This window comes from Homo sapiens, chromosome 7 (assembly GCF_000001405.40).
Source record: "Homo sapiens chromosome 7, GRCh38.p14 Primary Assembly".
Classification (NCBI taxonomy): domain Eukaryota; kingdom Metazoa; phylum Chordata; class Mammalia; order Primates; family Hominidae; genus Homo; species Homo sapiens.
Genome location: NC_000007.14, coordinates 63684185 through 63822943, shown reverse-complemented (window position 1 = coordinate 63822943; position 138759 = coordinate 63684185). Strand labels below are relative to the sequence as shown.

The 138759-nt window shown below is 48.6% G+C and overlaps 12 protein-coding genes, 3 long non-coding RNA genes and 6 pseudogenes across 16 annotated transcripts, besides 4 other annotated features; 1 reads left to right on the top strand and 20 right to left on the bottom strand.

Annotated features, from left to right (window-relative positions):
• Positions 32176–32675: an enhancer, noted in NCBI's record as "H3K27ac hESC enhancer chr7:63250647-63251146 (GRCh37/hg19 assembly coordinates)". NCBI's record gives its function as "activates a minimal SCP1, AML or CMV promoter by ChIP-STARR-seq in naive H9 embryonic stem cells {active_cell/tissue: H9 hESC(naive)}" and the evidence as "EXISTENCE:reporter gene assay evidence [ECO:0000049][PMID:30033119]".
• Positions 38011–39210: an enhancer, noted in NCBI's record as "MED14-independent group 3 enhancer chr7:63244112-63245311 (GRCh37/hg19 assembly coordinates)". NCBI's record gives its function as "activates an origin of replication core promoter dependent on BRD2, BRD4, P300/CBP and CDK7 cofactors, and independent of MED14, by STARR-seq in HCT116 cells {active_cell/tissue: HCT116}" and the evidence as "EXISTENCE:reporter gene assay evidence [ECO:0000049][PMID:35650434]".
• Positions 38014–38513: an enhancer, noted in NCBI's record as "H3K27ac hESC enhancer chr7:63244809-63245308 (GRCh37/hg19 assembly coordinates)". NCBI's record gives its function as "activates a minimal SCP1, AML or CMV promoter by ChIP-STARR-seq in primed H9 embryonic stem cells {active_cell/tissue: H9 hESC(primed)}" and the evidence as "EXISTENCE:reporter gene assay evidence [ECO:0000049][PMID:30033119]".
• Positions 48793–51368, bottom strand: LOC112267980 (putative uncharacterized protein FLJ46235; annotated as a pseudogene).
• Positions 51828–53742, top strand: CICP24 (capicua transcriptional repressor pseudogene 24; annotated as a pseudogene).
• Positions 55132–57901, bottom strand: LOC124901643 (putative uncharacterized protein FLJ44672). Its single transcript, XM_047421140.1, has one exon. The coding sequence runs from the start codon at positions 57899–57901 to the stop codon at positions 57290–57292; it is 612 nt and encodes a 203-aa protein (XP_047277096.1). The 3' UTR covers positions 55132–57289.
• Positions 57902–57911: 10 nt separating this feature from the next.
• Positions 57912–58973, bottom strand: LOC102724777 (putative uncharacterized protein FLJ46235; annotated as a pseudogene).
• A 37-nt stretch (positions 58974–59010) lies between these two features.
• Positions 59011–59725, bottom strand: LOC124901646 (putative uncharacterized protein FLJ44672). The gene has a single exon (XM_047421143.1). It carries the CDS (start codon positions 59723–59725, stop codon positions 59192–59194), a length of 534 nt encoding a protein of 177 aa, XP_047277099.1. The 3' UTR covers positions 59011–59191.
• Positions 59726–60298: 573 nt separating this feature from the next.
• On the bottom strand, positions 60299–60799 carry LOC124901651 (putative uncharacterized protein FLJ44672). The gene has a single exon (XM_047421148.1). It carries the CDS (start codon positions 60794–60796, stop codon positions 60299–60301), a length of 498 nt encoding a protein of 165 aa, XP_047277104.1. The 5' UTR covers positions 60797–60799.
• Positions 60901–61486: an enhancer, noted in NCBI's record as "H3K4me1 hESC enhancer chr7:63221836-63222421 (GRCh37/hg19 assembly coordinates)". NCBI's record gives its function as "activates a minimal SCP1, AML or CMV promoter by ChIP-STARR-seq in primed H9 embryonic stem cells {active_cell/tissue: H9 hESC(primed)}" and the evidence as "EXISTENCE:reporter gene assay evidence [ECO:0000049][PMID:30033119]".
• LOC124901648 (putative uncharacterized protein FLJ44672) lies at positions 61008–61578 on the bottom strand. The gene has a single exon (XM_047421145.1). It carries the CDS (start codon positions 61546–61548, stop codon positions 61015–61017), a length of 534 nt encoding a protein of 177 aa, XP_047277101.1. The 5' UTR covers positions 61549–61578; the 3' UTR covers positions 61008–61014.
• On the bottom strand, positions 61967–62475 carry LOC124901652 (putative uncharacterized protein FLJ92257). The gene has a single exon (XM_047421149.1). It carries the CDS (start codon positions 62473–62475, stop codon positions 61978–61980), a length of 498 nt encoding a protein of 165 aa, XP_047277105.1. The 3' UTR covers positions 61967–61977.
• Positions 62476–62686: 211 nt separating this feature from the next.
• On the bottom strand, positions 62687–64150 carry LOC124901647 (putative uncharacterized protein FLJ44672). Its single transcript, XM_047421144.1, has one exon. The coding sequence runs from the start codon at positions 63225–63227 to the stop codon at positions 62694–62696; it is 534 nt and encodes a 177-aa protein (XP_047277100.1). The 5' UTR covers positions 63228–64150; the 3' UTR covers positions 62687–62693.
• Positions 64151–66183: 2033 nt separating this feature from the next.
• LOC124901644 (putative uncharacterized protein FLJ44672) lies at positions 66184–67137 on the bottom strand. The gene has a single exon (XM_047421141.1). The coding sequence runs from the start codon at positions 66871–66873 to the stop codon at positions 66340–66342; it is 534 nt and encodes a 177-aa protein (XP_047277097.1). The 5' UTR covers positions 66874–67137; the 3' UTR covers positions 66184–66339.
• Positions 67138–67446: 309 nt separating this feature from the next.
• On the bottom strand, positions 67447–68146 carry LOC124901798 (putative uncharacterized protein FLJ92257). The gene has a single exon (XM_047421167.1). It carries the CDS (start codon positions 67942–67944, stop codon positions 67447–67449), a length of 498 nt encoding a protein of 165 aa, XP_047277123.1. The 5' UTR covers positions 67945–68146.
• LOC124901650 (putative uncharacterized protein FLJ44672) lies at positions 68145–68805 on the bottom strand. The gene has a single exon (XM_047421147.1). The coding sequence runs from the start codon at positions 68695–68697 to the stop codon at positions 68164–68166; it is 534 nt and encodes a 177-aa protein (XP_047277103.1). The 5' UTR covers positions 68698–68805; the 3' UTR covers positions 68145–68163.
• Positions 68806–69338: 533 nt separating this feature from the next.
• Positions 69339–70596, bottom strand: LOC124901645 (putative uncharacterized protein FLJ44672). The gene has a single exon (XM_047421142.1). It carries the CDS (start codon positions 70470–70472, stop codon positions 69939–69941), a length of 534 nt encoding a protein of 177 aa, XP_047277098.1. The 5' UTR covers positions 70473–70596; the 3' UTR covers positions 69339–69938.
• Positions 70597–71045: 449 nt separating this feature from the next.
• LOC124901797 (putative uncharacterized protein FLJ44672) lies at positions 71046–71534 on the bottom strand (the record flags this gene model as incomplete). Its single annotated transcript, XM_047421166.1, has 1 exon — positions 71046–71534. A coding segment is annotated over one exon (489 nt), but the record flags the coding sequence as incomplete, so codon positions are not given.
• Positions 71535–71595: 61 nt separating this feature from the next.
• On the bottom strand, positions 71596–72413 carry LOC124901649 (putative uncharacterized protein FLJ44672). The gene has a single exon (XM_047421146.1). It carries the CDS (start codon positions 72293–72295, stop codon positions 71762–71764), a length of 534 nt encoding a protein of 177 aa, XP_047277102.1. The 5' UTR covers positions 72296–72413; the 3' UTR covers positions 71596–71761.
• Positions 72306–73764, bottom strand: LOC112267913 (vegetative cell wall protein gp1-like; annotated as a pseudogene).
• Positions 73764–74966, bottom strand: LOC112267999 (putative uncharacterized protein FLJ44672; annotated as a pseudogene).
• Positions 74967–75037: 71 nt separating this feature from the next.
• Positions 75038–78957, bottom strand: LOC124901642 (uncharacterized; annotated as a pseudogene).
• Positions 78958–83317: 4360 nt separating this feature from the next.
• On the bottom strand, positions 83318–95638 carry LOC105375315 (uncharacterized). The gene is made up of 4 exons (XR_927571.2): positions 95599–95638; positions 93785–93849; positions 93369–93511; positions 83318–83398 (listed from the first exon to the last, which is right to left on the bottom strand). It is a non-coding gene; the product is annotated as an uncharacterized LOC105375315 (long non-coding RNA).
• Positions 95639–103980: 8342 nt separating this feature from the next.
• On the bottom strand, positions 103981–108357 carry LOC105375314 (uncharacterized). 2 transcript variants are annotated; one of them, XR_927569.1, is made up of 3 exons: positions 108318–108357; positions 106843–106909; positions 103981–104019 (listed from the first exon to the last, which is right to left on the bottom strand). It is a non-coding gene; the product is annotated as an uncharacterized LOC105375314 (long non-coding RNA). The 2 variants fall into 2 exon arrangements; XR_927568.2 differs by lacking the exon at positions 108318–108357 and adding an exon at positions 107314–107441.
• A 7485-nt stretch (positions 108358–115842) lies between these two features.
• LOC105375313 (uncharacterized) lies at positions 115843–123738 on the bottom strand. The gene is made up of 3 exons (XR_927567.2): positions 123374–123738; positions 121567–121683; positions 115843–115874 (listed from the first exon to the last, which is right to left on the bottom strand). It is a non-coding gene; the product is annotated as an uncharacterized LOC105375313 (long non-coding RNA).
• Positions 123739–138759: the final 15021 nt, after the last annotated feature.

Below are 138759 nucleotides of genomic sequence, written 5' to 3'. Positions count from 1 at the left end.
TTATTTCAGACCTTGAAATGTGAGAAAGGGCTAATTGGTGTTGCATTTTCTTACCAAACTGTCTCACAATGACTCTGCATCAAATTAAGCCAGAAGTGCGAGCATGTTCCTAAACAGCAGGGCAGAAAGCTTCACCAAAGCCTCCTGCTCATGATGAAGAAATATGATGTTCTTAACATTAGAATTGCATATATTTTTCGCATAAGTGCATTCCAACCATATAACTTTACATTTAGGGAAACATCCTTCAGATGAACTGCATATTTTACAAATTCAACCACAGAATTAGTCATGTTCTCTCATTGCTTTATTTTAAAGAGGAAAAAATGTCAGAAAGTAAAGACAGTTTTTGTTTATTTGCTTGTTTTTTGAGATGGAGTTTCACTCCTGTCGCCCAGGCTGGAGTGCAGTGGCACAATCTCAATCTCGGCTCACTGCAACCTCCACCTCCTGGGCTCAAGTGATTCTCCTGCCTCACCCTCCCAAGTAGCTGGGAATACAGGTGCCCACGACCATGCCTGGCATATTTTTGTGTTTTTAGTAGAGATGGGGTTTCACCATGTTGGCCAGCTGACCTCGAACTCCCAACCTCAGGTGATCCACTCGCCTTGGCATCCCAAAATGCTGGAATTACAGGCATGAGCCACTGAGCCCAGCCAAGGCATTTGTTTTCAAAACAAATATAAAATCAAATTTCCCCAGGAAGGAGATGATGGAGAGGAGTTTTGAGGTATCATTAGAAGAGAATAAGATGAAGTGGGAAAAGGCATTCTGAAAGGGAAGCCTGGGATGTAGTGTCCCGCTATGGCTGGAGTGGGAACTGAGGCTGGGAAGAAGGCAGCTGCTAGACCACAGGAAGATCTTGGTGCTAATTTAGGAGATTTGAACACTTTCCTATAAGAGGAGGCTTTGACAACTGTTATTAGGAGAGAAATGTGACCTGATTTCCATTTTAGAGCCTTCAACCTGGCTGCCTGGTAAGTTGAAAGTTGAGTTGGAAGAAATGCAGATTGGAATCAGGCAGACAGATTAGGAAGCTACTGCAATAGTCCATGCAAGAAATGGCAATAACCTGAACTGAGGCAGTGGCATAATGAAACTGGAGAGGAAGGGATGGATGGTAGGTGATATGGCTTCCCTGTGTCTCCACCCAAATCTCATCTTGAATTGTAATAATCCCCAGGTGTCAAGGGTGGGGCCATGTGGAGATAATTGAATCATGGGGGTGGTTTCCCCCATACTGTTCTCATGGTACTGAATAAGTGTCATGAGATCTGATAGTTTTACAAATGGGAGTTCCCCCACACACGCTCTCTCTTGTCTGCCACCATGTAAGACGTACCCTTGCTCGTCCTTTGTCTTCTGCCATGATTGTGAAGCCTCCCCAGCCACGTAGAACTGAGTTCATTAAACCTCTTTCCTTTGTAAATTACCCAGTCTTGGGTATGTCTTTATTAGCAGCATGAAAACAGACTAATACAGCAGGAGGTATCTGCTTGTCAGAAGGGTTGAAGGAGATATGGGCTAAATTCAGTGAGTGGATGGCTGCTATTGGCTCACTTTCCTCTGTGTGCGTCAGTATAAGAGCTCTGCACTGGGATCAGGAAGCCCAGTGTCTCCTCCGGTGCTGCCACTGTTCGCCTTTTAGAACCATTCACCTGCCAGGGTCAGGCTCTGCTTGGTAAAATAAGACAGAGCAGCTAACTCCCACCCCTGACATCCTGGTAACTCATTCTATGTCTTAATTAAGGTCCCTATAAAATTAGAAATTATTGTATACTTGCCATTTTCTGCCTTCTTTATACATTGCTCTGATTCTCTATCACAGTCTAAAAACCTAAAAACATCACCCCCAAAATACGTGGTTTAAAACAACAATTTGGCCAGGCACAGTGGCTCATGCCAGTTATCCCAGCACTTTGGGAGGCCGAGGCGGGTGGATCACGAGGTTAAGAGATCAAGACCATTCTGGACAGTATGGTAAAACCCCGTCTCTACTAAAAATACAAAAATTAGCTGGGTTGGTGGCACATGCCTGTAGTCCCAGCTACTTGGGAGGCTGAGGCAGGAGAATCACTTGAACCTGGGGGGTGTAGGCTACAGTTAGCCGAGATTGTGCCACTGCACTCCAGCCTGGTGACAGAGCAAGACTCTGTCTTAAAAAAAAAAAAAAATTATTGGCCGAGCGCAGTGGCTTACACCTGTAATCCCAGCACTTTGGGAGGCTGAGGTAGGCAGATCACAAGGTCAGGAGATCGAGACCAGCCTGAACAACGTGGTGAAACCCTATTTCTACTGAAAATACAAAAATTAGCTGGGAGTGGTGGCGGGCATGTGTAATCCCAGCTACTCGGGAGGCTGAGACAGGAGAATCACTTGAACCCGGGAGGCGGAGGTTGCAGTAAGCTGAGATCGCACCATTGCACTCCAGCCTGGGTGACACAGGGAGACTCCGTCTCAAAAAACAAAACAAAACAATTTATTGATTGTTCATGGTTCTCTGGGTTGACAGGGCTCAAATGGGGACTCTCACTTAGTTTTCTCATGTGCTGGGGCTGTAGTCATCTGAGCTGAGGTGGACATCCAAGATGGCACACTCACATGGCTGGCAATTGACACTGGCCATTGGTTGAGAATTCAACAAGAGCCACTGCCCAGTGTGCTTACATATTGCCTTTCCACATGGCTTGGGCTTCTCACAGCATTGCAGCTGGGTTCCCAAAGTGAACAACCTACAAGCAAGCTTTCAAAGAGACCCCAGCAGAATCTGCAAGGTTTATTTTGACCTATTTTTGGAAGGCCCAGAGTGTCACATTCACTGAATTGCATTGGTTAAGCAAGTAACTAAGGTCAACCAGATTTATAGGAAGGAAAATTAAACTCCACTTCTTGTTGAGAAAATGATAAAGTCACATTACAGGAGAACATATGGGAAAGGAAATACTGTTGCTGCTATTTTTGAAAAATACAATCTGCCATATAGATATTTGAAAACATAACCATTTTTCCCACTAACTCTTTGAGAATGGAAACATTGGCTTATTTTATTTTTATCCCCCTCTTTGTTCTATATCCCAATCTGCACGCCTACTCCATGTCAAGACTAATATCATAAAAGTTTTATTTAAAAAAATGGGTTTTGTTAAGTTTGAATAGAGAGGGTGGGAGGGTAACCTGTACTTTATTAAGTGAGGAGAACAAAGAGCATATAAATCTTTACAAGATTATGTTAGAGGTGTGAACAAACCTTTCTTTGTAATTTTATTTTTTAGAGATTGGGTCTTTCTCTGTCACCTAGGCTGGAGAGCTGTAGTGCAATCACAGCTCACTGCAACCTCAAACTCCTGGACACCAGCAATCTTCCCACCTCAGCCTTCTGAGTAGCTGGGACTACAGGCATGCACTACCGGGCTTGGCTAATTTTTATTTTTATTTTCTTGGAGATATTTTATTTCTTGCTATGTTGTCCAGACTGGTCTCAAACTCCTGGCCTCAAGTGATCCTCTCACCTCAGCCTCCCAAAAATGCTGGAATTACAGGCTCAAGCTATGGCATCCAGCCCGAGCTTTCTTTGTCTCAGTTTATGGATTGGCTGTGTATTATCAGGGTTGTCCAGTGAAACAAAATCAATAGGAGAGATACAGAGATGATAGACAGATGGAGAGATAGCGAGATGGTCAGGAGATAGACAGACACATATCTATATAGATAGCAAAACTAAAATAAAATGTTGAGTGCTGTAGAGGAGATATGGGGGTGCTCAGAGCAGAGAGTGAACAACTGCTCTGAGGACTGACAACACCCACAATGAGAAATGGCACATGGCCTCTCAGCCCATCACTTGACAGAGCCGTCTATGTGCCCTACTCCCATCAGTCCATCTGAAATACCCAAGACTCATTGTTCCATTGCTCCCTAAAGATCTCTAGGCAAGATCATCACCTCTTACTTGTTGAATCCAGTATCTATCAACCCCGGCTATATAATAGAATTACCTAGGGGAGCCTTAAGACATACTCATACTAAGCCGGGCATGATGGCTTACACCTGTAATGCCAGCACTTAGCCAAAGTGGGCAGATCACCTGAGGTTGGGAGTTCAAGACCAGCCTGACCAACATGGAGAAACCCCATGTCTACTAAAAATACAAAATTAGCCGGATGTGGTGGCGCATGCCTGTAATTCCAGCTACTCGGGAGCCTGAGGCAGGAGAATTGCTTGAACCCGGGAGGCAGAGGTTGCAGTGAGGTGAGATTGTGCCATTGCACTCCAGCCTGGGAAACAAGAGCAAAACTCCACCTCAAAAAAAAAAAAAAAAAAGACATACTAGACATTCTGAGTATCCCAGGAAGTCTGCCTGGTAGAGGAAGTGGAGCCACATCAGAGAGAGGCTGTGTGAGTGCCTCATGAGAGCAGGAGCCTAAGAGATGAACAGAATGCCCTAGAGAGCATGGCCCACATCAGATGAGGGTTCAATGCTGGAATTTCTCTAATAAACTCCCATCTCAACCCTAATCTCACTGAGGAAGAACTGGAGTCTAGGCATCTGCTCTCTGAAGAGCACAATAGCAGAAACATCAGAACTATTCTTTCTTCTTCCTCTCCATGGTAGTCTGAAAAATATCTCTCACCTCTCAAAAAGATCTGGGTCCTGTTCCCTGGAACTTGCAAATGTTATTTATTTATTTATTTATTTATTTATTTATTTATTTATTTATTTATTTTTCGAGATGGAATCTCACTCTGTCACCCAGGCTGGAGTGCAGTGGCACGATCTTGGCTCACTGCAACCTCCGCCTCTGGGTTAAAGTGATTCTCATGTCTCAGCCCCTCAAGTAGTTGGGACTACAGGCGTGCACCACCGCACTCAGCTAATTTTTGTATTTTTAGTAAAGACAGGGTTTCACCATGTTGGCCAGGACAGTCTCGATCTCCTGACCTCAAGTGATCTGCCCACCTCAGCCTCCCAAAGTGTTGGGATTACAGGAGTGAGCCACCGTGTCCAGCCTGCAAATGTTATCTTATTTGAAAAAAGTGTGGCTGGTCATGGTGGCACACAGCTGTAATCCCAGCACTTTGAGAGGCTGAAGTGGGAGGACTGCTTGAGCCCAGGGTTTCAAGACCAGCCTGGGCAACATAGTGAGACCTCGTCTACAAAAAAAAAATACATATATATACACACACATATATATACATATATAATACATATATTATATATAAATACATATATGATATAATACATATAATAGATAAATACATATATGATATAATACATATATTATATATAAATACATATATGATATAATACATATATTATATATAAATACATATATGATACATATATAAGTACATATAATACATATATTATATATAAGTACATATATAATACATACATTATATATAAGTACATATATAATACATACATTATATATAAGTACATATATAATACATATATTATATATAAATACATATATGATACATATATTATATATAAATACACATATGATACATATATTATATATAAATACACATATGATATAATACATATATTATATATAAATACATATATGATATAATACATATATAATACATGTATTATATATAAATACATGTATTATATATAAATACATATGTATTATGTATATGTATTATATTTTATATATATATATATATGTATGTATGTATGTATGTATGTATTAGCTGGACGTGATAGTGCATGCCTGTAGTCCCAGCTACTTGGGAGGCTGAGGTGGAAGGGTGACTTGAGCCTGGAAGTTTGAGGCTGCCATGAGCTCTGATCATGCCATTGGACTCCAGCCTGGGTGACAAAGAGAGACACTGTCTCAGACAAAAAGAAAAAAAAAAGTCTTTGCAGATATGATTAATTTAAGGTTGTTTGAGATAAGGAGATTGTCCTGGGTTAGCCAGGTATGGCCTAAATGCAATCACGAGTATCCTTATCAGAAGAAAACAGAGGGACAATTACACACAGAAGAGACAGAGTCAGTGTGACCAACAGGAGCAGAGATTGAGTGATGCAGCCACAAGCCAAGGAAAGCCTGCACCCACAGAAGCTGGAAGAGGCCAGGAATGGATAATCTCCAGAGCACCGGAAGGAGCTCAGCCCTGCTGACCCATTGATTTCTGCCGAGTGCTACCGAATTCAGACTTCTAGACTCTAGAACTGTTAGAAAATTCATTTCTGTTGTTTTAAGCTACTAAGTTTGTGGTCACTTGTTACAGCAGCCACAGGGAACTAATACACTCCCCTCTGCAACCCTGGAAGAGCTATGCTTCTTAAAAAGTAGAGACAGGGCTGGGCACAGTAGCTCATGTCTGTAATCTCAGCACTTTGGGAGGCTGAGTGGGGCAGATCGTTCAAGGTCAGCAGTTTGAGACCAGCCTGGCAAACATGGCGAAATTGTCTCTACTGAAAATATAAAAAGTAGCCAGGTGTGGTCGTGGGCACCTGTAATCCCAGCTAGTTGGGCAGCTGAGGCAGGAGGATCACTTGATCCTGGGAGGCGGAGGCTGCAGTGAGCCAAGATCGCACCACTGCACTTCGACCTGGGTGACAGAGTGAGACTCTGTCTCCAAAAAAAAAAAAAAAAAAAAAAAGTAGAGAAAAAGGACAGAAAGTAGCAGGGAAGAAGCAATGTATGAGTGGCACCCCTGGATCCATCCATCCTGAGCTGGTAGCAAGGAAGGTAGCTATTTGAATTACATTCAATTCATCAATATCTGGAATAAAAAATAAGGAAGTTTTTATTTAGGGCAGACTGGGCTCTTTAGATATCTAAAAGTAAGGCTGAGGGTTCTTTCTCTGGCCTCAGGTGCTCTCCTCTCATGCATGTGTACATCAGGACTCAACCAGACTTTGGGAGACTCCACCACCTATCTCTGGAGTTCTGTGTACAACTCCTGCCTCTCTGGTACTCTGCGCCACAAATGATGGTGACCTTCCCTCCCCGCCAACCCCCACCTTGTCCTCTCAATTCTAAGATACCAGGCTCTATTTGGCTTCCCCATCCCCGCTCTGTAGCCTGAAAAGCAGCTCCAGATAATAAATTGGGGAAACCGCAGAGCTCAGTAAGTTTGTTTCCCACCTTTCAGTGACCACAGTCTTGCATTGCCTGTTACCTAATTCCTACAAATTGGTATTTCGTATATTGTCCAGTTTTCTAGTTGCTTAAAATAGCAAGGTAAATCCAGTCCTTGTTATTCCATCACTGCTGGACAGAATATATACTGTAAATCAAGTAACAGTTTCTCAATTTTGTATCTTATTGTTATCGCTGTTTTGAGACAGGGTCTCACTCTCGCCCAGGCTGGAGTGCAGTGGCTCATACCTCACTGCAGCCTCAAACTCCTGGGCTCAAGGCATCCTCCCACATAGGCCTCCCAAAGCGCTGAGATTACAGGCATTTGCCAGCCACTACGCCCTCAATTTAGTATCTAAAGGCTTAGTCTTCATTCAGCTCTACCTCTTTATAATAGCAGACAATATTTTTCTTCCTTTTTTCTTAGAATTTGCTCTTCTTAGTTTGACACTAAACTCTTAATTTTCCTACCTCTTTGATTATGATTTCTGATTCTTGAATCCTGAAAGCTCTAGGCAAGTTTAGGCAAGTTTCCAAAATCTTATTCTTGCCACATTTTCTTCTCCATCTGTGTAGGATCTCACCCTGTATAATCTCAACAAGTCCCACAAATTCATTCATGACCTCTTTTGCTGCTAACTCTTAACAGAAGTACTATGTAACTGGCACTGGACTTCTTCATTCACAGAAGGAAAAAAGGTGAATACCAAATATAATTTCTACCACATTTTAAAGTTTATAAATGTACTTTTTTTTTTTTTTTTTAGCAGAGTCTTGCTCTGTCACCCAGGCCGGAGTTCAGTGGCACAATCTTGGCTCACTGCAACCTCTGCCTCCGGAGTTCAAGCGATTCTTGTGCCTCAGCCTCCTGAGTAGCTGGGACTACAGGCATGTACCACCACGCCCAGCTCTAATTTTTGTATTTTTAGTGGAGAAGGGGTTTCACCTGTTGGCCAGGCTGGTCTCAAGCTCCTCACCTTAAGTGATCTGCCAGCCTCAGCCTCCCAAAGTGCTGGGATAACAGGCGTGAGCCAACACACCCAGCTATATATGTACTTTTATACACATACAACCAGAGGAAAAAACAAAAGTTAATTCACTTAAAATGTTAAGAATGATGATCTATTTTATGGGTAACACTTTCCTGTATTTTCAATACACACACACAGACACACACACACACACACACACACACACACACGAAGCTATTTTTTAAGTCCCCATTTCTAGCTCATAACTCCAGCTGTTTTCACAGGCCAGAATCTCAATTATTTTCAAAGCAAGTCACATATCTTCCACCTAGAGCCTGCCTTTCTCCCTCTGTGCCAGTTAATGATACCCAGTCCTCCCATAAGCTTCAGAGTCATTTCACCTTTTTCTTCTGTTCCCACATCTTGTCAAAAAGCCTACTGGAAACAATGAATTTCAATCCATGAGAAACAACATTACTGCAGAAGGCTCTAGAATAATAATCTCAAAGCAGCACTAAAAAGCTAGGAGAATGAAAAACCCCCATTTTTCCAGGTCAGAGATGTGAGGACACTCTGCAAAGAGGAAGCCATGCCCTTGGCATAGAAGCAGCTTATTCCTGGGATAAAGAGGTGGATTTGGAAGAGTAGGCCAAAGTTGGACAATAAGCCAAGGGGGAAAACTGTGGAGCAGAGTCAAGAGGCTGGGGACTTGAGCCTGCATTTTGGGTGGCACCCAAAGATGACAAAAGGAGAAACATGTCATAAACCAGGCTTCAAATGGCGCTTTGGCAGAAAGTTGTTTTGCTGCCCAAACTGGCATTTAATATTGGTTGAAATGAATAAGACACGCCAGCCTTCAACTTTTTACCATGTAATTAACCAACTTGGAATAAGGTCTTTTTTTTACTTTAATGCTCTTTAGTATACATATGTAACAAATCGGCATGTTGTGCACATGTACCCTAAAAAAGTATAATAATAATAAAATTTTAAAAAAGTAATAAAAAATATTTATAAGCCTGTTAAATTATAAAATCATGAAACAAGAAAAAAAAAAAGAAAAAGGGTAAAAAACAAAGAAAGAACAGAATTCAAAAGTCACAAAATAGTATGGATCTTGAGAACATTGTGCTAAATGAAACACACCAGTTACAAAAGGACAAACACTATATGATTCCACTTGCATTAGCTATCCAGAGTAGTCAAATTCATAGAAACAGAAAGTAGAATGGTGACCACCAAGGGTAGGGGAGGTATTAAGTACTTGTCTAATGTCTATGAAAAAGTTTTGGAGGCTGTTTGTACAACAATATGAATATACTTAACACTACTGAACTGTACCCTTAAATATGTTTAAGACGGTAAGTATTTTATCACAATTTAAACTTTTAAAAAATTTTAAGTCACAAATTAGTATAGAAAGTGTCACCCAATTCTGCCTTCTGGCCACTCAGTTCCACTCCTCAGAGACAGCCAGTGTTAGTATATCTTCCCACCTTTCCAAATATATTCTAACTGTATCTAATATATTCTAACTTTATCTCAAAAGGCATATATATGCTTGTAAATATATGCCTTTTGAGATAAAACACACCCATACACAAATAGTGACATACTACACGTACTGTTCATGCACTTTGGTCTTTTCATTTAATATATCTTAGAGCCTTTTCTAAATTACTTCATATACAACTGCCTTACTCGTTTTAAGAGCTGCTACTAACTCACTGTATGACTATATCGATTATTTTACCAGTTCCCTACTTATGGGTAATTAGGTTTTGTATGAACTTTTGTGCTTATAAACACAGTGATGAATACCTTTGTGCTATTTTTAACCCCCACATAGACAAGAGTGTGTGTGTATATATATATGTATATATATACGTGTTAAGTGCATTCTTTATGTGTGACTGCATGTATGTACACTATTTTTATTTACATAAAAATGTGTATTGACGTATAGCATACATTCAGAACAGTACATAATTCTAAAGTTCATAGCTTGATGAATTTTCCCAATATAATCCTACCTAACACACAGATTTAAAAAAAAAAAAACACACAAGATTATAAGCCTCCAAAAGCCCCTTGTCTCAATCCAGTGTGAGCTCCCCAAGAGTAATACTACCCTGACTTCTAACATCACAATTTTGTCTGTTTTTATACTTATATTTTTGTGCATGGCTCTTTCACCCAACATTATGTTTGTGAGTCATTCATATTAGGTGAATTGGAATTCATTCATTCCTATTGCTCTATAATATCCCATTGTGTAAATACATCACATCTTATCTAAACTTATCTATACTACACAAAATATGTGCATTATTAAATTTTAATGGATATTATCCAATTGCTCTCCATAGAGTTTAGAATCTTACCATTAATATAGGGAAGTAGCTATTTTCCTACACCTTAGCCAACAGCTAATCAAACTTCTTCATCTTGGTTAATTGGATATTTTTTAAATGCTTTCAGTATAGTTTCAATTTGCTTTTCTCTTATACCGACTGAAAGAGAACCATTTCATACATTTAGGAGCCACCTGTCATTCCTTTAAACTGTCTCTGAATGTGCCCACTTGTCTACTGAGTTGTTGGTCTTTTCTATCAGCAAGTGATCCTGCTTTTTAAAGGAAATTAGCCCTTTGAACATGCTGCATGGCAACTGTTTTTTCCCAGTTTGTCACTGGAGTCCCAATTTTGTTTATACTAGTTTTTGCCAAGTCTAGGTTGTCTGGTTTATGTTTTTGTTTTTGTTTTTGTTTTTTTGAGACGAGAAGTCTCACTCTGTCACCCAGGCTTTAGTGCAGTGCAGTGCAGTGGCATGATCTCGGCTCACTGCAACCTCTGCCTCCCAGGTTCAAGCGATTCTCCTGCCTCAGCCTCCTAAGTAGCTGGGATTACAGGCATGTACCACCACACCCAGCTAATTCTGGTATTTTTAGTAGACATGGAGTTTCACCATGTTGGCCAGGCTGGTCTCGAACTCCTGGCCTCAAGTGATCCACCTGCCTCAGCCTCTCAAAGTGCTGGGATTACAGGCGTGAGCCACCAAGCCCAGCAGCTTGTCGGTTTTTATGCAAATTCATCAACATTTTTTCTGTATGCAAGGGCTCAAGTTGAATGATGAAGAATCATGAGAGAGAGGGAGAGAGGGAGGGAGGGAGGAAGGAAGGAAGATAGGAGAGGAACCTATTATACTGCTGATAGGAGTGTAAGCTGTTACAATCATTCCGGAAAATGCAATATATACCAAAACAAAACAAATATACATCCTATGACCCAGCAGTTCCACTCAATTCCAACAGAAAATGAGTAGGTCCACCAAACATGTACAAAATGTTTTTAGCAGTTTTATTCATTTTAGCCAAAATACAGAAACAACCAAAATTTCCATCAACAGTAAAACAGATAAAATGTGATAAATTAACACAACATAATCCTACACAATAAAAAAGAATTGCAATATACAACATAAATAAATCTCATAGACATGTTAAGCAAAAGAAGTGAGATAGTGACTGGGTGCGGTGGCTCACGTCTGTAATCCTAGCACTTTAGCAGGCCGAGGTGGGCGGATCACTTGAGGTCAGTAGTTCAAAACCCGCCTGGCCAACATGGTGAAACCCTCGTATCTACTAAAAAGAAAAACAAACAAAACAAAATTAGCCGAGCTTGGTGGCAGGCACCTGTAATCCCAGCTACTTGAGAGGCTGACAGGAGAATCATGGAACCCGGGAGGGAGAGGTTGCAGTGAGCCAAGGTCATGCCATTGTACTCCAGCCTGGGTGACAGAGGGAGACTCCATCTCAAAAAATAAAAAAAAAAGAAGAAGTGAGATAGCAAGCTGGTTCTCTTTTTTCCCATTTTCCTGAATAGCCACAGAGTTCATCCAATACTGTTTACTGAAGAATTCCCTATTTTCATCACATATAACACTGTTTACCACACAAAACATTTCTATAGATGAGGCTACTTCAGTGCTCTCAATTCTGTGTCAGTGATCCGAGGCTCAAATTGGTTTGCCTTCAACATACACTTTAATATTTGACAGCACTAATACCCCCTTCATGAACAGATTTTCATCATTTTGGTGAAAAATTTCATTTTTGCTCTTTCATATAAACTTAAGAATCAAGTTTTGAAAAGCCTATTGAGATATTAATTGGGATTACTTTAAATTCACAAATTGTGTGTGTGTGTGTGTGTGTGTGTGTGTGTATATATTTTTTTTTTTTCAGAGATGGCTTCTCACTATATTGCCCAGGCTGGTCTCCAACTCCTGGCCTCAAGTGATCCTCCCACCTTGGCCTCCCAAAGTGCTGAATTATAGGCATGAGCCACTCTCCCTGGCCTGTTTCACTAAATTTAAGACATTTTCAATGTAAGATGCACAGATATTTTAGGCCAATTGAAAGAGCTTAAAACTTAAATGCTTCTGTTTTCATATCACATCTGACTTGCGCTCATAATGAAAGTTATGTAAAATAAATTGGTTAAGATGCTCCTAATCTAACTTCATAATTACCACATGGCCAGAAGTACCAAGAAGATGTCATCAGTTTTAAGGCATACTTACCTTTAGAAATCGTAAAAGATTAAAAAAAAGTGTCTTTCTAACAATATAAAATACAGCAACTTTGAGGGAATACTGACATCTTATAAATGTGAGTTTTATCCTACTGAAGAACAAAATATGTTTTAGCATTTTTTAAATTCTTTTATGAGCTTCAGTGAAGTTTTGCAATATTTTTCAGGAATATCTTTCATTTTCTTGCTAATTCTTAAGTTTCTCTTACTTTTTCTTTGTAGAGATAGGGTCTCACCATGTTGCCCAAGCTGGTCTCAAACTCCAGGGCTCAAGTGATCCTCCTGCCTTGGCCTCCCAATGTGCTGGGATTACAGGCATGAGCCACTGTGCCTGACCAGTTTACTTCTAAGTAGAATTTTTTCCTTCAAAAATTCTGTTTGGAAAATATGCAAATATAATTTATACAGAAAATTATATAACAATATTGAGAAAAAAATTAAAGACCAAAACACATGGAGAAATAATGTTTATAATCAGAGGATTCAATGGTATAAAGATTTCAAATTCCCATTATAGTAGGTGTAGCAAAAAAAAAAAAAAAAAAAAATCAATTCTTCCCAGACCGATTCAACACAATTCTAATCAAAATCCTAACAGGTATTCTTGTGGAACATCACAGCTGATTCTAAAATATATGTGGAAATGGACAGGGCCCAGGATATCAAGACATAAAACTAGATGAGTGATTCTCAAACTTTTTGGTTTGACATTCCTGGAAAATACTGAGACTCTAAAATGCTTTTGTTAACATGGGTAATAGCTATTATATTTATTACATGAGAAATTAAAACAGGAATTATTTATTTATTTTTTGAGATAGAGTCTCCCTCTGTCACCCAGGCTGGAGTGCAGTGGCATGATCTCAGCTGACTGCAACCTCTGCCTCCCAGTTTCAAGTGATTATCCTGCCTCAGCCTCCCAAGTAGCTGGGATTACAGGCATGCGCCACCACATTTGGCTAATTTTGTATTTTTAGTAGAGACGGGGTTTCACTACGTTGCCCAGGCTGGTCTCGAACTCCTGACCTCAGGTGATCCACCTGCCTCAGCCTCCCAAAGTGCTGGGATTACAGGTGTGAGCCACTGTGCCCGGCCAAAACAGGAAAGTTTTAAATATTCATTCATTCATTTAAAAATAACAAGAAATCTATTATATGCTAACATAACACTTTAATGAAAAATAACTGTTTTGCAAAACAAATTTAAAAAATGAGTGAGAAGAGTAGCACTGTTTGACATTTTTGGAAATCTCCTTAATGTCTGGCTTGATGGGAGACAGCTGGGTTCTCTTATCTACTTCTATATTCAATCTGTTGCAACACTGCATTTCATGTGGCCTCTGGAAAAATCGTACACCTGTGAGAGAATGAGTGTGAGGCAAAAAACAACCAAGTGTTACTATAAAAATAGTTTTGACCTGGCCAAGACCCCACTCTGAGAGGGTCTCAGGAAATCCCCATAGTCCTGTGACCACACTTTGAGAACTGCTAAAATACAGTACTTAAGACAATGGGTCACTGGCAAAGGACAGACAAATAGAAGACAGGAATAGAAGATACAGGCAAATACAGGCAAATCCTTGTATACACAATCACCTGATTTATGACCAAGGTAGCTCTATTGAGCAGGAGGAGACGGCCTTTTCAATAAATGGAACTAAACATCATCACCATCGTGTCATCTAGGAAAACAAATGGACCCCATCTCACAACACACACAAAAATTCCAGAGATTGTTGATCTAAATGTGAAAGGCAAAACAGTAACAGAAAATAATATAGATTATCTTCACACCAGGATACAAAAACATCTAATTACAAAGTAAAAGACAGAAACATTCAACTACATTAAAATTAAGAATTTCTGTTAATCAGAGAAATGCAAACCAAAACTACAATGAGATATCATCTCACTCCAGTTTAAATGGCTTTTATCAAAAAGACAGGTAATGCACTTTGGGAGGCTGAGACGGGTGGATCACGAGGTCAAGAGAGCGAGACCATCCTGGCCAAAATAGTGAAACCCCATCTCTATTAAAGTATAAAAATTAGCTGAGTGTGGTGGTGGGCGCCTGTAGTCCCAGTTCCTTGGGAGGCTGAGGCGGGTGGATCACGAGGTCAAGAGATCGAGACCATCCTGGCCAAAATGGTGAAACCCCGTCTCTACTAAAAGTACAAAAATTAGCTGAGCATGGTGGTGGGTGCCTGTAGTCCCAGCTCCTTGGGAGGCTGAGGCAGGAGAATCGCTTGAACCCAGGAGAGGAAGGTTGCAGTAAGCCGAGATCGCGCCACTGCACTCCAGCCTGGTGACAGAGCAAGACCCCATCTCAAAAACAAACAAGCAAACAAACAAAAAGACAGGTAATGACAGATGACGGCAAGGATGTGGAAAAAGGGGAACCCTCGTACACTGTTGTTGGGAATGTAAATTAGTACAATCACTATGTGGAGGGTCCTCAAGAAAACTAAAAATAGAACTACCATGTGATCCAGCAATCCCACTGCTGGGTACACACCAAAAAGAAAGGAAATCAGTGTATCACAGAGATTTCTGCACTCCTATGTTTATTGCAGCACTATTCACAATAGCCAAAATATGGAATTAACCTAAGTGTCCATCAACAGATGAATGGATAAAGAAAATGTGGCACTTACACACAATGCAGTACTATTCAACCATCAAAATGAATGCAGTCCTGTCATTTGCAACAACATGGATAAAACTGGAGGACATTATGTTAAGTGAAATAAGCCAGACACAGAAAGACAAACATTGCATGTTCTCACCCATATGTGGAAGCTAAAGAAAAAAAATTGAACCCATGTAGATAGAGGACAGGAAAGGAAGTGGGAAGAGAAGTGGGAAACAAAGAGTGATTGGTGAATGGGTACAAAAATATAGTTTAAAAAAATGAGTAAGTCTAGTGTTCAGCAGCACAATAGGGCAACTATAGTTAACAATAATTTTATATTTCAAAATGACTAAAAGACTAGAATTAGAATATCCCTAATATGAAGAAATGATAAATGCTGGCTGGGCACGGTGGCTCATGTCTGTAATCCCGGCACTTTAAGAGGCTGAGGCAAGCAGATCACCTGAGGTCGGATGTTCGAGACCAGTCTGACCAACATGGAGAAACCCCATCTCTACTAAAAATACAATATTAGCCAGGCGTGGTGGTGCACGCTTGTAATCCCAGCTACTTGGGAGGCTGAGGCAGGAAAATAGCTTGAACCTGGGAGGCGGAGGTTGTGGTGAGCCAAGATTGCACCATTGCACTCCAGCCTGGGCAACAAGAGCGAAACTCCATCTCAAAAAAAAAAAAAAAAAAAAAAGATAAATGCTTCAGGTGGTGGGGTGATCTACCCTAATCTGATAATTATGCATTGTATGCTTGCATCAAAATCACATCTACCCCATAAATATGTATGTCTATTGTGTAACCATAATAATTACAAATAAAAATTTTAAAAATTTTTCTGTTAGTGAAGAGATACCTCTAAGAGAATAAAAAGGAAAGGCTAGCCACTAGCTAGTAATAGGTATCTGCAACACAGATATGTGGCAGGGAAGGGAGGGGATCAATATATTTATCCCTTATACAAACCAATAAAACAAAGAACACCTACCAGAAAATTAGCCAAAAGACTTAAATGAGCTCTTCATACAGAAGACATCCAAATGGCCAAAAAACATATAAAAGGCTGCTCAACCTCATTAGTAACCAGGGAAATGCTTAAAACCAAAGTGGAGTGTACAACTAGTACAACCACTTTGGGAAACTGTTGTCATTTCTAATAAACACTCACCTACCCCAAGACCCAAAAATCCACTCCTAGATATATACCCAAGAGAAATGAGTATATATGAGAATGTTCATAGCAGCTTAATTCACAATAGCCAAAACCTAGAAACAATCAGAAACAAAATGAATAAACAAAGAGTAATATAATCATACAACAGAACTCAGCAAGAAAAAAAGAGTAACTGATACAGCCAACAATTTGGATAAAGTGCAAAAAAAAAAAAAAATTATGCTGGGCAAAAGAAGCCAGACACAGGAGAGTCCATACTGTCTGAGCCCAATTATATGAAGTTCAAAAACAGGCAAAATGCATGTATAGTGGCCGAAGTCAAAACAGTGTGGTTAGAATAGCAGCTTCTTTCTGGAAAGGAACATGAGAGAACTTTCTGGAGTGATGGAAATATTCTATATCTTCATCTGGGTAGTGATTAGATATTTATATGTAAAATATTTTTCAGGCTATACATTTTTACATTTTATTGTGTATGACACCTACCTCAATTACACCCAAAAACCCATTATGTACCTACCACAATGGTTAATAAAATTTAACTGATTGACAATTCTAAGCCTTGGCAAAGAGGTGGATAAACAGGAATGCTCACATATTGTTGGTAGGAATTTAAACTAGTGCAACCACTTTGGAAAATAATCTGGCATTACTGAATAAAACTGAAGATACACAAAAATGTTTATAGCAGCAGTATTCATAATTGCTGCAAACTGGAGACAAATATCCATCAAAAAGAAAATGAAGGCTGGGCGTGATGGCTCACTTCTGTAATCCCAGCACTTTGGGAGGCTGAGGCAGGTGGATCACCTGAAGTGAGGAGTTTGAGACCAGCCTGGCCAACATGGTGAAACCCCGTCTCCACTAAAAATACAGTAATTAGCTGGACATGGTGGTGCGCACCTGTAGTCCCAGCTACTTGGGAGGCTGAGGCAGGAGAATCACTTGAACCTGGGAGGCGGAGGTTGCAGTGAACTGAGATCACGCCATTGCACTCCAGCCTGGGTGACAATAGTGAAACTCAGTCTCCAAAAAAAAGAGAGTGAATACATCAATTGTGTTATATTCATAATAGAGTATCATTCAGCAATGACTAATGTACAAACTATAGCTCCATAAAACACAGGTGAGACCAGGCACAGTGGCTCACACCTGTAATCCCAGCACTTTGGGAGGCCGAGGCGGGTGGATCACAAGGTCAGGAGATCGAGACCATCCTGGCTAACACGGTGAAACCTATCTCTACTAAAAATACAAAAACTTAGCCGGGCATGGTGGCAGGTACCTATGGTCCCAGCTACTTGGGAGGCTGAGGCAGGAGAATGGCGTGAACCCGGGAGGTAGAGCTTGCAGTGAGCCGAGATTGTGCCACTGCACTCCAGCCTGTCTCAAAAAAACAAAAAACAAAAAACAAAAAACAAAAAACAAAACACAGGTGAATCTCACAAAATGACACTGAGTGAAAGCAGCTGAGTAAAGAAAACAAACTAAATGGTTCCATTTATACAAAGTTCAAATAGCAAAACTAAACTACCAAGTTTGGGTGCGATGTTAGAAAAGTAAGAAAATGATTCTCATAAAAGTCAGGACAGATGTCACTTTTGAGAAGGAGGATGCATATAGTTGATTGGGGGAAGTTAAGGGCGGGCTTTCTGGAGTGCTGGCATTGGTCTATTTAATGACCTGAATGTTCGTGAAAGGGTTATGCTTTGTGGATTACAACAACAAAAAGATGCACCGCTAAATGATTTTTCTGTGTGTATGTTATAGCTCACAATAAAAGAAGGTTAAAAACAAACAATGGTACCTGGTAGTTGATTGAATTTGGTGGGGGAGGGGAGAAGAGAGAAAGAATCATGGACAAGTCCCAGGTTTCTGACTTGCACAACTGCTTGGGTGGTGATGCCTTTCACTGAGATAGCAAACAGCATTTTTGGAGGAAGAGTATGAAATAAATCTTGGAAATGCTGAATTTAGAATACTTTTGAGACATCCAAGTAGAGACGTCCAGTAGGCAATTAGATATTAGCAGATGGAGTACTCAACAGCAGAAGTTGGGGTAGAGATACATGTTGGATTCACCCATGAGTGAGGCCATGGACATGGCTGTGACTGTTTAGGGAAAGAATAATGACAGAAGGCCCTAGGGCTGATTGGTGGAACATCAATATTTAATGGCCAGATACAGGAGAATAAGCCAGTAAAAAAAAATAATAATAATAAATAAATAAATAAATAAAAACTGAGAGTAATAGGAGGAAAATAAAGAATTGTCATGAACCATTAAGCAAGAGGAAAGAGCATCTCAAGAGTAAGAAGTCACTCTCTGCAGGTTGATGCGTAGTTAAGGGGGAAGGACATGAATTATGTGTACTACTCAGCCGGCCAGGTTTTACTCCACCTCTTTCTGGCTGACTTGACACAAGCAACAACCCAACAGAAAACCAATACTTCTGAGAATGGCTGCAAGTTTTTATGTGCTGTCTTCTGTGGTGAGAAGTCTCCTTAGACCAAAATTAAAGATGAAAAGAGAAATGAAAACAGGGATAGATGATGTAAGGCTTTTCCCTCAACTAATTTACTCTAATACTATCTTTGTAATACATGTGTTTAGAACAAAACAATGCCACAATGAGCATCTAGGTTAAAACTGTTATCAGAGAGGCAACTCCAGAATAAGCAGATACAATATGCTCCTTGATGGAAAGACCTGCTAGTGAGAACTGACTTTCTCATATTCATCTATAAATTTAGCACAATTGTTATCAAAATCTCAATGGGATGTGTCTTAGAACTCATTAGAATAATTCTAAAATTCACCAGAAACAGTAAATTCATGAGAATAGCTAAGAAAAATTTGAAAATGAGCATATTTGCCCTACCAGATATCAAACTTCTATAAAAAGCCATGGGGAGAGGAGGTAATAGAATAAACACAGACAGACCTGTCACTGGAACAGAACGGAGAATACAGGAAAAGGCCTCATGTATGCAGGAAAGCCTTGTGGCATTTGAAATATGAACAAGTGAGTGAACTGAGAGAGGCAAAAGTCTATGCATTTAGGAAAAATTTAGATCCCTACCCTTACACTAGACACAAAAGGAAATTCCAAACAAACCTACAGAGCTCAGTGTGAAAAAAAAATTTTCACATAAAATATATGAAAATTTTTAAAAGATAATCTTGAGATGAAGAATTTTTTTATGTGAAAGATCTGACCATGTAAATTAAAACCTCTATGTAAAGACACTATAAACAAAATTAAAAGACAAGTAACAAATGAGGAGAAAAATATGTGTAACACATATAACAAAAGATTAACCATTGTGATATCTAAAAAACTCCTATAAAGCAAGAAGAAGAAAAGGTAAACAACCCAGAAGGGGAAAAAATGGGCAAAGGTACGAACAGGCAATATCCAGAAGAAATGCAAAATTTTTGTCTGTACAAAAATTATATTGTAGACTCATGTAACACCTAGTATACTACATTCTAGGGGATTAAAGAAGTCATGTTTTTCAAAACGAACAAACTGCACATATTTACACGATATCAGAATGGGAAATGCCCATCTGAACTTGAATCTACAGAAAAAATTACCAAGAAAAATCATTAAAATTGTCACAGACTTAAAAAAAAAACCTTGGTACTAGCATTTGTCTAAACCAATGTGAAATATTCTAAGATTCATCTAGGCAGGAAAAGAAATGCAGTTAATAAAAACATGAAAACCTCATTATCAAACAAGGTGATTATAAATTAAAAAATGAATTTTTTAAATGTGAAAACCATTAAATCTTGCTGATGCTTGGGGAAAATGCAAATCAAAACAATAACATGACAGTTTTCATATATCATATTGGCAAATATCTAAAAAATGAGAATGCCCAATATTGGCATGGGCACAGGGAACCCAATATTCTCTTCCATTACTGGTGGAATTTTTAATAACATGGGAAAACAGTTGTGATATGTTTTTGGTTTTTGGTTTTTTTTTTTTTTTTGAGACAGTCTCACTCTGTCACCCAGGCAGGAGTACAATGGTATGATCTTGGCTCACTGCAACCTCCACCTCCCCAGCTCAAGCAATTCTCCTGCCTCAGCCTCCCAAGTAGCTGGGACTATGGGTGTGCATCATCACGCCTGGCTAACTTTTGTATTTTGAGTAGAGACAGGGTTTCATCATGTTGGCCAAGGTGGTCTCAAACTCCTGACCTCAGATGATCCACCTGCCTCAGCCTCCCAAAGTGCGGGGATTATGGCCACCGCACTCAGCCGTGATATGTTAAGTGAGGAAAAGACATATTAAACATACATTAAGATCTCATCCATGTTCTAAAATAATAATAACTATGTTTTATGAGTACCTTTATACCAGGCACCAGGTCCGTTTACATGTACTGGCCCACTTCATAGTCACAATAATCCTATGAGTTAACACTATTATTACCCTCATTTTATGGAGGAAGAAACTGAGACAACAAAAGATCAAGTGATGGAGCCAAGATTTCAACTCAGGTTGACTCTACAGTCCCAGACCTTAACCACTAACACAATGTACAGGAATTAATCAAACTCTTTAAACACAGTGGAGTTGAGTATACTGCCTACTTTAATTCCCTATTTTGTCATAGATTTTCTACTACTTTACTTCTCAAATACAATGAATTTTTAAAAGGATCAATAATCACAAGACAGCAACAGTGTCCCTGAAATTTTCCTAGAGATGTTAACTACAAAATAAAACTTATAAATCATAATCCAATTGCTTTAAATATTTTAGCACAGGAACATTTTTCTCAATGAAATTTTATGTGGATCTATAACATAAGAAACAGATAAGGGCGTGGTGGCTCACGCCTGTAATCCCAGCACTTTGGGAGGCCGAGGCGGGCAGAGCACGAGGTCAGGAGTTCGAGACCAGCTTGGCCAACATGGTGAAACCCCATCTCTACTAAAAATCAAAAATTAGCCGGTCATGGTGGTGTGCGCCTGTAATCCCAGCTACCTGGGAGACTGAGGCAGGAGAATCGCTTGAAACCGGAAGGCAGAGGTTGCAGTGAGCCGAGATCCGGCCACCGCACTCCAGCCTGGGTGAAAGAGTGAAACTCAGTCTCAAAAAGAAACAGATTAAAGCAGTATTATATCAATGTATTTTGAAGCTCAAATGGGACCAGGTGCAGTGGGTCACCCCTGTAATCTCAGCACTTTGGGAGGCCAAGGTGGGTGGATCATTTGAGGTCAGGAGTTCAAGACCAGCCTGACCAACATGGTGAAACCCCATCTCTACTAAAAATACACACAAACACAAAAATTAGCCGGGAATGGTGGCACACGCCTGTAGTTCCAGCTACTTGGGAGGCTGAGACAGGAGAATCGCTTGAAGCTGGGAGATGGAGGTTGCAGTGAGCTGAGATTGCACCACTGCATTCTAGCCTGGGCGACAGAGGGAGACTCTATCTTAAAAAAAAAACAAACAAACTCAAATGTACAACATGTATAAGGAGAACAATAAAATTATTCTGATGAACACAAACTTTAAATTATGGATGATTGGGCAGTCTTATGTTAAATTTGTTTTGATTGCATGATATCAAGAAAAACCTGATTCACAAACATGAATAGATGATAAAGCATATTTTACAAATGATAATGTTTTGTGTGTTTTTTAAGTAGTACATTAACACTATCTAAGGATTTAAGTACATCTGTCCAGAAGTTTTAAAAGTAGAACATTTCTAAATTAATTCTGTAATAGTGTTAAGGAATGAATACTTGGTAGTCATAAACTTTTTGGTAAAAAATAACAACTTTACAATATGTACTAATCTTGATATATGCATAAGGCAGTCACATTATTGCCTAATGCAATTAGTTCTAATAGTACTAACTGTGCTTACATAATGTTACATGAAAAAACAAGCACTAGCCTAAAATTTCAAAATATCAACATAAAGCTACAGTCTCACTGATCAATAACATTTTATCCTTTCTAACTCTGAGAAGGGAAAAAAAAGAAAAGAGAAATTTTTAATTAAAAAATAAAATACCATTTTAAAAGTTTCAAGTCTATACACAAAGTGAGACACTGTTCCAAGGATTGTTGTCCTGGGTGTGGGCATTATAGATAATTTACATTTTCTTCCTTTCGCTTATTTTCTCTTTTCTCTCAAATATTCTAAATGCATTGCTATTTTTTTTTTTTTTTTGGATGGAATTTTGCTCTGTTGCCCAGGCTGGAGTGCAGTGGCGTGATCTCAGCTTACTGCAACCTCTGCCTCCCAGGTTCAAGTGACTCTCATGCCTCAGCTTCCCAGGTAATTGAGACTACAGGCACCCACCACCACGCCTGGCTAATTTTTGTATTTTTAGTAGAGATGGTGGTTCACCATGTTGCCAGGCTGGTCTTGAACTCCTAACCTCAGGTCATCCATCTGCCTTGGCCTCCCAAAGTGCTGGGATTACAGGTGTGAGCCACTGCACCTGGCCAACTTTTTATTTTAAAATTACTGTAATTATAAATCACAGGAATTTGCAAAAAAGTACACAGGGAGGTCCCAAGTACCCTCGCCCAAATTCCTCCAATGTTATTGATGTAACTCTAGTACATGGTCACCATCAGGAAATTGACCTTGGTACAATCCCAAGTTTATTCAGGTTTCACCAGTTTTGTAAGCAAAGGGGGACTTGAGTATGCTAGGATTTATATGCAGTATGTGTGTGTGTGGTTGTATGAAATTTTTATCACATTGGCAGCTTTGTATAATCACACCTGAGATACAGAACTGTTCCATCCCTACACAGCTCCCTCATGCTACCACTTTATAACCACACCACCCCTCACCTCCCATCCCTAACTCCTAGCAACCACTAAGTCTGTTCTCCATCTCTGCAGGTTTGTTATTTCAATAATGTTACATGAATGCAATCAAATAGTATGTAACCTTTTAGGGTTCTCACTGGTTTTCACTCAGTATAACTCTCTTGAGATAACTGGGTAGTACAAACCAGTTGTGTCTAATACATTAAAAAGTAGCATGAGATGCATTTGAGTGTGTATAAATATTTATAATATTTTAAAGTTTAAAACATTAAAATGTGAATCAAAGGTGTATGATATCCCTGTTTCATTGACACAGAACAAGGATTCTGAGGTACAAATTTTGAAAACTGGTAATCTAATGCAAGTCTAGTACAATGTAGTACAGGTTGAGTATTCTTTATCTGAAACACTTTGGAGCTGAAATACTTTGGATTTGGGATTTTTCAGATTTGGGAATATGTGCTTTATATACCAGTTGAGCATCCCAAATCTGAAAGTCCAAAATCCAAAATGTTCCAAAATCCAAAACTTTGAGTGCCAACATGACACTCAACAGAAATGCTCACTGGGGCATTTCAGATTTTGCATTTTCAGATCCTCAGCCTGTACAAGTACTTTACAGAAGAAAAGCCCAGGACTCAGTGCTGTGTCTTATCAGTGTTTACAAGACTACATGGTTTACAGGAACACCTGGTTTTGCACTTTTTATGGCCAACCTCTAGATTCTGGTTCTTTCCCAACCCAGTTGAGTATGTTACATTCAAATAGACCACTTGCTATTCTTCTCAAATGACCACAGTTTGCTACCCTTTCAAGTTCTTTCTAATGATTGAGGAAATAAACTCCGCTTAAATTCCCAGATCTGTGTGGCGCTTTAGCTAGCACCACACCTCAGGCCCGATTCTCCCGTCTCTATATGCAGCAGGTCCATATGAAAAGGCCTCCCTCAGAAAGAGCTACCCTAACCTGGGACAGATTCAAACAAACTCTTTTCCCTCCCCCTCCCTTCAGGTGCCCAGATCCCCTTTCTTCTTTCTCCCTAGGCTAATCTGCTAAGTCTCTGGATAGCTCACTCCACTGCCTATCTGTTTGTTAACTGGGTGTGACAAACCATGTCCTCACACCTTCAGGCTTAGAAGGCAAACACTCCAGGAACTTACTTCTCGAATACCAATACCTTCACAGTAATTTCCCTGCCTTTCCCAAGAGTGCTCTAAACAGATAAAAGCTATAATACAAACTCTATATATTTTTGTCGTACAGATACAAAAAATGGCACCATTGTTTGCATATTTTAAAAATCTGGTTGATATGGTTATCATTCTATCAATATTAGATCTAAATGGAATTTAAAGCAGTGGTAAAAGGCTGGGTGTGGTGGCTCACACCTATAATCTCAGTGCTTTGGTGGGTGAAGGTGGGAGGATTGCTTGAGGTCAGGAGTTTGAGACCAGCCCAGACAACAAAGTGAGACCTTGTCACTATGAAAAATAGAAAAAATTAGCCAGGCATGGTGGTGTGCACCTGTAGACCCAGCTACTCAGGAAGCTGAGGTGGGAGGATCACTTGACCCAGGGAGGTTGAGGCTGCAGTGAGCCGTGACTGCACCACTGCAATCAGCCTGGGGAGACAGAGTGAGCCAATGTCTCAAAAAAATGAAAAGAAAGAAAAGGAAAAGAAGGAGAAAGAAAAGAAAAAAAGAAAGGAGGGAGGGAGGGAGGGAAGGAAAAGAAAGGAAGGGAAGAAAGGAGGGAGGGAGGGAAAGAAAGAAAAAAGAAGACAAGAAAGGAAGACAGAAAGAGTGGTGGTAAAGAGCTTGGACTCTTGAGCCAGACTGCCTGGGTTAGAATCAGGCCTCTGCCACTGTACTACCTGGATCAAGTGTTAGTCTGCGTTGCTCAGTTTTCTCATGTGTAAAATGGTGATAAAAGCTACCTGCCTCATGGGACTGTTGTGAGACTTCAATAATATATGTAAAACATTTAGAACACTGCCTAGCACATAGTAAGCATTATCTGTAAGTATTAATATTTATCTCTACTACAGTCCAGATTCACTTCCTTGTGATATTTCTCTATTCCTCTTGGACTTTTTTCAGTTCAACCTGCTTCTGAAATTTCCATACCAAGAAACAATGATAATGTTAAGAATTTTATTTCTGAAATTCATCTTGGTTAGTGAAAATTACTAGAAGAAACTCTCTTTTACGTACTAGCAGTTATTAACATTTCACTAAATATGAATACAAGCATTTAAATTATGGGAGTAATGGAACAAATGCCAAGCAAAAAGCAGGCTATCAATCAGGATGCATATGTGATACTCTCATGTTAAAAAAAAGGGAGGAATCATATGGTCACATGGATGTTTGTCTATGCGTCAAATGGCTCTGAAAAGTTTCAAACCGGTCTACTGAGAGGGAGAACTGTCTGGTGGAAGGGATATGAAGGAAACTTCACTGTACATGCTTTGTTATCTTTCAAATCTGAAGCAGCAAATGTGTTATCTAGACAAGAATTTAAATTTTTTTTTTTTTTTTTTTTTTTGAGATGGAGTCTCAGTCTGTCACCCAGGCTAGAGTGCAGTTGCGCGATCTCGGCTCACAGCAACCTCTGCCTCCCGGGATCAAGCGATTCTCCTGCCTCAACCTCCTGAGTAGCTGGGACTACAGGCATGTGCCACCACACCCAGCTAACTTTTTTTGTATTTTTAGTAGAGGTGTTTCACCATGTTAGCCAGGATGGTCTTGATCTCCCGACCTCATGATCCGCCAGCCTTGGCCTCCCAAAGTGCTGAGATTACAGGCGTGAGCCACTGCGTCCAGCCAAGAATTCAATTTTTAAAATGGGGCTGCAAAAAGGGACTCTAAATAAGTACTCTGGAAGCCAGGTGTCAAGTTTCAGTTTACTACTAGCTGTGTTACCTTGGGCAAGTCACTTAACCTCTGAATCTCAGACAAAGCAAGGAGCAATAAATACTTCTAGGTTCTTTTTTTTTTTTTTTTTTTTTGGAGACAAGTTTTCTCTTGTTGTCCAGGCTGGAGCCCAATGGCGCAATCTCGGCTAACTGCTGCCTCTGCCTCCCGTGTTCAAGTGATCTTCCTGCCTCAGCTTCCCGAGTAGCTGGGATTACAGGTGCCTGCCACCATACCCGGCAATTTTATTTTTATTTTTTTTTGAAGACAGAGTTTTGCTCTTGTTGCCCAGGCTAGAGTGTAGTGGGTGATCTCAGCTCACTGCAACCTCTGTGTCCTGGGTTCAAGTGATTCTCCTGCTTCAGCCTCCCGAGTAGCTGGGATTACAGGCACTCACCAACACACCCAGCTAATTTTTTGCATTTTTAGTAGCGAGGGGGTTTCACCATGTTGGCCAGGCTGGTCTGGAACTCCTGAACTGAAGTGATCCACCCACCTCAGCCTCCCAAAGTGCTGGGATTACAGGCGTGAACCACCATGTCCGGTCCTAGGTTCTATTCTAATTCTAAAAGTTTCATTATCTCATAGGGGTAGTAAATAGATTGTACTTTTTTTTAAGATATGGGGGAGGTAGTAATCCAACATTTTGATATGGGGGAGGTAGTAATCCAACATTTTGTAAAACACGGCAACTTTTTTGTGGACTTGATTTTCTTCTTTTTTTTTTTTTGAGACGGAGTCTCACTCTGTCGCCCAGGCTGGAGTGCAGTGGTGCGATCCCAGCTCACTGCAAGCTTCGCCTCCTGGTTTCACGCCATTCTCCTGCCTCAGCCTCCCTAGTAGCTGGGACTACAGGCACCCGCCACCACGCCTGGCTAATTTTTTTGTATTTCTTTTTTTTTAGTAGAGATGGGGTTTTGTCATGTTAGCCAGGATGGTCTCGATCTCCTGACCTCAGGTAATCCGCCCGCCTCGGACTCCCAAAGTGCTGGGATTGCAGGTGTGAGCCACCGTGCCCGACCGTGGACTTGATTTTCAAATGCAGTGGACCCTTGAACAACACGGGTTTAAGCTGCGTGGGCTCACTTATATGTGGATCTTTTTCAACCAAATGCAGACCGAAACCTGCATATATGGAGGCCCAACTTTTCATATATCCAGGTTCTGCAGGGCCCACGGTGGGGACTTGACTATGCCAGGATTTTGGTAGAAATAGGGGTCCTGGAACAAATCCCCTATGGTATATGTCCTATACATATGTCCTATACATATACCATAAGACAACCAGACTATTTTTACAGTTTTAAGAAACATAGATTTGTCAAGCCTATTAGCCTTTCCAGACCATTTGTACTATTCTTACATAGAAACCCTTCTTAGAGGGGGTCTAATATATAGAAAATACTTACATAGAATATTCTGCATGTTAGGGCTGGGCACAGTGGCTGATGCCTATAATCTCAGCACTTTGGGAGGCTGAGGCGGGCAAAATCACCTGAGGTCGGGAGTTCAAGACCAGCCTGGCCAACATGGCGAGACCCTGTCTCTACTAAAAATACAGAAGTTAACCAGGCATGGTGGCGTGCACCTGTAAACCCAGCTATTCAGGAGGATGAGGTAGGAGAATCGTTTGAACCCAGGAGGCGGAGGTTGCAGTGAGCTGTGATCGTGCCACTGCACTCTACCCTGGGTGACAGAGCAAGACTCCATCTCAAAAAAAAAAAAAAAAAAAAAAAAAAAAAAAATTCTGCATATTAGTTTATCTTGCACAACTTCAAAGTTGTTTTAAATGAACACGTCTTTAGGTCAGCAATAAACTACATTAAAACAATATTCAAATATATACACAAGTATATACAAGAAACTTATACTTAAAGGCACTTGTTATCAAACACTGAAAAAAATAAGAACATCTCCAATCAATGGTAACAGCTATAACTGAGGACAGACTTTATTTCTGGAACATACATGTATCACTTTTCATCTTAACACTCATCTAGCAAAGTAGGGTTTTTTGGTTTATTTGTTTGTTTTTTGAGACAGGGTCTCTCTCTACCACCCAGGCTGGAGGGCAGTGGCACCATCATGGCTCACTGTGGACCTCAGCCTCCGAGGCTTAAGTGATCCTCACACCTCAGCCTCCCAAGAACCTGGAAATACAGGCAGGCACCACCATGCCCAGTTAACTTTTGTATTTTTTGTAGAGACAGGGTTTTGCCCTGTTGCCCAGGCTAGTCTGAAACCTAAGCTCAAGAGATCTGCCAGGTGTCAGCCTCCCAAAGTGCTGAGATTACAGGTGTGAGCCACTGCACCAGGCTCCAAGTAGGTGTTAAAATCCCTATTTAACATAAGAAACTGAGGCATCACGAAGATAAGGCCACAAGCTAAGAACTCAGAGGGCTGGAAGCCCACACAGATTCCTTAGATTTGAGTTCAGTGTACCAAACCAAGGGGACAGGGAGTGCTAACTTAATGTTAGCTGGCAGGCTGGTGCAGGTTTGCAGCAGAGTTTTCACTGATTTATGGGAAAATGGGGAATAGTAAGAACATGAAAGTAAACTTTTTGTTTTTTTTTTTTTTGAGACGGAGTCTCGCTCTGTTACCCAGGCTGGCGTGCAATGGTGCGAGCTTAATGCAACCTCCACCTCCGGGGTTCAAGCGATTCTCCTGCCTCAGCCTCCAGAGTAGCTGGGATTACAGGTGTATGCCACCACACCCAGCTAATTTTGTATTTTTACTAGAGACGGGGTTTCAGCATGTTGGCCAGGCTGGTCTGAAAGTAAACTTTTCCATATAGCTAATTGATTCCATTTAAAGATCTTTTATTCTGAGAGATTCTGTTCTTTCAAATTGTTTGAATGGAAATATCCTTTTGTTAAATGAAATGATGGTGATAGGAGATAGTGGTGTGTTACTGTTTTTATTGGCTGTACCTGGTAGAAGTAAAAAATCAGCATTTCTATTGTAGCCTCCTAACTGGGGGGAAATATTTCTTTAGAAACCTAAAAGTCTGGAACTTTCCATCATTATGCCTCCCCAGAATAATAGAGGACTTTACACACAGATTACACATGCCCCTCAAGATTCTCTCATTAATCTCTACCTTATTCTGTTTGGATTAAGACATTTAGGGATTGTGAAATGAGAATAAAGTGAATTTAAGCAATCCAAAACCACATGCTGACTCTGGGTCCTCAAAGATTGCTTTCTTCAGAATCTTTTTCATGTGTTAACTTTCCTCTGGGCTCAAACTTTCTTTTCCTAAAACAGTCACATCTTTGAGTATTACTGCTACATGGCAATCACTATCAGAATAAACTAACTTGAGGCATCCAATAATCAGCTTTCATTTAAAGTCTCTTTCAGCTTGACAAAATAAAAACTTTCAATGATGTTGTGTCTACCACTTCCAAAAGAAAATTAGTCTATATCCGTACATATATATGTGATTATATATGTATACGTACATATGTGATTTTGATCAGCCTGTTTATAAACTACTTGCAAAACAAGCTGATTTGTAAATTCATTTATTAAATGAGTAGTTTATAAAGTACTTGATTTTTGCAAGCAGTTTATAAACAGGCTGATCAAACTGAACAAATTTCTTAATTTCACTGTATAGATAGCAAATAAATTATTTACTCTTATTGGCATATCTTATTTTTACCCACCCTCCTTTTGCAAGCTTCTAAGTTAAACTATTTTATGTCCACAGCTACACAATGAAACATCACTTTCAGTCACAACATATTAAATTCACATTTAAAACTATAAAGAGATCCAGTTACCTTTAGTCTTACATGTACTTATATATATTTTTAATATACTACTTGATGTTTTATGGTGCAAAAACACACAGCTCTTGCAGGATGCATTAACTATGAAAATATTTAGAGTGTATGCTTATTAAATGGTTCAAAACTCTCTTTTTAAAAGAAAAGTCCATTTTTTTTTTATTTTTTGAGATGGAGTCTCACTCTTGTCACCTAGGCTGGAGTGCAATGGTGCAATCTCGGCTCACTGCAACCTCTGCCTCCTGGGTTCAAGCAATTCTCCTGCCTCAGCCTCCCGAGTAGCTGGGGCTACAGGCATGCGCCACCACGCCCGGCTAATTTTTGTATTTTTAGTAGAGATGGGTTTCACCATGTTGGCAAGGCTGGTCTCGAACTCCTGACCTCGGTTGATCTGCCCGCCTCAGCCTCCCAAAGTGCTGGGATTGCGGTGTGAGCCACCGCGCCCAGCCAAGAAAAGTCCATTTTAAGAACTTAAGCAGGCCGGGCTCAGTGGTTCACGGCTGTAATCCCAGCACTTTGGGAGGCCGAGGCAGGCAGATCAACCGAGGTCAGGAGTTTGAGACCAGCCTGGCCAACATGCAGAAACCCCGTCTCTACTAAAAATACAAAAATTAGTCGGGCTTGATGGTGGGAGTCTGTAATCCCAGCTACTCCGGAGGCTGAGGCAGGAGAATCACTTGAATCCTGAAGGCAGAGGTTGCAGCGAGCCAAGATCGCGCCATTGCTCTCCAGCCTGGGTGACAAAAGCAAGACTCCATCTCAAAAAATAAAACAACTTAAGCATATAGTAAAGTACTCTTTCCATGCCCCAATGTTAAAAGGTCCATCTATTATAGACTACTTGTTTCAAATAAAAATCTAAAACTGGTAATAATTCTGCTTAAATTCCATATTAAACTAGGATCAAAAGTTATTTTTAGTTCTTCTTGTTTCTTAAATACTTGAAAAGTGCTGCTACATGTTTTCCTTATATATTCATTATATATATGAATTATATATATTATATATATATTATATATATTATATATATAATATATATTATATATATATTATATATATTATATATATATTATATATATAATATATATTATATATATTATATATATATTATATATATTATATATATTATATATATTATATATATTATATATATATTATATATATTATATTATATATATTCCTTATATATTCATTCAACTAACTTTGGGTGAAAGGTACTTGCAAGTTTAAAAGTCCTTTCCAAAAGTGGAAATAACATAAAAATGTTTGCATAAAAGACACTCAATGGTTCTCAAAGTGTATCTGAGAGTCTAATCAGCCTATTAACTTTGTTCTGAATAACCAACAACAAATGTGAGCTTTTTGTCACATCTATGTATTTTCCCCTGTAAACTGATACCTACATTTTAAATGCATTTTTAAAATGTTCCATTTGGCCCTGTGATAATTATTTCTCCTGTAAAAAGCTACAGGATTTTTGTTTAAGAGCAAATGAGATAGAGTATCTGGTCCATGAAAAAGGCTAAGTGGAAAGATCAGCTCCCTAAAGTTTGTAACCAATAACAAGACAAACTCCAATGCTACTTGTTCATATAATCAACAATATGTGAGTCGAAATAAACTAGTGAGCTATATATTTCTGATACATACAAATTTACCAATCAACAGGAGAGGAAGAAATCGCTCAAATGTGACTACTGTTAACAAACATCTAAATATCAGACATAGTCTCTATCAAAATCGTAACCTATCAATTTTGAAATCATTCCTTCGACTTTTGTTATGCTTTTAATCCCCCCATTAAAGAAAGAAAGAAAACACGCATCCACTTTTAAAATGTAAATTCTCCCTTTCTCAAAGTAACTTTTAGCCTAGGGAAATTCAATGCATTAAAATAAAACGTAACAGACAAATCAATTATAACATTAAAAAAAAACTAAAATGATCAGTAACACAAACCAATCACTCCAGTTTAGCAAAGCGTGTGTTTTTAATCTGTTGTGGGTATCGTATTATGCTAATAAGCAACAATGTCTAAAAGTCATCCCAATGCCTATAACACCGCCATCTACATAACATACTTGTCCTTTACTCCAATGAAGCTTAAACTAGACTCGAACTCAGACCATTTCCCCCTCCTGGCACACCGAAATATACGAGGGGGAATCCAAGAAATCAGATATGTTAAGTGCCGGTTATCTTCTTCCAAAGTAGGGTCAAATTCGTGTTTGCCCGCAAATGTCACCGTCCTAGTAAGTCTGCAAATTCTCACTAGCGCTGGAGTACAAAGAGGCCTGATCACGGAAACACCTGTCCTAGCACCAGGAAGACAGTGGGAAATATAACCCTCCCTGGGTCCGAGCCCGCCCCAAAGACTCAGCAGCAGCGATGGTGGGGACAAGAGGCGGCCGCTGGTCTCGCGGGTGCTGCGGACAGGGTCCCACACCCCCGGCCCGCCTCCCGAGAACGAGGAAACCTGTCAAGCCGCCGGGACCCACACTCCGCAGCCCCCTCGCGCTCCTGCCCAGCCCAGCCCCAGCGCGCCCGACCGCTCCCCATCTGCCCCAGCCTCTGGGCTGCACTCGGCCACCTCATTCTTCCCCGGCGACCTCGCGGCCCCGCCACCTCCTCCCCGCGACCTGGGCTCGGGTCGCCCCCGGGCAGGAGCGCCCGACCGCCGCCTCCCGCCCAGCCCCGACCCAGTCAGTTCCCCCGCGGCCCGGTCCCCTCCGCCTCCAGGCCCGAGCTCCCACCGCGCGCTCCCCAGCCCCAGCCTCTGCCCTCGCCCCGCTTGGCAGCCCCTGGCCCACACCCCCACGCCGGCTATCTGGAGCCAAGCGCAGCGGAGCGCTTCACCCACGGTCCCAGGTCGCAGAGGGCCCGGTGCTCGGCGTCCCGCCCTTCTCCAGCTCCACGTGGTAGGCGTAGATGGAGAGCAGGATCCCGGCGGCAGCGCACACTGCGTATCAGGTCACCTTCTCCCACCGCGGCACCGACACTCAGCAGGACGTGCGCCGCCGTCTGCCTCCCTCCGCCTCCGCCTCAGCCGCCGCCGCTGCCGCCCCATTGGCTCCGTCGCCTGCTCCGGGCCCCGCCCCGACAGGCGCGCGGCCCCACCGCCCCGACAGGAGTGAGGCGGGCGGGGCGGGGAAGGCGCGCGCAGGCGCCGAAGGAGTGGACAGAGAGCGCAACTACCCTGGAGGCCCGATCGGCCGGCGGAAACTGAGGCAGCGCGCCACGGCGCCCGCGAGGCTTGGGGCCCGGGGAGAGAGGGGCGGGGCCGGGAGGGACGGGGCCAGGCGGGCCAGCGCGGGGAGGGACTCCGGGGAGCGGAGCAAGGATGCCACTGTGGGTGACTGGGCGAGGCCTCGGCCCCTCCCTCTGGACGTGGCACTCAATTGCTATCCTTTTTCCCTTTTTCGTCGTTATCACTTGATATTTCTGACCCAATCCAAATCAACCCTGGCCAATGCTTGGAGCTTTAGAGCCACACTCCTATGACTTGATCTTACCACTACCACCTAAGGGCACTCTGTGTTCAACCTGTGCAAAACTTTTTTTTTTAATGTTCAAAACTATGTTTTAAATTTCAAAACTGTTTTTAAAAAATGATTTATGGGCCGGGCGCAGTGGGTCACGCCTGTAATCCCAACGCTTTGGGAGGCCGAGGCAGGTGGATCACTTGAGGTCAGGAGTTTGAGACCAGCCTAGTCTACATAGTGAAACCTCATCTCTAATAAAAATACGAAAAAAAAATATTAGCCGGGTGTAGTGGTGGGCGCCTGTAATCCCAGCTACTCGGGAGACTGAGGCATGAGAACTGCTGGAACCCGGGAGGCGGAGGTTGCAGTGAGCTGAGATCGTGCCACTGCACTCCAGCCTGGGCAATAGAGTGACAGTCTCAAAAAAAAAAAAAAAAAATTTTATGAATGCCTTGCTTCTCTGTAAGCTGAATTTGAGGTGGCTTGTCGTAAATCGTAGAATACAGAAAAATATAAAGATGAGCTAATATAATCAGGACGAAGAAAATGAAAAGTCAGAATAAAATGAAAGGCCAGGAATAAGAACACAGGGCCGGGTGCGGTGGCTCACGCCTGTAATCCCAGCACTTTGGGAGGCCGAGGCGGGCGGATCACGAGGTCAGGAGATCGAGACCATCCCGGCTAAAACGGTGAAACTCCGTCTCTACTAAAAATACAAAAAATTAGCCGGGGGTAGTGGCGGGCGCCTGTAGTCCCAGCTACTTGGGAGGCTGAGGCAGGAGAATGGCGTGAACCCGGGAGGCGGAGCTTGCAGTGAGCCGAGATCCCGCCACTGCACTCCAGCCTGGGCGACAGAGCGAGACTCCGTCTCAAAAAAAAAAAAAAAAAAAAAAAGAACACAGATAAGCAGGCCATAGGGACTTACACAATTATGAAAATTGCATCATAAATTTGGCTCTGAGCTTCCTGGTGGCCAAAACTAAAAGGAAAACAGATGCATGTGCTTTTCTCCCTGTCTTTAAGAAGAAACACAGTGTTCTTGGAGATTTTCAGTGTTTCCCTGGTTGCAGCTTCCATTTTTTCAGGGGCTTTATATAGTGATGTTGAGTAATAAGCAATATCCTTGTATTCGTTATCTATTGTTGGGTAAAAATCGCCCCAAATTCAGCAGCTTTATAAACAATAAACTTTTTTTCCTCACAGTTTCCATGGGCTAGGAATCTGGGTGAGGTTAGCTGTGTCCTCTGGCTCAGGCTCTCACGAGGATACAATCAGGGTGTCAGCCAGGGCTGCAGCTCTCTCAAGGCTTCAGAATCCTCTTTGAAACTCACTTCGACGGCTGCTGGCAGGCCTCAGGTCCTCTCTGGCTGTGGGCTGGAGACATCAGTTCTTGTCCACTTGCACCTCTTCATAAGAAGCAGCTGGCTTACTCCAGGGCTAGGGAGGGGAAAGAGGAAGAGACAGAAAAAGAAAATGAGAGACAGTTTCACAGTCCTTTTTGAAACCTAATCCCAGAAGTGACATCCCAAGATAAATAAGTATAATACATATTAAGTTATATGGTGGTAAATGCTAAGAAAATAATCAAAATTCTCCATGTGGTATTAGTTCATAGCACAGAAGTTAAGAGCTTGGGTCCAGGAGGTAGACTTGGAGTTTGAATTCTAGTTCTCTGACTTATTACCCATGTGATTTCGGGCGGGGCTATATTGCCTCTCCAAGCCTCAGTTTCCTTATTTCATTATTGTCAGTACAGAGAAAATGCTCATTTTTATAAACCTGGAGGAGTGGACCAGTAAACATCATTTGTACAGACAGGACCTGCTGACCCACCAGGCAAAAAAGAGGCCTCCACTGAGCAAGTCTACCTGCCAGATGCTACGTCATATTTAAACTTCATGAGATCTGGCCAGGCACAGTAACTCATGCCTGTAAATCCCTGTAGATCAAGGCGGGAGGATTGCTTGAGGCCGGGAGTTCAAGGCTGCAGTGAGCCATGATTGTACCACTGCACTCCAGCCTGGGCAACAGAGTGAGACCCTGTCTCCACAAATAAATAAACATCTTATGATCTGTACCAGGGTACAGGCAGGTGTTATTATCCTCACTTTTCATCCTCAACTCTGAGATGAGTCATACATCAACTCTGATGACCTTTGCTTCCACTCCCCTTAAGCCATCCACAGGAATAGCTACTTTACATAGAAAAGTCAATCTGAGAGGGTTGAGTGACTTGCCCAATTACTGTAAAAGGTAGAGCTTCAATTAGCACCAAAGCCCATCTGATGCTAGTATTCCCTCTCCACCCATCCACGTGGCTTCCTGGTACTTATTTTAATTTTTTTTTTTTTTTTGAGGTGGAGTTTCACTCTTGTTGTCCAGACTCAAGTGCAATGGTGCTGTGGCTCACTGCAACCTCCATGTCCTGGGTTCAAGCGATTCTCCTGCCTTAGGCACCCGAGTAGCTGGGATTACAGGTGCCTGCCACCATGTCCAGCTAATTTTTTTTTTTTTTTGAGATGGAGTCTTGCTCTGTTGCCCAGAATAGAGTGCAGTGGTCCAATATTGGCTCACTGCAACATCCATCTCCTGCTTTCAAGCAATTCTTCTACCTCAGCCTGCTGAGTAGCTGGGATTACAGGCACCCGCCACCACACCCAGCTAATTTTTGCATTTTCAGTAAAGACAGGGTTTCACCATGTTAGCCAGGCTGGTCTCGAACTCCTGACCTCAGGCAATCCACCCACCTCAGCCTCCCAAAAGTGCTGGGATTACAGGCGCTAGCCACCGCGCTGGGCCCATTTTTTGTATTTTTAGTAGAGATGGGGTTTCACCATGTTGACCAGACTGGTCTTGAACTCCTGACCTCAGATGATCCACCCACCTCGGCCTCCCAAAGTCCTGGGATTACAGGCATGAGCCACCGTGCCTGGCCTTGGCTTCCCTTTAATAAATCACCACTCAATTTGATGTGGAGGATCTGTTCTTTCCCAGAATATAATGAATGGAATATTTCCCAACCCACTTCCTCTGTTTTATCAGTGTAATCAAGGGCTAGGGTGTTCCCTTCTTCTTGCCTCAAGGTGAAACAGAGGGGGCTCCCCTGTGCTCTGTAGCAGGCTAGATCTAGGCTTAAATCCTAAAGTGTGCAGAGACTCCGCTGCACACTGCCATCCCAAGGCCCCTGTGATGTGTCTCGACTGGGGTCCTCTCCCTCCAAGCTCTGTGAACCTCAGGGCTGGGACCCTGAAAATAATTTAAGACAGGCATAAACAAGACCCCGGCTGCCAACCTAAACTTAGTCTCAGAGCTCAGGTACATGCAGGAACCCTGAAGCCCATGACTTCTCACACCCCTGCCATCCTATTCTTAGTTCTTTGTCTAAAATAATTTAAACATTTTATTTATTTTAATTTTTTATTTGTTTTTTTGAGACAGAGTCCTGCTCTGTCACCCAGGCTGGAGTGCAGTGGCATGATTTCGGCTCACTGCAACCTCTGTCTCCTGGGTTCAAGTGATTCTCCTGCCTCAGCCTCCTGAGTAGCTGGGATTACAGATGCCTGCCACCATGCCTGGCTAATTTTTGTATTTTTAGTAGAGACAGGGTTTTACCATGTTGCCCAGGCTGGTCTCGAACTCCTGACCTCAGGTGATCCGGCCTCCCAAAGTGCTGGGATTAAAAGTGTGAGCCACCACACCTGGCTGAGACTATATTTTTTTTAATTAAAAAATGTTTTTTGAGGCCAGGCACAGTGGCTCATGCCTGTAATCCCAGTACTTGGGGATGCTGAGGCAGGCAGATTATTTGAGGTCAGGAGTTTGAAACCAGCCTAACCAACATAGTTAAATCCAGTCTCTACTAAAAATACAAAAATTAGCGGGGTATGGCGGTGGGTGCTTGTAATCCCAGCTACTCGTGAGGCTGAGGCAGGAGTATCACTTGAGCCTGAGAGGCGGAGGTTGCAGTGAGCAGAGATCACACCACAGCACGATCATAGCTCACTGCTGCCTCAGATTCCTGGGCTCCAGCCATCTGCCTGCCTCAACCTCCTGAGTAGCTGAGATTACACGCACGCACCACCACACCCAGTGTGAGAAACAAATGCACCCGTCCAAACCCAAAGAATGGACTCAGAGACCCAGAGCACAGAGAAAGTGAGACTTTTAATGATGGTCTTGCAGGATCGGGTGTCTGGCACCAGGCACACATAGCACAGTTTCAACAAGCAATGTATCCCTTCGTCTGCAGGTACCTCCCCTGGTTCCTCATAGGCTGAGTACTATGGGGTCACAATCTTCCTGGATGTTGCCTATTGGTTGTTGGGTAGGGGCTGTAGGTGTTTTCTTTAGGGTTGTTAGAAATACCAGAATTGTTAGAAATAGATAATTGGTGCCATGAAGAAAAGTCAGCATGAAGACAAAAGATCTCTCAGCAAGGCAATCTTTACTTTCTGCGGAAAGGGTGCTCAATCACAGATGGAACAATGGCAAGAGCACACCTGAGCAAAGGAAAAGCAGATCTATTTACCCTTATACATTTGGGTCGTCCTTACTGCTGTGTCCTGCATCCACTGGCTGGAGTTGAACCTCACAATCTTAAACTGATGCCCGATTTGCTAATAGCCTAAAACTTCCCTAAATAGGTAAGTGCAGGGAAGAACAAAGAAAGAGAGGAAGTTGCTTATGAAAGGCTTAAGGAAGTAATAACATTTCCAAATAAGGAAGGGACATAAACTATGAGCTAAGACTTGCCTGGGCCTGTCCAGACATGCCTGAGTAAGCCAAGCAACTCAATGGGCTAAAGTGTAAGAACTAATAGTTGATAGGAGGCTTTAGAGTAAGGAGCTATTATTCCTAGTGTCTATTATTTTATGTTTAAACCAAGATGAGCTTTGAAGAGGAACTTTTCTACTTCCTACAGTTGTCCTGCTGCATTTTGTTGCAGCCCACAATGCATTGCAATCCTAGTTAGCTTAGAGCCTCTTCAAGTATTTGACTTATGACCCAAGTAGCTAGGCAGGCTGATAAGAACAGACAAAACCAGCTATTTTGTGGGCTAGTAAAGTTTCATCTTAGACTAAACTTCTTTGGTTCAGGTGGGGGCAACTAAAAAGGTGGGGGTGGTGACAAGCAGGCATAGAGTGTCCAAGCAGAAACCTAGTATGTACTGTTTCTTTTGTAGTTTGCTGGCCTAACCTGATTTAAGCCACTTTGTCTTGGAAATGGACCACTGTATACATTATTTCCTTCACCCAGCTAATTTTAAATTTTTTTGTAGAGATGAGGTCTCATTCTGTTGCCCGCTGGTCTTGAACTCTTGGCCTCAAGTGATCCTCCTGCCTCAGCCTCCCAAAGTGCTTGGATTACAGACATGAGCTACCTGTTCAGTCATCTTTGTTTAAAAAAGAGAGTTTGGAGGACTCCAACTAGGAACTATTGGAGGAATCTTGGCCAGATATGATTATAGCTGGGTTGAAACAATGAAAACAAAACAATGAAACAAGATAAAAAGGAGGAAGACGGGGAAAGGCTGGGAAGGTTACAACCAACAGGACTTGCAAGTAAGCAGATCTGGTGGCAAAGGTCAGGGAAAACCAAAGACTTCCAGGTCACCAGGTGACAAGGCAAGTTACGGCACATGGTAGTGCCGGCAGATGGAGGGGGAGTGCATACCACCACACAGTTGGCCCACACACTCTGGCTGCAAAGGGCCAGGGACCACATGGTCTTTAGCTTGCTGCCTGAATTTGGACAACTCACTCCCTCTCACTCCGTGTCTTCACATTTCCAAAATGAAGCTAAAACAAACCCTTCTCCAGCTTATTTTGTTTCTGTTTTGTTATTTTCTGAGATGGAGTCTTGCTCTATTGCCCAGGCTGGAGTGCGGTGGTGCGATCTTGGCTCACTGCAACCTCCGACTCCAGGGTTCCTGCCATTCTCCTGCCTCAGCCTCCCAAGTAGCTGGGATTACAGGTGCCGACCACCATGTCTGGCTAATTTTTTTGTATTTTTTTTAGTAAAGACAGGGGTTTCACCATGTTGGCCAGGTTGGTCTCGAACTCCTGACCTCAGGTGATCCACCTGCCTCAGCCTCCCAAAGTGTTAGGATTACAGGTGTGAGCCACTGTGCCCGGTCTCCAGCTTGTTTTAAGAATCGAGTAACATCGCCATGTTTAATTGGCTTAGATATTCAGAAGCTGTTGATGTGAATGTTTAATGAACTTTATGAGTAAACAAATTAGATCAAAGTAAGTGGACTCCATGAAGCCAAGTATTATGCCTTCTGGATATGCCACCTGGTAACCCCTCCTTCAGCACACTGTGCCCCTTGACAGGCATCATGGGAGCAGGGACAGAGAAGGTGGGTGGGGAGCACAGGGACAGAGACACAGTGACATCCGCCCCTGTCTTGCCCCCATCCCATCCACCCTTTTTTTTTTTTTTTGAGATGGAGTTTCACTCCTGTTACCCACGCTGGAGTGCAATGGCGCAATCTCAGCTCACTGCAACCTCTGCCTCCCAGGTGCAAGCAATTCTCCTGTCTCAGCTTCCCAAGTAGCTGGGATTACAGGCATGCACCACCACACCCAGCTAATTTTGTATTTTTAGTAGAGATGGGGTTTCACCATGTTGGCCAGGCTGGTTTCGAACCCCTGACCTCAGGTGATCCACCCGCCTCAGCCTCCCAAAGTGCTAGGATTACAGGCGTGAGCCACCATGCCCAGCCCCCATCCACCCCTTTCTATAACAAAATCATTTAATAATGGTTTCCCATGTGTAAAAGATTTGCTTCATTCAATCACAGAATAGACACTTGAGATTCAAATTTACTGAGGAAGAAACTATTCACATGCCAAGTAGGAACTTAAAAAAAAAAACAACCCTTAATCACTGTATCATTGAAGGAAAACCAATTTAAGGGATGTAGTGTTTATCCAGGCAAGCCTGGTTGGCTTCTTGGTTTTCTGTCTTACTCATTTCTTTCTCCTTCTCAAAGAGTAGATTTTATTTTCAAACCTGGGAAAAGAGGTGTTCAAGGTGGGAGGGAGATGGAGGTAGGAGGATGGCTTTAGATCAGGAGTTCAATACCAGCCTGGTCAATATAGCGAGACCTTGTCTGTAGAAAAAAAATTTTTTTTTTACTTAGCTAGATGTGGTTGGTGGTGCATGCCTGTGGTCCCAGCTTCTCAGGAGGCTGAGGGAGGAGGATCACTTGAGCCCAGGAATTTGAAGCTGCAGTGAGCTGTAATCATGCCACTGCACTCCAGCCTGCATGACAAAGAAAGACCCTGTCTAAAAACAACAACAAAGGGCCAGGCTCAGTGGCTCACACCTGTAATCCCAGCACTTGGGGAGGCTGAGGCAGGAGGATCTCTTGAGGCCAGGAGTTCGAGACCAGCCTGGGCAACATAGTGAGACCCTGTCTCTCTCTGTCTCTCTCTTTTTTTTTTTTAAAGAGATGTTTGGGATATTCCACTACGTAGACGTCCACTGCTGAACGGTCATAACCAAGACACATGGCCTGACAGCATGTGATGGTTATTTGTGTTTGTGCAAACTCCAGAGCAGCCCAAGCTCCTGGACAAAGAGACATTCCACTGTGTTTTTAACTGTCTTGATCAGACATATGAGGAGAGACAAGTCATTGTCTCCAGCATCAAAGGAATGAACCAAGATGTTGATTTTGAAGAGCCAACACTTTCCCAAGAAGCCTCCACAGTGTGACATCACAGGGCCTCTACCAGCACTGAGTGTCAGAATTGAGGCATGTGAAGCTGGGCCACATTCTAGCAGAGGCCCTGCTCAAAATGTGGCCTGGAGTAATCAAAAGATGTTGACATGGCAGCTCCTCACCAGGTGTCCTGCTCCCTTTATTGTCCATCTATGTCCAGTCTCTTAACAAGCAGCTGGAATGTTCTTTTTAGTGTTTTTGTTTTGTTTTGCTTTGTTTTCTTTGAGTCTTGCTCTGTCACCCAGGATGGAGTGCAGTGGCATGATCTCTGCTCACTGTAACCTCCACCTCCCGGGTTCAAGCAATTCTTGTGCCTCAGCCTCCTGATTAGCTGGGATTACAGGCACCTGCCACCATGCCCGGCTAATTTTTGTATTTTTTAGTAGAGACGGTGTTTCATCATGTTGGCCAACCTGGACTTGAACTCCTGACCTCAGGTGATCCACCCGCCTAGGCCTCCCAAAGTCCTGGAATTACAGGCATGAGCCACTGCGCCCGGTTTTTTTGTTTTGTTTTTAGCTATCAGGTCTAGCTCTGACTCTCAAGCTGGAGTGCAGTGGTTCAATCATGGCTCACTGCAGCCTCTATCTCCTAGGCTCAAGAGATTCTCTCCCCTCAGCCTCCCGAGGAGCTAGGACTACAGGCATGTGCCACCACATCTGATGAAGTTTACTCTTGCTACCCAGGCTGGAGTGTAATGGCCTGATCTCAGCTCACTACAAATCTGCCTCCCAGGTTCAAGCAATTCTCCTGTCTCAGCCTCCCAAGTAGCTGGGACTACAGGCATTCGCCACCACACTGGCTAATTTTTGTATTTTTAGTAGGGATGGGGTTTCACCATGTTGGCCACACTGGTCTTGAACTCCTGACTTCAGGTGATCCACCTGCCTTAACCTCCCAAAGTGCTGAGATTACAGGCATGAGCCCTGCACCTGGCACACCTGGTTCATTTTTTTAAATGTTATTTTTGCAGAGACAGGGATCTCTGTATGTTGCCCAGGCTGGTCTCAAAATGTTACTCTCAAATGATCCTCCCCCTTCAGCCTCCCAAAGTGCTGGGATTAGAGGCATGAATCACTGTGCCCAGCCTCATTCTCTTTTAATTAGCTCAGTTTCAGTTTCTTATTATACAAATACCATCAAATAGAAAATGTCAATGTTAAGCAGGATTTCCATGTAAAGGTGGCAAATCACAAAATCTCCCTTCCTTGATACTTATTCATTCTTTTTTTGTTCTTTTTATTTATTTTTTGAGATGCAGTCTCACTCCGTCACCCAGGCTGGAGTGTGATGGCACAATCTTGGCTCACTACAACCTCCACCTCCCAGATTCAAGTGGTTCTCCTGCCTCAGGCTCCCGTGTAGCTGGGATTACAGGTGTGTACAAGCATGCCCAGGTAATTTGTGTATTTTTAGCAGAGACGAGGTTTCACCATGTTGGCCAGTCTGGTCTGGAACTCCTAACCTAAAGGTGATCCACCTGCCTCGGCCTCCCAATGTCCTGGGATTACAGGCATGAGCCACTGCACCCGGGCCCTTGATACTTATTCATTCTAATGACATTTAGTGTGCACCTACTATGTGCCAAGTACTATATTAGGTTCTGAGAATGACTAAGATGGGACTCCTGCTGCAGGGAGCCTTTGTTCTGATTTGGTGTGAGTTTGGGAGGAGGATATGTAGGCAAGCAATTCAATAAATAGCAAGCTGATTTTTGAGTGTGATATCTGCTTTGAGAGAACCAGGCAGAATGAGGCAATGAATCCTCCCTCTCCACAGGATGAGGGAGGATTTCTCTGCCAAGGTGATGTGTGAGCTGAGGTCTGGAAAATCTAGTAAGGAATGACTGGCCTCGAGCCAACCCTGGCTAAGCTACAGAGCTTCAATGATAAAGAAAGTACTCCACTGGCCTTTGGGCAGGAAAACATAAGTACATGTGAGAAGAACCTCCAGCCAGCCTCAGAGCTTCCCATAACCCCAGATAGAGCTAGATGACAATAAAGTCAGAACTTAAAGGAAGAACAAAGAAAAGGAAAATGAATCAAGAATATTCTCCCAGGCCCGTTGTGGTGGCTCACGCCTATAATCCCAGCACTTTGGGAGGCCAAGGAGGGTGGATCACTTGAGGTCAGGAGTTCGAGACCAGCCTTGCCAAAATGGTGAAATTCTGTCTCTACTAAAAATACAAAAATCAGCTGGGCATAGTAGCGTGCATCTATAATCCCAGCTACTCAGGAGGCTGAGGCAGGAGAATCACTTGAACCCGGGAGGCAGAAGTTGCAGTGAGCACCACTGCACTCCAGCCTGGGTGACAGAGCAAGACTCTGTCTCAACTAATAATAATAATAATAATAGAATAGTTATTCAAGTATAAACGCATTAAACAGAAACTCTCAAACATGCATCAATTCCAAAAATACAGCAGCTGTGGGTGAAAATAGAAACTGCAGGTTAAAAAGAATCATGATACTTTTGTATCTTTTTTCATAATTTTAATGAATGTTGAATAAAAAGATATGACCTTCACGTAGACTTTTATCTGAAGTTCAGAAATTCTCCCACCTTACTTTAGTTTCTTCAGCTTCTGTTGTATCAAGCAAAATAAATATTATATATATTTGAACTAAAACACATATAAAATATGTAAAGTTTTTTTTTTTTTTTTGAGACAGTGTCTCTCTGTTGCCAGGCTGGAGTGCAGTGGTGCAATTTTGGCTCACTGCAACCTACGCCTCCCAGGTTCAAGTGATTCTCCTGCCTCACCCTTCCAAGTAGCCGGGATTACAGGCACCCGCCACCATGCCCAGCTAATTTTTCTATTTTTAGTAGAAACAGGGTTTCACCATGTTGGCCAGGATTGTCTCGATCTCCTGACCTCGTGATCTGCCCAATTCACCGTCCGAAAGTGCTGGGATTACAGGCGTGAGCCACTGCACCAGGCAAAGTTATTTTTAATCCATTAATACATCTACTTACTTAACTACCTATTTGCACAAAAAGAGGTGTGAATTATCACTTTTTTTTTTTTGACACAGAGTCTCTCTCTCTCTGTTGCCCAGGCTGGAGTGGAATGGTGTAATCTTGGCTCACTGCAACCTCTGCCTCCGAGACTTAAGAGATTATCGTGCCTCAGCCAGGCATGAGCTATCAGGCCTGGTCATATCACATAATGTTAAGTTATTTTTTGGTGGTTGAAAATTTCATGATTTATTACTTGCTTCTTTGTACTTTTCTTGTTTTGCTTTCTCTTCTCTCTCTCGCTCTCCCTCTCTGACAGGGTCTCACTCTGTTACCCAGGTTGCGATCTCAAACCCCTGGATTCTAGTGACCCACCTGCCTCAGCCTCCCAAGTAGCTGGGACTACAGGTGTACATTACTATAACTGGCTTTTAATTTTTTAGAGATGGGATCTTGCTATGTTCCTCATGCTGGTCTCATACTCCTGGCCTTGAGCAATCCTTCTACCCTGCCTTCCCAAAGTGCTGGGATTACAGGTGTGAGCTATAGCACACGGCCTGCTTTGTACTTTTCTACAGGACTTAGATTTTATATAATAATTAAAAATATTTTTTACAAAAGCAGTAGTCACTCTAAACTTTTTAAAATTAAGCAATGATTAAGAATGAGGTACAGAAAGTAGTATTAATTCAGCACCTATTATATACTAGATATTTTGCATACAGCGGATCACATAGTCCACATATCAAGGCAGGAATTATAATCTTTATTTATTTTTTTATTTTGTTTTATTTTTGAGATGGAGTCTCACTCTGTCACCCAGGCTGGAGTGCAGTGGCATGATCTCGGCTCACTGCAACCTTCACCTCCCGGGTTCAGGCCATTCTCCTGCCTGAGCCTCCTGAGTAGCTGGGACTACAGGTGCCCGACACCAAGCCTGGCTAATTTTTTTTTTTTTTTTGAGGCAGAGTCTCGCTCCATCGCCCAGGCTGGAGTGCAGTGGTGCAATCTTGGCTCACTGCAAGCTCTGCCTCCCAGGTTCACGCCACTCTCCTGCCTCAGCCTCCCGAGTAGCTGGGACTAAAGGCACCCGCCACCACGCCCGGCTAATTTTTTGTATGTTTAGTAGAAACGGGGTTTCACCGTGTTAGCCAGGATGGTCTCGATCTCCTGACCTCGTGATCCGCCCGCCTCTGCCTCCCAAAGTGCCGGGATTACAGGCGTGAGCCACCGCGCCCGGCCAATTTTTGTATTTTTAATAGAGACTGGGTTTCACCATGTTAGCCAGGATAGTCTCGATCTCCTGATCTCGTGATCCACCTGCCTCGGCCTCCCAAAGTGCTAGGATTACAGGCATGCGCCACTGCGCCTGGCCCTTATAATCTTTATTTTCCAGGAGACAAAAATGTGGATTACAAGCATTTCCTGGTTCTAGAGATACACAGCTACTGCCAAAACAATTTCCCCCTTTCCAGCAGCCTGCCCCCTGCTGGTTTTATCAAATTCAATCCCCCCACTTCCACCCCCACATCTGTGCGCAAGAATGTTCACACACACACACATTTCTGCTATATTCCATCTGCCTAGGCCAGGAGCTTGTCATGACAAACCAAATGCAATACCTATTTCCTGACCAAAGCTGTTATTCAGTATCTCTATGATTTGAGAAATAGTTTGATTTCACCCTGACAAGGATCACACTGAGTTTTTAATAGAAGTAATAATTACAAACCATGCTAGTCTGTGTGAAAGCATGTGATGTTCAGATATATCCAGCCCTTTGAGATGCTCTGCTGGAAGGTGGTTGAGGTACAAAGTACTATTGACTCATGGTCATCTTGGTCCATGGTCATTAATAATGATAGTTTGTACTTCTTTCGTGTTTGTGCTAAGGGTGGTTTCAAAACCTGGAAGAAGCTTATCAATTTCTAGGTATTCAAATATATCTTTCACAATGTATGTGTGTGTGTATGTGTGTGTGTGTATGCTGTGAAGATACATACACACATATATTCACATATGAATATATACACACATTTATGTATTTACATTATACTAATAAAAAAATAAATTCTTTTTTTTTCTTTTGAGATAGAGTCTCACTCTGTCACCCAGGCTGGAGTACAGTGGCATGATCTCAGCTCACTGCCACCTCTGCCTCCCATGTTCAAGCAATTCTCCTGCCTCACCCTCTGGAGTAGCTAGGACTACAGGCGCCTGCCACCACACCAGGCTAATTTTTGTATTTTTGGTAGAGACGGGGTTTCACCATCTTGGCCAGGCTGGTCTTGAACTCCTGACCTCGTAATCCACCCACCTCATCCTCCTAAAGTGCTGGGATTACAGGCATGAGTCACCGTGCTGGCATAAAGTAAATTCTTAATGATCCATGAAAAGAAAATGGTAGGCCAGGTGTGGTGGCTCCCACCTGTAATCCCAGCACTGCAAGAGGCTGAGGGGGAAGGATCACTTGAGACTTGGAGTTTGAAACCAGCCTTGGAAACATGGTGAGACCCCCTCTCTACAAGAAATATAAAAATTACCTGGGCATGGCGGCTTGTACCTGGGGTTAAAGTTACTCAGGAGGCTGAGATGGGAGGATCACTTAAGCCAAGAAAGAAGATGTTGCAGTGAGCCGGGGTCATACCACTGCACTCCATCCTTAATGACAAAGTCATACCTTGCCTCAAAAAAGGGAAAAAATTGGTATCCGTGAAAAATGTAAAATATCTATATATACATAAATCTATATAGAAATAGTATATTAATGAAAAAGTAAATTCTTAATAGTTCATGACAAGCAAATAGCAGGCCAGGCATGGTGGCTCATGCTTGTGATCACAGCACTTTGGGAGGCTCAGGCAAAACGATTGCTTGTGTCCGAAAGTCTGGGAACAGCCTGGGCAACAAAGTGAGAACCAACTTCTCAGAAAAAATTAGAAATTAGCCAGGCATTGTGGCATGTGCCTGTAGCATCAGCTACTCAAGAGGCTGAGTTGGGAGAATCACTTCAGGCCAAACGGCCAAGGCTGCAGTGAGCCATGATCACACGACTACACTCCAGCCTGGGTGACAGAGCAAGACCCTAACAAAACAAAAAAGATAACTGTAAAAAAATATAAATATAGAAAACATGAAGTGAGAAGCTACCATGTCCAGAGCAAAGAAAAAGGGCCCAAGCAGAGGCTCATTCTGACTCCCACCCAAAGAAGACAAGAAAAACTATGAGACACTAAATAAAACAAACATCACTATGAAACCACACAGGCAGAATTTATTATAAATTTGTCAGAAATCCACTGTCAAGGTTAAAAGAAGAGACAGGTGTTTTGCTAAGGCACTCTGCTGTGCAGTGAAGTTACCAACAAATAAGAGTCCAGGGAAGCTTTAGGCTCCTTGATGCTGTTGACCATTAAAGACTAAAAAGCGGGATCTGGAAAAGGTGACTGCAAAGCAAAAGCAAAGCCAGAAGAGGCCATGATGAGGCAGATGATGGGTTCCAGTGGCCACTATGAGGCCAAAGATGGGCCAGAAGAGGCCATCATGGGTTCGACTGGCCACTATGAGGCCGAAGATGGGCCAGAAGAGGCCATCATGAGAAAGGAGCTGGTATAACTGAGACAACTGTGAGACAGGAGCTGGGACTTGGGAGGCAGATGTGAGGAAAGAGATGAGCCAGGTGAGGACAGTGAGAGGCAGCAGCTGGGCTTAGAGAGGCCAGTGTGAGGCAAGAGCTGGGTCTGTTGAGGCAGCCTGGGGAAGCAATTGTCAGGCAAAAGCTGGGCCTGTTCAGGGAGCCACCAGGAAGGCAGTGAAACCGGAGGACTCAACTTGAGAAAGATTTGAGTCTACAAAGGCGAGGAGCTGCACAGGAGCTAATCCAAAGAGGACGTTGTGAGGCAAAAGCTGAACCTTTAGACACAAAATGTAGGAAGAAAAGGGGAAGAAGTGGATGCCTGGAGACAGCAACTGGACCTGGAGAGGCAGACTTGAGAAAGTTCTGGGCCTACAGAAGCTGCAAAAATGAAAAAACTCGACCTCGAGAGGCTGTTGAGAGGAATGAGGTAAGCCTAAAGAGGCCATTTGAAGGCAGGAGCTGGTCCTGTCGAACTTGCTGAAACGCAAGAATTTGGACTGGGAAGGTCACAGTGAGGCAAGAGCTCAGTGTGGAGAGTCAGCTGTGAGGCAGAGGCAGGGTCTGTACGGGCCTTCAGGATGCAAGAGGCTGGGCCAGGAGAGGCCGACAGGAAGTCCAGTTCTGGGCGTGAAGAGGCAGACAAAAGTCAAAAGCTGGGTCTGGGAAGGCTGCCGAGAGGCATGAGCTGGGCTAGGCCTAAAGAGGCCATTGGGAGGCAGGAGAAGCTGAGCTTGGAGAGGCCGACTTGATGAAGTTGTGCACCTGGAGCGGCCGCCAAGAGGCAAGAGCTGGGCCCGGGGTGGGCGACTTGAGGATGACTTGTGCCTGCAGGGGCTGCTGGAAGGAAAAGCTGGGCCTGGAGATGCCGACTAGAGGAAGTTCAGGACCTGGAGAGGATGCAAAGGAGCAAATGCTAGGCCTGGAAAGGCTGCTGTGAGGCATGAGCTTGGCGTATGGAGGCCACTGGGAGGCAGGAGCTGGGTCTGCAGAGGCTGCCGAAAGGCAGGAGGCTTGCCCTGAGTAGGCCACGGTGAGGAAGGAGGTGGGCCAGGAGGGCCCACTGCGAGGTAGAGGCTGGGCCTCTAGACGCCACCAACAGGCAGGGGCTGGCCCTGGAGAGGCCAGGAGAGGCATGAGCTGGGCCTCGACAGGCCAGCATAAGGGAGGACCTCGGCCTACAGAGGCCAGCGTGAGGCAGGAGCTCACACCTCTGGGAAGGTGGCCAGAGGCATAAGTTGGGCCTGAACAGGCCACTCTGAGGGAGGAGCTGGGCCTGTCGAGGCTGCTGGGAGGCAGGCAGGAACTAGGTCCTGGGAAGCCACAGTGAGGTGAGAGCTGGAGCTGGAGAGGCCCCTCAGAGGCAAGAGCAGGGCCTGCAGAGGCTGTTCTCAAGCCACAGCTGGGTCTGTACAGGCCACTGCGAGGCAGAAGGTGGGCCTAAATAGCTTAGCGGGAGAAAGTTTTGGGCCTACAAAGGCTTAGGACAGCTGGACAGGAGCTGAGTCAAAAGAGGTGTGTTGTGAGGCAGGAGTTGGGCCTGTAGATGGACCTGAGAGGAAGAGCTGGGCCTGGAGAGGCAGCCATGAGGGAGGCAGAGGCTGGGCCTGTAGAGACCAATGGGAGGCAGGAGATGGCCCTGAAGGGGCCACTTGGAGGATGTGCTGCGCCTGGAGAGGCCGTGGGGAGGCCGGAGCTGGAAATGGAGAGGACTTCAGGACGATTTGAGCCTGCAGAGGCTGCCGGGAGTCCCAAGCTGGGCCTCGAGAAGCTAACTGGAGAAAGTCTGGGGCCTGGAGATGCCACCAGAGGGCAGGAGCCGAGCCTGGAGAGGCCACAGTGAGGCCCGAGCTGGGCCTCGAGAGCTTTGCTTGAAGTTTTTGGCCTACAAAGGCCGCCAGGAGCTGGGCAGGAGCTGGGCCTGGAGGTGCCCACCATGAGGTAGAGGCCGGGCCTGTAGAGGCCGCCGACAGGCAGGAGCTGGGCCTGCAGAGGCCACGAGAGGCATGATCTGGGCCTCAACAGGCCAGCGTAAGGGAGGACCTCGGCCTAGAGAGGCCAGTGTGAGGCATGAGCTGACACCAGGGCGGGATGCAAGAAGCATGAGTTGGACCTAAAGAGGCCACCGTGAGGGAGGAGCTCAGCCTGTCAGGGCTGCCGGGAGGCAGGCAGGAAATGGGCCCTGGGAAGTCGCCGTGAGGTGAGAGCTGGGCCTGGACAGTCCCCTGGGAGGCAGGAGTGGGGCCTGCAGCGGCTCTTCTCAAGCTAGAGCTGGGTCTGTGCAGCCCCCCGCTAGGCAGGAGGTGGGCCTAAAGAGCTTGACTGGAGAAAGTTTTGGCCCTACAAAGGCTGGAAGGAGCTGAGCCAAAAGAGGTCATTGGTTGTGAGGCAGAATTTGGGCCTGGAAACATAGCCGGGAGGAAGAGTTGGGCCTGGAGAGGCAGCCAGGAGGGAGGCAGAGGCTCCTCCACCACAGTCAGAGGAGTGGGGCCCCATCCTCTCCAGGCCCTGAATTTACTCCATTCAGCCTCTCCGGGCCCAGCTGTTCCTCCCAGCTGCGTCTCCAGACCCGACTGCTGCCTCCCAACAACCTCTTTGGACTCAGTTGCTGCCCAGCTCCTGGAGGCCTTGGTAGGCCCACAGCTTCCTCAAGCCAAGCTCCCCAGGCCCAGCTCAGGCCTCACGGTAGCCTCTCCAGGCTCAGCTCCTGCCCTCCGATGGCATCTCCAGGCCCCAAATGGCCTCTGGTCGGTGGGGTCCTCCAGGCCCAGCTTGGGCCTCCCAGCGGCCTCTGCAGACCCAAGTCGTCCTGAAGTCGGCCTCTCCAGGCCCAGCTCCGGCTTCCCGGTGGCCTCTCCAGGTGCAACGCGTCCTCAATGAGGGCCCCTCCAGGGCCAGCTCCTGCCTCCCATCAGCCTCTAGAGGCCCAGCCTCTGCCTCCCGCCTGGCGGCCTCTCCAGGCCCAGCTGTTCCTCCTGGCTGCGTCTCCCGGCCCAGCTCCTGCCTCCCAGCAAGCAATCTGTTTTGGCTCAGCTCCTGCCTCCCAGCAAGCAATCTGTTTTGGCTCAGCTCCTGCCCAGCTCCCGCTGGCCTTTGGAGGCCCCAAACTTTCTCCAGCCAAGCTCTTCAGGCCTACCTCCTGCCTCCCGGTGGCCTGTACGGGCCCAGCTCTGGCTGGAGAACAGCCTCTGCAGGCCCCGCTCTTGCCTCCCAGGGGCCTCTCCAGGCCCAGCTCTCACCCCACGGTGGCCTCCTGGGGCCAAGTCCCTGCCTGCCTCCCGGCAGTCGGCGAGCGGCCCAGCTCCTCCCTCACAGTGGCCTGTTTAGGCCCAACTCGTGTCTCTGGCACCCTGTCCAGAGGCGTGAGCCCCTGCCTCACACTGGCCTCTCTCATGCTGAGAGAGGTCCTCCCTCACGCTGGTCTGTTGAGGCCCAGCTCATGCCTCTGGTGGCCTCTCCAGGTCCAGCCCCTGCCTGTTGGCGGCCTCTAGACGCCAAGCCTCTACCTCAACAGTGGGCCCTCCAGGCCCACCTCTTGCCTCGCCATGGCGTCCTCGGGCCAGGCTCCCCGCCTCGGGGCTGCCTCCACACACCCAGCTCGTGCCTCGCGGAGGCCCTCCGGAGGCCAAGCTCATGCATCACGGCGGCCACCAGGACCACTAGGTCTACCTTAAAAAAATGCTTAAGGGAGTTTTTCAAGTAAAAATGAATGAAGTTGGGAGCGGTGGCTCATGCCTGTAATCCCATTTTGGGAGGCTGAGGTGGGTGGATCACCTGAGGTCAGGAGGTCAAGACCAGCCTGGCCAACATGGTGAAACCCCACCTCTAATAAAAATACAAAAAATTAGCCAGGTATGAAGGCCACTGAGATTGTGCCACTGCACTCCAACCTGGGTGACAAGAGTCAAACTACATTTCAAAAACAAAAAACAAAACTTGAGGCCTGGCCTTCTGCTCCTCTCCAAACCCCCTTCTCTGGGCCCAAGACACCTTGGCTGAGGAGGGGGCTGAGGAGGTGTGAGCCCCTGCCAGGAACCCCCTGCCCAGACCAAGTACTCGGCCCACAGGACTGTGTCCAGCGAGGCCTCCCGTGGCGTCAGCGTGTTCGTGTGGAGGAATGTGGAACCTCACTCTGTGGCCGTGTTCCCCTGGTACTCCGTCCCCTTCCTGACCCCTCCCTGGAGCCACACGAGGCCCAGCAACCTGCCAGTCACTCAGTGGCCTCCAACCAGAGCAAACAACCTGCCAAGTTGGCAGCTGTTGCTCATGAGCATCCACCAGGTGGGACAGGGAGTGTTGACCCTGGGTGGCCCCCTGGAGCCACCTGCCCTGAAAGCCCAGGGCCCAGAACCCCACACACTTTGGGGGTGGTGGAACCTGGTAAGGGCCCACCTCCCACCATGGAGGAGGAGCCCTGGGCCCCTCAGAGGAGTCCCTGCTGGACAATGAGACAGAGAATGACCACGATGATGCTTTCCTCTCCGTCATGTCTCCTGACACCCAGTTGCCTCTACCACTCAGATGATGTCAGGCCCAGTCCCTCAGTGCCCTGCGCAAGGAACAGGACTCATCTTCTGAGAAGGATGGATGCAGCCCCAACAAATGGGACAAGGACCACATCCCGTGGCCCATAAGTGGTGGTCATGAGCTTCAGCAAGCGGCACCAGGCCCTGGCAGGGCGCACCAGGGTCACCCCAACCAGGACAACCGGACCGTCTGCCAGATCCTGAGCGAGCGGTGGTACACCCTGGGGCCCAATGAGATGCAGAAGTACCACGACCTGGCCTTCCAGGTGAAGGTGGCCCACTTGCAACAGGGACCGAAAGAAGTACAGCTCAGAGGCCAAGCCCACAAGCCAGGGGCTAGCAGGAGTATACAAGGGCTCCTGGGAGCAGAGTATATCAGAGACGAGCACTGCCACTGCCCCTGGGGTGTCCTCTGAACTCCTGTCAGTTGCAGCCCAGACACTCCAGAGCTCGGATACCAAGGAGCAGCTTCTGTGGGGCAGAACGGCTGCATACAGGGAACCTGGCTCAGCCTGGCCCAAGCCTTCTCCCACAGGGGTGTACACAGCCTGGACGGCAGGGAAATAGACCGTCAGGCACTACAGGAACTGACAGAAGTGGTGTCTGGCACTGCATCATACTCTGGCCCAAAGCCTTCTACTCAGTATGGAGCTCCAGGCCACTTTGCAGCCCCTGGTGAGGGAGGTGACCAGTAGGCAGCCCTGCTGCTGCCCACCTGAGCTGCTCATTCCCAGCACATGGCCAGTGACGACATAGTGAGTGATGAGGAGCACATGGTCATCCATGAGGAGGAGGGGGTGACAATGTCATTGCTGATGACGGCTTTAGCACCACTGACACTGATCTCAAGTTCAAGGAGTGGGTGACCGACTGAGAGTGGTGACAGCTCTGGGGAGGAGCCAGAGGGCAACAAGGGCTTTGGTGGGAAGGTATTTGCACCTGTCATTCCTTCCTCCTTTACTCCTGCCGCCCCTTGCTGGATCCTGAGCCCCCAGGGTCCCCCGATCCATCTGCAGTTTTTGGCAAAGTCCATGGTCCCACCCCCTCCTCCTCCTACACATACTCGGATGCTTCCTCCTCAACCTTGGCACCCACCTCCTTCTTACTGGGCCCAGGAGCCTTCAAAGCCTAGGAGTCTGGTCAGGGCAGCAGAGTGGGCCCCCTACGGCCCCAACCCCTGGGGATGGGGGCCCAGGGATGCCTTCCAAGGTGACCTGTTTCCTCCCAATGGATCCTTCCACCTTCTGGTGCAAGAGACCTGAAAGTGTGGGCGACCTGGAGCTACCAGGCCCCTCAGTCATCGCAGTCCCTCCCAACACTAAGGCTTTCCTAGGCAGGAGCTGGGCTGAGCCACCCAGGGGGCAGAGCCTGAAGAGGAGAAACTGGGCTTTGGGGGTTGGGGCAGAGGGAACCCCACGGACATGGATCCCGCACTGGACGACCCCACCACACCCAAATGCAAGATGAGAAGATGCTCCATCTGCAGCCCAAAGCCCAACACCCCCAAGTGTGCCATGTGTGATGGGGACAGCTTCCCCTTTGCCTGTACAGGTGGAGAAGCCAAGGACGGGCTCAGGGAACCGGAGACCGAGAAGGCGCTGTCCTCTTCACTGCACGCGCCCTGGACCAGTGCCGGCCCTGATCGTGCAGCTTTTCCAGGCCCACTGCTTCTTCCTGTCCACTAGGCCACAGCCGCTCTCCAGGCCCACTATGCACACATCTTCCCCTCCAAGGTTTGTTCTGCCCCTGCCCTGACTCCCAGCCCTGAGGGGGTCCTGTCCCCACCTCACCTGGCTCAGACTCTGACGCTGCCCTGGCTGCCCCACCACTGCCTCTGCCCAAGAGTCACGTGAGGCTGAGAGTAGGGGCAGGGGCAGCAATGGTGCCAGTTGGGGGGCGGTCCAGTGGGAGGAGGCTCAGCCTCGCGGGCTGCTCCGTGGGACTGATGACTGCATGATCTTCTGGGCACCTCACGGATCTTCAACTGCAGGTGAAACGGATGCTGGTGGTGGGTGCAGGGCCGCTGGGAGCCGCTGCATGGGTCCCAGAGGCTGGACTGGGGCAGGTGCCAACTGAAGCTGCTGGGGCAGCATGGGCAGGATGCTCTGCACACAAACCTTGGAGAAGAAGATGTGTGCATAGTGGGTCCACTGCTGCTGCCCCTGCCCTGACTCCCAGCCCTGTCTGACCCCACCTCACCCTGCTCAGGCTCTGGCGCAACCCTGGCTGCCCTGCCACTGCCTCTGCCCCAGAGCTGGGGCCTCGACAGCCTGGCTGGAAGGGGACACCCCAGCCCTGCCTCAACACCTGGGTCCCTCCATAACTACCACAGGCAGGTGGGCGACCCCAAAGAAGATCCCAGGACTCGCAGTACCCCCTGAGAACACGGACACTATGTGGGGGTAGCAATGGAGGGCAGGATGGTTATCTTCTCCAGGATAAAGCCATTTAATCCTTTCAGTTTGGGAAGGAATAAGGCCTGCTTTTTTTTTTTTTTTCCTTTTGAGACGGAGTCTGGCTCTGTCACCCAGGCTGGAGTGCAGTGGTGAGATCTTGGCTCACTGCAACCTCTTACTGCCGGGTTCACGCCATTCTCCTGCCTCAGTCTTCTGGGTAGCTGGGATTACAGGTGCACGCTACCACGTCCGGCTAATTTTTGTATTTTTAGTACAGACGGGGCTTCACCATCTTGGCCAGGCTGATTTCAATCTCCTGAAATCGTGATCCACCGGCCTCCACCTCCCAAAGTGCTGTGATTACAGGTGTGAGCCACCACGCCTGGCCAAGGCCTGCTCCTCTTATATATACCCCCTACCCCTGCAGCTGTGCCGGGGGAAAGCTGGGCAGTTTCCCTCCTCTGAGCCCCTGTACATACCATGAAGTGTGGGACCTTCAGAGCTTTTCACTTTTCGGAAAATAGCTCCTGCTGGGGCTACAAGATGGAGTGTGAAGAGGGCCTTGGGCCACAGGGAGGTGCCTGTGGAATAGGGGGAGTTCATGCACCCCTTCTTTCTCCAGAGGGGCTGGACTCAGGTGAGTATGGGGGTGGGGGCTCCTGCACTTCGACACAGGCAGCGGGAGGGTTTTCTCCCGATTCCCTCTGCACTCCCAACTTGAGTTGTACTTTTTAAGAAAGTGATTCACCCTGCCTTTGCCCCCTTCCCCAGAACAGAACACGTTGATCATGGGCGATATTTTCTATTGTGCCAAAAAGTTGCCATGACTGTCATTAAACCTGTTTAACACCAAATAATAAGGAAAATAAAATAAAAAATTCGGGCTTGGTGCAGAAACTCACTCCAAATAAATTACCTACCAAAATATTTATATAATGGTGGAAATATTCCAAAATTCCATATTTTGGGATTTATACACAAAAGATAAAAAAAATTAGAGGCCAAGAGGCTGCCGGAAGGGAAAAATGGGGCCTGGAAAGGCCATTGTGAGGAATGAGCTGGGCCTAAAGAGGCCACTGGCAGGCGGGAGCTGGGCCTGCCGAAGCGGCCGAAAGGCAGGAGCTTTGGACTGGGGAGGCCACAGTGAGGTGAGAGCTAGCTGGGCGTGGAGAGTCTGCTGTGATTCCGAGGCCGGGCCCGTGCAGGCCTTCGGGAGGCAGGATGCCGGGCCTACAAAAGCTGACTGGAGATCAAGTTCTGGGCCTGAAGAGGCCACCAAAAGTCAAAAGCAGGGCCTGGGAAGGCTGCCTACAGCCACGAGCTGGGCTGGGCTGAAAGAGGCCTTCGGGAGGCAGGATGCCGGGCCTGCAAAAGCTGACTGGAGATCAAGTTCTGGGCCTGAAGAGGCCGCCAAAAGTCAAAAGCAGGGCCTGGGAAGGCTGCCTACAGCCACGAGCTGGGCTGGACTGAAAGAGGCCACTGGGAGGCAGGAGGAGCTGGACCTGGAGAGGCTGACTCGAGGAAGTTTTGCACCTGGAGAGGCCGCCGAGAGGACGGAGCTGGGCCCGGGGAGGCCAACGTGCAGCTCTTCCAGGCCCACTTCCAGGCCGACTTGAGGATGACTTGGGCCTGCAGAGTCTGCCGGGAGGCTGGAGCTGGCCCTGGAGAGCCTGACTCAAGGGCAGTCTGGGCCTGCAGAGGCCGCCATGCGGGAGGCAGAGGCTGGGTCTCTAGAGGCTGACGAGAGGCAGGAGCTGGCCCCGGAGGGGCCCTCGTTGACGATGCGTTGCGCCTGGAGAGGCCGCCGGGAGGCCGGAGCTGGGCCTGGAGAGGGCGACTTCAGGACGATTTGGGCCAGCAGAGGCCGCCGGGAGGCCCAAGCTGGGCATAGAGGAATCCACCGACTGGAGGCCGTTCGGGGCCTGGAGACACCGTCGGAGGGCAGGAGCTGAGCCTAGAGAGGCCACCGTGAGGCCTGAGCTGGGCCTGGGGAGCTTGGCTTCAGGAAGTTGTGGGCCAACCAGGGCCACCGGGAGTTGGGCGGGAGCTGAGTCCAAAGAGGTTGTTGGGAGGCCGGAGTCGGGCCTGGAGACGCAGCCGGGAGGAAGAGCTGAGCCCGGAGAGGACGCCGGGAGGCTGCAAGTGGGTCTGGAGAGGCCGACTTCAGGAGGCCCAGCCTCTGCCTCCCTCATGGCAGCCTCTGCAAGCCCAGCTGTTCCTCCTGGCTGCATCTCCTCAAGTGGGCCCAGAGGTTCTGGGTCCTGAGAGGCAGTCGGACGGGAAAAAATGGGCCTGGAAAGGCCGTTGTGAGGAATGAGCCCCATGGGCCTGAAGAGGCCACTGGCAGGTGGGAGCTGGGCCTGCCGAAGCGGCCAAGAGGCAGGAGATTTGGACTTGGGAGGCTGCAGTGAGGCGAGAGCTAGCTGGGGGTGGAGAGCCCACTGTGAGGCAGAGACTGGCCCTGTGCAGGCCTTCGGGAGGCAGGAGGCCGGGCCTGGAGAGGCCGACTGGAGGTCAAGTTCGGAATCTGCAGAGGCTGCGGAAAGTCAAAAGTGGGGCCTGGGAAGGCCACCAGGAGGCATGAACTGGGCTAGGCCGAAAGAGGCCACTGGGAGACAGGAGGACCTGGGCCTGGAGAGACTGACTCGAGGAACTTTTGCACTTGGAGAGGCCGCCGAGAGGCCGGAGCTGGGCCTGGGGAGGCCGACTTGAGGACGACTTGGGCCTACAGAGGTCTCCGGGAGGCAGGAGCTGTCCTTGGACAGGCCTACTTGAAGACAGTCTGGGCCTACAGAGGCCGCCGGGAGGCAGGAGCTGTCCCTGGACAGGCCTACTTGACGACAGTCTGGTCCTGCAGAGGCTGCTGGGAGGAAGAGCTGGGTCTGGAGAGGCCGACTGGAGGAAGTGCAGGACCTGGAGCCCATGCAAAGGAGCAAACGCCAGGCCGGGAGAGGCCGCCCTGACGCATGAGCTTGGCCTCCGGAGGGCCGTGAGGCAGGAGCTGGGCTTCCGGGGGCCGCCCCAAGGCGGGAGCCTGGCCCGAGGAGGCCACGGCGAGGAAAGAGGTGGGCGTGGAGGGCCCACTGTTGAGGTAGAGGCTGGGCCTCTAGAGGCCGCCAACAGGCAGGGGCTGGGCCAGGAGAAGCCAACAGAGGCATGAACTGGGCCTCAACAGGCCAGCGTGAGGGAGGACTTCTCTCAGCGTGAGAGAGGCCAGTGTGAGGCAAGGGCCTCACGCTGACCTCCCTCAGCGTGAGAGAGGCCAGTGTGAGGCAGGGCCTCACGCTGACCTCCCTCAGCGTGAGAGAGGCCAGTGTGAGGCACGGCCTCACGCTGACCTCCCTCAGCGTGAGAGAGGCAAGTTTGAGGCAGGGGCCCACGCTGACCTCCCTCAGCGTGAGAGAGGCCAGTGTGAGGCAGGGGCTCACGCTGACCTCCCTCAGCGTGAGAGAGGCCAATGTGAGGCAGGGGCTCACGCCTCTGGAAAGGGTGCCAGAGGCATGAGTTGGGCCTCAACAGGCCACCGTGACGGAGGAGCTGGGCCGCACACAGGCTGCTGGGAGGCAGGCAGGGACTTGGTCCCGGGAGGCCGCCGTGAGGCGAGAGCTGGGCCTGGAGACGCCCCTGGGAGGCAAGAGCGGGGCCTGCAGAGGCTGTTCTCCAGCCAGACCTGGGCCTGTACAGGCCACCGGGAGGCAGGAGGTGGGACTGAGGAGCTTCGCTGGAGAAAGTTCAGGGTCTACAAAAGCCGGCGGGAGCTGGGCAGGAGCTGAGCCAAAAGAGCTTGCTTGCTGGGAGGCCGGAGCTGGGCCTGGAGAGGCTGACTTCAGGACCACTTGGGCCTGCAGAGGCCGCCGGGAGGCCCAAGCTGGGCCTGGAGAAGCCCACCGACCGGAGGCCGTTTGGGGCCTGGAGACGCCGTCGGAGGGCAGGAGCTGAGCCTGGAGAGGCCACCGTGAGGCCTGAGCTGGGCCTGGGGAGCTTGGCTTGAAGAAGCTGTGGGCCGACCAAGGCCACCACGAGCTGGGCAGGCACTGAGTCCAAAGACGTTGTTGGGAGGCAGGAGTCGGGCCTGCAGACGCAGCCGGGAGGAAGAGCTGGGCCCGGAGAGGACGCCGGGAGGCTGCAAGTGGGTCTGGAGAGGCCGACTTGAGGAGCTTCTGGGCCCGGAGAGGCCGCCGGAAGGGAAAAACTGGGCCGGGAAAGGCCGTTGTGAGGAATGAGCCCCATGGGCCTGAGGAGGCCACTGGCAGGTGGGAGCTGGGCCTGCCGAAGCGGCGAAGAGGCCGGAGCTTTGGACTCGGGAGGCCGCAGGCGAGAGCGAGCTGGGCGTGGAGAGTCCGCTGTGAGGCAGAGGCTGGGCCTGTGCAAGCTTTCGGGAGGCAGGAGGCCAGGCCTGCAGAGGCCGACTGGAGGTCAAGTTCGGGGCCTGCAGAGGCCGCGGAAAGTCAGAAGCGGGGCCTGGGAAGGCCGCCGGGAGGCATGAGCTGGGCTGGGCTGAAAGAGGCCACTGGGAGACAGGAGGAGCTGGACCTGGAGAGACGGACTCGAGGAACTTTTGCACCTGGAGAGGCCGCCGAGAGGCCGGAGCTGGGCCTGGGGAGGCTGACTTGAGGACGACTTGGGCCTGCAGAGTCTGCCGGGAGGCAGGAGCTGTCCCTGGACAGGCCTACTTGACGACAGTCTGGTCCTGCAGAGGCTGCTGGGAGGAAGAGCTGGGCCTGGAGAGAACGACTGGAGGAAGTGCAGGATTTGGAGCCCATGCAAAGGAGCAAACGCCAGGCCGGGAGAGGCCGCCCTGACGCATGAGCTTGGCCTCCGGAGGGCCGTGAGGCAGGAGCTGGGCCTGCGGGGGCCGCCCCAAGGCGGGAGCCTGGCCCGAGGAGGCCACGGCGAGGCAAGAGGTGGGCGTGGAGGGCCCACTGTTGAGGTAGAGGCCGCCAACAGGCAGGGGCTGGGCCTGGAGAAGCCAACAGAGGCATGAACTGGGCCTCAACAGGCCAGCGTGAGGGAGGACTTCTCTCAGCGTGAGAGAGGCCAGTGTGAGGCAGGGCCTCACGCTGACCTCCCTCAGCGTGAGAGAGGCCAGTGTGAGGCAGGGCCTCACGCTGACCTCCCTCAGCGTGAGAGAGGCCAGTTTGAGGCAGGGGCCCACGCTGACCTCCCTCAGCGTGAGAGAGGCCAGTGTGAGGCAGGGGCTCACGCTGACCTCCCTCAGCGTGAGAGAGGCCAGTGTGAGGCAGGGGCTCACGCTGACCTCCCTCAGCGTGAGAGAGGCCAATGTGAGGCAGGGGCTCACGCCTCTGGAAAGGGTGCCAGAGGCATGAGTTGGGCCTCAACAGGCCACCGTAACGGAGGAGCTGGGCCGCACACAGGCTGCTGGGAGGCAGGCAGGGACTTGGTCCCGGGAGGCCGCCGTGAGGCGAGAGCTGGGCCTGGAGACGCCCCTGGGAGGCAAGAGCGGGGCCTGCAGAGGCTGTTCTCCAGCCAGACCTGGGCCTGTACAGGCCACCGGGAGGCAGGAGGTGGGACTGAGGAGCTTCGCTGGAGAAAGTTCAGGGTCTACAAAAGCCGGCGGGAGCTGGGCAGGAGCTGAGCCAAAAGAGCTTGCTTGCTGGGAGGCCGGAGCTGGGCCTGGAGAGGCTGACTTCAGGACCACTTGGGCCTGCAGAGGCCGCCGGGAGGCCCAAGCTGGGCCTGGAGAAGCCCACCGACCGGAGGCCGTTTGGGGCCTGGAGACGCCGTCGGAGGGCAGGAGCTGAGCCTGGAGAGGCCACCGTGAGGCCTGAGCTGGGCCTGGGGAGCTTGGCTTGAGGAAGCTGTGGGCCGACCAAGGCCACCACGAGCTGGGCAGGCACTGAGTCCAAAGAGGTTGTTGGGAGGCAGGAGCCGGGCCTGCAGACGCAGCCGGGAGGAAGAGCTGGGCCCGGAGAGGACGCCAGGAGGCTGCAAGTGGGTCTGGAGAGGCCGACTTGAGGAGCTTCTGGGCCCGGAGAGGCCGCCGGACGGGAAAAACTGGGCCGGGAAAGGCCGTTGTGAGGAATGAGCCCCATGGGCCTGAGGAGGCCACTGGCAGGCGGGAGCTGGGCCTGCCGAAGCGGCGGAGAGGCCGGAGCTTTGGACTCGGGAGGCCGCAGGCGAGAGCGAGCTGGGCGTGGAGAGTCCGCTGTGAGGCAGAGGCTGGGCCTGTGCAAGCTTTCGGGAGGCAGGAGGCCAGGCCTGCAGAGGCCGACTGGAGGTCAAGTTCGGGGCCTGCAGAGGCCGCGGAAAGTCAGAAGCGGGGCCTGGGAAGGCCGCCGGGAGGCATGAGCTGGGCTGGGCTGAAAGAGGCCACTGGGAGACAGGAGGAGCTGGACCTGGAGAGACGGACTCGAGGAACTTTTGCACCTGGAGAGGCCGCCGAGAGGCCGGAGCTGGGCCTGGGGAGGCTGACTTGAGGACGACTTGGGCCTGCAGAGTCTGCCGGGAGGCAGGAGCTGTCCCTGGACAGGCCTACTTGACGACAGTCTGGTCCTGCAGAGGCTGCTGGGAGGAAGAGCTGGGCCTGGAGAGAACGACTGGAGGAAGTGCAGGATTTGGAGCCCATGCAAAGGAGCAAACGCCAGGCCGGGAGAGGCCGCCCTGACGCATGAGCTTGGCCTCCGGAGGGCCGTGAGGCAGGAGCTGGGCCTGCGGGGGCCGCCCCAACGCGGGAGCCTGGCCCGAGGAGGCCACGGCGAGGCAAGAGGTGGGCGTGGAGGGCCCACTGTTGAGGTAGAGGCCGCCAACAGGCAGGGGCTGGGCCTGGAGAAGCCAACAGAGGCATGAACTGGGCCTCAACAGGCCAGCGTGAGGGAGGACTTCTCTCAGCGTGAGAGAGGCCAGTGTGAGGCAGGGCCTCACGCTGACCTCCCGCAGCGTGAGAGAGGCCAGTGTGAGGCAGGGGCTCACGCTGACCTCCCTCAGCGTGAGAGAGGCCAATGTGAGGCAGGGGCTCACGCCTCTGGAAAGGGTGCCAGAGGCATGAGTTGGGCCTCAACAGGCCACCGTGACGGAGGAGCTGGGCCGCACACAGGCTGCTGGGAGGCAGGCAGGGACTTGGTCCCGGGAGGCCGCCGTGAGGCGAGAGCTGGGCCTGGAGACGCCCCTGGGAGGCAAGAGCGGGGCCTGCAGAGGCTGTTCTCCAGCCAGACCTGGGCCTGTACAGGCCACCGGGAGGCAGGAGGTGGGACTGAGGAGCTTCGCTGGAGAAAGTTCAGGGTCTACAAAAGCCGGCGGGAGCTGGGCAGGAGCTGAGCCAAAAGAGCTTGCTTGCTGGGAGGCCGGAGCTGGGCCTGGAGAGGCTGCCTTCAGGACCACTTGGGCCTGCAGAGGCCGCCGGGAGGCCCAAGCTGGGCCTGGAGAAGCCCACCGACCGGAGGCCGTTTGGGGCCTGGAGACGCCGTCGGAGGGCAGGAGCTGAGCCTGGAGAGGCCACCGTGAGGCCTGAGCTGGGCCTGGGGAGCTTGGCTTGAGGAAGCTGTGGGCCGACCAAGGCCACCACGAGCTGGGCAGGCACTGAGTCCAAAGACGTTGTTGGGAGGCAGGAGTCGGGCCTGCAGACGCAGCCGGGAGGAAGAGCTGGGCCCGGAGAGGACGCCGGGAGGCTGCAAGTGGGTCTGGAGAGGCCGACTTGAGGAGCTTCTGGGCCCGGAGAGGCCGCCGGAAGGGAAAAACTGGGCCGGGAAAGGCCGTTGTGAGGAATGAGCCCCATGGGCCTGAAGAGGCCACTGGCAGGCGGGAGCTGGGCCTGCCGAAGCGGCGGAGAGGCCGGAGCTTTCGACTCGGGAGGCCGCAGGCGAGAGCGAGCTGGGCGTGGGGAGTCCGCTGTGAGGCAGAGGCTGGGCCTGTGCAAGCTTTCGGGAGGCAGGAGGCCAGGCCTGCAGAGGCCGACTGGAGGTCAAGTTCGGGGCCTGCAGAGGCCGCGGAAAGTCAGAAGCGGGGCCTGGGAAGGCCGCCGGGAGGCATGAGCTGGGCTGGGCTGAAAGAGGCCACTGGGAGACAGGAGGAGCTGGACCTGGAGAGACGGACTCGAGGAACTTTTGCACCTGGAGAGGCCGTCGAGAGGCCGGAGCTGGGCCTGGGGAGGCTGACTTGAGGACGACTTGGGCCTGCAGAGTCTGCCGGGAGGCAGGAGCTGTCCCTGGACAGGCCTACTTGACGACAGTCTGGTCCTGCAGAGGCTGCTGGGAGGAAGAGCTGGGCCTGGAGAGAACGACTGGAGGAAGTGCAGGATTTGGAGCCCATGCAAAGGAGCAAACGCCAGGCCGGGAGAGGCCGCCCTGACGCATGAGCTTGGCCTCCAGAGGGCCGTGAGGCAGGAGCTGGGCCTGCGGGGGCCGCCCCAAGGCGGGAGCCTGGCCCGAGGAGGCCACGGCGAGGCAAGAGGTGGGCGTGGAGGGCCCACTGTTGAGGTAGAGGCCGCCAACAGGCAGGGGCTGGGCCTGGAGAAGCCAACAGAGGCATGAACTGGGCCTCAACAGGCCAGCGTGAGGGAGGACTTCTCTCAGCGTGAGAGAGGCCAGTGTGAGGCAGGGCCTCACGCTGACCTCCCTCAGCGTGAGAGAGGCCAGTGTGAGGCAGGGCCTCACGCTGACCTCCCTCAGCGTGAGAGAGGCCAGTTTGAGGCAGGGGCCCACGCTGACCTCCCTCAGCGTGAGAGAGGCCAGTGTGAGGCAGGGGCTCACGCTGACCTCCCTCAGCGTGAGAGAGGCCAGTGTGAGGCAGGGGCTCACGCTGACCTCCCTCAGCGTGAGAGAGGCCAATGTGAGGCAGGGGCTCACGCCTCTGGAAAGGGTGCCAGAGGCATGAGTTGGGCCTCAACAGGCCACCGTGACGGAGGAGCTGGGCCGCACACAGGCTGCTGGGAGGCAGGCAGGGACTTGGTCCCGGGAGGCCGCCGTGAGGCGAGAGCTGGGCCTGGAGACGCCCCTGGGAGGCAAGAGCGGGGCCTGCAGAGGCTGTTCTCCAGCCAGACCTGGGCCTGTACAGGCCACCGGGAGGCAGGAGGTGGGACTGAGGAGCTTCGCTGGAGAAAGTTCAGGGTCTACAAAAGCCGGCGGGAGCTGGGCAGGAGCTGAGCCAAAAGAGCTTGCTTGCTGGGAGGCCGGAGCTGGGCCTGGAGAGGCTGCCTTCAGGACCACTTGGGCCTGCAGAGGCCGCCGGGAGGCCCAAGCTGGGCCTGGAGAAGCCCACCGACCGGAGGCCGTTTGGGGCCTGGAGACGCCGTCGGAGGGCAGGAGCTGAGCCTGGAGAGGCCACCGTGAGGCCTGAGCTGGGCCTGGGGAGCTTGGCTTGAGGAAGCTGTGGGCCGACCAAGGCCACCACGAGCTGGGCAGGCACTGAGTCCAAAGAGGTTGTTGGGAGGCAGGAGCCGGGCCTGCAGACGCAGCCGGGAGGAAGAGCTGGGCCCGGAGAGGACGCCGGGAGGCTGCAAGTGGGTCTGGAGAGGCCGACTTGAGGAGCTTCTGGGCCCGGAGAGGCCGCCGGAAGGGAAAAACTGGGCCGGGAAAGGCCGTTGTGAGGAATGAGCCCCATGGGCCTGAGGAGGCCACTGGCAGGTGGGAGCTGGGCCTGCCGAAGCGGCGGAGAGGCCGGAGCTTTGGACTCGGGAGGCCGCAGGCGAGAGCGAGCTGGGCGTGGAGAGTCCGCTGTGAGGCAGAGGCTGGGCCTGTGCAAGCTTTCGGGAGGCAGGAGGCCAGGCCTGCAGAGGCCGACTGGAGGTCAAGTTCGGGGCCTGCAGAGGCCGCGGAAAGTCAGAAGCGGGGCCTGGGAAGGCCGCCGGGAGGCATGAGCTGGGCTGGGCTGAAAGAGGCCACTGGGAGACAGGAGGAGCTGGACCTGGAGAGACGGACTCGAGGAACTTTTGCACCTGGAGAGGCCGCCGAGAGGCCGGAGCTGGGCCTGGGGAGGCTGACTTGAGGACGACTTGGGCCTGCAGAGTCTGCCGGGAGGCAGGAGCTGTCCCTGGACAGGCCTACTTGACGACAGTCTGGTCCTGCAGAGGCTGCTGGGAGGAAGAGCTGGGCCTGGAGAGAACGACTGGAGGAAGTGCAGGATTTGGAGCCCATGCAAAGGAGCAAACGCCAGGCCGGGAGAGGCCGCCCTGACGCATGAGCTTGGCCTCCGGAGGGCCGTGAGGCAGGAGCTGGGCCTGCGGGGGCCGCCCCAAGGCGGGAGCCTGGCCCGAGGAGGCCACGGCGAGGCAAGAGGTGGGCGTGGAGGGCCCACTGTTGAGGTAGAGGCCGCCAACAGGCAGGGGCTGGGCCTGGAGAAGCCAACAGAGGCATGAACTGGGCCTCAACAGGCCAGCGTGAGGGAGGACTTCTCTCAGCGTGAGAGAGGCCAGTGTGAGGCAGGGCCTCACGCTGACCTCCCTCAGCATGAGAGAGGCCAGTGTGAGGCAGGGCCTCACGCTGACCTCCCTCAGCGTGAGAGAGGCCAGTTTGAGGCAGGGGCCCACGCTGACCTCCCTCAGCGTGAGAGAGGCCAGTGTGAGGCAGGGGCCCACGCTGACCTCCCTCAGCGTGAGAGAGGCCAGTGTGAGGCAGGGGCTCACGCTGACCTCCCTCAGCGTGAGAGAGGCCAATGTGAGGCAGGGGCTCACGCCTCTGGAAAGGGTGCCAGAAGCATGAGTTGGGCCTCAACAGGCCACCGTGACGGAGGAGCTGGGCCGCACACAGGCTGCTGGGAGGCAGGCAGGGACTTGGTCCCGGGAGGCCGCCGTGAGGCGAGAGCTGGGCCTGGAGACGCCCCTGGGAGGCAAGAGCGGGGCCTGCAGAGGCTGTTCTCCAGCCAGACCTGGGCCTGTACAGGCCACCGGGAGGCAGGAGGTGGGACTGAGGAGCTTCGCTGGAGAAAGTTCAGGGTCTACAAAAGCCGGCGGGAGCTGGGCAGGAGCTGAGCCAAAAGAGCTTGCTTGCTGGGAGGCCGGAGCTGGGCCTGGAGAGGCTGACTTCAGGACCACTTGGGCCTGCAGAGGCCGCCGGGAGGCCCAAGCTGGGCCTGGAGAAGCCCACCGACCGGAGGCCGTTTGGGGCCTGGAGACGCCGTCGGAGGGCAGGAGCTGAGCCTGGAGAGGCCACCGTGAGGCCTGAGCTGGGCCTGGGGAGCTTGGCTTGAGGAAGCTGTGGGCCGACCAAGGCCACCACGAGCTGGGCAGGCACTGAGTCCAAAGAGGTTGTTGGGAGGCAGGAGCCGGGCCTGCAGACGGAGCCGGGAGGAAGAGCTGGGCCCGGAGAGGACGCCGGGAGGCTGCAAGTGGGTCTGGAGAGGCCGACTTGAGGAGCTTCTGGGCCCGGAGAGGCCGCCGGACGGGAAAAACTGGGCTGGGAAAGGCCGTTGTGAGGAATGAGCCCCATGGGCCTGAGGAGGCCACTGGCAGGTGGGAGCTGGGCCTGCCGAAGCGGCGAAGAGGCCGGAGCTTTGGACTCGGGAGGCCGCAGGCGAGAGCGAGCTGGGCGTGGAGAGTCCGCTGTGAGGCAGAGGCTGGGCCTGTGCAAGCTTTCGGGAGGCAGGAGGCCAGGCCTGCAGAGGCCGACTGGAGGTCAAGTTCGGGGCCTGCAGAGGCCGCGGAAAGTCAGAAGCGGGGCCTGGGAAGGCCGCCGGGAGGCATGAGCTGGGCTGGGCTGAAAGAGGCCACTGGGAGACAGGAGGAGCTGGACCTGGAGAGACGGACTCGAGGAACTTTTGCACCTGGAGAGGCCGCCGAGAGGCCGGAGCTGGGCCTGGGGAGGCTGACTTGAGGACGACTTGGGCCTGCAGAGTCTGCCGGGAGGCAGGAGCTGTCCCTGGACAGGCCTACTTGACGACAGTCTGGTCCTGCAGAGGCTGCTGGGAGGAAGAGCTGGGCCTGGAGAGAACGACTGGAGGAAGTGCAGGATTTGGAGCCCATGCAAAGGAGCAAACGCCAGGCCGGGAGAGGCCGCCCTGACACATGAGCTTGGCCTCCGGAGGGCCGTGAGGCAGGAGCTGGGCCTGCGGGAGCTGCCCCAAGGCGGGAGCCTGGCCCGAGGAGGCCACGGCGAGGCAAGAGGTGGGCGTGGAGGGCCCACTGTTGAGGTAGAGGCCGCCAACAGGCAGGGGCTGGGCCTGGAGAAGCCAACAGAGGCATGAACTGGGCCTCAACAGGCCAGCGTGAGGGAGGACTTCTCTCAGCGTGAGAGAGGCCAGTGTGAGGCAGGGCCTCACGCTGACCTCCCTCAGCGTGAGAGAGGCCAGTGTGAGGCAGGGCCTCACGCTGACCTCCCTCAGCGTGAGAGAGGCCAGTTTGAGGCAGGGGCCCACGCTGACCTCCCTCAGCGTGAGAGAGGCCAGTGTGAGGCAGGGGCCCACGCTGACCTCCCTCAGCGTGAGAGAGGCCAGTGTGAGGCAGGGGCTCACGCTGACCTCCCTCAGCGTGAGAGAGGCCAATGTGAGGCAGGGGCTCACGCCTCTGGAAAGGGTGCCAGAAGCATGAGTTGGGCCTCAACAGGCCACTGTGACAGAGGAGCTGGGCCGCACACAGGCTGCTGGGAGGCAGGCAGGGACTTGGTCCCGGGAGGCCGCCGTGAGGCGAGAGCTGGAACTGGAGACGCCCCTGGGAGGCAAGAGCGGGGCCTGCAGAGGCTGTACTCCAGCCAGACCTGGGCCTGTACAGGCCACCGGGAGGCAGGAGGTGGGACTGAGGAGCTTCGCTGGAGAAAGTTCAGGGTCTACAAAAACCGGCGGGAGCTGGGCAGGAGCTGAGCCAAAAGAGCTTGCTTGCTGGGAGGCCGGAGCTGGGCCTGGAGAGGCTGACTTCAGGACCACTTGGGCCTGCAGAGGCCGCCGGGAGGCCCAAGCTGGGCCTGGAGAAGCCCACCGACCGGAGGCCGTTTGGGGCCTGGAGACGCCGTCGGAGGGCAGGAGCTGAGCCTGGAGAGGCCACCGTGAGGCCTGAGCTGGGCCTGGGGAGCTTGGCTTGAGGAAGCTGTGGGCCGACCAAGGCCACCACGAGCTGGGCAGGCACTGAGTCCAAAGACGTTGTTGGGAGGCAGGAGTCGGGCCTGCAGACGCAGCCGGGAGGAAGAGCTGGGCCCGGAGAGGACGCCGGGAGGCTGCAAGTGGGTCTGGAGAGGCCGACTTGAGGAGCTTCTGGGCCCGGAGAGGCCGCCGGAAGGGAAAAACTGGGCCGGGAAAGGCCGTTGTGAGGAATGAGCCCCATGGGCCTGAAGAGGCCACTGGCAGGCGGGAGCTGGGCCTGCCGAAGCGGCGGAGAGGCCGGAGCTTTGGACTCGGGAGGCCGCAGGCGAGAGCGAGCTGGGCGTGGAGAGTCCGCTGTGAGGCAGAGGCTGGGCCTGTGCAAGCTTTCGGGAGGCAGGAGGCCAGGCCTGCAGAGGCCGACTGGAGGTCAAGTTCGGGGGCCTGCAGAGGCCGCGGAAAGTCAGAAGCGGGGCCTGGGAAGGCCGCCGGGAGGCATGAGCTGGGCTGGGCTGAAAGAGGCCACTGGGAGACAGGAGGAGCTGGACCTGGAGAGACGGACTCGAGGAACTTTTGCACCTGGAGAGGCCGCCGAGAGGCCGGAGCTGGGCCTGGGGAGGCTGACTTGAGGACGACTTGGGCCTGCAGAGTCTGCCGGGAGGCAGGAGCTGTCCCTGGACAGGCCTACTTGACGACAGTCTGGTCCTGCAGAGGCTGCTGGGAGGAAGAGCTGGGCCTGGAGAGAACGACTGGAGGAAGTGCAGGATTTGGAGCCCATGCAAAGGAGCAAACGCCAGGCCGGGAGAGGCCGCCCTGACGCATGAGCTTGGCCTCCAGAGGGCCGTGAGGCAGGAGCTGGGCCTGCGGGGGCCGCCCCAAGGCGGGAGCCTGGCCCGAGGAGGCCACGGCGAGGCAAGAGGTGGGCGTGGAGGGCCCACTGTTGAGGTAGAGGCCGCCAACAGGCAGGGGCTGGGCCTGGAGAAGCCAACAGAGGCATGAACTGGGCCTCAACAGGCCAGCGTGAGGGAGGACTTCTCTCAGCGTGAGAGAGGCCAGTGTGAGGCAGGGCCTCACGCTGACCTCCCTCAGCTTGAGAGAGGCCAGTGTGAGGCAGGGGCCCACGCTGACCTCCCTCAGCGTGAGAGAGGCCAGTGTGAGGCAGGGGCTCACGCTGACCTCCCTCAGCGTGAGAGAGGCCAGTGTGAGACAGGGGCTCACGCTGACCTCCCTCAGTGTGAGAGAGGCCAATGTGAGGCAGGGGCTCACGCCTCTGGAAAGGGTGCCAGAGGCATGAGTTGGGCCTCAACAGGCCACCGTGACGGAGGAGCTGGGCCGCACACAGGCTGCTGGGAGGCAGGCAGGGACTTGGTCCCGGGAGGCCGCCGTGAGGCGAGAGCTGGGCCTGGAGACGCCCCTGGGAGGCAAGAGCGGGGCCTGCAGAGGCTGTTCTCCAGCCAGACCTGGGCCTGTACAGGCCACCGGGAGGCAGGAGGTGGGACTGAGGAGCTTCGCTGGAGAAAGTTCAGGGTCTACAAAAGCCGGCGGGAGCTGGGCAGGAGCTGAGCCAAAAGAGCTTGCTTGCTGGGAGGCCGGAGCTGGGCCTGGAGAGGCTGCCTTCAGGACCACATGGGCCTGCAGAGGCCGCCGGGAGGCCCAAGCTGGGCCTGGAGAAGCCCACCGACCGGAGGCCGTTTGGGGCCTGGAGACGCCGTCGGAGGGCAGGAGCTGAGCCTGGAGAGGCCACCGTGAGGCCTGAGCTGGGCCTGGGGAGCTTGGCTTGAGGAAGCTGTGGGCCGACCAAGGCCACCAGGAGCTGGGCAGGCACTGAGTCCAAAGAGGTTGTTGGGAGGCAGGAGCCGGGCCTGCAGATGCAGCCGGGAGGAAGAGCTGGGCCCGGAGAGGACGCCGGGAGGCTGCAAGTGGGTCTGGAGAGGCCGACTTGAGGAGCTTCTGGGCCCGGAGAGGCCGCCGGAAGGGAAAAACTGGGCCGGGAAAGGCCGTTGTGAGGAATGAGCCCCATGGGCCTGAGGAGGCCACTGGCAGGCGGGAGCTGGGCCTGCCGAAGCGGCGGAGAGGCCGGAGCTTTGGACTCGGGAGGCCGCAGGCGAGAGCGAGCTGGGCGTGGAGGGTCCGCTGTGAGGCACAGGCTGGGCCTGTGCAAGCTTTCGGGAGGCAGGAGGCCAGGCCTGCAGAGGCCGACTGGAGGTCAAGTTCGGGGCCTGCAGAGGCCGCGGAAAGTCAGAAGCGGGGCCTGGGAAGGCCGCCGGGAGGCATGAGCTGGGCTGGGCTGAAAGAGGCCACTGGGAGACAGGAGGAGCTGGACCTGGAGAGACGGACTCGAGGAACTTTTGCACCTGGAGAGGCCGCCGAGAGGCCGGAGTTGGGCCTGGGGAGGCTGACTTGAGGACGACTTGGGCCTGCAGAGTCTGCCGGGAGGCAGGAGCTGTCCCTGGACAGGCCTACTTGACGACAGTCTGGTCCTGCAGAGGCTGCTGGGAGGAAGAGCTGGGCCTGGAGAGAACGACTGGAGGAAGTACAGGATTTGGAGCCCATGCAAAGGAGCAAACGCCAGGCCGGGAGAGGCCGCCCTGACGCATGAGCTTGGCCTCTGGAGGGCCGTGAGGCAGGAGCTGGGCCTGCGGGGGCCGCCCCAAGGCGGGAGCCTGGCCCGAGGAGGCCACGGCGAGGCAAGAGGTGGGCGTGGAGGGCCCACTGTTGAGGTAGAGGCCGCCAACAGGCAGGGGCTGGGCCTGGAGAAGCCAACAGAGGCATGAACTGGGCCTCAACAGGCCAGCGTGAGGGAGGACTTCTCTCAGCGTGAGAGAGGCCAGTGTGAGGCAGGGCCTCACGCTGACCTCCCTCAGCGTGAGAGAGGCCAGTGTGAGGCAGGGCCTCACGCTGACCTCCCTCAGCGTGAGAGAGGCCAGTGTGAGGCAGGGGCCCACGCTGACCTCCCTCAGCGTGAGAGAGGCCAGTGTGAGGCAGGGGCCCACGCTGACCTCCCTCAGCGTGAGAGAGGCCAGTGTGAGGCAGGGGCTCACGCTGACCTCCCTCAGTGTGAGAGAGTCCAATGTGAGGCAGGGGCTCACGCCTCTGGAAAGGGTGCCAGAGGCATGAGTTGGGCCTCAACAGGCCACCATGACGGAGGAGCTGGGCCGCACACAGGCTGCTGGGAGGCAGGCAGGGACTTGGTCCCGGGAGGCCGCCGTGAGGCGAGAGCTGGGCCTGGAGACGCCCCTGGGAGGCAAGAGCGGGGCCTTCAGAGGCTGTTCTCCAGCCAGACCTGGGCCTGTACAGGCCACCGGGAGGCAGGAGGTGGGACTGAGGAGCTTCGCTGGAGAAAGTTCAGGGTCTATAAAAGCCGGCGGGAGCTGGGCAGGAGCTGAGCCAAAAGAGCTTGCTTGCTGGGAGGCCGGAGCTGGGCCTGGAGAGGCTGACTTCAGGACCACTTGGGCCTGCAGAGGCCGCCGGGAGGCCCAAGCTGGGCCTGGAGAAGCCCACCGACCGGAGGCTGTTTGGGGCCTGGAGACGCCGTCGGAGGGCAGGAGCTGAGCCTGGAGAGGCCACCGTGAGGCCTGAGCTGGGCCTGGGGAGCTTGGCTTGAGGAAGCTGTGGGCCGACCAAGGCCACCACGAGCTGGGCAGGCACTGAGTCCAAAGAGGTTGTTGGGAGGCAGGAGCCGGGCCTGCAGACGCAGCCGGGAGGAAGAGCTGGGCCCGGAGAGGACGCCAGGAGGCTGCAAGTGGGTCTGGAGAGGCCGACTTGAGGAGCTTCTGGGCCCGGAGAGGCCGCCGGAAGGGAAAAACTGGGCCGGGAAAGGCCGTTGTGAGGAATGAGCCCCCTGGGCCTGAGGAGGCCACTGGCAGGCGGGAGCTGGGCCTGCCGAAGCGGCGGAGAGGCCGGAGCTTTGGACTCGGGAGGCCGCAGGCGAGAGCGAGCTGGGCGTGGAGGGTCCGCTGTGAGGCAGAGGCTGGGCCTGTGCAAGCTTTCGGGAGGCAGGAGGCCAGGCCTGCAGAGGCCGACTGGAGGTCAAGTTCGGGGCCTGCAGAGGCCGCGGAAAGTCAGAAGCGGGGCCTGGGAAGGCCGCCGGGAGGCATGAGCTGGGCTGGGCTGAAAGAGGCCACTGGGAGACAGGAGGAGCTGGACCTGGAGAGACGGACTCGAGGAACTTTTGCACCTGGAGAGGCCGCCGAGAGGCCGGAGCTGGGCCTGGGGAGGCTGACTTGAGGACGACTTGGGCCTGCAGAGTCTGCCGGGAGGCAGGAGCTGTCCCTGGACAGGCCTACTTGACGACAGTCTGGTCCTGCAGAGGCTGCTGGGAGGAAGAGCTGGGCCTGGAGAGAACGACTGGAGGAAGTGCAGGATTTGGAGCCCATGCAAAGGAGCAAACGCCAGGCCGGGAGAGGCCGCCCTGACGCATGAGCTTGGCCTCCGGAGGGCCGTGAGGCAGGAGCTGGGCCTGCGGGGGCCGCCCCAAGGTGGGAGCCTGGCCCGAGGAGGCCACGGCGAGGCAAGAGGTGGGCGTGGAGGGCCCACTGTTGAGGTAGAGGCCGCCAACAGGCAGGGGCTGGGCCTGGAGAAGCCAACAGAGGCATGAACTGGGCCTCAACAGGCCAGCGTGAGGGAGGACTTCTCTCAGCGTGAGAGAGGCCAGTGTGAGGCAGGGCCTCACGCTGACCTCCCTCAGCGTGAGAGAGGCCAGTGTGAGGCAGGGCCTCACGATGACCTCCCTCAGCGTGAGAGAGGCCAGTGTGAGGCAGGGGCCCACGCTGACCTCCCTCAGCGTGAGAGAGGCCAGTGTGAGGCAGGGGCTCACGCTGACCTCCCTCAGCGTGAGAGAGGCCAGTGTGAGGCAGGGGCTCACGCTGACCTCCCTCAGTGTGAGAGAGGCCAATGTGAGGCAGGGGCTCACGCCTCTGGAAAGGGTGCCAGAGGCATGAGTTGGGCCTCAACAGGCCACCATGACGGAGGAGCTGGGCCGCACACAGGCTGCTGGGAGGCAGGCAGGGACTTGGTCCCGGGAGGCTGCCGTGAGGCGAGAGCTGGGCCTGGAGACACCCCTGGGAGGCAAGAGCGGGGCCTGCAGAGGCTGTTCTCCAGCCAGACCTGGGCCTGTACAGGCCACCGGGAGGCAGGAGGTGGGACTGAGGAGCTTCGCTGGAGAAAGTTCAGGGTCTACAAAAGCCGGCGGGAGCTGGGCAGGAGCTGAGCCAAAAGAGCTTGCTTGCTGGGAGGCCGGAGCTGGGCCTGGAGAGGCTGACTTCAGGACCACTTGGGCCTGCAGAGGCCGCCGGGAGGCCCAAGCTGGGCCTGGAGAAGCCCACCGACCGGAGGCCGTTTGGGGCCTGGAGACGCCGTCAGAGGGCAGGAGCTGAGCCTGGAGAGGCCACCGTGAGGCCTGAGCTGGGCCTGGGGAGCTTGGCTTGAGGAAGCTGTGGGCCGACCAAGGCCACCACGAGCTGGGCAGGCACTGAGTCCAAAGAGGTTGTTGGGAGGCAGGAGTCGGGCCTGCAGACGCAGCCGGGAGGAAGAGCTGGGCCCGGAGAGGACGCCGGGAGGCTGCAAGTGGGTCTGGAGAGGCCGACTTGAGGAGCTTCTGGGCCCGGAGAGGCCGCCGGAAGAGAAAAACTGGGCCTGGAAAGGCCGTTGTGAGGAATGAGCCCCATGGGCCTGAAGAGGCCACTGGTAGGCGGAAGTTGGGCCTGCCGAAGTGGCGGAGAGGCAGGAGCTTTGGACTCGGGAGGCCGCAGTGAGGCGAGAGCGAGCTGGGCGTGGAGAGTCCGCTGTGAGGCAGAGGCTGGGCCTGTGCAAGCCTTCGGGAGGCAGGAGGCCGGGCCTGGAGAGGCCGACTGGAGGTCAAGTTCGGGACCTGCAGAGGCTGTGGAAAGTCAAAAGCGGGGCCTGGGAAGGCAGCTGGGAGGCATGAGCTGGCCTGGGCTGAAAGAGGCCACTGGGAGACAGGAGGAGCTGGACCTGGAGAGACGGACTCGAGGAACTTTTGCACTTGGAGAGGCCGCCAAGAGGCCAGAGCTGGGCCTGGGGAGGCTGACTTGAGGATGACTTGGGCCTACAGAGGCCACCAGGAGGCAGGAGCTGTCCCTAGACAGGCCTACTTGACGACAGTCTGGTCCTGCAGAGGCTGCCGGTAGGAAGAGTTCGGCCCGGAGAGGACGCCGGGAGGCTGCAAGTGTGTCTGGAGAGGCTGACTTGAGGAGCTTCTGGGCCCGGAGAGGCCGCCGGAAGGGAAAAACTGGGCTTGGAAAGGCCGTTGTGAGGAATGAGCCCTATGGGCCTGAAGAGACCACTGGCAGGCGGGAGCTGGGTCTGCCGAAGCGGCCGAGAGGCAGGAGCTTTGGACTCGGGAGGCCGCAGTGAGGCGAGACCTAGCTGTTCGTGGAGAGTCCACTGTGAGGCAGATGCTGGGCCTGTGCAAGCCTTTGGGAGGCAGGAGGCCGAGCCTGGAGAGGCTGACTGGACGTCAAGTTCGGGGCCTGCAGAGGCCACCGAAAGTCAAAAGCGGGGCCTGGGAAGGCCGCCGGGAGGTATGAGCTGGGCTGGGCCGAAAGAGGCCACTGGGAGACAGGAGGAGCTGGGTCTGGAGAGGCTGACTCGAGGAACTTTTGAAACTGGAGAGGCCGCCGAGAGGCCGGAGCTAGGCCTAGGGAGGCTGACTTGAGGATGACTTGGGCCTGCAGAGGCTGCCAGGAGGCAGGAATTGGCTCTGGACAGGCCGACTTGACAGTCTGGGCCTGCAGAGGCCGCCGGGAGGAAGAGCTCAGCCTGGAGAGGCCGACTGGAGGAAGTCCAGGGCCTGGAGAGGATGCAAAGCAGTAAACGCTAGGCCTGGAAAGGCTGCCCTGAGGCACGGGCTTCGCCTACAGAGGCCACTGGGAGGCAGGAGCTGGGCCCGCAGAGGCTCCCGAGAGGGAGGAGCATTGCCCCAGGAGGCCACAGTTAGGAAGAGATGGGCCTGGAGAGCCCACTGTGAGGTAGAGTCCGGGCCTGTAGAGGCCACCGTCAGGCAGGGGCTGCGCCCGTTGAGGCCACAAGAGGCATGAGCTGGGCCTCAACAGGCCAGTGTGAGGCAGGAGCTGACAGTTGGGTAGGTTGCAAGAGGCATGAGTTGGGCCAAAAGAGACCACTGTGAGGGAGGAGCTTGGCCTGTACAAGCTGCCGAAAGGCAGGAACAGCTTTGGACTGGAGAGGCCACAGACAGGGAAGAGCTGGGCGTGGAGAGTCTGCTGTGAGGCAGAGGCTGGGCCTGTACATGCCCTTGGGAAGCAGGAGGCTGGGCCTGGAGAGGCCGACTTGAAGTTTTGCTCCTGCAGAGACCACTTAGAGGCAAGAGCTGGGTGTGGAGAGGCTGACTTGAGGTCGATTTTGGTGTGCAGAAGCCACCGGTAGCTAGGAGTTGGCCCTGGAGAGGCTGATTTGAGAAAAATTTTGGCCTGTAGAGGCCACTGGGAGGGAGAGCTTGGCCTGGAGAGGCCAACTAGAGTAAGTTCAGGGCTTGGAGAGTATGCACAAAAGGAAATGCTCAGCCTGGAAAGTGTGCTGTGAGGCATTAGCTTGGCCTACACAGCACTTGGAGGCAGGAGCTGGGCCTGCAGAGGGTGACTTCAGGACGATTTTGGCCTGCAGAGGCCTTTGGGAGGAAGAGCTTGCCCTGGACTGGCTGACTGGAGGAAGTTTTGGGACAGGAGTATGCGTCAAAAAGCAAAAGTTAGGCTAGGAAAGGCCACTTCGCAGCACGATCTTGGCCTACAAAGGCAATTGCGAGGCAGGAACTGGGCCTGTAGAGGCTGCTTGAAAGGCAGGAGCTTGGCCTTAGGAGGCTATACTCAGGCAAGTGGTGGGCCTGGAGGGTCTACTGTGTGGTAAGAGTCTGGGCCTGTGTAGGCCGACATGAGGCAGGAGCTGAGTTAGGAGAGGCCAACTTTTGGAGAATTTGGGCCTGCAGAGGCTGCCAGGAGGCAAGAGCTGTGCCTGGAGAGTCCGTCTTCTAGCATGAGCTGGGCCTAAAGAGACCATTGTGAGGCAGCAGCTGCCTGGGAGGCAGGCAGATTCGTGGCCTGGGGAGGCCACCGTGAGGCAAATGCTCAGTTTTCGGAGGATGCCGTGAGGCAGGGAGAAACTTGGCTTTCGGTGGCCGCAGTGAGGGAATAGTTTGATTGCTGAGGCTGCTGGGAGGCCGAAGGTGGGCCTGGAAAGCTTTACTTTAAGAAGTCTGTGGCCTACAGAGGCTGCCAGCAGCTCAGCAGGATTTGGGCCAAAGGAGGTTGTTGTGAGGCAGGAGACGGGCCTGTAGACGCACCGGGAGGATGAGCTTGTCCTGGCGATGCCGAGTTAAGCACATTCTGGGCCTGGACAGGCTGCAAAAGGCAAAAGCTGTGCCTGGAAAAGTCGCCATGGGGCATGAGCTTGGCCTAAAGAGGCCATTGCAAGGCAGGAGCTGGGCCCGTAGAGGCTGCCGAAAGGCAGGAGCTCCGCCTGAGGATGCCACAGTGAGACACCATCTGGGTCTGGAGGGTCCACTGTGAGGCAGAGGCTGGCCTGTAGAGTCCGACAGTAGACAGAAGTTGAGCAAAAGGCTAATTTCAGGAAGTTTTGGGCTTCAAGAGTCAGCCAGGAGGCAGGCACTAGGCCTGGAAATGGCCCGACAGTCATGAGTTGGGCCTAAATGGGCCACTGTGAGGGAGGAGCTGTGCCTGTTGAGGCTGCTGGCAGGCAGGCAGAAACTTGGCCTGGAGCAGCTTCCATGAGACAAGAGCTGGGCCTGGAGAAGCCCCTGAGAGGTAAGAGGAGGGCCTGCAGAGGCTGTTCTCAAGTCAAAGCTGGGCCTGTTCATGCCACCGGGAAGCAGAAGGTGGGCCTGGAGAGTTTTACTTGAGGAAGTTTTGGGCCTACATTTGCTGCCGTGAGCTGGACAGGAACTGGGCCAAAAAAGGCTGTTGTGAGGCAGCTGTTGTGAGGCAGCAGTTGTGCCTGTAGACTCAGCCAAGAGGAAGAGTTGGGCCTGGAGAAGCCGCCATGAGACAGAGGTTGGGCCTGTAGACACTGACAGGAGGCAGGAGCTGGGCCTGGAGAGGTCAACTTGAGGAGATTTTGGGCCTTCATAGGCCACCAGGAGGCAGCAGTTGGGACTAGAGAGGCTGACTTGAGGAAGTTTTGGGCCTGGAGATGACGTTTTGGGCCTGGAGATGACGTCCTGGGACAGGAGCTGGGCCTGGAGAGGCCACCGTGAGGCATGAGTTGGATGTAGAGAGGCCAGTGTGAGGCAAGACCTGGGCCTGTCTAGGCTGCTGGGAGACAGGCAGGAATCTGGCCAGGGAAGGTTGCCATGAGACAAAAGTTGGGCCTGGAAAGGCCCTTGTGAGGCATCAGCTTGGCCTAAAGAGGCCACTGGGTGGCAGGAGCTGGGTGTGTAGAAGCTGCTGAAAGGTTGGGAGCTTGGCTTGGGGGGTCCACAGTGAGGCAGATACTGGGCCTGAAGAATCTGCTGTGAGGCAGATGTTGTGACTGTAGAGGCCGACGGGAGGCAGAGGCTGGGCCTGGAGAGGCCAAGATGCAGGAGCTGGGCCTGGAGAGGCTGCCAAGAAGCATGAACTGGGCCTAAACAGGCCAGTGTGAGGCAAGAGATCAGCCTGTAGAGAGGCCTACTTGAGGAAGATTTTGGCCTGGAGAGACTGTCAGGGGCAGGAGCTGGGCCTGTTGAGCCTGCTGGGAGGCAGGCAGGAACTTGGCCAGGGATGACCTCTGTGAGGCAAGAGCTGAGCCTAGAGAGGCCACTGTCTTTCAGGAGCTGGGCCTATTCAAGCTGCCGGGAGGCAGAAGGTTGTGCTGGAAAACTTGATGTGAGAAAGTTTTGGGCCTATAAAGGCTGCCAGGAGCTGGGCAGGAGCTGAGCCGAAAGAGGTTGTTGTGAGGTAGGAGGTGGGCCTGGAGATGCAGCCGGGAGGAAGAGCTGGACCTGGAGAGGCCCACTTGAGGAAGTTCTGGGTCTGGAGATGCTGCCAAAAGGCAAAAGCTGGGCCAGAATGGCCACTGTGAGGCATAAGCTTGCCCTAGAGAGGCCATTGAGGCAGGAGTGGGGCCTGTAGAGGCTGCTGAAAGGCAGGAGCTTGGCCTAGGGGGCTGCAGTGAGGCACATGCTGGGCTGGGAAAATCTGCTGTGAGGCAGACGTTGAGCCTGTAGAGGCTGACGGAAGGCACAAGTTGGGCCTGGAATGGCAGACTTGAGAAAGTTCTCGGTCTAGAGAAGCTGCTGGGATGCAGGAGCTGTGCCTGGAGAGGCCGACTTGAGGAAGTTTCCGGCACGGACAGCCTGTCGGGGGGCAGGAGCTGGGCCTGGAGAGGCCACCGTGAGGCATGAGCTGGTCCTAATGAGATTAGTGTGAGGCAGGATCTGGGCCTGTTGAGGCTGCTGGGAGGCAGGTAGGACCTTGTTTGGGGAAGGCCTCTGTGAGGCAAAAGCTGGGCCTGGAGAGGCCATTGTCACGCAGGAGCTGGGCCTGTCCAGGCCATTGGGAGGCAGAAGGTGGGCCTGGAAAGCTTGACTTGAGGCAGTTTGGGGCCTACAAAGGCCAGTAGGAGCTGGGCAGGAGCTGAGCCAAAAGAGGTTGTTCTGAGGCAGGAGTTGGACCTCCAGACACAGTCAGAAGAAAGAGCACAGCCTGTAGAGGCCACCTGGGGGCAGCAGCTGGGCCTAGAGATGCCAACGAAAGGCAGGAGCTGGGCCTTGAGAGGCTGACTTGTGGACATTTTGGCCCTGGATTTTGTGGCCTGGACTTACGGACATTTGGGCCTCCTGCAAAGAGGCAGGAGCTGGGACTAAAGAGGCCATTGTAAGGCAGGAGCTGGGCCTGTACAGGCTGCCAGGAGTCAGAAGATGGGCCTCAAGAGGCCACTGTAAAACAGGAGCTGGGTCTTGGAAGGTGGCCGTGAGGCAAAAGCTGGCCCTTGGGAGGCCAATGAGTGGCAGGAGCTGGGCCTGGTGAGGTCGACTTGAGAAAGTTCAGGGCCTGGAGAGAAGGCTGGGAGGCAGGAGCTGGGTCTAAAGAGGCCATTGTAACGATGGAGCTGTGCCTGTGGAGGCTGTTGTGAGGCAGTAGCCTCATCTGCGGAGACTGTCGTGAGATATGGTATGGGCCTAAATAGGCCATTGTGAGTCATGAGCTTGGTCTGTAGCGGCTGAGTGGAGAAAGTTCTGGGCCTGAAGAGGCTGCTGGGAGGCAGGAGCTGGGCCAAAAGAGCCAAGCACATTACATTTATTAGGTACTTTATTTCCCCTATTATGTTGTAAGATATAATGAAATTATAGAATTCACCATAATGTAGAATCAGTGGCCGTGTTAAGCCTGTTTTCCTGCGACTAGATGGTCCCATCCTCTCAGTGTGATGGGAGAAAGTGACAGATCATCAGGCATTAGATTCTCATAGGGACAGCGCAACCTAGATCCCTCACATGCACAGTTCACAAATAGGGTGTGAGCTCCTATGAGAATCTAATGCTGCTGCTGATCTGAGAGGAGGAGCAGCTCAGGCAGGAATGTGAGCAGAGGGGAGTGGCTGTACATACAGATGAAGCTTCCCTCACTTGACACCACTCACCTCCTGCTGTGTGGCTCCTTACAGCTCCATGGCTCAGGGGTTGGGGACCCCTGCTCAAGTGCATCCAAAAGGACCCTTCCCACAGCAGTCTTCATAGTGGTCAAGTGCAGCAACCACTTAACTCCCAAGGCATGTGCCTCAGCTGGCATTTCATCACAATCAACAGTAAGTGGTAGCTTGAGTCATTGTGAGGTCACTTCCTGGAAATCACCAGCATTCCATTTCCCATTGGCAAGGAGCTCAGCACTGCCCCTTGGATAACCAAACCTATGCCCAAATCCCATCTGTGTGGGTTTATCTCCTGGGACCCTTCCTAGCATATTAGAGTCCAATCAGGAGACATAAACCATTCAAAGGTTTAAAGTGGTAAAATTTAACACAGAGAATTATTCATTATAACAGGGGAACAGCATAATGAGAGATTGGCTAGCACAAAGTAAAGAGAACTCTGGAAAATAAAAGACTAGCACAGGCCAGACATCATGGCTCATGCCTGAAATTCCAGCAATTTCAGAAGCCAACGCAGGAGGATTGCTTGAGGCCAGGAGCTAGAGACCGGCCTGGACAGCACAGCAAGACCCTGTCTCTAACCAAAAAAAGAAAAAAATTAGCTGGGAGTGCTGGTGCACACTTGCAGTCCCAGCTACTTGGGAAGCTGACATGGGAGGGTAGTTTGAGCATGGGAGGTCAAGGCTGCAGTGAGTCATGATTATGCCATTACAGTCATCAAGCCTGGGTGACAGAGCAAGACCCTGTCTCAAAGAACAAAACAACAACAACCATTTACAGACAGAAAAGAAATAGAGCTAATAAGCTAAGGAAAGATGTTAAAATGTGACAAAGTAACATGAGGTCTTTTATCTATTTAAAATAATGAAAAAAACATTAAATTATAATACCCTGTGCTGGCAGAGGTGCAGTGAAATGGACACTTTCTTATACTATGAGGAGTGTTTAAGTAGTACATAGCCTTCCAGGGTAAAGGTTGGCAATTTTTTAAAATAATAGAGACAGGGTCTCACCTTACTGCCTCCTCCAACTCTTGGCCTCAAGCAATCGTCCTGTCTTAGCCTCCAAAGGGCTGGGATTATAGCTGGGAGGCACCCAAAACCTTGTCAGTTTACATCAAGGGCAATGAGAATGTCCATTCACCATTACTCACAGTAATCTTGCTTCTGGAAATACCTTGGGGAGACAATTCAATCTAAACAAAAGGTCAACTGTACAAACACAGTGAAAATCTAGGAGTAATTGAAGACAGAGTAGTTAAATGGAATAAACAGTTATAAGAAATTAAACTATGATATTTATAGGCACCTGGTAAAAGGTCACTTCATGTTAGCTGCTACTTTTTTGAGACAGGGTGTCACTCTGTCACCCAGACTGGAGTGCAGAGGCCTGATCATGACTCACTGCAGTCTCAGCTTCCCTGGGCTCAAGTGATCTTCCCACCTCAGCCTCCCAAGTAGCTGGGACTACAGGAACACATCACCACACTAGGCTAATTCATGTATTTTTCTATAGAGATGGTGACTCCCTTTCTTTCCGAGACCTGTCTCAAACTCTTGACCTCAAGCCATCCTCCTGCCTCAGCCTCCCAAAGTATTGTGATTAATGGTGTGAGCCACCACACTTGGCCAGTTGCTACTTTTATCAATATTATTATTCCACTCCATTAAAAATTATTTGTCATTACAAATTATTATTTTAAAGGCTATGGAACAATATGTGTCCCACAGCATAATTGTAAAACCACATACAGTTGTCCCTTGGTATACAGAGAGAATTAGTTCCAGCCACCTATCTCTGCATATAACAAAATCCATGCATACTCACGTTTCGCAGTCATCCCTCTGGAACCCACATATAGAAAAAGTCCAAATATGAGTTGGGCATAGAGGCAAGCACCTATAGTCTCAGCAACTTGGGAGGCTGAGGTGGGAGGATTGCTTGAGCCTGGGAGGTTGAGACTGAAGACAGCTGTGATAGCACCACCACACTCCAGCCTGGACAACTGAGCAAGACCTTGTCTTGGGGGGGGAAAAAAAAAACAAAACAGGTTAGAAATTCTAATGAGATCTGTTGGGTAAAATTCCATATAAGCGAAAAATAAATGAAGCAAATTGTGATAAATCAGTACAACGGACTTTTTGGAGTCTCTGACAATAAAGGTAAGAAAAATGCAAAACACAGAGATAGATGGTAAAAAAAAGAAATTAGGGAAGCATTGTGTATGTTTAATAAGAAGACGCTGGCCATGTTTGTGCAGCAGCAGTATGTCACAATACGATATACCTTGGAGAGCAGTTAACTGACGAGGAAGTTGATAAAAATGATCAGAGAAGCAAAATACTGATAGCGATAGTCAAGTAAACCACGAAGAATTTCCATAACTGATGTCAGCAAGGTGGGAATATTGTACAGTGTGTGTTGAAGTTCTTATACAACAGTTTATTTGCCTTTTGTTTTTTTGTAAGGAACATATATACTAAAAGTTCTCCTTGCTGTCAAAAGAATATGTGTGAGTAAGTTATTTGAACTTTTCTGTTTTTCTACTTTTCCTGCCATCATCCCACAGCCTTTAGACATTTTTTATTTTTTTAGAAAATTGAACAAGTGCTTGTTGTCGTGGCTCATACCTCTAGGATGGGAGGCAGGGGTAGAAGGGTCACCTGAGGCCAGGAGTTTGACAACAGCCTGGCCAATAAAGTGAGACCCCATGTCTACAAAACAATTTAAAAATTAGCCAGGTGTCATCATGTATACCTACAGTCCCAGCTACTCAGGAGGCTGAGGCAGGAGGATCCTTAGCCCAGGAGTTCAAAGCTGCAGCAAGCTGTGATGGCACCACTGTACTCCAGCCTGGGTGACAGGGTGAGACCCCATCTCCTAAAAGAAAAAAGAAAGAAAGAAAATAGATTAAGTAGCAAGTTGTATGTGGCTTACTTGGAATATTTCTAAACTAGAAGTTCTCAATCTTTCGGGGTCTAGCATCCTTTTACATTTTTTAACTTTATTGAAGATCTCTTAAGACTTTTTCTTTACATAAATATATTAAAATTAGAAAATGACTAAATTTTAAAAATATTATCACATATTAATAAAACCATTACATGTTGATATAATACAAGTTTTTAAAAATATTTAATATACATTACATATTAATAATAAAATCATTACATGTTAATACTTTTTTTTTTTTTTTTTGGAGATGGAGTCTCGCTCTTTCACCCAGGCTGGAGTGAAGTGGCGCGATCTCGGCTCACTGCAACCTCCGCCCCCAGGCTCAAGTGATTCTCCTGCCTCTGCCTCTCAAGTAGCTGGGCAGGTGCCCACCACCATGCCCAGCTAATTTTTGTGTTTTTTTTAGTAGAAACGGGGTTTCACCATGTTGGCCAGGCTGGTCTCGAACTCTTGACCTCAGGTGATCCATCCCCTTGGGTCTCCCAAAGTGCCGGGATTACAGGCATGAGCCACTGCACCCACCCCAATTAATACATTTTTAAAAACACTATGATTAGTCAGGCAACAACACTGGGCAGGGGTCTCCTCATTCCCAGAGACAAACCCCACTGCACAGCTCCGGGGTTGCAAGGGCTGCAGAGACAAAAGGCTCTAACTTGAGATTTCATTATTTTATTTGTATTTCTATTTGTACTGTGAGACAGGTCGTGCTCTGTCACCTAGACTGGAGTGCAGTTGTGTACTTAGAGCTCACTGCAGCCACAATCTCCTGGGCTCAAGCCATCTTTCTGTCTCAGCTCCCCAGTAGCTGGTACTACAGTTGAGTGCCACCATATCTGGCTATTTTTTAAATTTTTTGTAGAGTGAGGGGTCTTGCTATATTGCCCAAGCTGGCCTCAAACTCCTGACCTCAAGAGATCTGCCCACCTCAGCCTCCTGAGTAGCTGGGACTACAAGTATACATCACCATGCCTACCTACATTTATTTTATTAAATTTTGAAAAACATTTTTGTAGAGAGGAGGTCTTGCTATGTTGCCCACACTGGTCTTGAACTCCTGTCCTTAAAAGATACTCCCATCTCTGCTTCCCAAACAGCTGGGACTACAGGCATGAGCCACTGCACTGAAAATGAAGAGATTTCTTTAATCTAGCATCCCATACTTGGTAGGATTGAGAAAGGCAGTAGTGTTTTTTTAAAATTACTTAATAATTCAGTGAGAATCAAACTCAACCTTGACCCCTGCCTTCTCTCACACCCCACATCCAGTCTGTCAGGAAATCCTGTTGACTGTCTTCACCACGTACTGGACTCCCACCCAGCAACTCCCTGGCCTCCTCCCCTACTTCTCTCCTCTGACCATCTCTCACCACCACGACCCTGGTCAAGACCACTAATATCTCCTGCCTGGATGTTGCCACAGCTTGGCCCCCATGCTTCTACCCAAATCTTCCCACAGCCTTTCTAAAATGAGCAGCCAGAGAATGCTTTCAAATCAGGAGACAGATCATGTCGCCTCTCTGCTCAGAACCCTCCCACAGTTCCCATCTCAGTCAGAATAAAAGCCAAAGCCCAAGCCCCAGCAATAACCTCCCAGGGCTTATGTGATATGTACTGATCCCTTCCCCTAATTCCTTCTATCCTTCTGCTCCACTGGCCTCCTTCTAGAGCCTCAGACACACCTCAGACACTTTATCCTGTTTTTCTGCCTATAATCCTCTTCCCTCAGCACCTTGGCCAACTCCTTCCCCTCCTTCAAGTCTTTGCTCAATTTTCACTTAGGAGGACACCCCTGACCATTCTATTTAACATTGCCATCTGTCCCCATGCCCACCATGCTCATGTTTTTTCTTTTTCTGTTTCTTCTCTCTTTCGGTCTCTCTTTCACAAGATCTCACTCTGTCACCAAGGCTGGAGTGCAGCGGTGCAATCACAGCTCACTGTAACCTCAAATTCACAGGCTCAAGCAGTCCTCCCACTTCAGCCTCCCTAGTAGCTGGGACTACAGGTATATGCTATCATCCCTGGCTCATTTTTTTTTATTATTTATTTTATTTTACTTATTTTTTATATATATTTTATTTTATTATTATACTTTAAGTTTTAGGGTACATGTGCACAATGTGCAGGTTAGTTACATATGCATACATGTGCCATGCTGGTGTGCTACACCCATTAACTCGTCATTTAGCATTAGGTATATCTCCTAATGCTATCCCTCCACCCTCCCCCCACCCCACAACAGTCCCCAGAGTGTGATGTTCCCCTTCCTGTGTTCATGTGTTCTCATTGTTCAATTCCCACCTATGAGTGAGAATATGCAGTGTTTGGTTTTTTGTCCTTGCAATAGTTTACTGAGAATAATGATTTCCAATTTCATCCACGTCCCTACAAAGGACATGAACTCATCATTTTTTATGGCTGCATAGTATTCCATGGTGTATATGTGCCACATTTTCTTAATCCAATCTATCATTGTTGGACATTTGGGTTGGTTCCAAGTCTTTGCTATTGTGAATAGTGCCGCAATAAACATACGTGTGCATGTGTCTTTATAGCAGCATGATTTATAGTCCTTTGGGTATATACCCAGTAATGGGACAGCTGGGTCAAATGGTATTTCTAGTTCTAGATCCCTGAGGAATCGCCACACTGACTTCCACAATGGTTGAACTAGTTTACAGTCCCACCAACAGTGTAAAAGCGTTCCTATTTCTCCACATCCTCTCCAGCACCTGTTGTTTCCTGACTTTTTAATGATTGCCATTCTAACTGGTATGAGATGGTATCTCATTGTGGTTTTGATTTGCATTTCTCTGATGGCCAGTGATGGTGAGCATTTTTTCATGTGTTTTTTTGGCTGCATAAATGTCTTCTTTTGAGAAGTGTCTGTTCATGTCCTTTGCCCACTTTTTGATGGGGTTATTTTTTTCTTGTAAATTTGAGTTCATTGTAGATTCTGGATATTAGCCCTTTGTCAGATGAGTAGGTTACGAAAATTTTCTCCCATTTTCTAGGTTGCCTGTTCACTCTGATGGTAGTTTCTTTTGCTGTGCAGAAGCTCTTTAGTTTAATTAGATCCCATTTGTCAATTTTGGCTTTTGTTGCCATTGCTTTTGGTGTTTTAGACATGAAGTCCTTGCCCATGCCTATGTCCTGAATGGTAATGCCTAGGTTTTCTTCTAGGGTTTTTATGGTTTTAGGTCTAATGTTTAAGTCTTTAATCCATCTTGAATTAATTTGTGTATAAGGTGTAAGGAAGGGATCCAGTTTCAGCTTTCTACATATGGCTAGCCAGTTTTCCCAGCACCATTTATTAAATAGGGAATCCTTTCGCCATTGCTTGTTTTTCTCAGGTTTGTCAAAGATCAGATAGTTGTAGATATGTGGTGTTATTTCTGAGGGCTGTGTTCTGTTCCACTGATCTATCTCTCTGTTTTGGTATCAGTACCATGCTATTTTGGTTACTGTAGCCTTGTAGTATAGTTTGAAGTCAGGTAGTGTGATGCCTCCAGCTTTGTTCTTTTGGCTTAGGATTGACTTGGCAATGCGGGCTCTTTTTTGGTTCCATATGAACTTTAAAGTAGTTTTTTCCAATTCTGTGAAGAAAGTCACTGGTAGCTTGATGGGGATGGCATTGAATCTATAAATTACCTTGGGCAGTATGGCCATTTTCACGATATTGATTCTTTCTACCCATGAACATGGAACGTTCTTCCATTTCTTTGTATCCTCTTTTATTTCCTTGAGCAGTGGTTTGTAGTTCTCCTTGAAAGGTCCTTCACATTCCTTGTAAGTTGGATTCCTAGGTATTTTATTCTCTTTGAAGCAATTGTGAAAGGGAGTTCACTCATGATTTGGCTCTGTTTCTCTGTTATTGGTGTATAAGAATGCTTGTGATTTTTGTACATTGATTTTTTTTCCTGAGACTTTGCTGAAGTTGCTTATCAGCTTAAGGAGATTTTGGGCTGAGACAATGGGGTTTTCTAGATATACAATCATGTCGTCTGTAAACAGGGACAATTTGACTTCCTCTTTTCCTACTTGAATACCCTTTATTTCCTTCTCCTGCCTAATTGCCCTGGCCAGAACTTCCAACACTATGTTGAATAGGAGTGGTGAGAGAGGGCATCCCTGTCTTGTGCCAGTTTTCAAAGGGAATGCTTCCAGTTTTTGCCCATTCAGTATGGTATTGGCTGTGGGTTTGTCATAGATAGCTCTTACTATTTTGAGATACGTCCCATCAATACCTAATTTATTGAGAGTTTTTAGCATAAAGCGTTGTTGAATTTTGTCAAAGGCCTTTTCTGCATCTATTGAGATAATCATGTGGTTTTTGTCTTTGGTTCTGTTTATATGCTGGATTACATTTATTGATTTGTGTATAATGAACCAGCCTTGCATCCCAGGGATGAAGCCCACTTGATCATGGTGGATAAGCTTTTTGATATGTTGCTGGATTCAGTCTGCCAGTATTTTCTTGAGGATTTTTGCATCAATGTTCATCAAGGATATTGGTCTAAAATTCTCTTTTTTGGTTGTGTCTCTGCCCAGCTTTGGTATCAGGATGATGCTGGCCTCAGAAAATGAGTTAGGGAGGATTCCCTCTTTCTATTGATTGGAATAGTTTCAGAAGGAATGGTACCAGTTCCTCCTTGTACCTCTGGTAGAATTCGGCTGTGAATCCATCTGGTCCTGGACTTTTTGGTTGGTAAGCTATTGATTATTGCCATAATTTCAGATCCTGTTATTGGTCTATTCAGAGATTCAACTTCTTCCTGGTTTCGTCTTGGGAGGGTGTAAGTGTTGAGGAATTTATCCATTTCTTCTAGATTTTCTAGTTTATTTGCATAGAGGTGTTTGTGGTATTCTCTGATGGTAGTTTGTATTTCTGTGGGATTGGTGGTGATATCCCCTTTATCATTTTTTATTGCGTCTATTTGATTCTTCTCTCTTTTCTTCTTTATTAGTCTTGCTAGCAGTCTATCAATTTTGTTGATCCTTTCAAAAAACTACCTCCTGGATTCATTAATTTTTTGAAGGGTTTTTTGTGTCTCTATTTCCTTCAGTGCTGCTCTGATTTTAGTTATTTATTGCCTTCTGCTGGCTTTTGAATGTGTTTGCTCTTGCTTTTCTAGTTCTTTTAATTGTGATGTTAGGGTTTCAATTTTGGATCTTTCCTGCTTTCTCTTGTGGGCATTTAGTGCTATAAATTTCCCTCTGCACACTGCTTTGAATGTGTCCCAGAGATTCTGGTATGTTGTGCCTTTGTTCTCGTTGGTTTCAAAGAACATCTTTATTTCTGCCTTCATTTTGTTATGTACCCAGTAGTCATTCAGGAGCAGGTTGTTCAGTTTCCATGTAGTTGAGCTGTTTTGAGTGAGTTTCTTAATCCTGAGTTCTAGTTTGATTGCACTGTGGTCTGAGAGACAGTTTGTTATAATTTCTGTTCTTTTACATTTGCTGAGGAGAGCTTTACTTCCAACTATGTGGTCAATTTTGGAATAGATGTGGTGTGGTACTGAAAAAAATGTATATTCTGTTGATTTGGAGTGTAGAGTTCTGTAGATGTCTATTAGGTCCGCTTGGTGCAGAGCTGAGTTCAATTCCTGGGTATCCTTGTTAACTTTCTGTCTCGTTGATCTGTCTAATGTTGACAGTGGGGTGTTAAAATCTCCCATTATTGTTGTGTGGGAGTCTAAGTCTCTTTGTAGGTCTCTCAGGACTTGTTTTATGAATCTGGGTGCTCTTGTATCGGGTGCATATACATTTAGGATAGTTAGCTCTTCTCGTTGAATTGATCCCTTTACCATTATGTAATGGCCTTGTCTCTTTTGATCTTTGTTGGTTTAAAGTCTGTTTTATTAGAGACTAGGATTGCAACCCTGCCTTTTTTTTGTTTTCCATTTGCTTGGTAGATCTTCCTCCATCCTTTTATTTTGAGCCTATGTGTGTCTCTGCACGTGAAATGGGTTTCCTGAATACAGCTCACTGATGGGTCTTGATTATGCAATTTGCCAGTCTGTGTCTTTTAATTGGAGCATTTAGTCCATTTACATTTAAAGTTAATATTGTTATGTGTGAATTTGATCCTGTCATTATGATGTTAGCTGGTTATTTTGCTCGTTAGTTGATGCAGTTTCTTCCTAGCCTCGATGGTCTTTACAATTTGGCATGATTTTGCAGTGGCTGGTACTGGTTGTTCCTTTCCATGTTTAGTGCTTCCTTCAGGAGCTCTTTTAGGGCAGGCCTGGTGGTGACAAAATCTCTCAGCATTTGCTTGTCTGTAAAGGATTTTATTTCTCCTTCACTTATGAAGCTTAGTTTGGCTGGATATGAAATTCTGGGTTGAAAATTCTTTTCTTTAAAAATGTTGAATATTGGCCCCCACTCTCTTCTGGTTTGTAGAGTTTCTGCCGAGAGATCCACTGTTAGTCTGATGGGCTTCCCTTTGTGGGTAACCCGACCTTTCTCTCTAGCTGCCATTAACATTTTTTCCTTCATTTCAACTTTGGTGAATCTGACAATTATGTCTTGGAGTTGCTCTTCTCGAGGAGTATGTTTGTGGCGTTCTCTGTATTTCGTGAATCTGAATGTTGGCCTGCCTTGCTAGATTGGGGAAGTTCTCCTGGATAATATCCTGCAGAGTGTTTTCCAACTTGGTTCCATTCTCCCTGTCACTTTCAGGTACACCAATCAGACGTAGATTTGGTCTTTTCACATAGTCCCATATTTCTTGGAGGCTTTGTTCATTTCTTTTTATTCTTTTTTCTCTAAACTTCCCTTCTCGCTTCATTTCATTCATTTCATCTTCCATCACTGATACCCTTTCTTCCAGTTGATCGCGTCGGCTCCTAAGGCTTCTGCATTCTTCACGTAGTTCTCGAGCCTTGGCTTTCAGCTCCATCAGCTCCTTTAAGCACTTCTCTGTATTGGTTATTCTAGTTATACATTCTTCTAAACTTTTTTCAAAGTTTTTAACTTCTTTGCCTTTGGTTTGAATTTCCTCCTGTAGCTCAGAGTAGTTTGATCATCTGAAGCCTTCTTCTCTCAACTCGTCAAAGTCATTCTCCAACCAGCTTTGTTCCATTGCTGGTGAGGACCTGCGTTCCTTTGGAGGAGGCGACATGCTCTGCTTTTTAGAGTTTCCAGTTTTTCTGCTCTGTTTTTTCCCCATCTTTGTGGTTTTATCTACTTTTGATCTTTGATGATGGTGATGTACAGATGGGTTTTTGGTGTGGATGTCCTTTCTGTTTGTCAGTTTTCCTTCTAACAGACAGGACCCTCAGTTGCAGGTCTGTTGGAGGTTGCTAGAGGTCCACTCCAGACCCTGTTTGCCTGGGTATCAACAGCGGTGGCTGCAGAACAGCGGATTTTTGTGAACCGCGAATGCTGCTGTCTGATCGTTCCTCTGGAAGTTTCGTCTCAGAGAAGTACCCGGCTGTGTGAGGTGTCAGTCTGCCCCTACTGGGGGGTTCCTCCCAGTTAGGCTGCTCAGGGGTCAGGGGTCAGGGACCCACTTGAGGAGGCAGTCTGCCCGTTCTCAGATCTCCAGCTGCATGCTGGGAGAACCACTGCTCTCTTCAAAGCTGTCAGACAGGGACATTTAAGTCTGCAGAGGTTACTGCTGTCTTTTTGTTTGTCTGTGCCCTACCCCCAGAGGTGGAGCCTACAGAGGCAGGCAGGCCTCCTTGAGCTGTGGTGGGCTCCACCCACTTCCAGCTTCCCTGCTGCTTTGTTTACCTAAGCGAGCCTGGGCAATGGCGGGCGCCCCTCCCCCAGCCTCGCTGCCGCCTTGCAGTTTGATCTCAGACTGCTGTGCTAGCAGTCAGCGAGACTCTGTGGGCGTAGGACCCTCCAAGCCATGTGCGGGATATAATCTCCTGGTGCGCCGTTTTTTAAGCCCATCAGAAAAGCGCAGTATTAGGGTGGGAGTGACCTGATTTTCCAGGTGCCGTCCGTCACCCCTTTCTTTGACTAGGAAAGGGAACTCTCTGACCCCTTGTGCTTCCTGAGTGAGGCAATGCCTTGCCCTGCTTTGGCTCGCGCACGGTGCACTGCACCCACTGTCCTGCGCCCACTGTCTGGCATTCCCTAGTGAGATGAACCTGGTACCTCAGATGGAAATGCAGAAATCACCTGTCTTCTGCGTCGCTCATGCTGGGAGATGTAGACCGGAGCTGTTCGTATTCGGCCATCTTGGCTGCCAGACCTATTTTATTTTTTTTTAAATTTTGAGATGGAGTTTTACTCTTCTTGCCCAGGCTGGAGTGCAATGGTGCAATCCCAGCTTACTGCAACTTCCACCTCCTGGATTCAAGTGATTCTCCTGCCTCAGCCTCCCAAGTAGTGGGGATTACAGGTGCTTGCCACCATGCCTGGCTAATTTTTGTATTTCTAGTAGAGACAAGGTTTTGCAATGTTGGCCAGGCTGGTCTCGAACTCCTGACCTCAGGTGACTCACCCACCTCGGCCTCCCAAAGTGCTGAAATTTCAGGCATGAGCCACTGTGCCCAGCCAATTGTTTTATTTTTCATAGAGACAAGGTCTCACCATGTTGCCCAGGTTGGTCTTGAATTCCTGGCCTCATGTGATCCTCCTGTCTAAATTCCTGAAGTGCTGGGATTGCTGGCATTAGCCACCATGACTGGCTTCATGTTCTTCTTCCTGCTGCAACAGTTTGCAGTTTCTTACATTTAGTGGCTTAAAACACCACAAATCTACCATTTTACAGTTCTGGGGCCCAGAAGCCCAAAACAGGTCTATTAAGGCTAAAGTCAAGGTGTCAGCAGGGCTGCATTCCTTCTGGAGACTCTATAGTGTTCCTTTAGCTTTTCCCGCTTCTAGAAGCCACCGACATTCCTTGGATCATGGCCCTTGACTCCGTCTTCAAAGCTAGAAGTGAAGCATCTTCAAATCTCCCTCTCTGATCTCTGCTTCCATCACCACATCTCCTGCTCCAATTCTAACTGTCCTACCCTCTTTCTTTCATAAAGATCCTTGTGATTGCTGGGCATGGTGGCTCCCACCCATAATCCCAACACTGGGAGATCAAGGCAGGAGAAACACTTGAAGCCCAAAATTTGAAAGTAGCCTGAACAACATAGTGAGATCCCACCTCTAGAAAAAAATTAAAATAAACATTAGCCGGACATGGTGGTGTGCACCTGTAGTCCCAGCTACTTGAGAGGCTGAGGTGAGATGATCAGTTTAGCCCAGGAGTTTGAGATCGGCCTGGGTGACATAACTAAATCTCATCTCTACGAAAACGAGCTGGGTGTGGGTGACATGCATGTGTAGTCCCAGCTACTTGGGAGGCTGAGGAGGGAGAATGGCTTGATCTCAGGAGGTCAGAGCTATAGTGAGCTATGATCACATTACTGCATTCCAGTCTGGATGACACGGGGAGATTCTGTCTCAAAAAAAGAAAATAAATACATATTTAATCTCTGTCCCTGGTTCCTGGCACAGAGCTTCCAAAGCTCTTACAAAGACCTCAGTGATAGACATGATAGGAGCATCTTTTGTTTTCAATATTTAGTCTTGGTCCCAGGTTTCTAACACAAGACCCTCTAAGAACTTTGGGGGCAATCACATGATTAGAGGCTTGGAACTTTCAGCCTCATGCACTCAACTCCAGGAGAAAGAGGGGCTGAAGATTGACTTAATCACCAACGGCCAAAGATTTTACCAATCATGCTTGCATAATAAAGCCTCCATAAACACCCTGAATGGGGTTTGCAGAGCTTCTGGGGTTGCTGAACACAGGAGATGTTGGCAAGGTGGCATGTTCAACAGAGGACATGGGAGCTCTGTGCCCCTCCTAACTTACCTTGCCCTGGGCATCTTTCTTTTCTTTTGAGACAGGGTCTGGCTCTTTTGTCCAGGCTGGAGTGCAGTGGCACAATCTCAGCTCACAGCAACCTAAGCCTCCCCAGTCCCCAGCTCAAGGCATCCTCTCGGCTCACCTTCCCTAGTAGCTGGAATAATAGATGCACAACACTGCACCCGGTTATTTATTTTTATTTTTCTAATTTTTTGTAGAGATGGGTTTTCACCATGTTGCCCAGGCTGATCTCAAACTCCTGAGTTTAAGTAATCCTCCCACCTCAGCCTCCCAAAGTGCTGGAATTACAGACATGAGCCACCGCATCCGGAAAGTACGTCTCTTTCATTGGCTGTTTCTGAGATGTATCCTTTACAATGAACCAGTAATAGGAAATGAACTGGCCAGATACAGTGGCTCACATCTGTAATCCTAGCACTTTAAGAGGCTGAGGTGGGAGGATCACTTGAGCCCAGGAATTTGTGGCCAGCCTGGGCAACACAACAAGACCCCATCTCTACAAAAAAAAATAAAAGAAATTAGCCAGATGTGGTGGTGCAAGCATGTAGTCTCAGCTACTACGGAGGCTGAGGTGGGAGGACCACTGGAGACCAGGCAGTTGATGCTGCAATGAGCTATGACTGCACCATTGCGCACCAGCCTGTGCAACAAAATGAGAACCTGTTTCTCAGAAAAAAGAAAATAAACTGTTTTTCTGAGTTCTGTAAACCATTCTAGCAAATCATTAAACCCAAGAAGAGGGTCATTGGAAACCCTGATTTGTAACAGGTTGGACAAAAGTACAGGTGACAACCTAGGACTTGCCACTGGCATCTGAAGTGAGGATAGTCTCGTGGGACTAAGCCCCTAATCTGTGGAGTCTGTGCTAACTCCACGTAGTGTCAGAATAAAATTGTGGGATACCCAGTTAATATCCAGGACACTGGAAAACTTGGTATACAAACTCCACACACATGTTCAGTCAAAAGTGCATGAGCAGAGACAAACACAGGCTTTTCTTTGACCTGTCTACCTGCTTAACTGCATAGGAGAGGCAATATGTGGTGCTCATGAACAAAGCAAACATTAAAGTCAGACCAGACCCAACATTTGACTCAGTCTTAATATCCAGGTGAGCTTGGGCAAATCATTCGTTATCCCTAAGTCTTCATCACTTCATTCATAAAATGAGGATAACTGTGGCACCTACCTGTCATTTTGTGAGAATTAATGAGCTATTATGCTTGGTGTTATTGTGATCATCATACCTATTCCAAACTATTTGACAAGGACAGGGATGGATGATAACATCAAAAGATTAGAAACTGTAGTGAGGTCTCTCAGGCAAAATTCCATACAAGCAAATTACTGTCGCTACAAAGTATTCCTGCCACACTTAATTCACCACTTCCTGAAAAAAAAAATGTGCCATCTTCATTGTTCAGGTCATTACAGTGCTGGTTTCCCTGTCTGGGCAGCTCACTCCATCCCACCCCAGCCCATTCCCCTCCACCTCCCCCTTCCCACCCCATTCTCATACAACTCTTCCTCATCTTTCAGGACTTGGCTTCAAAAGTCACCTTAACTGGAACCTTCTCTCACCCTCCAGAAGAGCTTCCCATTGCACTTGATGCATGAACTATTATTTGATCATTTTTGAGTTATATTCCAAGTCTTTTTGTACCTGAATAACATGTTGCCCAGTCAGTCTCTCTTCCTGGACTCTGAAGTCTTTCATGGTAGATCCAGCTGGAAGTGACAAAAAGACATTCTTTTGAAATAGAACGGTGACACAGACAGACATAAGTTCTTAAATGTTTTAAATGGTATGTGAAACTAACTAAATTCATAGCCTTTTGGGGAACACTTAGGAGGGAAACTTACTGGGAATGTCATAAAGGATTAATTTGTATTTTATTTTATTTTATTTTTTGAGACAGAATCTCATTCTGTCACCTAGGTTGGAGTGCAGTGCTGCAATCAGGGCTCACTGCAGCCTTGACCACCTGGGCTCAGGTAATCTCATTTAATTTTTATTTGGTTTAAAAAACTCAGTCTTGGTTGAGCGTGGTGGCTTCTGCCTGTAATCTCAACACTTTGGGAGGCTGAGAGAGGTATATTACTCGAGGCCAGCAGTTTGATATCAGCCTGGAAAACATATTAAGGCCCTGTCTCTACCAAAAAATAACAGAGTGAATGTGTGGAAGACAATTTTTCCAAAGACCTGGGGTGAAGGAAATGATTTCAGGATGATTCAAGTGCATTACGTATATTGCGCACTTTATTTCTATTATTATTACATTGTAATATATAATGAAATAATTCTACAACTCACTAAAATGTAGAATCAGTGGGATCGCTGAGCTTGTTTTCCTGCAACTAGACTGTCCATCTGGGGTGATGGGAGACAGTCACCCCAGGCATTAGATCATCAGGCATTAGATTCTCATAAGGAGCACGAAACCTAGATCCCTCACATGCACATAACAGGGTTTGTGCTCCTAGGAGAATCTAATGCTGCTGCTGATGTGACAGGACATCATGCTTAGGTGGTCATGCAAGTGATGGGAGGGCTAGAAATACAGATGAAGTTTTCCCTCACTCGCCTACTGTTCACCTCCGGCTCTGTGGCCCTGTGGTTGGAGACCCCTGCTAAAGTGCATCTGAAAGGATCCATCCCATGCCCTTCTTCAGAGTCATATTTACTGCCACAGTGTTCAAGTGTAGCACTCCTAAGCTCGCAGGGCCTATGGCTCAGCTGGCATTTCATCACAATCAACAGTAAGTGGTAGCTTGAGTCATTGTGAGGTCACTTCCTGGAAATGACCAGCATCCCATGTCCCATTGGAAAGCAGCTGAGCACTGCTCCTTGGATAACCAAACCTATGCCCAAATCCCATCTGTGTGCGTCTATCTCCTGGAATCCTTCCTATCATCAATTCTGTATTTGTAGGAGTCCAATCAGGAGACACAAACCACTCAAAAGTTTAAACTAGAATGAGCAAAGTGGCTCACACCTATAATCCCAGCATTTTGGGAGGCCAAGGCGGGTGGATCGCTTTGAGCACAGGAGTTTGAGACCAGCCTGGGAAACATGGTGAAACCCCATCTCTACAAAAAACACAAAAACTAGCCAGGTGTGGTGGCATGTATCTGTAATCCCACCTACTCAGGAGGCTGAGGCAGGAGAACTGCTTAAGCCTGGCAGGTGGAGGTTGCAGTGAGCAGAGATTGTGCCACTGCACTCCAGCCTGGGTGATAGCATGAGACCCGGTATTAAAAAAAAAAAAAAAAAAGAAGAAAAACAATATATGTAAATTTAATATAAGAAGTATTAATTTTGGCCAGGTGCAGTGGCTCACGTCTGTAATCCCAGCAGTTTGGGAGGTAGAGGCAGGTGGATCACCTGAGGTCAGGAGTTTGAGACCAGCCTGACCAACATGGAGAAAACCCGTTTCTACTAAAAATATAAAATTAGCCAGGTGTGATGGCACATACCTGTAAATCCCAGCTACTTGGGAGGCTGAGGCAGGAAAATCACTTGAACCTGGCAGGCGGATGTTGCGGTGAGCCAAGATCGTGCCATTGCACTTCAGCCTGGGCAATAAGAGCTACACTCCATCTCAAAACAAAAAATATTAATTTTAACAGAGGATCAGCATAATGAGGGACACACTAGCACAAATTAAAGACAACTCTACAGAATACAGAACTAGCAGAAGCCAGGCATGGTGACTCAAGCCTGTAATCCCAGCAATTTGGGAAGCCTAGGCAGGAGGATCACTTGAGGCCAGGAGTTGGAGACCAGTCTGACAAACATAATGAGACCCTGTGTCTACCAAGAAAAGAGAAAAATTAGCCAGGTGTGGTAGTGGTACACACCTGTAGTTCCAGCTACTTGGGAGTCTAGGGTGGGAGGGTCCCTTGAGCCTGGGAAGTCTAGGCTACAGTGAGCCAAGATCCTGCCACTGCACTCCAGCCTGGACGACAGAGACCCTGTCTTAGAAAGAAAATGAAAAGAAAAGAAAGTGCTAATCCCCCTATGGGAATCTCCTCTTCTCCAGCCCTCTCTGGAACCTCACTTGTCAGTTCTTCCTCCCACTTCCCTGTATCTTTAACCTATCCCCCTCTTTTAGCTCCTTCCCACCATCATCTAAATTACTCAAACTTCTTCTATTTTAAAAACCTCTCCCTAAACTCAGTGTGTCCCCTGCTTTAGGTCTCCTGCACACCCACTGAGCCATCTGCTCCCCGTGGTGCCTTCTCCACACAGCAGCCTGAGCCATGTCTCTAATCCATTAATCTCATCACTTTACTCCCCCATTTACATCACTTCTCCTTGTCTCGGGGATTAAGTCCAAACTCCTTAAAAGCCCCTGCTCTGCCCTGCCTTGCAAAGCAGCCTCACTGCTTGCCCCTCTCCATTTTACCTGCTGTGGAGTCCAACTGAGTCTCATCTGCCCCCTGAATCAGGAATTAGATTCTCATAAGGAGCTGAATCCTGAATCCACACTCTTTCCCCTCTGGGAGTCTCTGAAGTAGGTGATGCCCTCTGCTTAAAGAGTACACTTCCCCTTAAACCTCTACTCTCTTCCTGGCTAGCTTTGGCTCCTGTCACTTGTCCGCTTTGGCATCACCTCCTCCTGGAAGCCTTCCTTGACTCTCCAGATTCTCAGGAGCATGGGAGGTGAAATGCTCCTCCCATGAATGGTTGGAGATTAGCGAGTATGTATTATTCATGCTTAATTCACCAGGGCTTAGCTGAGTACCTGGCACAAAAAAGTTACTGTGGTGGCCAAAGTAATGACCCCCCCGACCCCACCAATTGCTCATGTCCTATGTTACACTGCACAAATACATAGGAAGGGGGAATTAAGAGTGCAGATGAAATTAATGTTGCTAATCAGCTGACCTTAAAATAATATTATCCTGGAGTATCTAGAAGAGCCCATGTAATTACAAGTGTTCTTTAAATGTGGAAGAGGGAGGCAGAAAGTTAAGAACCAGAGATGGTGGGCACAATGGCTTATCCCTGTAATACCAATACTTTGGGAGGCCAAGCCAGGAAATTCCCTTGCGTGCAGAAGTTCAAGGCCAGCCCTGGCAACATAGTGAGAGGCCCCATCTCTACTAAAAAAAGAATAATAATAATCACTGTGTGCCATGGTGCTTACCTGTAGTCCCAGCTACTGGGAAGGTTGAAGTGGTAGGATCGCTTGAGCCTGGGAGTTTGAGGCTACAATGAGCCGTGATAGGACCACTGAACTCCAGCCTGAGTGACACAGCAAGGTCCTGTTTCTAAAGAAAAAAAAGGACATTGGAATCAGGGTCCCCTCCATCCTAAGGTGCCTACAATGCATCTCTCTCTGCAAACAAGTAAATATCATCCTCCAACTCCTCACAGAGTGGAGCAGCAGAAAAACTCCCTCACCTCATTTCTGTGCAGTTTGGGAGGCCTGGACAGCCCAATAACCAGCTCCTTGCTGATGAAGCAATCGGGAAATGGCTCGAGTTGAGCTAAGGAGAATTTGGATCCTTCTTTTGGTTCTCAATAGGCAGGATAGGGGTCAGGCATGGTGGCTCATACGTGTAATCCTTGCACTTTGGGAGGCCAAGGTGAGAGGATCGCTTGAGGCCAAGAGCTCAAGATCAGTCTGGGCAACATAGCGAGACCCAGGTGGCATGCACCTGTGGTCCCCACTACTTGGTAGGATGAGGTGGGAGGACTGATCACTGGATCCCAGCAGTTTCAGACTGCAGTGAGCCATGATCACACCACTGCACTCCAGCCTGTGTGACAGAAACAGACAGTTTCTCAAAAAGTAAAAAAAAAAAAAAAAAAAAAAAGAGAGAGACTATAAGGCAGGCACCACCACACCACCACATCTGGCTAATTTTTAAATATTCTGCAGAGATGAGGTCTTGCTAGGTTGCCAAGGCTGGTCTAAAACTCCTGGAATCAGGCTGGGCATGAGGGCTCATGCCTGTAATCCCAGCACTTTGGGAGGCCAAGGCAGGCAGATCACCTGAGGTCAGGAGTTAGAAACCAGCCTGACCAACATGGTGAAACTCCATCTGTACTAAAAGTACAAAAATTAGCTGGGCAGTAGTGGCATGTGCCTGTAATCTCAGCTACTTAGGAGGCTGAGGCAGAAGAATCACTTGAACCTGGGAGGTGGAGGCTGCAGTGAGCCGAGGTCGCACCACCGCACTCCACCCTGGGCGACAGTGAGACTCTGTCTCAAAAAAAGAAAAATACAAACAAACAAACAAAAAAAACAAAAACAAAAACAAAACCCCGGCATCAAGAGATCTTCCTATCTCACCCTCCCAATGCCCTGGGATTATAATTTTTGTTTAGAATAATTGAAGATACTTGTTCTTACACTGCTTTAAGGTATAAAGAAAAAAAAAGATAATAACAAATGTTGGTGAAGGCCGGGCACAGTGGCTCAGCCTGTAATTCCAGAACTTTGGGAGGCTGAGGTGGGCAGATCACTTGAGGCCAGGAGTACGAGACCAGCCTAATCAACATAGTCAAACCCCATTACTACAAAAAAATATAAAAATTAGCCAGGCATGGTGGCATGCACCTATAATTCCCAGCTACTCAGGAGGCTGACATGAGGGAATCACTTGTGCCTGGGAGGTCAAGGCTATAGTGAACTGTGATGGCATTACTGTGCTGCAGCCTGAGAGACAGAGCAAGCCCCTGTCTAGAAAAAAAAAATGTCAGTGAAGATGTGGAGGAATTGGAACCCCACATACATTACTGGTGGGAACATAAAATCATGTAACCACTTTGCTTGGGTATTTCTTTTCTTGTCATTTTAACTGGATTTTTAAAAAAATCAAGACAGGGTCTCACTATCTTGCCCAGGCTTGTCTTGAACTCATGGGCTCAAGCCATCCTCACAACTGAGCCTCCTGAGTAGCTAGGATTACAGCTGTGAGCCATTGCACCCAGTTGGTGTAGCCACTTTAGAAAACAGTCTGGCAGTGTCTCAAAATGCTAAATGTACAGTCGTCGTATAATGCAACAATTTCACTCCTAGGCATATATCCCAGAGAAATAAAAATATATGTCCACACAAAAACTTGTACAGCAATCTTCATAGCACCATTATTCATAATGGCCAATACATGGAAAAAACCCAAATGTCCACCAACTGATGAACAGATAAACAAAATGCAGTGTGTCTCTACCACAGAATATTATTCAGCCATAGAAGCAATGAAATATTGATACACACTATGACATAAAGGAACTTTGAAAACATTGTGCTGAGAGGGAAAAAAAGCCACAAAAGACCACATATTATACAATTCTATTTGTCCAGGTTAGGCAAATCTATAGTGACAAAAAAATGGATCAATGGTTGCCTAAGGCTGGTGGCCAAGGCAGGTGGGGGGAGTAGGAGGTAGTGGCTAAGGGGTGCGGATTTCTCTATAGAGTAATGAAAGTTTCTAAAAGTGACTGTGGTGATCGATGTACAGCTCTGGGAATACTCTAAAACCTACTGAATTGCAGATTTCAATAAATAAAGTGAATGGTATGTGAATTATATTTTAATAAAGCTATTATTTTAAATAATAATAATAAGGGGCTGGGCACAGGTAGTCATGCCTGCCTGTAATCCCAGCTCTTTGGGAGGCTGAGGCAGGAGGATCACTTGAGGTCAGAAGTTTGAGCCCAGTCTGAGCAACCTAGCAAGATCCCGTCTCTATGATAAAAAAATAAAAAAATTAGCTGGGCATGGTGGCACATGTCTGTAGTCCCAGCTACCTGGGAGACTGACATGGGAGGATTGCTTGAGCCCAGGAGTTTGAAGCTACAGTGACCCATGATCATGTCACTGTACTGCAGCCTGGGTAACAGAGCAAAACTCTGTCTCTAAAAAGGAAAGAAAAGAAATGCAAGTTTTTACCACTTTGTGAGTGTAGCCAAGTTGGTGGAGAAATAGACAAGAATAAAAGGGCACTGAATAATGAAGGTGAGTGGCTGGTTAGGCTCAGTTGCTAGCTTATCAGCTTCTAAAAAATTCATTAGTAAAGTTACAGCTCTGGGGATAGCCATGCAGTCAAAGAATGAATGCTAAATTCATTACAAATGCTCATGGTCTTTCTTTACATGCCTCCTAGTGAAAAATTCCTAAGTGTCTGAATAGCAAGTCTGCAATGATAGCAGCTGTTTACTAAAGACTACAAAAAAGAAATGGAGGCCGGGCATGGTGGCTCATGCCTGTAATCCCTACACTTTGGGAGGCCTAGGCAGGCAGTTCACCTGAGGTCAAGAGTTCGAGACCAGCCTGGCCAACATGGTGAAACCGTGTCTCTACTAAAAATACAAAAATTAGCTGGGTGTGGTAACACGTGGCTGTAATCCCAGCTACTTGGGAGCCTGAGGCAGGAGAAGTGGTTGAGCCCAGCAGGGGGAGGTTGCGGTGAGCCAAAATCATGCCATTGCACTCCAGCCTGGGTGACAAAAGCAAGACTCTGTCAAAAAAAAAAAAAAAAAAAAATGGCATCTTCTTCAAGAATGACATAGTTTCATGATAAAAAAGTTCTAATTTTGTGTTTTGATTTGATTTAGCCAATATGACACCAATCTTGGATAAAGTGCAAACAATGCAATTTCATTTTCTCATTAATCAAAACTGACTTGGTGGTCTAATATCAATTCTGATCTTTTAAAAAACTGATCAGATAAAAAAATTATGGAATGATGGAGCCAATAAGGTGTTACAATTTCTTTCAAGGAGAATTTCAAAACCCACACATATCTGAGATGATCAAGTATGAGGAAACGTATTTGATTACTATATTTAAAAATAAACTGATTATATAGCCAACAACAACTGGAAAGAGGTCTCCTCATCCACAGCCACAAAAACCCGATCACATGGCTATGCGGTTGTAAGGACTGCATAGCCTAGAAGGGACTGGTCTGACTTCAGATTTCATTTCATTTGTATTTGTATTTTGAGACAGGGTCCCAGTCTGTCACCCAGGCTGGAGTGCAGTGGTATAATCATAGCTCACGACAGCCTTCACCAACTGGGCTCCAGAGATGCTCCTGCCTCAGCTGCCCCAGTACCTGGGAATACAGGCAAGTAACACCATGTCACACTATTTTTTTCATTTTTGTAAAGAGAGAAGTCTTGCTATATTGCCCAAGCTGGCCTCAAACTCCTAGCTTCAAGAGATCTGCCTACCTCGGCCTCCTGAGTAACTGAGGCTATAGGTGCACACCACCATGCCCAGCTATATTTATTTTATTTTATTAAATTTCTTTTATTTTTGTAGAGAGGAGGTCTTGCTATGTTGCCCAGGCTGCTCTCAAACTCACGGCCTTAAAACGTACTCCCATCTCTGCCTCTCAAGCTGTTGGAACTATAGGTGTGAGACACTGCATCTGGCCTGACTTGAGACTTCTTTAATCTTGCATCCTTTACTTAGTAGGACTGAGAAAGGTAGTAGTGTTTTTTTTAATTAATAATTCAATTAGAATCAAACTCAAGCTTGACTCCCACCTTCTCTCGCAGTTCACATCCAGTCTGTCAGGAAATCCTATTGACTGACTTCAACATGTATCCGGGCTCTGACCATCTCTCACCACCACCATGACCCTGGTCAGGACCACTATCATCTCCCACCTGGATGTTGCCACAGCTTGGCCCCTGTGCTTCTACCCAAATCTTCCCACAGTCTTTCTCAACTCAGCAGCCAGGGGGTGCTTTTAAATCAGGAGACAGATCATGTTGCCTCTCTGCTCAGAACCACCCCACAGTTCCCATTTTAGTCAGAGTAAAAGCCAAAGCCCCAGCAATGGCCTCCCAGGGCTTACACGATCTGTACTGATCCCAGCCCAGCAACTCCCTGGCTCCTCCCCTACTTCTCTCCCTCTATCTGTTTGCTCCACTGGCCTCCTTCCAGAGCCTCAGACACACCAGGGAGTTTCCTCCCAATGCCTTTATCCTGTTGATTCAGCCTACAGTGCTCTTCCCTCAGCACCTTGGCCAGCTCCATCACCTGCTTCAAACTTTTGCTCAATTTTCACTTATGAGGCCAACCCTGACCACTCTACTTAACATTGCCATCTGTCCCCATTTCCATCATGCTCATTTCTTTCTTTCTTTTTGAAACAGGGTCTTTCTCTATTGCCCAGGATAAAGTACAGTGGTGCAGTCACAGCTCACAGCAACCTCAACCTCTCAGGCTTAAACAATCCTCCTGCCTTGGCCTCCCTAGGAGCTGACACGCCTGGCTAATTTTTTTCAACTTTTTTTTTTTTTTTTTTTTTGAGACAGAGTCTCGCTGTCACCCAGGCTGGAGTACAGTGATGTGATCTCGGTTCACTGAAACTTCCACCTCCTGGGTTCAAATGATTCTCCTGCCTCAGCCTCCCGAGTAGCTGGGACTACATACAGGTGCCCGCTACCATGCCCAGCTAATTTTTGTTTTTTTAGTAGAGACGGAGTTTCACTACGTTGTTCAGGTTGGTCTTGAACCCCTGAACTCAAGTGATCCACCGCCTTGGCCTCCCAAAGTTATGGGATTACAGGCTGAGACACTGCATCTGGCCCCAACCACATTTTTTGAGGCTTGGAACTTTCAGCCTCACTCGCTGAACTCCAGGAGGCAAAAGGGTCTGGAGATTTAATGACCAATGGCCAATGATTTTATCATGCCTCCATGAAAACCCTAAACAATACGGTTTGGAGAGCTTCTGTTTTGCTGAACACAAGGAGGTGCTGGAAGGGTAGTGTGCCCAACAGAGGGCATGGAAGTGCCCCTTTTCCCACTTACCTTACCCTGTGCATCTCTTTCATTGGCTGTTCCTGAGATGCAGCCTTTACATTGAGCCAGTAATAGAAAATAAACTGGCCAGATGTGGTCGCTCATGCCAATAATCCCAGCACTTTCCCAGATCTTTTTACCTTGGCCTCCAAGGTGGCTGGGACAACAGGCATGCATTAGTGTACCATCATACCTGGCTATTTTTTTTATTTTTAGTAGAAACAAGGTCTCACCATGTTCCCCAGGCTTGTTTCAAACTTCTGGGCTCAAGCAATCCTTTTGCCTCAGCATCTCAAAGTGCTGGGGTTACAGGTGTGGGCCATGGCCCAGCCTGGAACCATGCTACTTGTACAGTCTGCAGAACTGTGAGCCAAATAAACCTTTTTTCTTTATAAACTACCTAGCCTCAGGTGTTTCCTTATAGCAATGGAAAATGGACTAATATAGGAGGAATCGTATGTCAACACTTACCAGACTGTGATGAGCACAATGACAGGAGTATAGAGAGGGACTGAAACGCTCCCAAGGGGCTTCTCGTTGCATCATAGAGAGTGAGGTGAGACATCTCAGCTGAGGCTAAAGATGAGCAAAGATGAGAGTGAAAGAGTGATGATGGGGGTAGGGAGAGGGTTTCCTCAAGGACCAGTAAAGTCCCGGAAGGAAACTGACATTCCATGTGGCTGGAGGGTAGGTGAATTCAACTGTCATTGCAATTCAGCAACCCGCACATTTAAGTTTGTGTTTGATTTTCAATATCAGCCCTGTGGATACAAAAAATAAGGAATTGTGTTTGGGCTATCATGGAAGCTCTCTGGATCTTAGACCGCAACTTATGCTGAGAGGTAAAGACTTGAACTTTTTGTTTTTCTCTCTGTAAGTGCTCAAGTGCAGCGGTCCCCAATTTTTTTGGCACCAGGGACTGGTTTTGTGGAAGACAATTTTTCCACAGACTGGGGGCAGCAGGTCAGTTTTGGAATATTTCAAGTAAATTACATTTATTGTGTACGTTATTTCTATTATTATTATATTGTAGTATGTAATGAAATAATTATGTAACTCACCATAATGTAGAATCAGTGGGAGTCCTGAGCTTGTTTTTCTGCAACTAGATGGTCCCATCTGGGGGTGATGTGAGACAGTCATAGATTATCAGGCATTAGATTCTCATAAGAACAGAGCAAGGTAGATCCCTCACATGCACAGTTCACAATAGGATTCGTGCTCCTATGAGAATCTAAAGCTGCCGCTGATCTGACAGGAGCCCGAGATCAGGCAGTAATGTGGGGAGTGGCTGTAAATACAGATGAAGCTTCACTCACCCACCCGCTGCTCACCTCCTGCTGTGTGGCCCAATACAGGCCTGTGACCCAGGGATTAGGGGCCCCTGCTCAAGTGCATCCAAAAGGACCCTTCCCACACCAATCTTCATAGTGGTCAAGTGCAGCAACTACTTAGCTCCCAAGGTATGTGCCTCAGCTGGCAATTCATCACAATCAACAGTAAGTGGTAGTTTGAGTCATTGTGAGGTCACTTCCTGGAAATGACCAGCATCCCATATCCCATTGGCAAGGAGCTCAGCGCTGCCCCTTGGATAACCAAACCTATGCCCAAATCCCATCTGTGTGGGTCCATCTCCTGGTACCCTTCCTAGCATCAATTCTTTATTTGTAGGAGTCCAATCAGGAGACACAAACCACTCGAAAATTTAAAGTGGTAAAATTCAAAACAAAAAAGTATTAATTATAACAAGGCAACAGCATAATGAGAGATTGGCTACCAAAAAGCAAAGAGAAGGCTAGAGAACATAGGAGGCCAGGTATTGTACCCCCTGCTTATAATTCCAGCAATTTCAGAAGCCAAGGCAGGAGGATTGCTTGAGGCCAGGAGTTTGAGACCAGCCTGGGAAGCACAGTGAGGCCCTGTCTTTAAAACAAAACAAAACAAAACAAAAACAAAAACAAAAACAAAAACCTCCATCTCAAAAACAAATAAAAATAAATAAATAAAATAAAAAATAAAAAATTTAGCTTTGCATGCTGTTGTACGTCTATAGTCCCAGCTCCTTGGGAAGCTGAGGTGGGAGTATTACTTGATCCCAGGAATATGACGCTACAGCAAGCCATGATCACACCACTGCACTGCAGCCTGAGTAACAGAGCAAGACCCTGTCTCTACAAAGGAAAGAAAAGAAATGCAAGTTTTTATCACTTTGTGAGAGTAATAAAGTTTGAGGAGAAACAGAGAAGAACAAAAGAGCACTGAATGGTGAGGGTGGGTGTCTGGTTAGGCTCAGTTACTAGCTAAGTGGCTTCTGAAAAATTCTTTAATAAAATCATATCTCTGGGGGTCAGTCATGCAGTCAAATGATGAATGCTGAATCCATTACAAATGCCCATCATCTTTCTTTACATGCCTTCTAGTAAAAAATTCCTAAGTGCCTAAATAGCAAGTGGTCTGAAATGACAGCAGTTGTTTATTAAAGAAATATCTCAGCCAGGTGCGGTGGCTCATGCCTGTAATCCCAGCACTTTGGGAGACTGAGGTGGGCAGACCACCTGAGGTCGGCAGACCACCTGAGGTCAGGAGTTGGAGAACAGCCTGGCCAACATGGTGAAACCCCCATCTCTACTCAAAATACAAAAACTTAGCTGGGTATGGTGGTGGGCACCTTAATCCCAGCTACTCGAGAGGCTGAGGCAGGAGAATCACTTGAACCTGGGAGGCGGAGGTTGCAGTGAGCCGAGATCACACCACTGCACTCCAGCCTGAGTAATAAGAGCAAAACTCCACCTCAGAAATAAAAAAAAAAAAAAAAATCTCGATTTTTAAAAACTATGAGTCAAATATTATTTTCCTCCTCCCATTTTACAGGGTGCAACCTAAATAACAGAGAATTTAAGTAATTTTCCTAAGTGGCAGAGCACAGATTTAAATCCTATCACTTTGGCCTCAGAATTTGTGCTTTATATTATTTTACTATTTTAAAATTCATCTTTTTTAAAACCAAGAGACTTATGCAAAATTGTGCTAGGATTCAAAAAACGCCTCTTGCTTTTCCTGATCATGGTTACAGGCAGGGCTCATGCTGCATTTTCTTTACTTATTTATGTCCTGCTTGGATGGAGACATGATGACAGGAGCTCCCTCCATCACCGTGCACCAGAAAGAAAAGTGAAGAGAAGCACAGGGAAGCCAGTCTTACCATGTTTGAGCAACTGAACCAATGTCAGCCTGAGCCTACCAGCACAATTACTCTTATGTGAGAAAAACAGGCATCTCCCTATTTGGAAAATCACAGCTGACTGCAGTAGTAAACAATCCACAAGTTATTCCTGGTAACACTATTCCTACAGCCCTAATCTGTCTCAAAAAAAAAAAAAAATCCTAATGCAGTTATTTCCTTTTGCATTCATGAGGAGATGGAAGAAATACCCATATTTGATGGTTGGCTGGGAACTGTCTTTGGCACTGTATGAAGTATTTTAATATTGTAAACATGAAAAGATGAGAATCCTGGAGACCCCGTGGGCATGGAGAAAAGGAAGTACATTAGAGGGTGTTGTAGGAAATATTTTCATTCCAGGCACTGCTGTTTAAACTACCCCTAAACTTTCTTTCCTTAAAAGAACAGAAAAAACAAAGAGGACAAAAGATCAAGAAACATTCCACGTGCCCCTCTCCATTCTTATTTGTTGTAATAAAGGAAAAGCATTGTGGAGATTTTCCTGAATGCAGTTTATGATGTGATCAAAGTTATTTATTTTCTGCTAATGATTTTCAAAATTTGAATTAAAAACTTTCAGAAATTTAGCTTTATCAAAGGCAGCTGTTCACATGTAAAACTAGTTTGGTTAACTTCATCTGCATAAACACATAGCTAGTGAATTAGCATAACTATTAAACTGAAGAATCAACAGAAACATGCCAATGACTGGCCCTTACCTTCCACAGTGACCTCAATTTCAGGAAGATTTTCATTACTCTCAGGCCTTCATGGTCTTTTTGGGGACTGAAAGTTGTAAAATAAGCACAGAATTACTTTAGTATGTTGTAGGAAAAAAATACAAAAGGAGATGTTTTATAAGAGTAGAGTATTAAAATTCATACAGTTTGACTCTTTGCGAAGAAACCTGCAGAATTAAACTTGTAGTGTAGTCCTCTACAGGCGGCTCAAAAAAGCCATGGAAACATGCATAAAGTAGGATTGCAAATGTGACATTTCCAGTGAAATTTAAAAAAAAAAAAAAGAAAAAAGAAAAAGAGGTCCATTAAATAACATAACTTAAAAAGCTAAGAAACCAACTGCAAGTCCCACAAAGATATTGGCCAATGACTCTCTATGATTTTAAGAAATGCTGATAAAGAATGTCTTAATGCAGTGAAATATAACAGGAAGTACATGTAATCTCTTACCTTTAGTGTGGCAAGTAGGAAATAATTAGTTCAAGTCAAGAAAGAATACCAAGAAATGTTATAGTAGCCAGTACAATGGTGGTCTAACAGCTAGTAAAACAGTCCTGATATGATGAGAGTTTTTTCAAAAGGAGTTCGCAGAGTCACCCTGTAATGTAACAATAATTCCTATCATTGTGTACAAAAACCCTGACATTTCCTTCCCATGACTGGCAAGTAATTATATGAAGAATAAATTACTTCTTTCATGAAAAAGAAAATCAACACTAGTGTATTTTCTTCAGCCACTAAAATTCTGCAGGAACACAGATATAGTAAGAAACTCAATCATCACATCAGGCCGGGTATGGTGGCTCATGCCTGTCATTCCAGCACATTGAAAGGCCAAGGCGGGTGGGTCACCTGAGTTCAGGAGTTCAAGACCAGCCTGACCAACTTGGTGAAACCCCATCTCTGCTAAAAACACAAAAATTAGCCAGGTATGGTGGCGCATTTCTGTAATCCCAGCTACTCAGGAGGCTGAGGCAGGAGACTCACCTGAACCCAGGAGGTGGAGGTTGCAGTGAGTGGAGATCACACCACTGGACTCTAGCCTGGGCAACGAGAGTAAAACTCTGCCTCAAAAAAAAAAGAAAAGAAAAGAAAAGAAAAGAAACTCAATCATCAATATTTAGTCACTCTTAAGACTGACCCAGGAATAACAGAGCAGATAAAATCCAGCAAATTAGACTTCATTCAAGTACTTAGGTGTACTGTGAGCCACCATGGTGCCTCTAAACACCATGGAGGCAGTGGTCACTATTCTTGCACTGATGAAGATGGCTGTGTACAGGATTGGGGGCTTCAGGGGCAATGGAAAGTGCCAGGACTGCAGCTCAGAGCCAGGCTTTTCCATGAAGGACTTATGGCCACACTTGTCACCTCTAGCTAGAAAAACATTTTAGTAGAAATGTCATTTTATTGTTTTAATTCCAGAAATGACTTCAGTGGCAAATAGAACTTACTTTTTTACTGTTGTTGTTGTTGTTGTTGCAGAGTTTCACTCTGTTGCCCAGGCTGGAGTGCAGTGCTGTGATCTCAGTTCATAGCAGCCTCTGCCTCCCAGCTTCAAGTGATTCTCCTGCTTCAGCCTCCCGAGTAGCTGGGATTACAGGTGCCAGCCACCATGCCTGGCTAATTTTTTGTATTTTTAGTAGAGATGGGGTTTCACCATGTTGGCCAGGCTGGTCTCGAACTCCTTACCTCAGGTGATCCACCCACCTCAGCCTCCCAAAGTGCTGGGATTATAGGTGTGAGCCACTGCACCTGGCCTGCAAATACTATTTGGAAGCAGCCCTTTGCTACTAACTGCTCAAGACCGTAATAACCCTCCTCCTTTGGTTGCTGCAAACTGGCACATTTCAGGCTAAACTTTCATCTACACGGAAACAACAAGATCTTCTTTACTACCCCTTCAACCTTGTGAGCATGCTATTAAAAAAATAAATAAAAATAAAAAACTTTGCACAAAGAATTAATGGAATGGGAAATTTAAAAAGTAAGCAGAGGCCTGTTTAGATTACAAGAGGCATAACAACCAAAGTTAGCACATGAAGATTGTTTGGATCCAGATTTAAAGCAAAATTTTTCAGATAATGAGAAAATGAGATACTGTTCAGGTAAGAGTGAGGAAACTTGGCTAGGTGCAGTGGCTCACACCTGTAATCCCAGCACTCTGGGAGGCCGAGGTGGGAGGATCACCTGAGGTCAGGAGTTCAAGACCAGCCTGGCCAATATGGCGAAACCCCGTCTCTACTAAAAATACAAAAATTAGCCGGGTGTGGTGGCATGCGCCTGTAATCCCAGCTCCTCAGGAGGCTGAGGCAGGAGAATTGTTGGAGCACAGGGGGCAGAGGCTGCAGTGAGCCGAGATTAGACCATTGCACTGCAGCCTGGGCGACAGTGCAAGACTCTGTCTCAAAAAAAAAAAAAAAAAAAAGAAAGAAAGAAAGAAAAGAGTGAGGAGACTCAGCTAAGGGCTGCATATGAGCTGATACCAAAAAAATCATTGTTCATTTTGTCAGATGTGATGAGATAGTGGCTGTGTAGGAATACATAAATGCTGTTCGGGGATGCACACTGAACAGATAAAATGATGTGATGACTGATTTGCTTTACAATATTCCTGCAAAGGGAGGTAAAAGAACAGAAGAACAAAACGTGGGACAATCTTAAAGATCACAGAAATTGAGGAATGGGTATTTTAGCGGTCATTGTACTATTTTCTCTACTTCTGAATAGGTATAAAAATTGTAATTTAAAAATGTAAAATAAAACAGCCAGGCGCAGTGACTCATACCTGTAATCCCAGCACTTTGGGAGGTTGAGACAGGTGGATCACATGAGTCAGGAGTTCGAGACCAGCCTGGTCAACATGGTGAAAGCCTGTCTCTACCAAAAATACAAAAAACAAAAAAAAGTCAGCCAGGTATGGTGGCAGGTACCTGTAGTCCCAGCTACTCAGGAGGCTGAGGCAAGAGAATCACTTGAATCCAGGAAGCAGAGGCTGAAGTGAGCTGAGACTTCGCCACTGCACTACAACCTGGGTGACAGAGTGAGAATCCACCTCAAAAAAAAAAAAAAAGAAAAGAAAAAAGTATAAATAAATTGATTAATCCCTGCTCTGAAGCCACATCCAAACAGAACTCTAAAAAAAGATTCAAGCAATTTACTGTGCTGTTTATATACACATCTCCCTCACACCTCTGTAACATTTAAATATTTTACAACATGATGGGTGGGAGTGGCTCAAAGCTGGACATGCTGGCATGTGCCTGTAGCCCCAGCTACTTAGGAGACTGAGGCAGGAGGATAACTTGAGCACAGGAGTTCTAGTCCAGCCCAGACAACATAACAAGACCCTGGTTTTTTTTGAGATGGAGTTTGACTCTTGTTACCCAGGCTGGAGTGCAATGGTGGGATCTCAGCTCACTGCAACCTCTGTCTCCCGGGTTCAAGTTATTCTCCTGCCTCAGCCTCCCAAGTAGCTGAGATTACAGTCACACACCACCACACCCAGCTAATTTTGTATTTTTAGTAGAGATGGGGTTTCTCCATGCTGGTCAGGCTGGTCTTGAACTCCCGACCTCAGGTGATCTGCCTTCCAAAATGCTGGGATTACAGACATGGGCCACCACACCCTGCCAATCCTGTTTCTTTAAAAAGAAAGGTTGGGGAGCTGTCAGGGAGCTCACTGATGAATTATTTTGGCAGTAACAACAATTGCTATGAAAACGCAACTATAAAATCCAAAATTGTATCTATTCCCAGATCTTTCTCCTTACTTCCAAACTCATTTATCCAACTGTCTCCTCCACCTCCACACCTCAACTTAAATGTCAACTCAAAATAAATTAACAATTAATTTCTGTGTTCTTAGACTGGCTTTCCTCTAACATCTCAAGACCTGTCTTAAATTCTTAATGTTATTAGCACCAAATCTGAAGGACTCTAGTATAGAGACTCTTTGATATAAGAAACATGTGTTTTTGAGAAACCACACAAAATGAAATAATTATTATAGCTGTAAAAACAAATATGCCCATAAACAAAAAACAGTAAAGGATTAGAGGCTTTTAGTCACACTAGAGAGTGATGTTAAATTATTCTGTTAATTCAAGAAAATATATAAACCTAATTCTAACAAATTTTCTATAAAATAAAAAAGAACCAATTGTTGAAGGTGAGAGTGAAAAAAGTGGAAGTTTTAGAAAGAGGTGAGGCCAACTGCAGAATGTGCTCATCACATATCATCAAGGCTGCCCCAATCACACCCTCTGCCTCCTCAACCCCTTATTCTACTTAATTCTACCCCAGACCTTAACACCTTACACTGTAAATATCTCCTACTTACTACACATTTCCCCACCAGATTGAATGCTCCAGACTGTATGGGGCAGTTCCCCTGCACCTGACTCACAGGTGCCAAATGACTGCAGGATTATGAGGCTGAAAGTAGTAAACATTTCCTCAATACTTGCAGTGGTTCACAGCCATGAAAAATCCAAGATTTCCTCTCTCTCTTTCAGGAACCTTAAAGAAAGCAGCAATACTGTCAGAAGCATTTGAAAGAGAGCAACTCGATCTTAAGTAGGAGCTGGGTAAAATGAGGCTAAGACTTACTGAGCTGCATTCCCAGATGGTTAAGGCTAAGTCACAGGGTGAGGGAGGTCAGCACAATATACAGGTCATAAAGACCTTGCTGATAAAATGGGCTGCAGTAAAAAAGCCAGCCAAAACCAAGATAATGACGAGAGTGACCTCTGCTCATCCTCACTGCAATACACCCATCAACTCCTTGGCAGTTTACAAATGCCATGGCAATGTCAGAAAGTTGTTCTGTATGGTCTAAAAGGTGAACCATAAAATTAATCCACTCCCGGCCATGTGCAGTGGCTCTCACCTATAATCTCAGCACTCTGGGAGGCCAAGGTGGGTGGATCACCTGAGGTCAGGAGTTTAAGACTAGCCCAGCCAACAAGGTGAAACCCCGTCTCTACAAGAAATACAAAAAAAATTAGTTGGGTGTGGTGGTACATGCCTGTGATCCCAGCTATTCAGGAGGCTGAGGAAGGAGAATCGCTTGAACCCAGGAGGCAGAGGTTGCAGTGAGCCAAGATCACACCACTGCACTCCAGCCTGGACTCCATCTCAAAAAAAAACAAAAAACAGCAACACAGTATGAGAGGTTGGGTATTGTGGTTCATGCCTACAATCCAAGCATGTTGGGAGGCTGAGGTGGGTGGATCACCTGAGGTCAGGAGTTCGAGACCAGCCTGATCAACATGGTGAAACCCCATCTCTACTAAAAATACAAAAATTAGCTGGACATAGTGGCAGGTGCCAGTAATCCCACCGACTTGGGAGGCTGAAGCAGGACAATCGCTTGAACCTGGGAGGTGGAGGTTTCAGTGATCTGAGACCGCACCACTGCACTCCAGCCTGCATAACATGAGCGAAACTCTGTCTCAAAAACAGAACAGTAAGAGAAAACTGAAGCTGAGTCCCACTCATTGTATTTACTTTCCTAAATAAAACAACATTATAAAAAACACTACTCAGTAATATAATTTAGTTGAAGGGGAAAAAACAGACTTATCAAATTTTTTTGCAAAAAAGCTGATCCATCATTTTCCACAATTCAGTGATTCTGGCATACCATACTTCCTTCCCCATCAAAATCACAGGAATACAAGTTTTCTCAATCTAATGAATTTAATAACTTGGGTTATTAAATATTATTATAAAATAGGCAGTATTTTTCTTTCCTGTGACTATTTTTTTTTTTGAGATGGAGTCTCGCTCTGTAGCACACACTGGAGTGCAGTGGCATGATCTCGGCTCACTGCAAGCTCCGCCTCCCAGGTTCATGCCATTCTCCGGCCTCAGCCTCCTGAGTAGCTGGGACTACAGGCGACCGCCACCACGCCCGGCTAATTTTTTGTATTTTTAGTAGAGACAGTGTTTCACCGTGTTAGCCAGGATGGTCTTGATCTCCTGACCTCGTGCTCCACCCGCCTCATCGTCCCAAAGTGCTGGGATTACAAGCATGAGCCACCGCACCTGGCACCTGTAACTAATATTATTTCTAAGATCCAGAATGTATTTATTACTGAAACAAGGCTGACATACACTGCACAAAAAAAGGAAGAACCAGACATTCATTAAAGCTAGGAAAAAGCAGAACTCAGTGTGCTCAAGAACCACTAGCAGGCAGGACAGGTTGTCTCATGCCTGTAATGCCAGTACTTTGGGAGGCTGAGGTGGGCAGATCACCTGAGGTCAGGAGTTCCAGACCAGCCTGGCCAACATGGTGAAACCCAAACTCTACTGCAAATAAAAAATTAGGCTGGCGTGGTGGCAGGTGCCTGTAATCCCAGCTACTTGGGAGGCTGAGGCAGACAGAATTGCTGGAACCCAGGAGGTAGAGCTTGCATGAGCTGAGATCACACCACTGCACTCCAGTATGGGCAACAGAGGAAAACTCCACCTCAAAAAAAAAAAAAAAAAAAAAAAAAAAAGAGAACAGCAAACAGCTAGCAGGTGCCATTTGCTATGGGGAGACTAGGGATATGATCTTGCTGGCAATCCTTCCATTTTAGTAAATCTAAACAGTGTGATTCCATTCTTTTTTGTCTGCACTCCACTCTAGAGCCAAAACCAGAAAATCAATTATATTTCTATTTCTTTCAAAACACATCTAACAATTAAGAGATGATATGCATGGCTCCATGCTCTAAAAGGAACTTTCTTATGTCCTGGGTATCGTGGACATTTGATGAATGCTTGTTCAGTTGGCTAGTGTAGACTTCAATAATAAACTGTTCAGTGCATAATGTCAGACAAATGTTGTATCTGAAAAGTAGGACAAATATTGTTCTTTTAGTTCTGTCTACCCATAAACCCAATACTTACATGTATTTATAATGGGTTAATAAAAAGAAAATGAGTTTATTGTTCTAGAGAGTATTAGAATTTTGACAACATGAATTCTCCTGTCCTGGAACATAATTAAAAGTAAGAGGAATATTATTTCATGTGAAAGGTACCGTTAAAAAAATCATTGTTAAGCATTAAATAATTATTTCACATAATCTTCTAATCTGACTTAAGACTGAAGACCTACCACCTGAAGCTGGTTTATCAAGTTGTAAGTCTTCACATGTTGAATTCGCAAGTTCATGTTTGAAAGGTGAGAATAAATACTTAATATTCACTAGGCAATATTCAGCAAAGTAATATTCACTGGTGCATATTTTACATTTCATAACCAAGGGTGGCTTTGAAAAAAAAAAAAGACAGGCTGGTCATGGTGGCTCATGCCTGTAATCCAACACTTTGGAAGGCTGAGGCAGACAGATCAGGAAGTCAGGAATTCAAGACCAGCCTGGCCAACAAGGTGAAACCCCGTCTCTACTAAGCATACAAAAATTATCCAGGCATTGTGGCAGGTGCCTGTCATCCCAGCTACTCAGGAGGCTGACCTAGGAGAATCACTTGAACCTGAGAGGCAGAGATTGCAGTGAGCCAGGACACACCATTGCACTCCAGCATGGGCGACAACAGTGAAACTCCAGCTGAGAAAAAAAAAAAAAGAAAGAAATATCCCATTACTCTAAGGCAATGTAGATACAGCCAGAATTTCAACAGAAGTCTGAACCACATTATAAAGCCAGAAAAACATACCAGCTAATATTATTTAATACATATAGCACTAAATGAAAGAGGTAATATTTTCTTTTACTTTTTTTTTTTTTTTTTTTTGAGACGGAGTCTCGCTCTATCACCCAGGATGGAGTGCAGTGGCAGGATCTCGGCTCACTGCAACCTCCGCCTCTCGGGTCCAAGCAATTCTCCTGTCTCAGCCTCCCGACTAGCTGGGACTATAGGCACCTGACACCATGCCTACCTAATTTATGTATTTTTGTAGAGACGGGGTTTCATCGTATTGGTCAGGCTGGTCCTGAACTCCTGACCTCAGGAGCTCCGTCCACCTCAGCCTCCCAAAGTGCTGGGATTACAGGCATGAGCCACCATGCCTTGCGGAAAAGGTAATATTTTCCAAACATATACATTAGTGTAACCTTGTTAGACTTATAAATATGATTTTTTTTAGTAACAGAAGCAGAAGATTCTCCTGAACTGTATCATTTCAGCTAACATTTATTTACTTAAGATTAAAATAACAGAACAGCTATAGAAAGTCAAGAGGTAGCCAGGCACAGTGGCTCATGCCTGTAACCCAAATACTTTGAGAGACCAAGGCAGGTGAATCACCTTAGGTCAGGAGTTTGAGACCAGCCTGGCCAAAATGTTGAAACCCCATCTCTACTAAAAATACAAAAATTAGCCAGGCATGGTGGTAATCATCTGTAGTCCCAGCTACTAGGGAGGCTGTGACGGGAGGATCACTTGAACCTGAGTGGTGGAGGCTGCAGTGAGCTATGATCACACCACTGCACTCCAGCCTGGGTGACAGAGCAAGACTCTGTTTCAAAGAAAAAAAAAGAAAAAGTCAAGAGCATGGAGAGTATTAAATTCAGACAAAACCAATGGTCTATCATCAGAACAGCTCCATTTTTTTGCTATCATTATGTGTTAAGGTCAATTTGCTAAACACGAATATTTGTACTAAAGTTTTAAGTGTACCATATAACACATTATTGCTGACTTAGGTTTAATGTCCTTTGCCGTACAATATACCTGAATATCTTACTTATATATCACAACAAAAGCATCTTTCCCTAAGGCAATTACCATTAATACTGCTTTAAAGTTATAAAATGTGGGCTGAGGGGTGGCTGTAATCCCAGCACTTTGGGAGTCCAAGGCAGCAGATCACAATGTCAAGAGATTAAGACCATCCTGGCCAACATGGTGAAACCCCATCTCTACTAAAGTACAAAAATTACCTGGGTGTGGTGACGCACCCCTGTAGTCCCAGCTACTTGGGAGGCTGAGGCAGGAGAATTTCTTGAATCCAGGAGGCAGAGGTTGTGGTGAGCTGAGATTGCAACTCCAGCCTGAACAACAAGTGTGAAACTTTGTCTCAAAAAAAATTTATAAAATGTGAGAATTGCTTTTATAATTTTACAACACCTGAGCATTACTGTCTTTAAACTAAAAAATCTAATAAATCACCATCACAACAAAAGCCCCACAAGATAATTTGTTTCACCTTATAAAAAGCACTGACATTTAGTGTGTGGTAATTTGTTGCAGTAGCCACGGGAAACTAGTATTGTACTGAAGCCTCAACACCCACCTGAAGGGGCTGGGCATGGTGGCTCATGCCTGTAATCCCAGCACTTTGTGAGGCTCAGGTGGGTGGATCACTTGAGGTCAGAAATTCAAGACCAGCCTTCCAACATGGTGAAACCTCGTCTCTAAAAATTACAAAAATTAGCTGGGGGTGGTAACACATGCCTATAATCTCAGCTACATAGGAGGCTGAGACATGGGAACTGTTTGAACCCAGGGTGGGGCGGAGGTTGCAGTGAGCCAAGATTGTGCCACTGCACCCCAGCCTGGGTGATAGAGTGGGGCTCCATGTCGACAATAAGAAAACAAAACAAAACAAAACAACACAAAACCCCACCTGAAGGTTTCCAGTTCTTTCAATAGTCCCCCACCCAACCCCTTAGAAGCACACAGTCTTTTGCTGTGGGCCATGGAGAGGAAGAAGGAAGCACCTCCTCATGGCAGAGGCCTACCCAGGAGAAACTCAAGGGAAGGCACTGCCAGGCCGGTCCTTCTGCCAAGGCCATTTTCTTTTTTTTTTTTTTCTGATGGAGGGACACAGTTTCACTCCGTCTCCCAGACTGCAATGCAGTGGCACAATCTCAGCTCGCTTCGACCTCTGCCTCCCCAGTTCAAGCAATTCTCCTGCCTCAGCCTCCCGAGTAGCTGGGATTACAGGAGCACAGCATGTCTAGCTGATTTTTGTATTTGTAGCAGAGATGGGGTTTTGCCATGTTGCCCAGGCTGGACTCAACCTCCTCACCTCAAGTGATCCACCTATCTCAGCCTCCCAAACTGCTGAGGAGTGAGCCACCGCACCCAGCACTCACCAAGGCCTTTGATGGCAGGCTTTTTCCAGGTGACCACTCCTTGTCTGGTCTGGTTCTGCCCCACTCTCCCTCTCACCAAGTTGGAATCCGTCACTACTTTTCAGTAGAGGAGAGTGTGTACCCCAATCTCAGCTTGGTATGATTCAGATCTGCATTTAACTCATGACATCTGGCTGATCCTCAAGCCCTGGAGAAAAAAAAGGGTCTCTCTGTGAGTATGATACAGGACAGGTCTGTCCCCAGGACCCTGGGAGAGGGAAGCCCAATGGCCCACCAGGTTGGCAGGGCTGGGGAAGGGAAAGTGTTATGGTAGCCCCAAGACTAAAAAGAGGCAGCAGAGGGAGCAGGACATCACTCCCATTGAACTCATGCCGCTGCCTAAGTGAGGTGAGGGAGGAGTGCACCCGAGTGACATGAGGGGGCAGAGAGGCACGGTTCCAGGGTGGCTTTCACCCTTACTTCCTGCCATGTTACTCTGATCCCCTGCAGGTGAGCCTGCCCACTTTTGGCTTAGGGCTGCTGCTGGGGCCTGTACTCAAACGCAGCCCCCCCATGGCCATGGCTCCATGAGTGGGGCAGAGCAGGGAGGAGTCCTAGACAGAGGAGAGGCTGGGGCAGGAGGGAGTGGGCCTCAAACTCCAGGAGGGGGCCCTTCTCATAGGTCCTCTTTTCCGGCCTCTTCTTCCTTACCCCTGGGCTGATCACCTGGGGAAGAACTGAGGCAAGCTTTCTCATCCTCAGGTCTGAGGGGTTCAATTACTGGGCCCAAGTAGCTGGGATTACAGGCATGCACCACCACACCTGGCTAATTTTGCATTTTTAGTAGAGTCAGGGTTTCTCCATGTTGGTCAGGCTGGTCTGGAGCTCCTGACCTCAGCTGATCCACCCACCTCTGCCTTCCAAAGTGCTGGGATTACAGGTGCGAGCCACTGAGACTGGCCAAGCAATCCTTTTCTAAAAATGAGCTGGGCTCAGTGGCTCATGCCTATAATCCCAGCACTTTGGGAGGCCGAGGTGGGTGGATCACTTGAGGTCAGGAGTTTGAGACCAGCCCGGGCAACATGATGTAATCCCATCTCTACTAAAATAAATAAATAAATAAATAAATTAGCCAGGTGTGATGGTGGCCACCTGTAATCCCAGCATCTCAGGAGGCTGAGACAGGAGAATCACCTGAACCTGGGAGGCAGTGGTTGCAATGAGCCGAGATCATGCTACTGCACTCCAGCCTAAGTGACAACAGTGAGACTCCGTCACAAACAAAAACAAAAACAAAACCAGATTCCATCTCAAAATAAATAAATAAAACAAAAAATGTGGTATGGCAATGAAAATAATTACTGTGTTAAAGACAGTTTCGTAGAAAATAGAAGACCACTCAGATACAATAAGCTGTCTTTTTAGATGAGTATACTTGTTATTCTTATTTTACAGCTAAAGAAACTGGCTCAGAGAATGTTATTCAATTCGACCATGTTGCATTTCTGGACGGTGCGGCTGAGATCAGACTTCGTGTGTAACTCCACTAGCCTACCAGGGTGCCTCTCATAAAGGTAAGAAATGTAAATTTGGCCTAATCTACAAAGTTGCCAGGGCAGCACTGGGTCAATTCTACATACAGTACTTCTATATTCATCAAGGGAAACCTTAAGGGAAGGTGAAAATGCTTCTAGAAGGCAACTGGACACCAGTGCCCTTGCTTGTTGCCTTTGGGCTCTTCCTCTAAGGCCAATAGTGACCTGAAATTACCAACTAACTGTTTCAATCAAGTGGACAAAATGGTACCAAGGTAATCAACATCAGACAAATTCATTTGAGGACCTATCTATGTGCTTTGAAAGACAAAACTTTTTGTAAAGGATACTGTATTTCAGAAAAACAAAATCATATTAACAACTAATAACACTGTAAAATGCTGATGTGTTGAATGCTACTTTAGAAAAACATGTTCAAATCTAGGAAAAAAATTTGATAGAAAACTACATAATCAGCTGGGCGCCGTGGCTCACGCCTGTAATCCCAGCACTTTGGGAGGCTGAGGCGGGTGGATGACGAGGTCAGGAGTTCAAGACCAGCCTGACCAACACAGTGAAACCCCATCTCTACTAAAAATATAAAAAATTAGCCAGGCATGGTGGCGTGTGCCTGTAATTCCCGGCTACTCAGACAGGCAGGAGAATTGCTTGAACCCAGAAGGCAGAGGTTGCAGTGAGCAGGTGAGCCAAGATCGCACGACTGCATCCCATCCTATGTGACAGAACAAGACTCTGTCTCAAAAAAAAAAAAAAAAAGAAAAGAAAACTACGTATCAATTATCTAGCTAGCTAGCTATCTAGAGAAATGGTTTCATTCTATTGCTCAGGATGGAGAGCAGCAGGATGATTATAGCTCACTGCAGCCTTGAGCTCCTGGCCGCAAGTGATCCTCCTGCCTTAGCCTCCTAAGTAGCTGCGGCCACAGGTGAACAGTTACACATGGCTTTTTGTTTTGTTTTGTTTTGTTTTTTGTACAGAAAGGGTTTCACTACATTGCCTGGGCTGGTCTCAAACTTTAGAGTCTCGATGTGTCACCCAGGCTGGGGTGCTTGGTGTGATCTCGGCTCACGGCAACCTCCACTTCCCAGTTCAAGTGATTCTCCAGTATCAGCCTCCCGAGCACCTGGGACTACAGGCATGTGCCACCACACCCGGCTAATTTTTGTTATTTTTTGTAGAGACTGAGTTTCTCCATGTTGGCCAGGCTAGTCTCGAACTCCTGACCTCAGGTGATCCACCCACCTTGGCCTCCCACTGTGCTGAGATTACAGGCGTGAGCCACCATGCAGGGCCAAACACTTTCTTACTTTATTAAATAGCATAACCCAGGTGGGGCACGGTGGCTCATGCCTGTAATCCCTGCAAGTCTGAAGGCCAAAGTGAGAATATCAGTGAACCCAGGAGTTTGAAACCGGCCTGGGCAACATAGCAAGACCCCCATCTCTACAAAAAATACAAAAATTAGGCTAGGCGTGCACCACGCCCAGCTAATTTTTGTACCTTTTGTAGGGACGGGGTTTCATCCTGCTGCCCAGGCGGGTCTCGAACTCCCGAGCCCAAGCCATCCTCCCGCCTCGGCCTCCCAAAGTGCTGGGATAACTGGGCCCAACCAGCCTCATGTTTTCCTTAAGCAGTCCCTCCCTGTTGCACACTTGGGTAGTTTCCTTTTTTACTTTTTTAGACAGGGGTTACCTCAGTCTCGAAGGCTGGAGTGCTGTGGTGGGATCACAGCTCATTGGAGCCTTGAACCTTGGGAGTTCAAGTAGCTGGGAAGCTGAGGTGAGACTAAAGAGATGGGGTCGCGCCAGGTTAACAGGCTGCCCTTGGCCTGAAAGGATCCTCCGGCTTCGGCCGCCACCGGACACAGTTTCCTATTTTTGATGGACATACACACTGTGCTGGGTGGGAGTTTATCAACTACCTTTCTGCTGCCAGCAATACAGAGGACCTGGAGAGGAGGTGGCGGTTACCAGGCTCCACTGTCAGAAGACTGACCATCTCCAGGCACTATACCGCCCCTGTGACGTCGCGAAAGACCAGCTCATAGGACTTTTCGAATGGGCGCCTCTGAGACGTCAATGAAGGCGCGCCCCTATGGCGTCACAGAGGACCGACTCTCATACGCAGCCAATCGGAAGTGAAGGCGGGGCTTCTGGGTCTTCCTGGAGTGCGCATACATGGGCCAGCGGCCATAAGAATTACAATTTACCCCATCGTCCTCTGAGCTTTGGGGATGATGGATGAATAAATAGAGGCACAGACAGGTGATCTACCCAGAGCTGATGAGTAACAAGCCTGCTCTCAGGCCGTGTGACTCCTAGATTAGTACTCTTTTTTTTTTTGGAGAGAAAGTCTCACAATCTCGGCTCACTGCAACCTCCACCTCCTGGGTTCAACTGATTCTCCTGCCTCAGCCTCCCAAATAGCTGGGGCTACAGGTGCCTGCCATCACAGACATCTAATTTTTGTATTTTTATTGGAGATGGGGTTTCACTATGTTAGCCAGGCTGGTCTCAAACTCTTGACCTCAGGTGGTCCTCCTGCCTCAGCCTCCCAAGTGCTGGGATTACAGGTGTGAGCCACTGTGCTTGGCTGCTTTTTTTTTTTTTTTTTTTTTTTCAAAATAGAGATGTTTAGCCAGATGTGGTGGCACAAACCTGTTGTCCCTCCTACTAGGGAGGCTGAGGTGGGAGGATCACTTGAGCCTAGGAGGCAGAGACTGTAGTGAGTCAAGATCATACCAATGCATGTCAACCTGGATGACAGGGTGAGACCCTGTTTAAAAAATAGAAAAGATATGGGGTCTTGCTATGTTGCCTAGGCTGATCTTGAACTCAGCCTCAAGCAATCCTCCTGCCTCAGCCTCCCAAAGTGCTGGGAGTACCGGCATGAGCTGTTGCACCTACCCCTGGGAACTTTTTGCTGGGAGTGGTTTCTCTTATCTGTCCTGGCTTCAGGAGGGCAGGACCCCAAACCAAGGGTTTCTTCAAGTGGACAGCACTTTGGGAATGAAAGTGGGGTCAGTACTTGGTGTGCTGCAGAGGTGGCTATAGCCTACAGGGCCTGCTAGAGCCTAGGACAGCACTTCATGGGGAAAGCTTGGGCCTTACCTGCCCAGGATCTCGTTGGGCTAATAATTGTCATGGAAGTCCTGTGCGGAATGAGAGTCCGGCAGTGCCTCATCCCGGGTCATGCTCAGATCCTCAGCAAGGGAACTCTGGGTGGCTCTGAGAGTGGAACACAAAGAAGCTGTCAGCCCTCCTGACCCAGGGGTTGTTCTTGGGGCCTGGAACTGTTTCTTACTCACCCTTACATCTCCTGGCACCACACTGGCCTACAGTGAATGTTCCAAATAAACGTTTGTGAATTGAGGCCAGGCATGGTGCCTCACACCTATAATCCCAGCACTGTGGGAGGCTGAGGCAGACAGATCACTTGAGGCCAGGATTTTGAGCCCAGCCTGGCCAACATGGTGAAACCCTATCTCTACTAAAAATACAAAAATTAGCTGGACATGGTGGCTGGCACATGCTTGTAGTCCCAGCTGCTTCAGAGGCTGAGGCAGATTTGCTTGAACCTGGAAGGCAGAGGTTGCAGTGAGCAGAGATCGCGTCACTGCACTCCAACCTGGGAGACATGGCAAGACTCCAGCTCATAAAAAAAAAAAAAAAGGCTTCTTTGTAGAGATCGGGGTCTTGCTCTGTTACCCAGGCTGCAGTGCAGTGCAACAATCATAGCTTACTGCCGCTACTGCTGCCTCAACCTCCTGGGCTCAAGCTATCCTCACACACTACCCTCCCGAGTAGCTGGGACTAAAGTATGCCCCAGGCTTGAGTGCAGTGGTGCAATCTCGGCTCTCTGCAACCTCCACCTCCCAGGTTCAAGCGATTCTCCTGCCTCAGTCTCCCAAGTAGCTGGAATTATAGGCGCCTGCAACCATGCCCAGCTAATTTTTTGTATTTTTAGTAAAGACAGGGTTTCGCCATGTTGGCCAGGCTGGTGTTGAACTCCTGACCTCAGGTGATCTGCCCACCTCAGTCTCCCAGGAAGAAGAAACTGTTGGTCTCATAAGTGTCCCTCAGCTGTACTGAAATGGAAATGGCTAGCTCATCTCAAGTGGCAGGGGAGCCCGGGCAGGGGCAGCTGGGGCACGGGGGTCAGGGACCGAGGCTGCTGTCAGCTAACTTCAAAAGCTGACACGGGAATCAGGAGGGTGCTCAAAGGATGTCAACCCGGGGTGTGGGCAGGCCCAGGATTACAGGTGTGAGCCACTGTGCTTGGCCACTTTTTTTTTTTTTTTAGTAGAGATGGTTAGCAAGATGTGGTGGCACACACCTGTTGTCCCTCCTACTAGGGAGGCTGAGGTGGGAAGATCACTTGAGCCTAGGAGGCAGAGAGTGTAGTGAGTCAAGATCATACCACTGCATGCTGACATGGATGACAGGGTGAGACCGTGTCTAAAAAATAAAAAAGATATGGGGTCTCACTATGTTGCCCAGGCTGATCTTGAACTCAGCCTCAAGCAACTTTATTATTATTATTGTTATTATTTTTAGAGACAAGGTCTCACGGTCTCACCCACACTGGAGTGCAATAGTGCAATCATAGCTCACTGCAGCCTCAAACTACTGGGCTCCAGTGATGCTCCTGCCTCAGCCTTCTGAGTGGCTGGGATTACAGGCATGCACCAGCACGCCTGGCTCATTCAGCCCAGGGACATCAAACCCCCATCCCCTCACCTGCAACCATCCCTGCCTGGGACCCCTTCTGTCAAAGCAGTGAGGCTACAGCTGGGAGCCTTGAGCCTGGGTGGTTCTAACTGGCTGTGTGGTGGGGCCACATTCCCTGGCTTGGGCTGTCATGTCAGGGCAGAATCACAGGGGTCACCCCACCGTGGAGCTTGGGACCCTCACTCACTGATGTTGAGGTGCCCTGAGACCTTGTGCAGGATGTCAACCTCCTTCAGTGTGGCTTCTTGCAGCTCCTGCACCTCCTCGGGGGTGAAGCTGCTTCCACTGGTGACGTCGATGACCTTCACAGCATGCTCCTGGCTCGTGGGCTTGTGGATGCAGCACCTGACCATACTGCTAATGCCCCTGGGAGTGCAAAGGACAGATGGCCTCAGGGGGCCCCTCACCCCACGGGGAGTCCCAGATTCAAGGCTGCAGCAGACATGTCCTGCCCTTATCTAGAGATTTACACTTTCCCTCAACTTCCTCTGAGCTTTTGGGGATTGTGGATGAATAAATACAGGCACAGATAGGTGATTTGCCCAGAGCTGATCAGTAGAAGCCTGCTCTCAGGCTGTGTGACTCCTAGTTTAGTCATTTTTGGAGAGAAAGTCTCACTCTGTTGCCGAGGCTGCAGTGCGGTGGCACGATCTCGGCTCATGCAACCTCCACCTCCTGTGTTCAAGTGATTCTCCTGCCTCAGCCTCCCGAGTAGCTGAGACTACAGGCGCCTGCCACCACACACATCTAATTTTTGTATTTTTACTGGAGACGGGGTTTTACCATGTTAGCCAGGCTAGTCTCAAACTCTCGACCTCAGGCGGTCCTCCCACCTCAGCCTCCGAAAGTGCTGGGATTACAGGTGTGAACCACTGTGCTTGGCCACTTTTTTTTTTAATAGAGATGGTTAGCAAGATGTGGTGACACACACCTGTTGTCCCTCCTACTAGGGAGGCTGAGGTGGGAGGATCACTTGAGCCTAGGAGGCCTGCAGACTGTAGTGAGTCAAGATCATACCACTGCACGCCAACCTGGATGACAAGGTGAGACCATGTCTAAAAAATAAAAAAGATATGGGGTCTTGCTGTGTTGCCCAGGCTGATCTTGAACTCAGCCTCAAGGAATACTCCCGCCTCAGCCTCCCAAAGTGCTGGGAGTACAGGCATGAGCCATTGTACCTGTCCATGGGAGCAGTTCTTGAGCACACTGAATTCTGCTTTTTCCTAGCTTTAATGAATGTCTAGTTCTTCCTTTTTAGGTGCAGTGTATGTCAGCATTGTTTCAGTAATAAATGCATTCTAGATCTTAGAAATAATATTGGTCACAGGTGCCAGGTGCAGTGGCTCACTCCTGTAATCCCAACACTTTGGAAGGCTGAGGCAGACAGATCATGAAGTCAGGAGTTCAAGACCAGCCTGGCCAATATGGTGAAACCCTGTCTCTACTAAACATACAAAAATTAGCCAGGTGTTGTGGCAGGTGCCTGTCATCCCAGCTACTCAGGAGGCTGAGCTAGGAGAATCGCTGGAACCTGGGAGGCAGAGATTGCAGTGAGCCAGGATCACACCATTGCACTCCAGCATGGGCAACAAGAGCAAAACTCCAGCTGAAGAAAAAAAACAAAAGAAATATCCCATTACTTTAAGGCAATGTAGATACAGCCAGAATTTCTACAGAAATCTGAACCACATTATAAAGCCAGAAAAACATACCAGCTAATATTATTTAATACATATAGCACTAAATGGAAGAGGTAATATTTTCTTTTAATTTTTTTTTTTTTTTGAGATGGAGCCTCACCCTATCACCCAGGATGGAATGCAGTGGCAGGATCTTGGCTCACTGCAACCTCGACCTGCCAGGTCCAAGCAATTCTCCCGTCTCAGCCTCCCAAGTAGCTGGGACTACAGGCACCAGCCACCATGCCCAACTAATATTTGTATTTTTGTAGAGACGGGGTTTCACCATATTGGTCAGGCTGGTCTTGAACTTCTGACCTCTGGTGATCCATCCACCTCAGCCTCCCAAAGTGCTGGGATTACAGGCATGAGCCACCATGCCTGGCCAGAAAAGGTAATATTTTCCAAACATATACATTAGTGTATAACCTTATTAGACTTATAAATATGATTTTTTTCAGTAACAGAAGAAGATTCTCCTGAACTGTATCATTTCAGCTAACATTTACTTAAAATTAAAATAATATAACAGCTATAAAAAGTCAAGAGGCACCCAGGCGCAGTGGCTCATGCCTGTAATCCAAACACTTTGGGAGGCCGAGGCAGGTGAATCACCTGAGGTCAGGAGTTTGAGACCAGCCTGGCCAACATGGTAAAACCCCATCTCTACTAAAAATACAAAAATTAGCCACGCATGGTGGTAATCACTTGTAGTCCCAGCCACTAGGGAGGCTGTGATGGGAGGATCACTTGAACCTGAGTGGTGAAGGTTGCAGTGAGCTATGATTGCACCACTGCACTCCAGCCTGGGTGACAGAGCAAGACTCTGTTTCAATGAAAAAAATGAAACAGTCAAGAGCATGGAGAGTATTAAATTCAGACATAACCAATGGTCTATCATCAGAATAGCTCCATTTTTTTGCTATCATTATGTGTTAAGGTCAATTTGCTAAACACGAATATTTGTACTAAAGTTTTAAGTGTACCATATAATACATTAATGCTGACTTAGGTTTAACATCCTTTGCTGTACAATATACTTGAATATAATACTTATATATCACAACAAAAGTATCTTTCCCTAAGGCAATTACCATTAATACTGCTTTAAAGTTATACAATGTGGGCTGAGGGGTGGCTCACACCTGTAATCCCAGCACTTTGGGAGTCCGAGGCAGGCAGATCACAATGTCAAGAGATTAAGACCATCCTGGCCAACATGGTGAAACCCCGTCTCTACTGAAGTACAAAAATTACCTGGGCGTGGGACGCACCCCTGTAGTCCCAGCAACTTGGGAGGCTGAGGCAGGAGAATCTCTTGAATCTGGGAGGCGGACGTTGTGGTGAGCTGAGATTGCAACTCCAGCCTGAACAAGTGCAAAACTTTGTCTCAAAAAAAATATGAAAATGTGAAGATTGTTTTTATAATTTTCAACACCTGCACATTACTGTCTTTAAACTAATCTAACAAATCACCATCACAACAAAAGCCCCACAAGATAATCTGTTTCACCTTATAAAAAGCACTGACAGTTACTGTGTGGTAATTTGTTGCAGTAGCCACGGAAACTAGTATTGTACTGAAGCCTCAACACCCACTTGAAGGGGCTGGGCATGGTGGTCATGCCCGTAATCCCAGCACTTTGTGAGGCCCAGGTGGGTGGATCACTTGAGGTCAGGAATTGGAGACCAGCCTTGCCAACATGGTAAAACCCCGTCTCTAAAAAAAATACAAAAATTAGCTGGGGGTGGTGGCACATGCCTATAATCTCAGCTACTCAGGAGGCTGAGACATGGGAACTGTTTGAACCCAGGGTGGGGCGGAGTTTGCAGTGAGCCAAGATTGTGCCACTGCACCCCAGCCTAGGTGACAGAGTGAGGCTCTATCTCAACAACAACAACAAAAACTCCACCTGGTTCTGCCCCACTCTCCCTCTCACGAAGTTGGAATCCCTCACTACTTTTCAGTAGAGGAGAGTGTGTACCCCAATCTCAGCTTGGTATGATTCAGATCTGCATTTAACTCATGAAACCTGGATGATCCTCAAGCCCTGGAAAAAAAAAAGGGTCTCTCTGTGAGTATGATACAGGACAGGTCTGTCCCCAGGACCCTGGGAGAGGGAAGCCCAATGGCCCACCAGGTTGGCAGGGCTGGGGAAGGGAAAGTGTTATGGTAGCCCAAAACTAAAAAGAGGCAGCAGAGGGAGCAGGACATCACTCCCATTGAACTCATGATGCTGCTGCCTGAGTAAGGTGAGGGAGGAGTGCACACGAGTGATGTGATGGGGCAGAGAGGCACGGTTCCAGGGCGGCTTTCACCCTTACTTCCTGCCATGTTACTCTGATCCCCTGCAGGTGAGCCTGCCCACTTTTGGCTTAGGGCTGCTGCTGGGGCCTGTACTCAAATGCAGCCCCCCATTGCCATGGCTACAGGAGTGGGGCAGAGCAGGGAGTGGGACAGAGGAGAGGCTGGGGCAGGAGGGAGTGGGCCTCAAACTCCAGGAGGGGGCCCTTCTCATGGGTCCTCTTTTCCAGCCTCTTCTTCCTTACCCCTGGGCTGATCACCTGGGGAAGAACTGAGGCAAGCTTTCTCATCCTCAGGTCTCAGGGGTTCAATTACCAGGCCCAAGTAGCTGGGATTACAGGCATGCACCACCACACCTGGCTAATTTTGCATTTTTAGTAGAGACAGGGTTTCTCCATGTTGGTCAGGCTGGTCTCGAGCTCCTGACCTCAGCTGATCCACCCACCTCGGCTTCCCAAAGTGCTGGGATTACAGGCGTGAGCCACCACGCCGGGCCGAACACGTTCTTATTCTATTAAATAGCATAACCCAGGCAGGGCACAGTGGCTCACGCCTGTAATCCCTACAAGTCTAAAGGCCAAGGTGAGAATATCAGTAACCCAGCAGTTTGAGACCGCCCTGGGCAACACAGCAAGACCCCCATCGCTACAAAAAAATACAAAAATCAGGCCAGGTGTGCACCGCCCCCAGCTAATTTTTGTACCTTTTGTAGAGACGGGGTTTTGTCATGTTGCCCAGGCTGGTCTCGAACGCCGGAGCCCAAGCCATCCTCCTGCCTCGGCCTCCCAAAGTGCTGGGATAAGTGGGCCCAACTAGCCTCATGTTTTCTTTAAGCAGTCCCTCCCTGTTGCACACTTGGATAGTTTCCTTTTTTACTTTTTTAGACAGGGGTTACCTCAGTCTCGCAGACTGGAGTGTTGTGGTGGGATCATAGCTCATTGGAGCCTTGAACCTTGCGGGGTTCAAGTAGCTGAGAAGCTGAGGTGGGACTAAAGAGATGGGGTCGCGCCAGGTTAACAGGCTGCTCTTGGCCCGAAAGGATCCTCTCGCGTCCGCCGCCACCGGACACAGTTTCCTATTTTTGACGGACATACACACTGTGCTGGGTGGGAGTTTGTCAACTACCCTTCTCCAGCCAGGAATACACAGGACCTGGAGAGGAGGTCGCGGTTACCAGGCTCGACTCTGAGGAGACTGACCAGCTCCAGGTACTATATCGCCCCTGTGACGTCGCTGAAAGCGCGCGTCTGTGGCGTCGCGGAAGGCCAGCGTGTATGACGTTGCCGAAGGCGCGCCTCTGAGACGTCACCGAAGTCGCGCCCTAAGACGTCACCGAAGTCGCGCCCTAACACGTCACAGAGGGCGCGCCCCTATGGCGTCACATCGGACCGACCGCCACGCGCAGCCAATTGGAACTCGAGGTGGGGCTGCTGGGTCTTCCTGGAGCGCGCATGCGCCGGCGAGCTGCCACAAGGTTTACACTTTCCCCCATCTTCCTCTGTGCTTTTGGGGATGGTGGATGAATCAATACAGGCAAAGACAGGTGATTTGCCCAGAGCTGATGACTAACAGGCCTGCTCTCAGGCCTTATGACTCCTAGTTTAGGGCTTTTTTTTTTTTTTTTGAGAGAAAGTCTCACTCTTGTCACCCAGGCTGCAGTGCAGTGGCATGATCTCCGCTCACTGCAACCTCCACCTCCTGGGTTCAAGCGATTCTCCTGCCTCAGCCTCCCGAGTAGCTGCGACTACCGGTGCCTACCACCACAGACGTCTAATTTTTGTATTTTTATTGGAGACGGAGTTTCACCATGTTGTCTAGGCTAGTCTGGAACTCCTGACCTCAGGTTATCCTCCTGCCTCAGCCTCCCAAAGTGCTGAGATTACAGGTGTGAACCACTGTGCTGCGCCGCTATTTTTTTTTTTTTTTTGATAGAGATGGTTAGCCAGATGTGGTCGCACACACCTGTTGTCCCTCCTACTAGGGAGGCTGAGGTGAGAGGATCACTTGAGCCTAGGAGGCAGAGACTGTAGTGAGTCAAGATCATACCACTGCACGCCAACTTGGAGGCAGGAGGATTGCCTGAGGCCAGGAGTTCGAGCCAGCCTCGGCAGCATAATGAGATTCCATCTCTGTAAAAAATAAAATTTAGCCAAGTGTGGTAGCGTGCACCTGTGGTCCCAGCTACTCGGAAGGCAAAGGCGAGGATTGCTTGAGTCCTGGAGGTTGAGGCTGCAGTGAGCTATAATTGCGCCATTCCAGCCTGGGAGACAGGGTGAGATTCTGTCTCAAAAAAAGAAAAAATAATAATAAAACTGTGGGGGAAGGACACTCAAACCCCCTACTGGAAGCAAGGCTTCCTCATTCCATCATATTCTGCTCATCCTCCAAGGCTCGGCTAAGGGGCCTGCCTCTCCAAGAAACTTCCCAGCCCTCAGCCCCCTTCCTTCCTGTTTTCGCAGCACTGGTGTCACCTCGTCCTGCCCAACTATGTAGCGTGCAGGGCCTCCATCTTCCACATGACTGCAGAACCAGAGAGCTCTGGTGGTATCTGGTTCCATGTGTCCCCACTGGCACCTCGCCTGGGACGTTGTCTGCACTGACCAGTGCTAGCAATCAAAATAGCAGGCATGCCTGACCATGTGCTGAGGCTCAGTACGCAGCACTGGTCAGCTATGATTTCAGCTCAGCCTCTAGCATCCCGCTGGGGTAGCTTAATAATCCCTGGATTTCACAGATGGAAAATGTTAGGAAAGTCTCTAAGCCCCCATGGAAGGTCCCAGAGCCCAAATTCAAACCCAAGTGGAACGTTCCTCTGCTTCACTGTGATCTGGTGTGAATTTTAACCTAAGGTCCTGGCATTTAAGAGCTCGAAGTCACCACGGAGGTGGAGAGCTCAGCCCTGACATTGGATGGAAGCTGAGACTGGTGAGGTTCTCACCGGGACTTTTGCAGGGAGTTGGGGAGAATTCTGAAGGTGGTACAGATGTTCTGACCCCAAGACCGTCTCCTCCAGCTGGACCACACACTTGTTTCCTGCTCCTACACCTGTCCATCCCACCCCTTGGATTCTAGGTGTACAGAGGGGTGGGCACATGCTAAGGTCACCCCTGTTAGCCTCATGGACAAGGTGGGCCTGGAGCAGGAACCCACCTGATAGAAGACACCTGAAGTCTGTCCATACACACTCAGTGTGGGCATCACTTGCACATAGGTGCAGCTTTTGCTCTGGGAAACCACTTTAAATGAATTGATGGCCTCACCACGGTGGAGACATGGCTTGACTCCGGAGAGACTCCATTGTAGATAAATATTTGAGTAAAAGGTTTCATGTTAGAATAGCATCTGCATGCAAATGACAGGCAATGGGCGGGTGCAATGGCTCACACCTGTAATCCCAGCTACTTGAGAGGCAGAGGCAAGAGGATCGCTTGAGCCCACGAGTTTGAGACCAGCCTGGATGACATGGTAAGACCCCATCTCTAAAAAACAAAACAAAAAAAATGTTTAAATTAGCAGGGCATGGTAGTCCCTGTAGAGGAAGCTACTCAGGAAGCTGAGGCGAGAGGATTGCTTGAGCCCAGGAGTTGAAGGCAGTAGTGAGCTATGATTGTGCCACTGCATTCCAGCCTGGGCAACAGAGCCAGACCCCATCTCCATCTCTTTTTTTGGAGATGGAATCTCGCTCATCCCCCAGGTGGAGTGCAGTGGTGAGATCCAGGTTCACTGCAACCTCCTTCTCCCAGGTTCAAGCAATTCTCCTGCCTCACCCTCTGGAGTAGCTTGGATTACAAGTGCCCACCACCACGCCTGGCTAATGTCTGTATTTTTAGTAGAGACGGGGTTTCACCATGTTGGCCAGGCTGGTCATGAACTCCTGACCTCAAGTGACGCACTCACCTTGGCCTCCCAAAGTGCTGGGATTGCAGGCATGAGCCACTGCGCCCGACCCAGACTCCAACTCTTTAAAACAAAAAAGTACCTGAGGTAAATGGGGAAAACACTTGTGAGACAAGACCAAAACCTACAGTGGCTGCTAAATGTCAGTACTATGAGCCCAGGATTCTCCTACATCCCCTTCCATGGTCAGGGAGGACCACTGGGCTGTGTGTCTTCTGTGATTCTCCCCTGGCTCTGAGCCCTTTGCATCTGCACCTCACAGCGCCGCTCAAATCGCTGGGGGTAAAGTGCAGTGGCAGATGTTGGCCAGTTGTAGTCTGATAAGATAAAAGCCACAGGAGAGTTCTGAAATTCTCTTTTCCTCTCGAGTATGTATTTCTGCATCTTTACGGAGCCTCGTAAATGCTTTTTAAACCTACCCTGGGATTTGAACCAGCGCCCATAGACACAGAAGTCTTGTCAGGTCAGCCAGGGGCTGCTACTGAGGCAGCATCTCTCCCTAGCCCCCGACCCACAGGTTCAGAAGGGAAACCCTTCCCTCAGGCGGCTTATGAGACCCAGTACTTCTAGTTTCACTTCTTTAAAAACACCGTACAAAAGAAAAAGGCTGTCAAAACACAAGCAGTGTTTGAAACGAAGCTTTGTAGGTCCCCCTGCACTACCACCATCATGGGCAGCATAGCAGATGGGTTCTGGGACACCAGCTAAAATGTGTGCAAGAGAAACCAGGGCTCATGGCAGACGTGTGTTTCTCTGTTTTGTTGACCAACTTCTGCTAGAATTCATAGCCATCTAGCCTATGTATTGGATTTTTATTTCTGTGACGTCTGCATCTTTTAAAAATATCAGTTGGGGCCAAGGTGGGTGGATCACTTGAGGTCAGGAGTTCAAGACCAACCTGGCCAACATGGCCAAACCCTGTCTACTAAAAATATAAAAATTAGCTGGGCATGGTGGTGTGTGCCTGTAATCCCAGCTACTTGGGAGGCTGAGGCAGGAGAATCACTTGAACTGGGAGCCAGAGGCTGCAGTGAGCTGAGATCGTGCTTCTGCACTCTAGCCTGGGTGGCAGAGTGAGAGTCCAAATAAAAAATAATAATAATAATTTAAAAAATCAATCAGTAGCCAAGCACCATGGCATATACCTGTAGTCCCAGCCACTTGGGAGGCTGGAGGATCACTTGAGTTCAGGAGTTCAAGACCAGCCTGGGCAACATAGCAAGCCCTCATCTCTACAAAAAATAAAAAATTAGCAGGGCATGGTGGCACATGTCTGTAGTCCCAGATCCTCGGGTGGCAGGAGGATTTCTTGAGCCTAGGAGTTCAAGGCAAACCTGGGCGACATAGTGAGATTCCATTTCAAAAATATGTATCAGTAGGTTAATCCAGATGTTGTCACATGGGCCAAGCAACCAAAGTCACATCTTAGAGTTGTGGACTGTGTAATCAGATAAGTGTGGCTACAGTCACAGAAGGTCAGGGTAGAAAGAGGCTTGGAGAGGGGCACACTTCTAGCCAGAGCTTTCCTACTGAGCTCCTTAAAGCTCAGGGGAAAGTGGGACAGGGTTGGGGGGCGACCTAAATCCCACCCCCTCCCATCTTCAACCAGAGCAACCCCATTTGTATCTGCTCAGCAGTATCGTGCATCCATGTAAAATTTTATTTGAAAATGGCCTTCTGCAATTAAAACTACAAAAAAAGATTGAAAGCGGCCAACTTAAACTCCACTCTGTTTCTTTTTTGATTTGGGAGACTGGTGTGCACAGAAGGGAAGTGTCACCTAATGAAACTGTAACCTCACCACAGATGCCTGCCCATGGCTGGTGGAGCTCCCAAGGCCTGGGCCACACCCTATGTGCCCCATGCCCAGCAAGTGGAGGGGGGTGTGGTCAGTACATGTTTGTAAGATAAAGAAAAACATGCTTCCCAATCAGCCATATTACCCAGAGGGCGATATTGATTTAGATCTTATTTCAGCTTGGCTACAGAGGCTCAGGTGCCAGTGAGCAGAAGTCTGGCCATTGTGGTGGATTCTGGAAGATAACGTGCTATACTATTAGCAGGGGTGCAATTTGGGGTGTGAGACCACCAGAGCTTTGATTCCCCCTGCCACACTTGTATTATTTGGAGTTGTTTTGTTGTTGTTCATGGTAATTACCTATGATTAGACAACAATCTAGTTCCATTTGCAATAGGGAATAATATGTCTGTGACACAGCCTCTAGACCTGGGGAACCTCTGGCCACCCCGAGGGGGCCCGGTCATCCTGCTGCTGGTCATGTCCAGCTCCGGGTGGCTGGCTAGGTGGCCTGGGTGGGAGGTCCACTCTTTGTCTTTATAAAAAGAAGGGCTTGGGCGAGGCATGGTGGCTCATGCCTGTAATCCCAGCACTTTGGGAGGCCAAGGAAGGCGGATCACCTGAGGTCGGGAGTTCAAGACCAGCCTTACCAACATAGCAAAACCCCGTCTTTACTAAAAAATACAAAAATTAGCTGGGCGTGTGGTGGGTTCCTGTAATCCGAGCTACTCGGGAGGCTGAGGCAGGAGAATTGCTTGAACCTGGGAGGCAGAGGTTGCAGTGAGCCGAGATTGCACCACCGCACTCTAGCCTGGGCAACAGAGTGAGACTCCATCTCATAAATAAACAAATAAATAAATAAGATAACAAGGTGTGCTGGAGATGGCCACAGGCCTGTGGCAGCCGCGCCATCAGGGAAATGGAGTCAGAGAGAGCTGCAGCTGCTCTGATAGGGAGGTGGGTGTGTGCAGGATCCTCTGGGGGTGGCTCAGGCCTCCCAGGGGAGCACTTACCTTTTTATTTCCTAGTATGTCAGAACTGCTGATGCAGGAATAAAGCAAAGTGCCTGCCACTCCACGCGACTGCCGTTTTTTCATTCATTCATGTATTCGTTCTTCCTTTACGCATGCATGGCAGATTAACAAAAGGGCCTCCACAAACTAGCCAGGTGGCATCCATGGGTTTTTAGCCTCTCTGAGCAGGTTTGACAGGGCTGCTTTTTCCTTTCCCTAACTCTGACTTCTGTCCCAGCCTCTTCCATTTAATATCAGCCCTTGTTCCTACACTACACCTCCCGATGCAGACTGGGACATTCTCAGGCTGTGTTTGAGCCACCCCTTCATCCTCTGTGCTTTTCCCTGGCATCCTCAGCTCCCCTCTCCCCATCATGGTGCTCCTGGGCTGTTCCCAGAGCTCCTGTTACTCTCTCTGTCCTCCCAACCCCAAACCCGTCCAGCTGTGTATCCACCTGCCCAGCTGCCATTCATGCTGCAGATGTAGCACTCTCAGAGCCCATCTGTCTCCACTCACTCAGGCATCCTACCTCCTACTCCTGGTGGTGGCCGCAGTGCCCACTGGGCCACCCCAGCCAAGCCCAAGAGTAGCCACATGGGAGCCCTTCCTCCATCTCCCCTTCCTCATTCACACATTACCACATCTTGCCAATTTCATCTCCTGAGGACCTCACCTTCCATCATTCTCTCCCCATCATACCACAGTTGCCACCTTTATTTCTCTCCTAGACCTCAGCTGGTGTTACTTGGACAGTCATTTCATTGGAACCTCCTGGCCAGCTTTGCACACGTTTAACTAGACTAAGATTTGAGACCAGGCATGGTGGCTTATGCCTCTAATCCCAACACTTTGGGAGGCCAAGGCAGGCAGATCCCCTGAGGTTAGGAGTTTGAGACCTACCTGGGCAACATGGTAAAACCTCGTCTCTACTAAAAATACAAAAATTAGCCAGGTGGGGTAGCACACACCTGTAATCCCACCTACTCGGGAGGCTGAGGCAAGAGAATTGAACCTGGGAGGCAGAGGCTGCCGTGAGCCAAGATCACACTACCACACTCCACCCTGGGTGACAGAGTGAGACTCCATCTCAAACAACAACAACAAAAAAGAAGATTTGAGCTCCCTTCTCAGATCCGTGCCTCTCGACCTGGGCTGAAGGCTTCTACTCTCTCTGGCGTCACCTTCAGGAACCTGCTTGTTACTTCCCTCCTAAGAATGTTCCAGAAGGTCTTGGTTTATCTTCTGGAGGGCATTCAAGAACTCAGAGTCATCTCACATGTCTAGAAGAGAAATATTAAGGCCAGGCACAGTGGCTCAAACCTGTAATTTCAGTACTTTGGAAGGCTGAGGCAGGAGGATCACTTGAGCCCAGGAGTTCAAGACCAGCTTGGACAACATAGCAAGATCTCATCTCAAAAAAAAAAAAATTAGCCAGGCATGGTGGCACATGCCTGTAGTCTCAGCTATTTAGAAGGCTGAGATGGGAGGATCATTTGAGCCCAGGAAGTCAAGTGCAGTGAGCTGTGATAGTGCCACTGCACTCCAGCCTGGGCAACAGAACAAGATCCTGTCTCAAAATTTAAAAAGGGAGAGAGAAACAGAAACATGGCAGCTTGGAAACCTGGCTGGGGGTGATTGTGGGGAACTGCTGCTGATGGGCTCTCAGGCACACCCCCCACTCCAGCCATTTTGCCTGGCTGCCTTAGGAACCCTCCTCATACTCTCCTGAGAGTCCCCTCCAGGCAGTCATGGCTCACTTATCCCTGCCACGTGAACTCCATAAAGGATTCTCGGTAGAAACCCACAGAAACTGTTCCCAGTCACAAAGCATGCCAGGTGCATCCTGTTCTTTCTGTCATTTAAAAAAATGAATGTGTCTCTATCTCTCCTTCTTATAAAACAGTACCCTCTCACACTGCGTGGCTTGAATTCTGGTCTTACTTATGCCTTTGGATTCAATGGCCTTCATCAAATGTCTACAAGGCAAGGGCCATTTACAATAAACATTGTCGGAACTTCACTTAGCAATGTACTTGGGAAATAAATTTTGGTCACTAAATAGAGAAACAAATGCAACAAATAATCCCACAGACCATTATAACATATCTTTTAGATGGTAGTTGTCAAGGATTAGAGTTCCTCGCCCAAAACTGTTGTTGGTGTTTGGAAGCGTCCAAACATTGGCTGGCCCATGTCCCACAGGGGCATCAGCACAGCACCCTGGTGAGCAGAGAGTTGTGTGTATGGGGACTAAGCAGAGTGGTAGGCAGTTTGCAGGAAGCTTACCAATGCTTATTAATATTTACCAAAGAGATGCAGAACTGGCCGTGGTGGCTCACGATAGTCATCCCAGCACTTTGGGAGGCTGAGGTGGGCAGATCACAAGGTCAGGAGTTCGAGACCATCCTGACCAAAATTGTGAAACTCCATCTCTAGTAAAAATACAAAAATTAGCCAGGCATGATGGTGCACACCTGTAGTTCCAGCTACTCAGGAGGCTAAGGCAGGAGAATCGCTTGAACCCGGGCGGCGGAGGTTGCAGTGAGCTGAGATCACACCAACTGCACTCCAGCCTGGGCAACAAAGAGTGAAACTCCATCTAAAAACAAACAAAAAAAGAGATGCAGGACCATCTGCATATGGTACATTTTGGTGATAATATCTGACCTTCTGGGAGAAGAGATATGTTACATATGTTACATTTGTTACAAGAGAATGTCTTACCCCACCCCCACGGACCCAGAAAGGGTCCTTCTGGGAGAAGAGATATGTTACATATGTTACTTTCGTTACAAGAGAATGTCTTACCCCACCCCCACGGACCCAGAAAGGCGTGCACATGTGGATGGCAGGAGAGTGACTGCAGATACTTCCTGTGTTGCTATCCTTTGCTCCAGGTGGGTACTGGTCACAGGCACAGGCCAGAAGGCTCCCCAGAGTCTGATCCTGTCTCAAACCCAGCTGGCTATCCTGCAACCCCCATCCCACTGGTCTTTGGGAGTGGACAACAGCCCACGTCTCCAGGTGGCCGGGCCCCCTGTGCAGGCATGTTATAGCAAGTTGTGTTTTTCTGGTTTGTCTGTGCCCAACATGGTGTGACCATGGAGGGGACACTGAACAGACCTGGGGGTGGTGGTACTGAGGCAGAGGCAGGCGCACAGTTGTTTCCAAGGGAGAAAATGAATTCATGATCTAAAATGCAAAACCTTAATTATGCTTGACTCCCCTCCCTCCCTCATTTCTCTCTCTCCCTCCCTCCATCCATCCTTCCCACGTTTCCTTCCCTCCCTCTTTTCCTTCCCTCCCTCCCTTCCTTCCTCTCTTCCTCCCACCCTTTATTGACCTTCTTTCATTTTGCGACTTTGTCAAATACAGCTCCAGACTGTCTTCTCTTTCTCCTCTGCTCTGGCCACACACATGCCCTTCCACCCTGTGTCTGCCCATAGAAATCTCGCATCCCTTCCAGTATTCCTGCGCACCGTGGCCTCTGTTAGGAGATTCCTGTGCAGTCTCCTAGCAGGGCAGCCCTTCTGGGAATTGCTCCCTGGTGCTCGTGTGCACTCCATCCCAGCCCTTAGAGCTGCTTTCCTGGCTTTTGTCTCGTGTCCTCTGACCACCTATCAGGGCCTGTCCATGGGGCTGTGTCTGCATGGGAGCAGCCCCAAACACAGTCCTTGTCAGCACCCCGATCTGGACCTGAATTGGGCCCTTGTGCTCACTACCTGTGGACCAAAGACAAATCAGGTTCTCCCCATCCCCAGAGTGGGGAAAGCAGTAGTGTGGGCCTCCCTGGGGTCCCCACGACAGTGTAATGAGTACGGGCACGGAGTCTGCTGCATGTCTCTATGGACATTTCCATAACTTTTCTTTTTTTTTTTTTCTCTGAGATGGAGCCTTGCCCTGTCACCCAGGCTGGAGTGCAGTGGCACAATCATGGCTCCCTGCAACCTCCACCTCCCGGGTTCAAGAGATTCTCCTGCCCCAGCCTCTCGAGTAGCTAGGATTACAGGTGCCCACCACCAAGCCTGGCTAATTTTTGTATTTTTAGTACAGACGGGGTTTCACCAGGTTGGTGAGCCTGGTCTCAAACTCCTGAACTCAAATTATCCTCCTGCCTCAGCCTCCCAAAGTGCTGGGATTACAGGCATGAGCCACAGCGCCCAGCTAACTTTTCAGTTTATAAACACTAATACCTACTTGTGTCCCATGGCCTCATCTCAGCCATGTGAGGCTGATGTTGTGCCCATTGTACAGATGGCAGAGCAGGCTCAGGTTCAGGAAGCTGCTGGAAGCCACCCAACCATGAGGTGCAGAGCACAACATCTGGGACAGGGTCTTCGCGACAGCTCTTGGGATCCTGTCTTCTCATGATTGTGATCTCAGAGAGCTTTCACTGTTGGATCAGAGGCTGACTCCAGACTCCACCCCAGTGTTGCTGGGCCCTGTGGGCACCGACAGAGCAGTCCTTGCTGGCCTGACTCATATTCCTGAGTCTCAGGGGTTCCTGTGCCATCAGAGAATGAGCTCCCCAAGTGTCAGTCACTTGGTTCAGTGCCTGTATCTTAAACTGGGCACCTTCAGCAAAAGTCCAGTGTGGAGCTATGTACCCTCCTGCCACAGCCCAGGATCTAGCACAGAGCTGGGTACTGTGCCATCATAAGCCTCCATAAAGACTGCTGTAGGCATCGCAGTGCAGATGGCAGGACTGTGCCTGGGCTGCAGGCGCACATTTGCTGGGTGTGTGCAGTGCAGATTGCAGGGCTGTGCCTGGGCTGCAGGTACACATTTACCAGGTCTGTGCAGTGTGGGTGGCAGGACTGTGCCCAGGCTGCAGGTACACATTTACCAGGTGCGTGCAGTGTGAATGGCAGGGCTGTCAT

What these genes read in the sequence shown, in the direction of transcription:
- LOC124901643 (XM_047421140.1), bottom strand. Translation starts at nt 57,901, where the DNA reads ATGCCTCTGTTGGCTTCTCCTGGCCCAGCCCCTGCCTGTTGGCGGCCT.
- LOC124901646 (XM_047421143.1), bottom strand. Translation starts at nt 59,725, where the DNA reads ATGCCTCTGTTGGCTTCTCCAGGCCCAGCCCCTGCCTGTTGGCGGCCT.
- LOC124901651 (XM_047421148.1), bottom strand. Translation starts at nt 60,796, where the DNA reads ATGGGGCTCATTCCTCACAACGGCCTTTCCCGGCCCAGTTTTTCCCGT.
- LOC124901648 (XM_047421145.1), bottom strand. Translation starts at nt 61,548, where the DNA reads ATGCCTCTGTTGGCTTCTCCAGGCCCAGCCCCTGCCTGTTGGCGGCCT.
- LOC124901652 (XM_047421149.1), bottom strand. Translation starts at nt 62,475, where the DNA reads ATGGGGCTCATTCCTCACAACGGCCTTTCCCGGCCCAGTTTTTCCCTT.
- LOC124901647 (XM_047421144.1), bottom strand. Translation starts at nt 63,227, where the DNA reads ATGCCTCTGTTGGCTTCTCCAGGCCCAGCCCCTGCCTGTTGGCGGCCT.
- LOC124901644 (XM_047421141.1), bottom strand. Translation starts at nt 66,873, where the DNA reads ATGCCTCTGTTGGCTTCTCCAGGCCCAGCCCCTGCCTGTTGGCGGCCT.
- LOC124901798 (XM_047421167.1), bottom strand. Translation starts at nt 67,944, where the DNA reads ATGGGGCTCATTCCTCACAACGGCCTTTCCCGGCCCAGTTTTTCCCTT.
- LOC124901650 (XM_047421147.1), bottom strand. Translation starts at nt 68,697, where the DNA reads ATGCCTCTGTTGGCTTCTCCAGGCCCAGCCCCTGCCTGTTGGCGGCCT.
- LOC124901645 (XM_047421142.1), bottom strand. Translation starts at nt 70,472, where the DNA reads ATGCCTCTGTTGGCTTCTCCAGGCCCAGCCCCTGCCTGTTGGCGGCCT.
- LOC124901649 (XM_047421146.1), bottom strand. Translation starts at nt 72,295, where the DNA reads ATGCCTCTGTTGGCTTCTCCAGGCCCAGCCCCTGCCTGTTGGCGGCCT.